The sequence below is a fragment of the Mercenaria mercenaria genome, chromosome 12, assembly GCF_021730395.1.
Source record: "Mercenaria mercenaria strain notata chromosome 12, MADL_Memer_1, whole genome shotgun sequence".
Lineage (NCBI taxonomy): Eukaryota > Metazoa > Mollusca > Bivalvia > Venerida > Veneridae > Mercenaria > Mercenaria mercenaria.
This window is the reverse complement of record NC_069372.1, coordinates 22,531,368-22,675,546: the sequence shown is the minus strand read 5'-3', so window position 1 is coordinate 22,675,546 and position 144,179 is coordinate 22,531,368. Positions and strand designations below refer to the sequence as shown.

Genomic DNA, 144,179 nt, shown 5'->3' with positions numbered 1-144,179 from the left:
CAGCTTGGTTTGTTTGAAAACTAGCTCTGTGGCACCAATAAGGCTTTTTAGAAGTTGATTTTAAACTTGTGAGCATTCTAGCATTTAAAATAATAATCTGATTGAAAGAAACAACAGTAGGCAAAGTTAATAAAGTGATACAAAAACATCTTGTTTTTTTTTCTCATATCATTCTAGTCAGATAAATGTAACATGAAACATGAAATGTTATTTACATGCCATTTAAACTTAAGACCCATTTAATGTGGGAATATTCAGACTTTATAGGCACATAGAAATCCATACTGTATCACTGGCATCTTAGGGTCACTTTGCCCTCTTGGTTTAGTTACACATGTGATTTTAAATTTAATGGTGTATATATTTTGAGTTTGTTGATCAATTGTGTATGTTATGCTCTCCATAATCAGATGAATTCTAAAAGCTTTTATAAAATATTATTATGAGTAGAATTGAGACATTCACTACTACCCATATTACCCAGTAATCAATGAAGTTACCACATTTACAAATGATAAATGAAATGATTTACACATATGCTTCAGGAGACATTTTTAACATAATAAACCAGGAGTCATGATCACATAAGAAGTTGGCACTGTGTATTTAGATAATGTTACGTAACACAATTTTTTTTATCTTTGTGAAATGAAGACATCAGATAAAAATCACACTTATGCCACAGTTGGCCGCCAAAGAATAAAACAACCAAAAAACAGAACTGCTTAGCCAGTGTAAGGATTAGAAGACTGGTGAAGTTTCCAGAGTATAAGGTATGACAAAAATTTATTGATAAATTAAATATTGAAGCATTAGTAAGATTTTTTCAGGAGTCGTAAATATGTCAGCTGTAAGCTCAGTCTTACTCAAATGGTTTCTCTGGATGACTCGTGTTATGCTTAGATATTTTATAGTAGTCATCCCTCTAAGCCAGGTGGAGGGACGGCTATAGTCAAAAATTATCACATGGTGCAAAAACGTCCTATAATTTGGAGTACTGTATGCTTGTTTTTAGCTCACCTGTCACGAAGTGACAAGGTGAGCTATTGTGAATGCTTGATGTCCATCTTGCGTAGTGCGTTGTCTGTCGTCAGTCTTGCGTAGTTCTTCTTGAAAACCACTGGGCAGAATTACACCAAACTTCACAAGAATGATCCTTGGGTGGCCCGCTTTCTTTGAAATTTTGAAGTTCTCAATTTAACACTATCTCTACTTTGATATGTTAAATTCCAAATGTATTTATTGATACTGTGTACATTTTTTGTTATTTCTGATGTCTTTAATAGTTGTTTTATGTGTGTTTTTCAGGACTACATTTCTGTGCGGAAGGATTAAAAAACTACACCAGACTGGCAGCCATGACAAATGTCAGTGGGAAATTTAAACATGAACTAGATACTTTGATGTGTAGCCAAAAAGTTCATTGTTGATGGTGGTGTTTTTCTGTGATATATTGACTGGGATAGTATTACTCTTCAGAAATACAGAGCTGTCAATGCTGCAATTTTGTTGTGAAATTCACAATCCATGTCCAAAAGTGCTTGTTTTACTATACAGCAAAGAAGGAGAAATCGTACTGAGCCGACACCAAATATAACAATATTTTTAGTCGTACCACCTTTCCAGATCTCGTCGGGTTTCTCCCGGTTCTGGATGTAAAACCCGATCACCCTGATAAGAAGTCCAAATCTCCCGATGTAAAAAAAAAATCAAACAACGAAAGAAAAAAAAAAGGATTTACTCCTTTACATCAATTAATCCTCGCTAATAACGAATTTGTAAACAAGTTTTCGGATATTTTCACACCTATTTACCCCTGTTGATTGTTGTTTATTGTATGATATAACAAAGCCAGGTGTTGATTAATGTGTCACAAATGAAACAGGCATTTAATTTCTATCAATAAAAATCAATTACAACTAGAGCTATCACTAAAGGTGATGAATGTACCCCCCGCATGCACTGACACAGTACATTGCAATTTGACACACACAAGACTGCATAATTATGTGGACTGTATGTATATAAACTGTATGTATACAGTATAGTAACAAAAAACAAAGTCCCATAACTATGCAGAATATTTATCTAAAAGAATGTAACATTCCCCATGCACAACTAGGGTTGGTACTGATCACTTGTGTGAAGTTTCATTAAATTGTGTGCAAGGGTTTGGTAGATTAGGCACGCACAAGATTGCATATGAAGACTGTATGTACATAGTATGTTAACAAGAAACAAAGTCCCATAACTCTGCAATTTTTGTCGCTGAAAGAACCTAACATGCCCCATGCACAACTGCTGTTGTTACTGATCAGTTGTGTGAAGTTTCATTAAATTGTGTCAAGGGGATGAGGAGAGATGGTGCGCACAAGATTGTGTCTATGTCTATAGTATAATAACAAAAAAACAAAGTCCCATAACTCTGGAATTTTTTTTCTGAAAGAACCTAACATGCCCCATGCACAACTACTGTTGTTACTGATCACTTGTGTGAAGTTTCATTGAATTGTGTCAAGGGGATGAGGAGAGATGGTGCGCACAAGATTGTGTCTATGTATATATTATAGTTACAAAAAACAAAGTCCCATAACTCTGCAATTTTTTTTTTCTAAAAGAACCTAACATGCCCCATGCACAACTACTGTTGGTACTGATCACTTGTGTGAAGTTTCATTAAATTGTGTCCAGGGAATGAGGAGAGATGGTGCGCACAAGATTGTGTCTATGTATATAGTATAGTAACAAAAAAACAAAGTCCCATAACTCTGCAAATTCTTTTTCTAAAAGAACCTAACATGCCCCATGCACAACTACTGTTGGTACTGATCACTTGTGTGAAGTTTATTAAATTCTGTCAAGGGGATAAGGAGAGATGGTGCGCACAAGATTGCGTCTAAGGACAGACGGACAGACGACCAGACGGACAGACAGACAGATGGACAGACAGACAGACAGACAACCTGAAACCAGTATACCCCCCCTTACAACTTTGTTGTCGGGGGGTACAATCAAATTTAGATCAGAAAATATATTGACCCTATCTTTTTCTGTAAGTTTTTGAAATCGAAAGTAGATTACTGCGGTGCCGATTTTGATAAATTTCTCTTAAATAATTTTAGTAAGAGAAGATGTCAAGGTAAATATTAATATCAGGTACTGTTGAATGCTGTTAAACTGTCTTTGCATCCTGTGATTTTAAAGTAATGTATTTTTTCTGCATAGTGTACACAACATTTAACATCAATAAAACAGACCTATATATTTTTTAAACAGGGAAACTGTCAAGTATGTATGAGAGATCAAACCCAGACTGGGCACCGACTTTGAAACTTGGTGACATTCTCACTCCAAGAAAATCCGAAAAGAAACTTCGAAAGTTGGAAACTGCAGAAAAGAGGTACAGAAAATTTATTGTTTTCTAGATCTACTTGTTTGCTATCAAGCTATTAAAGTTTAGGAAACTTTCCGGCTTTGAACGTTGACAGTTGATATACTAACTAGTGTTTCTTTATTCTCGTTTGAGAAAGATATTAATAACACCTGGGAATTGATGAATATGGAACCTTTCTTGAAGAGAGATTATGTTGAAATAAATTCATCTTATATTGTCTTGCCTAAAGACATTACCACCATGGAAGTGGTTAGGATCAAACCATTTATTATTTAAGTGCAGTAATAAGATAAACTTAAACGTTACAGGTTCAACAGAGTGCAGGAGAGACAGAAAACTAAAGAGAAGCATCACATTGCTAGAGCACTACTAGCTCTGTACGATCAGCCTCCAGAACCAGAGTTCATTGCCACACCTTTAGTTGTGAAACCGTCTTGTTCATTTTTGCTAATGGGTAAAACAGAAAAACTTGAAAGTCCACCATCTAAGATTGACCCATTGTCGGATAGCCAAGTTGAAAGTGAATATCAAAGAATGTTGACTGAGAACGTTGTGTTGCAAACACAAATTATTGACACAGTGCCCTCACAAGCATCGCTGGAAAAAAACCCAAAGAAAAAGTGAAGTACTACACAGGGTTACCGGACTATTTAACTCTAATGACAATATTTAACTTCACTGCCCCATTCATTCCAAAACCAAGACTTGTAGAACTTAGTGCATTTAAAAGAGTGCTTATGACTTTAATGAAATTGAAATTGAATTTACCAGTTCAAGACTTAGTCTATCGTTTTCAAACTTCTGCATCAACAGTGTCTAGAACATTTATTATAATTGTTCATGTGATGTATGTGAGACTCAAGCATTTAATATACTGGCCAGAAAGAGAAGAACTGCAACTCACAATGCCACTGGAATTTAGACAACATTTTGCAAAAAAAAACTGCGGTTATTATTGATTGTTTTGACGTGTTCATTCAGCGACCCAAAAATTTGTTGGCGCATGCTCAAACTTGGTCTTCATACAAACACAGTAACACTGTCAAATTTCTGATTGGGATTACACCTCAAGGTTCTATCTCATATCTGTCTCAAGCCTGGGGTGGCAGAGCCAGTGACAAACATATAACAGAGCATTGTGGAATTTTGAATAAATTACTTCCGGGGGATTTAGTTCTAGCTGATCACAGTTTTGACATAGCAGACAAGTGTTGGTATGTACTGTGCGCAGGTCAATATTCCTTCTTTCATTAAAGGTCGTTCACAGCTTTCATTGACAGATGTTGAAACTACACGTAACATTGCACATGTAAGAATTCAGGTTGAATGTGTAATTGGACTCGTTTGGAATAAATCGGCAAGTAGCGTGACATCTCGTGTCAGTTTTGTTGTTCACTGTTTGATCTTGGTTGGAGATAATATTCTATCTTTAATTAGTATCATAATGTCTATGAGTTTTTATACATGTATTTCTTTCATCAAAATAATATTAAATTTATATGAAATTAAAATTGTTTAAGAAAAAAAAAAAACAACAAACACTCGATCTTTTACTGAATGTAACGGCAATGTTAGATTTTAGCGTAGACAGCGCGGAGAGTTGTTTCCCTTTACCAAGATGGCGAAAATCGTAAATAAACCCATTTGAAGTTGGAAAATCGTCTATACCCATGAATACTATGCACTTACGATTTGGGGGGTGGTCCTGGGGGTCATAAATCTGCACATTTTACACGAGTATCAATGGTATGTTCAGTAATATGACGAATGTATAATGACATTCATTGAAAATGCACTAGAAGAAACTTGCAATGAATTAGAATGAAAAAAAAACAACAAAAAAACATTATTCCTGTTTGTTTATATAACATGCTTATTATTAATAAATACATACTGTTTGTTTTATGATTGCATTCATTATTTTCATCTTGCAAGTTTTCTTGATTAGAAAAATATGCACAACCAGGCTTGGTACTGATAACTCCTGTAATGTTTCATTGAAATCCAGCCAGCAGTTTGACCTGTGAAAGCCAGACAAGATATTTCTATTATTAGCTATAGTGGCCATTTTGTGCAGAAGAGCAGATCGTGCTGGCGATATGCACAACTAGGCTTGGTACTGAACATTCCTGTGAAATTTTGCCGAAATCTAGCCAGCAGTTTGACCTGTGAAAGCCAGACAAGATTTTTCTATTTTTAGCACTGGCAGCCATTTTGTGAAGCGAAGTGGAACATGCCTGTGATAAGCACAACTAGGCTTGGTACAGATCACTCCTAAGTTTCATCGAAATCCAGCCAGCAGTTTGACCTGTGAAAGCCGGACAAGCTTAATGCAGATGGGCAGACAGACAGATGGCAAAGGCAAAAACAATATGTTTCCCCCATGTTAATGATCTAGCAAAGAAACAAAAATTTATTTGCAACATCGCTGTGAACAGAAACAAATTTTACAAACGTTAACAATTTAATTTGGTACAAAAAAGTTATCACCCATTAAATGCACCTCTTAGAATTAAACTAGAGCTGCTTTTGAGAAAAGGGAATGTCTCCCACAACTGCCTAATCATCTAAATAGCAAGTCAGTCTTTATATACTATTTACTCACTACAATTCAAGGGCCAGTACTCCAAAATGCCTGGACTGATTTGGCTCATTATCGAACTTGTCTGAAGTCTTATGGTCAAACACATTTTGTTCAAGTTTGGTGAAGATCTGATGAGAAATGTTCGACTTAAGAGTGCGGACAAGCGTAAAAAGGCTTATTTTTCGGTAATTCAAGGGCCGTAACTTCAAAATGCCTGGTCCAATTTGGCTAGTTATCAAACTTGGCCAAGGTCTTATGGTCAAACACATTTTGTTCAAGTTTGGTAAAGATCAGACAAGAAATGTCCGACTTAGAGTGCAGACAAGAGTAACAAGAGTGCAAGAATGTCACAATATACGCCCGTCACAGCAAATTTCTTTACTCTAGCACCTGTATTTGCAAATGGAATTTTAATTTTGTGGTTGTTTAGTAATCACTGTAAGTGTTTTGTTTTTCTAAGTCCACAAAAAGACTCCTTACCAGGTAGAGATACCTTAAAATACACCAAAAATTGGAAAGTAACATCTATGTTGTACCACAGAAAAGTGGTCTTGGTTTCTCCCTACGGTCAATTATAAAAAAGTTACAATATAAATTAATTATAGTAACAACTAAGGGAAGTTAATCTTTTAAAAAAAAAAACAAGAGCTGTCTCCATAGGATGACACATGCCCCCGATGGCACTTTGAATGAATAGTTATGGCCGATGTTAGAGTTAAGGACCTTTGACCTACAGACCTGGGTCTTGCGCGCGACACGTCGTCTTACTGTGGTACACATTCATGCCCAATAATTTTAAAATCCATGCATGAATGACAAAGATATGGACCGGACACTCACATCAATGCACTATCATGAAATATGACCTTTAACGTCTAAGTGTGACCTTGACCTTTGAGCTATGGACCTGGGTCTTGCGCGCGACAGGTCGTCTTACTGTGGTACATATTCATGCCAAGTTATTTGAAAATCCATCCATGGATGACAAAGATATGGACCAGACACGAATGCACTATCATGAAAAATGACCTTTAACATCTAAGTGTGACCTTGACCTTTGAGCTACGGACCTGGGTCTTGCGCGCGACATGTCGTCTTACTGTGGTACATATTCATGCCAAGTTATTTAAAAATCCATCCATGGATGACAAAGATATGGACCTGACACAAACGCACTATCATGAAAAATGACGTTTAACGTCTAAGTGTGACCTTGACCTTTGAGCTACGGACCTGGGTCTTGCGCGCAACAGGTCTTACTGTGGTACACATTCATGCTAAGTTCGGGGGCATAAAAAAAAAATCCCAAAAAAAATTGCAAGTCCACACAAAAATCTTTACCAAGTAGAGATTGGTCAAAATACACCTCAAAATTGGATGAAGCATGCATGTTGTACTACAGAAAAGTGGTCTCGATTTTTCCCTAGGACTAGTAATAAACAAGAGGGTCATGATGACCCTGGATCGCTCACCAGAGTAATATGAGCTACATGTTTCAAATGTCAAACTGATGATTTTTAGAAAATTTTGAAGATTTTTCTATGTACAATCAAGTAACCCCATGGGGCGGGGCCAATTTGACCCCGGGGGTCATGATTTGAAGAAATTTTATTGAAGTCTACTAGGCAATGCTACACGTCAAATATCTAAGATTTAGGCCTTCTGGTTTATTTTTAGAAAAAATTTTGAAGATTTTCCTATGTAAAATCAAGTGACCCCTGGGGCGGGGTCAATTTTGACCCTGGGGGTCATGATTTTAACAAATGTTGTAGAGGTCCACTAGGCAATGCTACATGTGAAATATCTAAGCTCTAGGCCTTCTGGTTTATTTTAAGAAATTTTTTGAAGATTTTCATATGTAAAGTCAAGTGACCCCTAGGGCGGGGTCAATTTTGACCCCGAGTCATGATTTGAACAACTTTAGTAGAAATCCACTAGGTAATGCTACATGTCAAATATCTAAGCTCTGGGGCTTCTGCTTTTTGAGAAGAGGATTTTTTAAGATTTTCATATGTAAAATCAAGTGACCCCTGGGGTGGGGTCAATTTTGATCCCGGGGGTCATGATTTGAACAAATTTTGTAGAGGTCCACTAGGCAATGCTACATGTGAAATATCTAAGCTCTAGGCCTTCTGGTTTATTTTTAGAATTTTTTTGAAGATTTTCATATGTAAAATCAAGTGACCCTTGAGGCGGGGTCAATTTTTACCCCGGGGTCAACAAATTTAGTAGAGGTCCACTAGGCAATGCTACATGTGAAATATCTAAGGTCTAGGGCTTCTGGTTTTCGAGAAGAACATTTTTTAAGATTTTTCTATGTAAAATCAAGTGACCCCTGGGGCGGGGTCAATTTTGACCCCGGGGTCATGATTTGAACAAATTTGGTAGAGGTCCACTAGGCAATGCTTCACACCAAATATCTAAGCTCTAGGGCTTCTGGTTTTTCAGAAGAAGATTTTTAAAGTTTTTCCTTTCGGTTGCCAAAAGTTATAATATAAGCTATTTATAGTTACAACAAAGGGAAGTAATTCTAAAGAAGGGAACTGCGCATGACACTTCGTCTCATGATGGTGTATAATTGTGCCAAGTAACGTCAAAATCCCTCTATACATGAAGAAGAAATGCTTCGGACAAAGTCATTCTTGTATCTGACCTTTGGCCTCTAAGTGTGACCTTGACTTTAGACCTAGGGACCTGGTTTTGCGCAAGACACTCCTTCTCGTAGTGGTGAACATTTGTGCCATGTTATATAAAAATCCCTCTATGCATGAAGAAGAAATGCTCCGGACAAGGTTTTCATTCTTGTATCCTTTGACCTCTAAGTGTGACCTTGACCTTAGACCTAGGGACCTTGTTCTCGCGCATGACACTCCACCTCGTGGTGGTGAACATTTGTGCCAAGTTATATCAAAATCCCTCTATGCATGAAGAAGAAATGCTCCGAACAAGGTTTTCATTCTTGTATCCTCTGACCTCTGAGTGTGACCTTGACCTTACACCTAGGGACCTGATTCTGGCGCACAACACTCCGCCTCGTGATGGTGAACATTTGTGCCAAGTTATATCAATATCCCTCCATGCATGAAGAAGATATGCTCCGGACAAAGTTTTCATTCTTGTATCCTTTGACCTCTTAAGTGTGACCTTGACCTTACATCTAGGGACCTGGTTCTTGCGCAGGACACTCCGTCTCATGATGATATACAATTGTGCCAACTTTCATCAAAATCCCTCCATGCATGAAGAAGATATGCTCCGGAAAAAGTCATTCTTGAATTTGACCTTTGACCTGTAAGTGTGACCTTGACCTTAGAGCCAGGGACCTGGTTCTTGCGCATGACACTCCGTCTCATGATGGTGAACAACTGTGCCAAGTTTCATCAAAATCTCTCCATGCATGTAGAAGATATGCTCCGGACAAAGTCTGTGGACGCCGCCCGCCAGGGGCGTTCCCATAATACATCCCGTTTTTCAAACGTGCGTATAAAAAGGGTTATTTTTCAGTAATTCAAGGGCCGTAACTCCAGAATGCCTGGACCGATTTGTCTAGTTATCGAACTTGGCTGAGGTTTTATGGTCAAACGCATTTTGTTCAAGTTTGGTGAAGATCGGATGAGAAATGTTTGACTTAGAGTGTGGACAAGTGTAAAAAGGCCGATTTTTCAGTAATTCAAGGACCGTAACTCCAAAATGCCTAAACAGATTTGGCTAGTTATCAAACTTGGCCGAGGTCTCATGGTCAAACACATTTTGTTTAAGTTTGGTGAAGTTCTGATGAGAAATGTTCGACTTAGAGTGTGGACAAGTGTAACAAGAGCTGTCGGAGGACAGCAACGCTCGACTATTCAGCAGCCTTGTCAACTGAATGAATACAAAAGTCAAAAAGGGGCATAATTTTGTAAAAATGGAAAAAAGGGTTATGGAACCTTCACTGTGTTTATCAGCTCATAAACTGAACATGTACGTGAAGTTTCAATCCTTTCCCATAAGCGGATACTGAAATACAAGCTTACATACAAAAACTTAACCAAAAACTGCTAAGTCGAAAAAGGGGCATAATTTAAAAAAAAAGCAAAGTAGAGTTATGGGACCTACACAGTGCATGTCAGATCATGACAGTGAACAAGTGTGTGAAGTTTCAATCCATTCCCATTAGTGGGTACTGAGATACCAGCTTACATACAAAACCTTAACCAAGAATTTCTAAGTCGAACAAGAGCTGTCCGTAAGACAGCAAAGCTCGACTATTCGAAATATTGTCACAGAAGCAGGAAATTATTACCCAAAATGTTAAATATCAAAAGAGTTTTAAGTTCGAAACGGGACATAATTTGACCAAAATGCATATCAGAGTTATGGGACTTGATGCTATCAACTAGTTTAATAACCCCGAAGAAACATGCTAAGTTTCAATTCCATATCTGCATTAGTTTTGGAGATAGTAACTTGCATGTAAAACTTTAACCAGAATTTTCTAAGTCCAAAAGGGGGCATAATTTGCTCAAAATACATGTTAAGAGTTATGGAACTTGACCCAGTGAGGTTGGTAACTGACCTAGAAAAAGAATAAATAAGTTTCAAAGCTATAACCAGGATTTTCTAAGTCCAAAAGGGGGCATAATTTACTCAAAATACATGTCAGAGTTATGGGACTTGACCCAGTGAGGTAGGTAATTGATCTAGAAAAAGAAAAAATAAGTTTCAAATCAATATGCCTTTTAGTAATAGCTGTATGTACTTGCATGCAAAACTTTAACCAGAATTTTCTAAGTCCAAAAGGGGGCATAATTTGGCCAATATACATGTCAGAGTTATGGGACTTGACCCAGTGAGGTAGGTAATTGATCTAGAAAAAGAAAAAATAAGTTTCAAATCAATATGCCTTTTAGTAATAGCTGTATGTACTTGCATGCAAAACTTTAACCAGAATTTTCTAAGTCCAAAAGGGGGCATAATTTGGCCAAAATACATGTCAGAGTTATGGGACTTGACCCAGTGAGGTAGGTAATTGATCTAGAAAAAGAAAAAATAAGTTTCAAATCTATATGCCTTTTAGTAATAGCTGTATGTACTTGCACGCAAAACTTTAACCAAAATTTTCTAAGTACAAAAAGGGGCATAATTTGGCCAAAATGAAGGTCAGAGTTATGGGACTTGGTGCTATCAACTAGTTTTATAACCCCGAAGACACATGTGAAGTTTCAATTCAATATCTGCATTAGTTTTGGAGATAGTAACTTGCATGTAAAACTTTACCCAGAATTTTCTAAGTCCAAAAGGGGGCATAATTTGCTCAAAATACATGTTAGAGTTATGGAACTTGACCCAGTGAGGTTGGTAATTGACCTAGAAAAAGAATAAATAAGTTTCAAAGCTATATGCCTTTAAATGATAGCTGTATGTACTTGCATGCAAAAACTTAACCAAGGTGTGACGCCGACGCCGACGCCAGGGTGAGTAGAATAGCTAGACTATTCTTCGAATAGTTGAGCTAAAAAGGGGCATAATTTTGTAAAAAAGCAAAATAAAGTTATGGAACCTGTGCAATGTAGGTCAGTCTATCACAGTGAATAAGTCTGTGAAGTTTCAATCCATTCCCACAAGTGGTTACTGAGATACCAGCTTACATACAAAACCTTAACCAAGAATTTCTAAGTCGAAAAAGGGGCATAATTTTGTAAAAAAGCAAAATAGAGTTATGGAACCTGTGCAATGTAGGTCAGTTTACCACAGTGAATAAGTGCGATGCATGGGTGAGTCCAATAGCTCTACTATTCTTTGAATAGTCGAGCTAAAAAGGCCGATTTTTCGGTAATTCAAGGGCCGTAACTCCAAAATGCCTAGACCGATTTGGCTAGTTATCAAATTTGGCCGAGGTCTCCTGGTCAAACACATTTTGTTCAAGTTTGGTGAAGATCTGATGAGAAATGCTGACTTAGAGTGCGGACAAGAGTAAAAAGCCCGATTTTTGGTAATTCAAGGGCCGTAACTCCAAAATGCCTGGACCGATTTGGCTAGTTATCAAACTTGGCTGAGGTCTCATGGTCAAACACATTTTGATTAAGTTTGGTGAAAATCGGATGAGAAATGTTCGACTTAGAGTGCGAACAAGCTTTGTGACTGACAGACGGACACACAGAAGTAAATCAATATGTCTCCCACACCATGTGTGGTGGGAGACATAATTCTTCTGTTAATTGTAGACCAATGTCTGTTGGACAATGTCCCACAACTCAGATGTGGTCATTTTTGGAACCATTGTACCAAGGGGACAGACAGTCACACATTTCAAGACAGCAATAACAGATGTGTTTTTACTGACATGCACATGTGATTTACCAACTCAGGCACATGTTTATAACTCAATTTAGTTCAATGGAGGATATGGATGCTGGTATTGTTTGGAAAAAGTTAAAAACAAATTGGAAAGTGGTGGGATTTGTCCTGATTTCCATTTAACAGCGAGAATCGAAAGAATGAACCAAGAACAAAACATTCTGTAATTCATGATGTACAGGAAGCCTGTGAGAATGTGGCCAAAGGTGTAAAAAAATATGCTGCTTGAGAACATAAGGGACCTTTCTGGTTCATGTATTTGAAATATTTTGATACAGTTCACAGCTGTATTATCAATTATATGCATGTCATTTTGTTTAGTGGTGATGAAACTACTGCTGACTTTGTGGTTTGATAAATCAAAACAAAAATGAACCATTTTCTGTTTTTAAAGACAAAGGGACAGTAAACACAATGTTTGAAAGAATTAAACCTACAGTGTATGTTACTAGAGTTCCACAATGTTTAGAAGAGTTATGCCATTGGAAGTCATATCTGAATACATTTGAAGTCATGATGGTACAACCAGAAAGAAACAGAAAAGTTTAGATACATCAGTAACTTTTGATTCTGGTGGTGTCATAAGTTTGGGATTCACCCGTGTTGCTCAAGAAACAGTGAAAACTATACAAAATATAACTGAAGACCATCTCGATAAACTATCATCGTTGAATGGAAAACAAGAATATCTGTCCGAAACCCTTCAGAAGTTGGCTTTTACCATGAGTGATAGAGCTTCAAATGAAAAGCTAGCAGATAAACTATTGGATGAATGGCTTGAAAAGACGTTAGAGGATTACACAAAATGACAAGAATGAAGTGCAACATTTTCACTGCATGGCACATGTGCTTCTTGACTTTCAGAACTACATTAATCCAGAACTCAAGACTTTGAGCAAATTATAAAAGAAGAAAGCAGACCACTAGGTCATGATGCAATGGAGTAAAAGGAGACACATGGAGTAAAAGGAGACACATGGAGTAAAAGGAGACACATGGAGTAAAAGGGGACACATGGAGTAAAAGGAGACACATGGAGTAAAAGGAGACACATGGAGTAATGGAGTAAAAGGAGACACATGGAGTAAAAGGAGACACATGGAGTAATGGAGTAAAAGGAGACACATGGAGTAAAAGGAGACACATGGAGTAAAAGAGTAAAAGGAGACACATGGAGTAAAAGGAGACACATGGAGTAAAAGGAGACACATGGAGTAATGGAGTAAAAGGAGACACATGGAGTAAAAGGAGACACATGGAGTAATGGAGTAAAAGGAGACACATGGAGTAAAAGGAGACACATGGAGTAAAAGGAGACTGTTGTGGGTAGTGTAGTTCGTACAACATCAGATACATTCGGTCCAGCTGGAGACCACCTGGGTGTCCATGATAGGTGGGAAGCTTACTGTACTGAACAAGGAATTAAGTCATTGATTGGTAATTATCCTGACAACAGGTTCAACGCGCTCTTCCAAACATCAGGCGAGGTCTTTCTTCATCGATCAGACTTTATGGAAGTGCTCGAGACAGTTTCAAAACCAAACCTGAAACTGATTGCTGTAAAATCTGACTTAGAATTTGCTGAAGTAAGTGTTCTACTTCAGTGCTTGGGACTGTTTTACCTCAAACTGACTGGCTCATACTGGAATATAATTACAAGTGGAAAAGTGCCTTATTATGAACTTCATAAACATGTCTGTGATACAGAAAATTTCTCAAGTGAGTCCGGAGGTTCTTTTCAAAGACAATGAGCACTGGTCTCCTTCAGATACACTTGATTTGGCACATGTTCCTCACCATAGTCTCCTAGCAAGCTCCCTTTTCACTGTACATGAAGACACAGATTGTTGATGAAAGCTACAGAAGTTGTTGCCGGTGCTACTGTGAAATCATTTTTATTCACGTAGGACTAATTTTCACGTATTTTGCGCTAGGACCAACGCGCGAATTTAAGACCGTGCTATTATTTTTTTTATTATATTTTCCTTTCTAAAATTGAAAATGCGCGAATTTAAGCCCGCGCGAAACAGTCCTTATTTACCTTTGCACGAAATTTCATGCCAGCGAATTGAAATGATTTCACTGTATGTTGAAATGTATCAAGAAATTTCAGAACACAGACTCCTCAGTGATGAAATACACCAGCTTCGCGCTCGTCACAAATTTGGCATGCGAGCATCATTTCGGCGACCTTGATTCAAGTCAGCAAAGATGCCTCAATGCATCCTATCATCATCACACATCTGTTCAGCTCCTGAAGAGCAACTGCAAAATGAATTGGATCGATAAAATGGACTCTGATAAAAGAGAGACACTCCTGGAAACAGCACGACAAGGAGGACTGAAGTTACGAGTCAGCAGAAAGTGTTGAAGGCTATTCATGAAAACATAGAAGAAGAGAAATTGAATCGGTCAAAGAAAAGAAAAGCTAATACTAGTGAAAATGAGTTGGTAAAAAAGCAAAAAGTTGGGAGAGAAATCGAATGCATAGAACTGAACACAAATGGATATGTTGCTGTTGCATACCAAGACAGCTGGTATCCAGGTTGCATCAAAAAAGTTCTAAATGACAGTGAAGCCATAGTGTGGTTCATGGTGCCATGCAGAAAAAGTGGTTGATATCAATGGCCTATGTGTGAAGATAAACAAGTCGTAAATAAGCAGTTCGTTATCAGTCAGAACTTTGTGCCCAACTGTGTCAGTTCTGGACGAGTGGTTAGTGAAGTAACATAAAAACATGAACAAAATTTACAGCAAGTTCCATTCCATGTATTTCTGTTGAAATATTTTAGGCTTTTAATAATAAGCAGGAACATCAGGTATAGCCAGTGATAATTTGACAATGACTGTGATGCTGTATTTGTTTGTTTGTTTTGGGTTTAACGCTGTTTTTCAACAGTATTTCAGTCAGGTAATGGCAGACAGTTAACCTAACCAGTGTTCCTGGATTCTGTACCAGTACAAACCTGTTCTCCGCAAGTAATTGCCAACTTCTCCACATGAATTATCAGAGGTGGAGGATGAATGATTTCAGACACAATGTCTTTTATCAAATCGTCACGGAGAACATACGCCCCGCCCGGGGATGGAACTCGTGATCAACGCTCTCCCTACTGAGCTAAGCGGGTGGGGTGATGCTGTAGTTGAAACTGATCTTTATTCCTGTATATATCCAAGTTTATCTGCAACTTTTTCTGCTGAATGCTTGTAATGTTTAAATGTTTTTAATACAGATTTTATAATAAAAACAGGTGATATTTATTATTAAGTACACTGTATTAGGATTTTATAAACATTCCTAACATTGCATTATCATGATTATGTTGAAGTGTGCCAAACTTTGTAAATTATATATGAATCCGGATGAAAGAAAAATAAAATGTTACCATTGTTAAGAGTTTTGTACTTATTTGCCTTTAACTTTCCTGAATTAATGAAATAACAGTCAGTCCAACACAAAACAAGAGGACCATGATGGTCCTGAATCGCTCACCTGTCCCCACATGACCAAGTTTTGAACTGAGTATGACGTTGTTTTTTTCTATTATTTGACATAGTGACCTAGTATTTGAGCTCATGTGACCCAGTTTTGAACTTGACCTAGATATCGAGATAAAAGTTCTGACCAAGTTTCATGAAGATCCATTGAAAAATATGGCCTCTAGAGAGGTCACAAGGTTTTTCTATTATCTGACCTAATGACCTAGTTTTTGATGGCACTTCACCCAGTTTCGAACTTGACCTAGATACCATCAAGGTGAACATTCTCACCAGTTTTCATGAAGATCTCATGAAAAGTACAGCCTCCAGAGAGGTCACAAGGTTTTTCTATTAACTGACCTAAGGACCTAGTTTTTAAAGGCACGTGACCCAGTTTCAAACTTGACCTAGATATCATCAAGGTGAACATTCTGACCAATTTTCATGAAGATCTCATGAAAAGTATGGCCTCTAGAGAGGTCACAAGGTTTTTCTATTTTTAGACCTAATGACCTAGTTTTTGACCACACGTCATCCACTTTCAAACTTGACCAAGATATCATCAAGGTGAACATTCTGACTAATTTTCATGAAGATCCATTGAAAAATAAGGCCTCTAGAGAGGTCACAAGGTTTTTCTATTTTTAGACTTACTGACCTAGTTTTTGACTGCATGTGACCCACTTCTGAACTTGACCTAGATATCATCAAAGTGAACATTCAGACCAACTTTCATGAAGATCCATGGAAAAAATTTGGCCTCTAGAGATGTCACAAGGTTTTTCTATTTTTAGACCTACTGACCTAGTTTTGGACCGCACGTGACCCAGTTTCGAACTTGACCTAGATATTATCAAGATGAACATTCTGACTAATATTCATGAATATCCATTTAAAAATATGGCCTCTAGGGAGGTCACAAGGTTTTTCTATTTTTAGACCTAATGACCTAGTTTTTGACCGCACATGACCTACTTTCGATCACGGCCTAGATATCATTAAGATGAATATTCTGAACAATTTTCATGAAGATCCATTGAAAAATATGGCCTCTATGGAGGTCACAAGGTTTTTCTATTTTTAGACCTACTGACCTAGTTTTTGACCGCACGTGACCCACTTTCGAACATGGCCTAGATATTATCAAGATGAACATTCTGACCAATTTTCATGAAGATCCATTGAAAAATATGGCCTCTAGGGAGGTCACAAGGTTTTTCTATTTTTAGACCTCATGACCTAGTTTTGGACCGCACGTGACCCAGTTTCGAACTTGACCAAGATATCATCAAGATGATCATTCTGACCAATTTTCATGAAGATCCATTGAAAAATATGGCCTCTAGAGAGGTCACAAGGTTTTTCTATTTTTAGACCTACTGACCTAGTTTTGGATAGCATGTGACCCAGTTTCGAACTTGACCTAGATATCATCAAGATGAACATTCAGACCAACTTTCATACAGATCCCATGAAAAATATGGCCTCTAGAGAGGTCACAAGGTTTTTCTATTATTTGACCTACTGACCTAGTTTTTGATGGCACGTGACCCAGTTTCGAACTTGACCTAGATATCATCAAGATGAACATTCAGACCAACTTTCATACAGATCCCATGAAAATTATGGCCTCTAGAGAGGTCACAAGGTTTTTCTATTATTTGACCTACTGACCTAGTTTTTGATGGCATGTGACCCAGTTTCAAACTTGACCTAGATATCATCAAGTTGAATATCCTGACTAATTTTCATGAAGATCCATTGAAAAATATAGCCGCTAGAGAGGTCACAAAGTTTTTTTATTTCTAGACCTACTGACCTAGTTTTTGACCGCAGTTGTCCCAGTTTCGAACTTGACCTAGATATCATCAAGATGAACATTCTGACCAATTTTCATAAAGATCCCATGAAAAATGTGACCTCTAGAGTGGTCACAAGCAAAAGTTTACGCACGGACGACGGACGCTGCGCGATCACAAAAGCTCACACTGTCACTTTGTGACATGTGAGCTAAAAATGATGTCAGAAATGGATTGAGACTACATGAAAAAACACATCATACTGTGAAGATTCATGACTACAGCTTTTAAAATAAAAAGTTACGAAGTTTTAAAGTTAATAATTGCGAATTCTTGGGTCCGCGAACGCAATTCCATTTCCTATATAAAATACATGTGAAAATTTCCAGAAAAACAGGACTTATGCTGAACTTCAACTTTTCATAACATTTTTATTTTTTAAGATATTACTGCTCTGTGTTCTGGAAAACCAGCTCTTTTAAGCAATGGTCACATTTACGTTCACGCACGTAGTTGGTCGTAGTTCATTTTAAACGTAGTTTGTCGTACGTTAAAGTACGTGTAAGTACGAACAACTACGTTCAACTACGAGTAAATCGGGTAGGGTAAACTACGGTATCACTACGTCTTACCACGAGTTTCTATGTTACACTACGTATATACTACGATCGAAGTACGGACAGCTACGACAAATTACGATCAACTACGTTGAGCTACGGGAAAACGTTTAGCCGTAGTGGAGCCCTAGTTTAGTTTAGCCGTAGTGGAGCCCTAGTTGATCGTAGTTGAACCGTACTGTCGATGTGTTTTCCTTGTACTACGATCAAAAACGATACACATTACTGTTAAGTACGATCAAGTACGTTTAACTAAGATCAACTACGTTCAAACTACGGTCACAGTAGGGTCAAAACATCGTTAATCGTAGTCGGATTTTGAACATGTCGAAAAATTATTTGCTTACTACGGACAAATCATAAGTTCGAACTACGATCATTACTACGTTTGACTACGATTATCTACGTGTAACTACGCTTAGTACGATCAATTACGACCAACTACGATCATTCCTTACTACGATTAACTACGTGTAGTGTGACCACGCCATTAAATGCATACAGTTACATTGCAGCATGAGCATTTTGAAATTTTAGCTGTGGTTGCTAAGTGCATATCACACAAGCGTGTTTAACCAAATTAACAGTTATTACCGGTACCCCTGATGTTTTACTTCCTTTCAACCAGCACTTGTACATTTCAGATGCACAAGTCCAAGGGTGGCCCAGCAGCCACAAATTCAAATTGTCCTTGCTGCCCTCCCAGTGATGAGGCCAGTCTAAGAAAGAAATGGAAAATAAACTCTCGCTCCACAAGATCTAACAGCCAACAGACAAAGACTGCATGCAGCAACAGCTCATGTACTGTACAAAGTTCAAAAAAATATGGAACAGTTCCCAGTACAAGTAGGAGTGGGAAACCTAACACACAGCCATGAATTGCAATGCGTGACAATCCACCACAACAGAATGCTGGTACAAACTTACCACATAACAGGTTCCGGCCATCCACAAAACAGGGAATATGCCATCAGCTGTGACTCCGAGGACGAGGCCATTCATTATGCTGTACCGGTCTCTGAAGACTCGGACTCTAGTGACAACAGTGAATGCAGTGTTCAAAGTTTTCGTGATGTAATCACACATCATACTGCAGACATCATGGAGGGGGACATGCTGGTAATGTTGCATCATTTGTTGAACCCCTTTCTACTCAAATGATCAATAGGATTTCAAGGAAAATTCAGAAAAAAGATCATCAGAAATAAGTTAATAGATTTTTCTCAATTGTTACCTACATCCAACTCACAGCCACAACAGAATTTCTCTTTCACCTTTGATGGGTCATCTAAATTCTCTATCACTCCCACTTCAAAACAACGAAAGCTGTTGAACATTGAACAATGGACCACTGCATTCCTTAAGTTTGTTGCTGTGTATTCCACATGCTATCCCCATGGAACACAGCAACTCATGAAGAATGGGGAAATTGTGAGGGACCTGGCCCATAGACGTCCCGGCCAAGCATAGTCATTCTATGATGAGCATTTACAGCGGTACAGGGAAAACCAAATAATTCCATGGGACAGGATGAATACAGAATTCTATCTCATGGCCTGCTCACATCCCACTTTCTCCCAGCCAAACACGGATCGGCCCTTTCAGTTCGGCACCGATAGGTCCACACCCACTAGCAGGTCAAGAAACTGCAACAGGTTCCTGTCAAACACCTGTTGGACATACAACTGTAAGGCATTGAACTAGGGGCAAAGACATATTTTTTTTGTTTTTGTTGGCTTTAACGTCAAATTAACACAATTATAGGTCATATCGCAACTTTCAAGCTTTTGATGGAAAAGAAAGACCCAGAGTGGCCCTCAGGGCATTATTTTGTCATGGGAGCACCTGGGTAGAACCAGCAACCAGTAAGCCAGCTCACATGTAAACACCATAATATTGTTCCATGTCTTAGCAAAGCAGGTAATAGACTCTTGGGAAAAAAAAATTCAATTTTATGACCTTTTTTGTGGACATACCACAGACAAAAAGTGAGCACAAAAACTCACCATAAGCCTTTTGGCTGCAGGTGAGATAAAAAGTGCAAAACAAATAACGATATACCTGTCATTCTTAATTGCAATACTGATGTATTGGAGATACAGTGGATTTAATGACATCTTGATTCTGTGACAAAAATGAGATACCAATTCGATAGAGATAATAGGGTTATTATAATAGTAGCTTGATCTGGGGTGCTGTATTTGGCTCGAGTGAATTTTGCCAGATTGGATCTCACGAGGCATGCTGAGTGTGATCCATCCTTGCAAAATCCACGAGAGCCAAATACACAATCCCAGATCAAGCTACTGTTGTACTGACCCTTTTATTATATACCTTCTTCTTTTTGTTTGTTGTTTTGATATCAAACGAAATCTTTATTGTTTGCCGATGTTAAAATAGAAATGATTAAAGTTTTGAAGTTTTTGTATGCACTATTTATAGAACAGTGTTAGGTCATGAATATTATATGAAAATAGTCTGGCAACATAAAATACAAAAGGTATAATACTTGTGAAATACAAGCAGCATTTTTGACAGAATTTTTACAGGTATATAATAAAACGATATACTGATTCTGTGACAATATGACATAACAATTTAGTCATGATAATGATATACAGATCACGGAAAATAATATACCGATTAAAGGGAGAAAATTATGTACTGATTCAGGGGAGATCATGATATACCGATTCAGTAGAGATAATGAAGTGCTGATTCAGGGGAGAAAATGATGTATCTATTCAGGGGAGATAATTATAAACTGATTCATTGGAGAAAATCATATACCAATTCGGTGCAGCTAATGATACACCAATGCTGCAGAAATAAGGATATACCTATTCTTGTGAGATAATGATATACTGATTCAGGGGAGAGATGAAATACTGATTCAGGGGAGAGAATAATATATCGATTCAGGGGAGAGATGAAATACTGATTCAGGGGAGAGAATAATATATTGATTCAGGGGAGAGAACAATATACTGATTCAGGTGAAAAATGGTTTACCTATTAAAGGGAGAGAATGATATACCAATTCAGTAGAAGTAATGATATACTATTCATTGGAGATAATCATATATTGATTTAGGGGAGAGAATGATATATCGATATAGGTGAGAGAATGATATACCGATATAGGTGACAGAATGATATACCGATATAGGTGAGAGAATGATATACCGATACAGGTGAGAGAATGATATACCGATACAGGTGAGAGAATGATATACTGATATAGGTGAGAGAATGATATACCGATACAGGTGAGAGAATGATATACCGATACAGGTGAGAGAATGATATACTGATTAATTGGAGAAAACTATATAGTTACCAATTCAGTGGAGCTAATGATATACCAATTTGGTAGAAATAATGATACACCTATTCATGGGAGATAATGATATATTGATTCAGGGGAGAGAATGATATACCTATTCAGGGAAGAAAATGATACAAAGATTCAGGGGAAATAACGATACACTAATACGTTGGCAATAGTGATATAACAGTAATAATATAACAATTTCATTGAGATGATGGTATACTGTATCAGAATTTGGGAATACTTCAAAGAACAGCAAAACTGATAGCAATGGAAAAAGTCTTCTTTCTTTTCTTTATATTTACAAAAATAAATGCTATCTACTCCATCTAAATTTTTGAACTTAATATGTACAGCCTGAATAATTTAACAAGAGGGCCAAGATGGACCTAGGTCGCTCACCTAAGAAACACACCATAACAGTGTAAAACATGTTTGACCTAGCGATTTCATGGAAACAAATATTCTGACCAATTTTCATTAAGATTGGACCAAAAAATTGGTCTCTTGTGATAAAACAAGCATTTTCTTAGATATGACCTAGTTTTTGACCCTAGATGACGCATGTTCAAACTCGACCTAGATTTTATCAAGGCAATCATTCTGACCAAAATTCATGAAGATCAATTGAAAAATACAGCCTCTATCACATGCACAAGTTTTTTCTTTGATTTGACCAAGTGACCTAGTTTTTGACCTAAGATGACCCATATTCAAATTCAACCTAGAATTCATTAAGGCAATCATCCTGACCAAATTTTTTAAAAATCAATTGAAAAAAACAGTCTGTATCGCATACACAAGATTTTTCTTTAATTTGACCTGGTGACCTAGTTTTTGACCTCAGATAACCCATATTCAAACTCGAACTAGATTTCATCAAGGCAATCACTCTGACCAAATTTCATGAAGATCAATTGAAAACTACCTCCTCTATTGCATACACAATGTTTTTCTTCGATTTGACCCTAGTGACCTAGTTTTTGACCTGAGATGACCCATTTTCAAACTCGGCCTAGATTTTATCAAGGTAATCATTCTGGCTAAATTTCATGAAGATCAGTTGAAAAATACAGCCTCTATCGCATACACAAGGTTTTTCCTTGATTTGACCTAGTGACCTAGTTTTTGATCCGAGATGACCCATTTTCAAACTCGGCCTAGATTTCATCAAGATAATCATTCTGACCAAAATTCATGAAGATCAATTGAAAAATACCGCCTCTATTGCATACACAAGGTTTTTCTTTGATTTGACCTAGTGACCTAGTTTTTGACCCGAGATGACCCATTTTCGAACTTGGCCTAGATTTGATCAAGGCAATCATTCTGACCAATACTCATGAAGATCAATTGAAAAGTACATTCTCTATCGCATACACAAGGTTTTTCTTTGATTTGACCTATGACCTAGTTTTTGACCCAGAGATGACCCATTTTCGAACTCGGCCTAGAGTTCATCAAGATTATCATTCTGACCAATATTCATGAAGAATAATTGAAAAATACAGCCTCTATCGCATACACTAGGTTTTTCTTTGATTTGACCTAGTGACCTAGTTTTTGACCCGAGATGACCCATTTTCGAACTCGGCCTAGAGTTCATCAAGGCAATCATTCTGACCAATATTCATGAAGATCAAATGAAAAATACAGCCTCTATCGCATACACAAGGTTTTTCTTTGATTTGACCTAGTGACCTAGTTTTTGACCCATTTTCGAACTCGGCCTAGATTTCATCAAGGCAATCATTCTGGCCAATATTCATGAAGATCAATTGAAAAATACAGCCTCTATCGCATACACAAGGTTTTTCTTTGATTTGACCTAGTGACCTAGTTTCTGACCCGAGATGACCCATTTTCGAACTCGGCCTAGATTTGATCAAGGCAATCATTCTGACCAATACTCATGAAGATCAATTGAAAAGTACATTCTCTATCGCATACACAAGGTTTTTCTTTGATTTGACCTATGACCTAGTTTTTGACCCAGAGATGACCCATTTTCGAACTCGGCCTAGAGTTCATCAAGATTATCATTCTGACCAATATTCATGAAGAATAATTGAAAAATACAGCCTCTATCGCATACACTAGGTTTTTCTTTGATTTGACCTAGTGACCTAGTTTTTGACCCGAGATGACCCATTTTCGAACTCGGCCTAGAGTTCATCAAGGCAATCATTCTGACCAATATTCATGAAGATCAAATGAAAAATACAGCCTCTATCGCATACACAAGGTTTTTCTTTGATTTGACCTAGTGACCTAGTTTTTGACCCATTTTCGAACTCGGCCTAGATTTCATCAAGGCAATCATTCTGGCCAATATTCATGAAGATCAATTGAAAAATACAGCCTCTATCGCATACACAAGGTTTTTCTTTGATTTGACCTAGTGACCTAGTTTCTGACCCGAGATGACCCATTTTCGAACTCGGCCTAGATTTCATCAAGGTTATCATTCTGACCAATATTCATGCAGATCAATTGAAAAATACAGCCTCTATCGCATACACAAGGTTTTTCTTCGATTTGACCTAGTGACCTAGTTTTTGACCCGAGATGACCCATTTTCGAACTCGGCCTAGATTTCATCAAGGTCTATTCATGAAGATTAATTGAAAAATACAGCCTCTATCGCATACACAAGCTAAATGTTGACAGACGACAGACAGACAGACAGACAGACGCCGGACATCGAGTGATCAGAAAAACTCACCAGGTGAGCTAACAAAAATCAATGAAAACATCAATAAAATATTTTTTCAAAACTATTTTAAGGTAGTTCTGCACGTTTGGGTCAATTTTATTTCTACAATGTAAAATTTGAGTAAATCCTGATTTTTATTTTAAATTCAGAATATACTTAAAAAATTTTGGAAAAATACAAAAGATAGGGTTGTGTGCTTGATTTTTTTCCTAGAATAACTTGAGACATTTGGACCTCTCACTAGATTTCATAATGGGCATCTATGGGAAAATCACACATTTGTTAACATTTTTATGAATAGAATTTTTTCTAAAATGTTTATTTTAATGAAACTTCTTACAGTCATTTATGCCAAAATTTTACATTTTTACTGGTTCATTTAGCTCAGCCTACAGTGAAGTAAATGTTTTTAACTTTTCTGGTAAAATCAACCAATTGAAACCAAGGTATTTTCTGCATTTAACATTATAACTTGTCTATAAAAAGATTTCACATACTTAAAACTTCAGTATCTTTAAACCCAAATCTTACTAAACAAGAAAATACCTGTAAAACCGATTGATGCTCCTGAAATACGATTACTGCATATTAAAAGAACAAAAGTGGAATTCACTGACTGGGCACATAATAGTTTACTAATGTTGAATAATCAAAGGGCAATATCGCATTGAAAAATTATTCCACCGGAACATGAAGATAATATGCACATCTCTTGGGAGGAATGCGGGTCAGGATGGCCCAAAATCCAAGACGGCCCATACCAAGACAGACCAAAAATATTGTAAACGAACCTGTCTATAAAGACCACCCTTGGGAGAGCCAAACTGTGGTCTTTATTGGGAGGTGGTTGTTATTCACAGTTTAAAATACACTGTAAATGTTAAAATGGGAAACAAAACATGTGGTCTTTAGAGCCAGGTGGTCTCTGTTCAGAGGTGGTCTTTAACACAGGTTTGACTGTATAGCATTATAACAAATGTTAATGTTAGATCAACATGGTATTATATCAGTTTATTTTCAGCAAACTATCATTGTGTTTATTTCGATTAAATGCTGGTTAAATTTTATGAAAGGATCATTTGTTTATGCCGAAGAAAGTATTGAATTTAGTTGATTAAGAATGGAATAATATTGAGAGGCAATTATTCTTGCTGACTGATTGTAATTTAGTATAATTATGTTTGCTGCTTGATCGGTCTTAAAAGTACATGGACCATTCACTGTTATGTGTTATTAATCTTAATTTTCTTCATAATCCTTCAATCACTAAATGCACGTGCATTAAACTGCTTTCAAATAATTATTTTTACCGCAAATTATCTGTAGCAGAAACTACAACAAAGATGAGTGAATCTTCAGAAACAAGTATGGCCGACACTAAAGTTGCGGAAACCCGATACAAAAATGAGTACATCTTCAGAAACAAGAGGGCCAAGAAACATACCATAACAGTGTAAACATGTTTGACATAGTGATTTCATGGAAACAAATATTCTGACCAGTTTTCATTAAGATTGGATCAAAAATGTGGTCTCTTAAGTGTAAACAAGCATTTTCTTTTTTTTGACCTAGTGACCTAGTTTTTGAGCTAAGAAGACCTACATTCGAATTTGACCTAGATTTGATCAAGGCAATCATTCTGACTAAATTTCATCAACCTCGATTGAAAAATACAGCCTCTATCGCATACAAAAGGTTTTTCTTCGATATATTCTAGCGACCTAGTTTTTGACCCCAGATGACCAATATTCAAATTTGACCTTAATTTCATCAAGGCTAGCATTCTGACCAAATTTCATGAAGATCAATTGAAAAATACAGTCTCTATTGCATACACAAGGTTTTTCTTTGATTTGACCTAGTGACCTAGTTTTTGACCGACGATGACCCATATTCTCACTTGACCTAGATTTCGTCAAGGCAATCATTCTGACTAAATTTTATGAATATCCAGTGTAAAATGCAGCCCCTTTTGCGTACACAAGGTTTTTCTTTAATTTGACCGGGTGATCTAGTTTTTGACCCCAGATGACCCATATTCAAACTCCACCTAGATTTCACATAGACAAACATTCTGATTGAATTTCATGAAGATCCAGTGTAAAATGCAGCCCCTATTGCATACACAAGGTTTTTATTTGATTTGACCTAGTGACCTAGTTTTTGATCCCAGATGACCCATATTCAAACTTGACCTAGATTTTATCAAGGCAATCATTCTGACCAAAATTCATAAAGATCAATTGAAAAATACAGCCGCTATCGCATACACAAGGTTTTTATTTGATTTGACCTATGACCTAGTTTTTGACCCCTGATGACCCATTTTCAAACTTGGCCTAGATTTCATCAAGGTAATCATTCTGAAAAAATTTCATGAAAATCAGTTGAAAAATACAGCCTCTATCGCATACACAAGGTTTTTCTTTGATTTGACCTAGTGACCTACTTTTTAACCCCAGATAACCCATTTTCAAACTCGACCTAGATTTCATCAAGGTTATCAGTCTGACCAAAATTCATGAAGATAAAATGAAAAATACAGCCTCTATCGCATACACAAGGTTTTTCCTTGATTTGACCAAGTGACCTAGTTTTTGACCCCGGGTGACCCATTTTTGAACTTTGCATAGATTTCATCAAGGTAATCATTCTGACAAAATTTCTTGAAGATAATTGAAAAATACAGCCTCTATTGCATACACAAGTTCTTTCCTTGATTTGACCTAGTGACCTAGCTTTTGACCCCAGATGACCCATTTTCAAACTTGGCCTAGATTTCATCAAGGTAATTATTCTGACCAAAATTCATGAAGATCAGTTGAAAAATACAGCCTCTATCGCATACACAAGCTAAATGTTGATGGACGCCAGACATCGAGCGATCAGAAAAACTCACCTGAGCATTGCTAATAAGCACACCCAACATAAAAATTGGGGGGAAATGATATAAAGGTCAAGGTAATTTTTCACAACCAAGCATGTCTGACACAACAGCAGCAGAAACGAATATAAACATCAGTGAATCTTTAAAATCAAGCACTCCATCATGAATGTTGTGGAAACTGGTACAAAGATAAATGCATCTTCAGAGACAAGCACACCTGACATGAATCAGGCAGAAAGGGAAACAAAGTTGGATGAATAATCACAATCTTACTCGACTTCGGGCGCACCTTTCAAACGATAGGGCCAACTGATGTCAATACGCATTCGTAGAGAAAGGCTGGGAGATACAGCAGTTTCCGTTGGCATTCTGCCTTATGTCTAGAAAAACCAAATCCGACTACATACAGGTCTTCGAGGCATTGACTCGGCAATATATGACCATTTTGTGTCAATTCGCCGTAAAACCCAACTCACTCACTCACTCCAGGCGTTGGTCGGATTAAAGTCGAGGGCTTTATACTAAACTTTGAGACAGGTAAGACATTAAACTTAAAACTTGCTGATGTGCAATCGTAGAAAATAATAATTTTGATGCTGTCCAGAAATCCACATATCAAGATCAGTCAGTGGTCATAATAACACAGGCTGTAAGGAACAAGTGAAGTCGAAATATACTAACTATTCGGGGAACACATAAATTAGTGGTGAATTTTTGTTCCTGTTTCAATACATATTTTTAAAAAATATAAATAGGCAAACCTTTCATATTGTATTTGTATAAATATTATCGATTCAAATCAGCTAACTATTTACACTTTCAGAGGCATGGTTAGCGGTTCGGGAAGCGTTTCCAGGTGTAGGCATCAAGGGGTGTGCCTTCCATTGGTCTCAAGTGGTTTGGCGTCATGTCGTGGATGTTGGTCTGACCGAAACTTATCAGCCACGAACAGGTGTTCACTCATTCATCCGCCAGATCCTGTCGTTTACACTCTACAAGGTCAGGCAATGACATAGGCTACGCAGCATTTAGTTGAGTACGTTTAACACCAATGGATACACAGCTCTGTGTTCCCAGTTGAGTCTTTAGACAGACTGTTAGAACCAACGATGTTGAAGGTAGGTAGAAAAATTTCAAATATAAATACTTGCGTTAGTAAAATAGATAAAAATATGTATGAAAGTCTACTTGAGAGAAAATAGGCTAAGATAACAAAGAAACAGTGCATTTATAGTAAATACGTTCTTCTGGAACATCTGGCATTCTATACATAGTTGACATGAGCTAAGGTATCCCAGTTACTAGTTTAAATTAATAGATTTATAACAAGAGTCTATTCTTTTTTAACGTGTTTATATTGCTATATCTATATAGTGATCTAATTCATACATGTTGAATTTCAGGCTGGCATCACTGGCTAAACAGCAAAGTGGGTAACATGGGACTGCAGTTCTACAGGCTGGTTCCGCTACTGCACACATAGGCTGACCACATTCATTTGGCGATCCGTGCAGGCAAAGTGGCCAGAAATATCAGAGGACGGTCCAAGACATTGGAAAAAAGTTTCAGCTCCCTCCGGGACCAGTACAAAGAGGGAACTATCACAACCTCTAAGTTTCTGAAGAGATGGGATGCTCTACCTAGTCCGAGTTTAGTTGACGTGTAGTATATATACACACTGAAAAATGAATGTGCATATATGTTATTTCAGTGTAATTAGTTTCGTTTTTGTTTTGTAAAATGGTATGTTGTGTTTCATGTCTTGATTATTGCTTTAACTTCATTTGAATATGTTTAAATTATTGTGTTGTTCTATCTCATTTCCACGTTTTGTATAATAATATTGTTTTCGTGTCAATTTTTGATTTCCAGTTTTGTATAGTATCTATTTTCAACATGTTCAATTTATATGTATGGTTTCGTTTCACGTTTTACTAATAATATTTACTGTTTATGTTACTTTTATATATGTATGTTTATGTGTCCTGTCCTGTTATCACTAATTTGTATAATAAAATTTATTTTCAACGAGTTCAATTTTACTATATATATAAACAAGAGTTGTAAGTTGACCATTCTCAGTACTTGATAGTATAATATAAGCTATGAGTAAAACTTTAACATTATAATAAGCATATTCTAAGTCGAAAAGGGGCCATAATTCAGTCAAAATGCTTGATAGAGTTGTCTGCTCCTGTTTACAGACTGAGGTCATGATGGTAAACAAGTATGCAAAATATGAAAGCAATATCTCAATGGACTTCGAAAATATTTGGGGTGGTACGCAAACTTTAACATTACAATAAGCATATTCTAAGTCGAAAAGGGGCCATAATTCAGTCAATATGCTTGATAGAGTTGTCTGCTCCTGTTTACAGACCAGGTTCATGATGGTAAACAAGTATGCAAAATATCAAAGCAATATCTCAATGGACTTTGAAAATATTTGGGGTAGAACGCAAACTTTAACATTTGTGTGACGCTCACGCTAATGCTAACGCCGACGCCGGGGCGAGTAGGATAGCTCCCCTATTCTTCAAATAGTCGAGCTAATAAAAACACTAAAATTCTTTGATTTGGTTCATACTTAGAAAATAAAAATTAGTCAGTCATGGTCTGGGCCTTCTTGGTAATGGGCCATCTTGGCTTTGGGTTGTCCTGACCCGTTACCCCTCACCGTTGGGAGTGGTTTCCTATGAGTTTTCAATGAATTCTAGCCAGTGGTTGCTGAGAAATACTCTGGACAAGAATTGGTATTATATACTATGTTGAATAGTAAAAGGGCAATAACCAAAACGGGAAGATAATATGTGTATCTCCTCTTAATAGTGATGCTTCCCATGAAGTTTCGATTAATTCCAGCCAGTGGTTGCTTAGAAATACTCCGTAAAAGAATTGTACTATAGTATACTAATGTTAAATAATCAAAAAGCAATACCTCAGTAAAAATTCCTTTGACCAGAACATGAAGAAATTATGTGCATCTCTTAAGAGTTAAGCTTCCTATCAAGTATGGCTAAATTCTAACAAGAGGTCGCAGAACACGAAAAGCCCCCCCATTGATGCATTCAGCAACTGCACAAGGAACAGAAGTTATTTGGTCACTGTGACCTTGACCTTTGACCTACTGATCTCAAAATCAATAGGGGTCATCTGCTGGTCATAATCATTCTCCCTATTAAAGTTTCGTGATCCTAGGCCAAAGCGTTTGTTCTCAAGTTATAATCCGGAAATTGTTTAACTGTTCCGGGTTACTCTGACCATGAGCTTTGACCTACTGATCTCAAAATCAATAGGGGTCATCTGCTGGTCATAATCAACCTCCCTATCAACTTTGGTGATCCTAGGCCCAAGCATTCGGAAACCGTTTAACTGTTCCGGGTCACTGTGACCTTGACCTTTGACCTACCGATCTAAAAATCAATAGGGGTCATCTGCAAAGGGAAGCAAGACCAACCTCCCTATCAACTTTCATGATCCTAGTCTAAGGCGTTCTTGAGTTATCATCCGGAAACCAACTGGTCTACCGACCTACCGACAGACAGACCGCCCGCCCGACAGACATCAGCAAAACAACATAACCCTCCTTTTTTGAATGGAGGAATAACCAGTCATACATGTGATCTCCCGCGCGGGAGGGTCAAAATCCCGATTTTTTCACCTTGCCTCCCGTCTCCCGACCAAAACCATATTTCTCCCGCTTTTCAAAAATAAAAATAAAAAAAAATAAAAAAAATCGTATTATGACTGGGTTGATAATTACCGAGGAGTGCCAAACATGTTTACACAGTAAATCAAAGTGTCACCGACTGTTGTGTATTATACATATTTGACACGCATGTAGCTGGAGGAAAGAGTTGTTTTTCACAGATGAATTATTAATTGTTTGTGTTGATAAGGGATTAGACAAGCAGGGCCTTTTCCACCTGTCTCACTGGACCGAATATCGGCCCATTCTCAATGCCAATTAGGCTCCAGTTTTTACCAGTTTGAAGCAAAAAACTCCCAGTCATAAGAAATAATTCCCAACTGAAATGAATTTTAATTATTCAAAGAAAAGTTTTGTTCCGTAATAAAATCACATAAATAATTGTTAGAAAAACCAACCCACTACTATTTTTAGAACAGGGGTGTTATTTCCCCTTTTGCAGTTACGCCATTTTCTTCCAGTGTTTACCAAATTAATTTCTTACTAAAATCGGACTTATTTCATTGAAAATTGGATGAAAACACACACTCATTTATTTGATAACATCAATCTACATTATTTTGGTAAGGGTAAATACATGTTGATGCAATTTCTGTTCTCTATTTTTCATGTCAAAATCATCAGTATAATAATTTTTTATACGGAAGTGGGTGGGGTAAGGTAAGACATCATGCTCGACTTTTCTCAGTGATTGACTCTGAATTAAAGCTTTGCCAGTAAAAGGGGCATAATAGTCAATAGCTTTGAATGTAACAGAGATATTAGACATTACATGTATATAAAACTTTAACAAAAAATGTAAGTTAAAAAGTGGCATAACGCTGTCAAAATTCAAATCAAGAGTTATGAGATTGTTTCTTCTGGTGTATACATTACTGTGTGGCCAAAAATATTGGATTTTGTCTCCAGTTATGTGTCCGCGCGCTTAATTTATGTCGATAAAAATCCTCCAGTTTTGAGACCCCAACTCCAGCTGAAAAATGGCCAACCTCCAGTTTTGGGATTCTGAACTTATCACATGTATGTAACCAGTGGTTGCTGAGAAATAATCAAGAATTGTTCTACAGTATACTAATGTTGAATAATCAAAGGGCAATAAATCTGTGATAAATCATCCGACCAAAACACGAAGACATTATGTGCATCTCCTCTTGATATTGAAGTTTCCCTAAATTCCAACCAGTGGTTGCTGAGAAATACTCCAAACAATAATTGTTGGATGGCTGGAGAGAGTGGCGACTATTATGTCCCCTTCAGGGAGCATAATAAATCATTCGTTAACTTGTCATATTCAGTACACACTGAAAAAGGCTTGCCACATTTAATATTACAGTCATCATAAAAACATAAACAACTCTGTTGCTTTCATCTGATCCAAAATCAGATAGATGCATCCCTTCGAAGGAATTTTAATTACCATTATCATTCACTCTAGTCCTACCAAAAGTTGTCTTATGACAGTACAAACAAATCAAGAACAGTAAAATATTTCAAATTACACCTTTAACCCTATGCATTTTTCAAGACTGCTAAGTTCAAAGGATCATCATATTTCCATACTCCTGAAGTTTTTGTAAAATACAGCTCCATGCAGTAAAGAAGAATGACTTATACTGTTGAAAAGAATGTTCTTTCATGATAAGTACAGGCTGACTGATTTTAATTTATTTATTTGGGTTTTATGGCGCACCAACACAGTATTAAACAGTCAAAACAATCCTGATCCCAAAACAACCATATAAAACCCTGCTAATTATGCTGTCTGATGTATTACTGGTCCCACTGGTATAAAAAATACCTCTGCCTTGACTCACCTGTCCAAAGATAAAACCATCAACAAACAGACCTTGTTTATGTGCTGAATGAATTGACAAGCTTAACCTTTACCCTCCAAAAATTCTAAAATGGACTGGTCCATCATTCAATTTGGACAGTGCCACTTATTTTTCAAAGGGGTGTTCAATGAAATTTTACTGTCAGACTGAATAGCGAACAGTGCAGACCATAATCAGTCTGCACAGGTGTGCAGACTGATCTTGGTCTGCACTTGTCGCAAAGGCAGAATCACTTGCAGCCAGCAGGCTAATAGTTAAATGTGTCCAACTTTTTTTCTTTTACATCTTTTTTTATAACAGAAAGCACTATTACAACAAACTGTTGTTGATATATTCAAACTTTTTATACAGCATTATGAGGTACTGAGTGAAAAAATGTTAATGCTTGAAATGTCCATGCACAGAATGTGTTCCAACACTGGGAATGTCCACAAGATATGTTTTTCAAAAAGACAATCTGTTATTTTATTTCTTTCTTTCAAAATAAAATATCAAAGATACAAGTACCCTTTTAGATATCCATGACATCTCAAACTAGAGACTATATAAACTGCAACGATTAACATCCCAGTAAAACCCGGGTACAAATATGTTACTTTTTATAATCAATATTATGGTCCCTCTTCTGATAATAATTATTATATACAAAATCAATTAACAATATCACAGAATTTCCACACGTTTTAACATGTCCATACAATACCTGTAAACCATATATACAATATACACTTGTGTAATAGGGTCATTTTAACAGTAGAGTGATCTGGGATGCTGTATTAGACTCGAGTGGATTTTACCAGATTGGATCACGAGTGTGATCTGACCTGGCAAAAGTCACGAGAGCCGATTACAAAATCCCAGATCTAGCTACTGTTATAATGATCCTTTTATTATATACCTCCACCTTTTTGTTTGTAGTTTTTGTTATTGAACAAAATCTTTAATGTTTATCGATGTTATGATAGAACTGAGTGTAGTTTTTGTGTGCGCTATTTATAGAACTGTGTCCGGTCATAAATATTAAATGAAAGTAGTCCGGAAACATACAATACAAAAGGTATGATACATAATTTTTCATGCCTCTTCGTATTTACCTGTAAAATACAAGCTGTATATTTGACAGAATTTATATAGGTATATAAATATATATATTGCTCATAACATGATAAAGTACTTTTCCAAAACGTTTGGGCCATAGAAGCCTCAAATAACTTTTAAACTCAAACAGACAACTTTTAGGCCATTTTATTCAGAAGAATAAGATACATTCCTCTTTAACAAGAAACTGGTTTTCTTAACTCCTACAAATGATTAATGTCCATATATACATAAAAAACATTAACACCCTGTGTTCGAATGCAGTTTTGAGACAAAATGTCTTTCAATTTTCCCTTGGAACTTAACAAAAGCAAAACAGGAATGTACCTTTTTCTTCTAACATGTTAGTAAAGTTCAACTTAAACGTATCAGATTAGATAAAGTAACAATTTTATCACAAAGTTTCCTAGCAGCATCTTCCCCTTGTTTTCTACTTTGCTGACTCTTTCTCTTGTTTCCACAGCAACAATTATGTGTCACAACACTTTCTCCTGTGGCAGTACTTATTTTCCATGTCATGACACTTTCTCTCATTGTCAAGATGTCTGTGGATTCGACAACTGCACAGCTCTAATCTGAAAAGTTTAAAATACTCACTTTATTGTTGTAGAAAGGGTATCTCAACATTGTAAATGTTAAAAATTTCAATGGCAATCTCACAATTTTTTAAACTTATTTTTCTGACCAGCCAGCTACAACTCAATATAAGACTGCTCTCCAAACTTAAGTTCTATATAAATCTTGCACCCTTTTCTTTTATTTTAAAACCATTGCTTTCCACTTTCACAAATTTGTTAAATACAGTCATTTCTTCAGTTTATTCCTGTTCAGTTTGAGTGATCAAATCAGGAATTTTATAAGCTGGCAGAAAAAAGATATTCTTATAAGGTACTGCAATATCAAGGTGCGTCTCTATTTAGATCAACCAATAAATAAGTGTGAAAAACAAACAATTTACAAACATTTGAACATCCCTGTCAAACACACAGTATACCAAAGCCTTAACCTTTAACCTGTTGGCTTCAAGTGCAATGAACACCCCTTTAAATGACAAGTGGTATTGCCCAAATTGGATGATGGACCAGTCCATTTTATAAATTTAGCAGGGTAAAGGTTAACTATAACATCCCAAGCCATAGTAAAATTGTATGAGCATCATTTGCTTTAGAAATTTAATTCAGTTATGTTCCTCAAATCCTCTAGATAAATGTAAACTAGGGTAATCACAAGATGAAGTAAAAAACACATTGTTATTTCTGTACAATACCTTATCATAGAGTTGTTGACACTGTTGCATTGCTAATGTGAACAGCACTACTGCCTCGTTTAACCACTGCACCGTACATTCTACCTGTAATACAAACACTTGCATTCATAAACTTGACTCACTTTTTCTTGAAAAACGAATTACTTGCATTTACACCCACTATATAGCTGACTGTGTCACTGACAAATGGCAAAAATGTCCTTTGAGGAATGCTCTTACCTGATGTTTCAATATAACTGGCTGTGTGATGTAGATGTTAAATGGCAAGAATGAGCTTTGTGGAAAGAGCTTACCTGATGTTTCAATATAACTGGCTGTGTGATGTAGATGATAAATGGCAAAAATGAGCTTTGTGGAAAGAGCTTACCTGATGTCTGCTTACTATTTCTATACAGATGGCTGTGTGATGTAAATGATAAATGGCAAGAATGAGCTTTGTTGAATGAGCTTACCTGATGTCTGCTAACTATTTCTATATAACTGGCTGTGTGATGTAAATGATAAATGGCAAGAATGAGCTTTGTGGAATGAGCTTACATGATGTCTGCTTACTATTTCTATATCACTGGCTGTGTGATGTAAATGATAAATCGCAAGAATGAGCTTTGTGGAATGAGCTTACCTGATGTCTGCTAACTATTTCTATATATAACTGGCTGTGTGATGTAAATGATAAATGGAAAGAATGAGCTTTGTGGAATGAGCTTACCTGATGTCTGCTAACTATTTCTATATAACTGGCTGTGTGATGTAAATGATAAATGGCAAGAATGAGCTTTGTGGAATGAGCCTACCTGATGTCTGCTTACTATTTCTATATAACTGACTGTGTGATGTAAATGATAAATGGCAAATATGAGCTTTGTGGAATGAGCTTACCTGATGTCTGCTTACTATTTCTATATATAACTGGCTGTGTGATGTAAATGATAAATGGCAAAAATGAGCTTTGTGGAAGGAGCTTACCTGATGTCTGCTAACTATTTCTATATAACTGGCTGTGTGATGTAAATGATAAATGGCAAATATGAGCTTTAAGGAATGAATTACATGATGTCTGCTTACTATTTCTATGTATAACAGGCTGTGTGATGTAAATGATAAATGGCAAGAATGAGCTTTGTGGAAAAAGCTTACTTGATGTCTGCTAACTATTTCTATATATAACTGGCTGTGTGATGTAAATGATAAATGGCAAATATGAGCTTTAAGGAATGAGCTTACCTGATGTCTGCTTACTATTTCTATATAACTGGCTGTGTGATGTAAATGATAAATGGCAAATATGAGCTTTAAGGAATGAGCTTACCTGATGTCTGCTTACTATTTCTATATATAACTGGCTGTGTGGTGTAAATGATAAATGGCAAAAATGAGCTTTGTGGAATGAGCTTACATGATGTCTGCTTACTATTTCTATATATAACTGGCTGCGTGATGTAAATGATAAATGGCAAGAATGAGCTTTGTGGAATGAGCTTACCTGATGTCTGCTAACTATTTCTATATATAACTGGCTGTGTGATGTAAATGATAAATGGCAAATATGAGCTTTAAGGAATGAGCTTACCTGATGTCTGTTTACTATTTCTATATAACTTGCTGTGTGATGTAAATGATAAATGGCAAGAATGAGATTTTTGGAATGAGCTTACATGATGTCTGCTTACTATTTCTAGATATAACTGGCTGTGTGATGTAAATGATAAATGGCAAGAATGAGCTTTAAGGAATGAGCTTACCTGATGTCTGTTTACTATTTCTATATAACTTGCTGTGTGATGTAAATGATAAATGGCAAGAATGAGATTTTTGGAATGAGCTTACATGATGTCTGCTTACTATTTCTAGATATAACTGGCTGTGTGATGTAAATGATAAATGGCAAGAATGAGCTTTGTGGAATGAGCTTACCTGATGTCTGCTAACTATTTCTATATATAACTGGCTGTGTGATGTAAATGATAAATGGTAAATATGAGCTTTAAGGAATGAGCTTACCTGATGTCTGCTAACTATTTCTATATATAACTGGCTGTGTGATGTAAATGATAAATGGCAAATATGAGCTTTGTGGAATGAGCTTACCTGATGTCTGCTAACTATGTCTATATAGCTAGCTGTGTGATGTAGATGGTAAATGGCAAGAATGAGCTTTGAGGAATGCACATAAAAACTAACGGCTACATCATTTGGCACTGGTGGCTGGAAGTGTTGCTGAAAAAAAAGAAAAAATCCTGGAAGTGGTAAGTCTAAACAAGAGCACCGCCTTGCGGGTGCTGACGCTCATCTGATTTTTTTTAGTGTAATAGAAATATTGTCCTACCCATGATTTTCTAAGTCTAAAAAGGGCCATCATTCTTGCAAAAAGCAGGATAGAGTTATGTTTCTTGATGTACAGTGTCCACTTATGATGGTGAAAAACTGTTGCAAGTTTTAAAGCAATAGCTTTGATAGTTTATGAGAAAAGTTGACTTAAACATAATACTCAACCAAGAAAATGATTTTCTAAGTCCAAAAGGGGCAATAATTATTGCAAAAAGCAGGATGGAGTTATGTTGCTTGCTGTACAGGGTCAGCTTATGATGGTGAACAAGTGTTGCAAGTTTCAAAGCAACAGCTTTGATAGTTTAAGAGAAAAAGTTGACCTAAACATAAAACTTAACCAAGAAATCTGATATTTTCTAAGTCCAAAAGGGGCCATAAATCTTGCAAAAAGCAGGACGGAGTTATGTTTCTTGCTGTACAGGGTCAACTTATGATGGTGAACAAGTGTTGCAAGTTTTAAAGCAATAGCTTTGATAGTTTAGGATTAAAGCTGACCTAAACATAAAACTTAACCAAGAAAACTGATTTTCTAAGTCCAAAAGGGGCAATAAATCTTGCAAAAAGCAAGATGGAGTTATGTTTCTTGATGTACAGGGTCAGCTTATGATGGTGAACAAGTACTCCAAGTTTCAAAGCAATAGCTTTGATAGTTTAGGAGAAAAGTTGACCTAAACATAAAACTTAACCAAGAAATCTGATATTTTCTAAGTACAAAAGGGGCCATAAATCTTGCAAAAAGCAAGATGGAGTTATGTTTCTTGCTATACAGGGTCAGCTTATGATGGTGAACAAGTATTCCAAGTTTCAAAGCAATATCTTTGATAGTTTAGGAGAAAAGCTGACCTAAACATAAAACTTAACCAGGCAACGCCGACGCAGACGCCGACGCCGACAACCGCTCAAGTGATGACAATAACTCATCATTTTTTTTCAAAAAATCAGATGAGCTAACAAACATCACACAATGAAAACATGAACAGAAAGATAATCCTCCCTGCCCCCCCCCCCCACCCTCCCTTCCCCACCTCGATAAAAAAAAGATTTCACAGTAATTAAATCCAACAACTTCTATTCATCTCATTTTTGAAATGGTCTGTTGGGTTTAAGATCAACTAACACCTGAGGTAATTTTGTAATCATAAAATTTTGATGGTGACAGAAGGGTAATACTGCCTCTCTTTCGCTCACTTCATGCATGGGAAAGCAACAAAATGCAGTTGGGCAAAAATTCCACTTGTGCAATGCTCCAGCAATGTTGCAAGACATTAAGCACTCCTACAAGATAGAAGTTTAAAACAACAACTGAAGAAAATATTTCTGTAATAAACATATTGTATATTCACTTACTCAGTTATTGCCATCATCGTGGTTATTATATTTTTCAAAAGGGGGGTGTTATTGAGGCCATAAAAAATTAGGCAATTTTACATTTTTGTGAACTATGAATGACACTTCTAATGAAATAAATTTAACAATTAACCTTTAGCCTGCTGGCGGCAAGTGTTTCTGCCTTTGCGACCAGTGCAGACCAAGATCAGCCTGCACATCTATTCAGTCAGTAAATTTTCAGTGAACACCCCTTCAAATAATAATTCTTGCATAGAAACTACTTTTTTTACTGGATCCGCCTATATATTAACAGGAGAAAAATCGTGTGCAAACAAGGAAATTCACGTGCTGTTAATACATGATTTTTATTTTTGAAATGTTTTCCCAGGGATGTATATGTATTTCTGTGCAGGTTGACATCTGGTATCTGCGTCCTGAATCTTTCATAATAAACTCTTCTTGTAGCATAAAAGATGCAATCTAGTCCATAGTATGTTTTGCTGTATCAGTTACCAAACCCAAACGCACTACCCCCAAAAATGTACGTACTCGCTCCACCCTTTGTTTACACCCCTTTTAGAAGTCGGAGTCGATTCATTTTTTGTTGATAACCGTGAATGTATAAGAATTGCGTGTAACTTGTGCAATCGTTTGTTTTTATGAATCATTTTAATGCTTTTTGTACGTATCAGTCGGAATGCTTTTATCTAATTTCGCGAAGAATTTGGATAAAACATTTGAAAGCTTTTCACTACATTCATACTCATCCGTACTCTAAATGTGTTCTTACTCAAAATAATTCGATTGTAAAGTTATTACTTTTGAAATAGTGATCCTGTTTACCAAATTTTTAAGTGATATGCAAAAATATGGGTAATTGTATGTTTGTAATAATGACAGATAAAAATAATCGGTTCAAAACATTCATTACATGCTTTTGGAAGTGTTGTTGATTTCTGGGCCCTGGTTATGGATATCTAAAACATGTTTACCGTTTCCAAGAACAACAGAATGGTAATTAAACAAGAGCACCGCCTTGCGGGTGCTGACGCTCATCTGATTTTTTTTGTGTAATAGAAATACTGTCCTACCCATGATTTTCTAAGTCTAAAAAGGGCCATCATTCTTGCAAAAAGCAGGATAGAGTTATGTTTCTTGATGTTCAGTGTCCACTTATGATGGTGAAAAACTGTTGCAAGTTTTAAAGCAATAGCTTTGATAGTTTATGAGAAAAGTTGACTTAAACATAATACTCAACCAAGAAAATGATTTTCTAAGTCCAAAAGGGGCAATAATTATTGCAAAAAGCAGGATGGAGTTATGTTGCTTGCTGTACAGGGTCAGCTTATGATGGTCAACAAGTGTTGCAAGTTTCAAAGCAATAGCTTTGATAGTTTAAGAGAAAAAGTTGACCTAAACATAAAACTTAACCAAGAAATCTGATATTTTCTAAGTCCAAAAGGGGCCATAAATCTTGCAAAAAGCAGGATGGAGTTATGTTTCTTGCTGTACAGGGTCAACTTATGATGGTGAACAAGTGTTGCAAGTTTTAAAGCAATAGCTTTGATAGTTTAGGATAAAAGCTGACCTAAACATAAAACTTAACCAAGAAAACTGATTTTCTAAGTCCAAAAGGGGCAATAAATCTTGCAAAAAGCGAGATTGGAGTTATGTTTCTTGATGTACAGGGTCTGCTTATGATGGTGAACAAGTATTTTAAGTTTCAAAGCAATAGCTTTGATAGTTTAGGAGAAAAGTTGACCTAAACATAAAACTTAACCAAGAAATCTGATATTTTCTAAGTACAAAAGGGGCCGTAAATCTTGCAAAAAGCAAGATCGAGTTATGTTTCTTGCTGTACAGGGTCAGCTTATGATGGTGAACAAGTATTCCAAGTTTCAAAGCAATAGCTTTGATAGTTTAGGAGAAAAGCTGACCTAAACATAAAACTTAACCAGGCAACGCCGACGCAGACGCCGACGCCGACAACCGCTCAAGTGATGACAATAACTCATCATTTTTTTTCAAAAAATCAGATGAGCTAAAAATGTACCGGAATCGTAAAGTCATCACATATGAAAACAATGCATATAGTCATCGTGTAATGTTTTTTATGCAAGAATAGCGACAAAACACGTTTGTTTTGTGTATTAACATCTGCAGAAGCCCTTGGGGTATGTTTGAGACCTCGACCTTCAGTCTCGGTCACAAACATTCACGCTGGCTTCTGCAAACGTTAATACACAAAAAAACGTGTATCATCCCTACAATGGTATTGCCCAAATTGAATGATGGACCAGTCCATTTTAGAAATTTAGCAGGCTAAGGTTTAAAGCTTACCCTATTGCAGGTATTTACTAATGACCTGAATTAACTTAAAAATACATATATACATATTTTGAAAAAGAAATGCAAGGAGCATTTATTCAATGGAGGACCTTAAATAGAGAATATACGGTATTCGTCATCCTGAGGTCTTTTATAAACAGCATAAAATCACTGAACTACAAAAGAGTACCTACCATAGATGAATTTTTCACTAATTCTTCTATAGATTTCCTCTTAGGAAAAGAAAGACATGTTCTCCCTGACGTGAGCAACTTCAGTAGATCTTCTAAAACCTGGAAATATATTAGCATGTCACTGATGACATTTCTTAAAAGGGTGCAAACTGATATGAATGACTCAGAATCCTTGAAGTTCCACTGATAGAAGATCGAATTTCTCAAAAATGTATAAATAAAACATTAGATATTCCCATAATGTGTCAAACATGCAAATTAAAGTCTAAAAGCCATGTGAAATAACCCAGACTCCATGTTGTTTTAATGATTTCCCTGTAAGGAATATATTAAGATCATTTTTCCAGTTACAAGCTTTCAAGTTGTTGGGTTTAACTTCGCATCAACACAATTATAGGTCATATGGCAACTTTTCTGCTTTTATTGGTCAAGGAAAACTGCAAGTGCACCTCTGTACTTTATTTTCAGGCAAAAACTGGCAAATGGTTCGAAGTCTGCAACCTTAACCATTCGGCCACTGAGGTTCCTTTCAATACACTCGTGCAATTTCTCGGACTTAATAACACAGTATTCTAAAAGGTCAAAATCTATTTTTAGAAAATGGACTTGAAAGTTTTCAGCTGTTCTATCTATCCAACTGTTGAAACATAACTGAATGATGGCATATTCATTTAAAATTCCACAAGGCTTTAAATTTTATAATAAACAAATGAAACGGCTGTTAAAATAGACGTTATGCATAATGACAATGTTAGAAAATCATTTCTTCTAATACTGCACAAGAACTTTTCCAAGTGAGCCATAAAGAGAGGCAATAAAAGCAATGGAGTCTGTACAACATTCAACTATGCTAATCAATATTTAAACCTTTGACAACTAGAAATGTGTCCATAGGACACAGATGCCCCCACTACATAACAAAGGACACAATTTTTTTCCCTAGGTCAGGGGCCATAACTCCTACATGACTGAATGAATCCGGACGCGAAACCCCAGGTGCACAACTACACATGCTGACCAACATTCCTGTAAAGTTTTGTGACTCTACGTCAAATACTTTTGGAGCTAGGCACGACACAACATTCTCGGACGGACGGACAAGGGCAAATCTATATGCCAACCCCCCCCCCCACAAAGTTAGGGCATAAAAATAATAGAAAATAATTATGAGAAACAGGATTCAGGAAGAATTTATAATATTTGATTTTCATAACTAAAACTGTGGCAGCAACAATATAAACAAGAGCTGTCCGTAAGACAGCCAATGCTTGACTATTCGAATTGTTGTCCCGGAAGTCCATGAGCACTTCTTTAGCAAATTTGAATTGATGATCACTACCATGGCAATGTGTGTGTGTGTTCGGGTTTAACGTCTTTTTCAACAACTTTTCAGTTATATAAACGACGGTGTCTACTTGTAGCAGTGAACACAATGCCCAACTTTAAAGTGCTGCCTCACTGGAATATCACGCCGTAGACACGTGACATGATACCCCACCCAGTCACATTATACTGACACCGGGCTGACCAGTCCTAGCATTATCCCCTTAATGTTGAGCGCCAAGCGAGGAAGCTACTAGTACCATTTTTTACGTCTTTGGTATGACGCGGCCGGGGATCGAACCCACGACCTCCTGCACTCGAAGTGGACGCTCTACCACTACGCTACCGAGGTGGTTGCCATGGCAATGAAATATGGCTTACGATTTTATTGTATATTTACCATGAGCACTTCTTTAGCAGGTTTGTATTGATGATCACTACCATGGCAATGAAATATGGCTAATGATTCTATTGTATGTTTACCATGAGCACTTCTTTAGCAGATTTGTATTGATGATCACTACCATGGCAATGAAATATGGCTAACGATTCTATTGTATGTTTACCATGAGCACTTCTTTAGCAGATTCGTACTGATGATCACTACCATGGCAATGAAATATGGCTAACGATTCTATTGTATGTTTACCATGAGCACTTCTTTAGCAGATTTGTATTGATGATCACTACCATGGCAATGAAATATGGCTAACGATTCTATTGTATGTTTACCATGAGCACTTCTTTAGCAGATTTGTATTGATGATCACTACCATGGCAATGAAATATGGCTAACGATTCTATTGTATGTTTACCATGAGCACTTCTTTAGCAGATTTGTATTGATGATCACTACCATGGCAATGAAATATGGCTAACGATTCTATTGTATGTTTACCATGAGCACTTCTTTAGCAGATTTGTATTGATGATCACTACCATGGCAATGAAATATGGCTAACGATTCTATTGTATGTTTACCATGAGCACTTCTTTAGCAGATTTGTATTGATGATCACTACCATGGCAATGAAATATGGCTAATGATTCTATTGTATGTTTACCATGAGCACTTCTTTAGCAGATTTGTATTGATGATTACTACCATGGCAATGAAATATGGCTAATGTTTCTATTGTATATTTACCATGAGCACTTATTTAGCAGATTTGTATGAAGATTACTACCATGGCAATGAAATATGGCTAACAATTCTATTGTATATTTACCATGAGCACTTCTTTAGCAGATTTGTATTGATGATCACTACCATGGCAATGAAATATGGCTAATGCTTCACCTAGATGATTGGCTGCATCTTGAACCTGCAGATACATAGAAGTAAAATAATAAATGAATTTTTTTTTTTTTTTTTTTTTTAAAAAATGTTGACATTAACGCAATTTATGCCTGAATCTATTTTTAAAGTTTGTTGAAATGGGATTCAAGAAGTTTCATTAAGCCACAATTTTAAAACTGTATAAAACACAGTCTTTTGGAAACCAAACACACACTTGTATGTGTTATTTAACCTTTAACCTGCTGAGGGCAAGTGATTTTGCCTTTGCAACCAGTGCAGACCAAGATCAGCTTGCATGTCAAAGCAAACTGACCACGGTCTGCACTGTTCGCTATTCAGTAAGTAAATTTTCAGTGAACACCCCTCTGAATAATAAGTGGTACTGCCCAAATTAAGTGATTGACCAGTCCATTTTAGAATTATAGCAGGGTAAAGGTTAAGTAGTAATAGATATGCTTAATAGATATTGAAAAACAATATTAACTCTGTAGCACTGTTTCTGTTACTTTTTTATTGGTTAAAACACTCGAATATATACAAGTGTTTAAGAGACTCACTACCCATTACCTGTAATATAACATACCTGTTGAAGATTCCACCGGCCATCCGGGCCAATCTTTGTTTTAAATATGTGATTGTCCTTCCCTGATTTACCGGTATGTCTGAAGCTAATATCCTGAAACAATGTGTATGTTGCTTAATTACTAGTCCTGATTCACATGGACAAGATATCAAACAATGTGCATGTCGCTTACTTACTAGTCCTGATTCACATGGACAAGATATCAAACATTGTGCATGTCGCTTACTTACTAGTCCTGATTCACATGGACAATATATCAAACAATGTGCATGTCGCTTACTTACTAGTCCTGATTCACATGGACAAGATATCAAACATTGTGCATGTCGCTTACTTACTAGTCCTGATTCACATGGACAATATATCAAACAATGTGCATGTCGCTTAACTACTAGTCCTGATTCACATGGACAAGATATCAAACATTGTGCATGTCGCTTAGTTACTAGTCCTGATTCACATGGACAATATATCAAACAATGTGCATGTCGCTTACTTACTAGTCCTGATTCACATGGACAAGATATCAAACAATGTGCATGTCGCTTACTTACTAGTCCTGATTCGCATGGACAAAATATCAAACAATGTGCATGTCGCTTACTTACTAGTCCTGATTCGCATGGACAAGATATCAAACAATGTGCATGTCGCTTACTTACTAGTCCTGATTCGCATGGACAAGATATCAAACAATGTGTATACATGTCGCTTAATTACTAGTCCTGATTCACATGGACAAGATATCAAACAATGTGTATCTGACCTGACCACCGAACCAACAGACAGAGGTTACCCTCTGACCACAGACAATCATCCTTTGAAGTCTTGCTTCTGAAGACCAAAGTATTCTCTGGTTATCAATATGAAACATTTCTCTTACAGTCACAGTAACCTTCCATCTACTGATACACAAAACAAAGTACATGTAGGTCATCAACCACAGTATGTTAAAATGTCTATTGTGATTAATTGTACACCAGATTGTTGTCTGCCTGACTGATGATGGGGTGGGGTAGGGTGGGGTCTGGGAATTGGGGGGGGGGGGGGGGGGGGGGGTGGAGGGGGAGGATGGTGGTGAATGCATATCACTGTAATATAAATCAAGCAGATACTTACAGCATCACAAAGACTGTCTCCCATCAGCGTCACCACACATTTTACCTGACCTGTATTGCTGTAGTTATAGAAAATTATACCATTAATTCTGCATTTAATCAGAGAATGGTTCAATATTACATGGATATCACTCAGTTCTGTTACAGGAAGGCATGAGCCTACTAACCTGATTATTCAGCAACACCAATTCATACTGTGAAACTATTTAACTTCGTGGGCATGGAATTTCTTGGTTTTGGCCATAAAAAAACTATTTTGTGGAGAAATATTCATGGATTTCGAATTTGAACATTTAATGAATAGGAATTCTACTGCTTTGTTCAGATTAAAGTTTGTGGATTGACTCCACATGAAATTCATTAAAATTAGCCCCCCACAAAATCTATAGTTTCACAGTAATGTTTTAGGTAACTGAGATGACAATGACACAATATCAGCAGAATATTAGACTAATACTTTTATGGATTGCATCTCGTAATGTGTCACTTAAGTTAAAAGTGATTGTACATCATATGCATGCCTTGTTTTCACTTGACGAGAATAGCAGCTTTTGTTTAGGACTTTCTTTTAGTAATTCCTGCAGAGAAATACTTAAAAATAGTTCATGTAAATCTACACTTAACTATGATATCAGTTTTTGTTTAGAACACTGTTTACTCAATTCTGCAGAGAAGCAGATATTATACTTAGATACTTGATGGATTACTAAAACCTACACATCAATCAGAAAGAAAATACTGCAAGTTCCTTTTCTGGTACTGTGTCAAAACCAAGGTCAAAACCAAGGTTTATCATATTACAAAATACTGCCCAAGTTTATACCACAGCCTCATTTCAATATCACTATGCAGACACAATCCACTCACAGTATACTGACATTCAATTTCAGGGTTAACCAGTCTAAGAAATATATTCTGATTATTTATTATTAAGATATTAGTATTATTTCTCAAAAATTCATTAGTGTGATTCAGCTGGGGACCCAACCCCAATCTCCTAGTTGCCGATGCGGTTTCCTACATAAGAGAGTTACAACACTTACCTAGGATTTGAGAGAAGATTTCTCTGTGGCTTTACAACAGTTCTGTCATCTACAATTTATAAACAAGACTTAAAATGGAACGAGAGATTATGGTGTGCACAAGGATACATGCACAGATGGACACACACATACAAGGACCACAATGACCCTTTTTATGGTTGCCCTTTTGCAATAATACAATTATAAGGGCTGAGTTTGAAGCATGAATGCTATGGTCAAATACTATGGAAAGGCATTGATAGTTAAGGTCTCATTTGAAAGTTGTTTCAGGTTTAGAGCTCGTTTTCAACAGCATTTCAGTTTGTTGAAAGACTCATAAACTTCAGCTACAGATGATCAAACTTTCAACCACTAGGATTGTAATAAAAAATCTTGTCTGACAGAGTTCAACTGTTCAGTGTTAATTACCTTTAAAGGTTTCTCTATGATCAAAGACTGCAGTTTTCTTAGATTAATTTCTAGTAAAGTTTGTGAACTGTAACAAGCGTACAATGCAAACTGTCACTCGGCAATACAAATTAGCATGATGAGACAAACAGTATTGATTGACAAATGTTTCCTGTATAAGCCAATTAGCACATTCTATCATCTTTCAAAATCCATAATGGTTAACCAAAAACGGAGGAAAATGAATTTCCTAGTTAAATAGAAACAGTGTGTGCAAACAAAGAGCGACTTTCTGTTTACACTTCTGATCAATATCTTAGGGCACTTGATTAACTTCTAAATGAAACTGGCAACAAGTTTGTGAACAAGAATCGTCACCGAATGTATAAAAAAAAATTTAAACAGAAAATCTTTTTTTTTGAAAACTCAAGAAAAAAACTTTAACATAAAATACCGCTTTAAATTTTTTAGTCAAAAAATATACCAAAGCAAAACATGAGCACTGCAATGCGGAGCAATATACACCCAAAGGTATGACCTTAGACCCCTTAGTGTCACCCTGACCTTGAAGTGAGCCATCCGAAACATGCGCTCTGCACGTCATCTCTATGTGGTAAATATTGTGCCAAGTTTCTTTAAAATCCTTCAAGCAATTTAAGAGTTACAGATTAGACACGAAATTGCTAACAGACGGACAGACGGACACTGGCGTCATAACATAATATTCCCTTTGGATGTATAAAAAACACAAAAAACACCATAGCAAGTTCTAATGGGTTATACAGCATCTTTGACATCACTGACAAGAGTAAGACATAGGTAGGACAAAGGTAACACAAGGATAGGACAATAGTCTCACAATGACAAGATAAGGGTAAAACATGGTTAAGATAAAAGCAGAACAAAAGACATGTGGTCAATCACATCTGAGCAACATAGATTGACATTTTTGAGTTTTCATACATTCTGTTAAGAGATTTATTTAAGGAACAAAAAGACCCATTACATCGAGCTAGATGTCTGTTGGAAATGTATATTTTATTACTTTTTTTTTTATGAAATTTTGTAATTACCTCCCTTTAATATGAAGTATTTAAGAAGTGGGCTATTTCCTCTGATTTCAATATGATTTCTAGTTTTACTTTTGCATTTGATAAACATTGAGATAATTCAACTACCTGAAACAAAATACCAACTTTTTAAACAGCGTGTAGCTTTGGAATTCATCTATTTTCAATTTATCTTGGTTGCCCAACCAAGACAGACAAAGGGAGGAAATAAAAGTTTTATAAACTTGCATTTTTCATGAATTCTGGCAAAATCTGTATTTATCAATGCAAATCTTTGACAAATTTATACAATATTGCTTATTTTCATATTATTCCTTAAGCAAAATATGTTTATTAAATTTATACTCGTGATAAAATAATGCTATCTTGGTTGGGCAACCAGGATAGGAAAATTAAATTTTGAAATTACTTCCAATGGAAATCTGACTTGTATTAAGAACTCTGTGAACACAAGTATGTGTAAATGATCAGTTGGTTAAGTTTGAACAAATCCATTTGTTTACCAAAATCTGATTAACCCTCTTTAAGGAAATACTAGCACTTCCATCTATTTTCTCATAAACTGATTAAAAACAATTAAAAAATATTTTCTTTGGTGTTCAAATATACTTTATACATTTTTTTCATTAATAAAAATGGATCCAACTCCAACTTTGGAATGGAAAGTCACAACACAACTACTTATAAAATATAAACAGTACATGTATAACTGTGTCAACTGGAGTTATTGCTGGAAATATCTGTGAAATTTATCACCAATGTTTCAAACTTTCAAATTTTTCACTTTGCAACAAAGGTGTGTGTGTGTGTGTTCGGGTTTAACGTCTTTTTCAACAATTTTTCAGTCATATAAACGACGGTGTCTACTTGTAGCAGTGAGCACAATGCCCAACTTTATAGTGCAGCCTCACTGGAATATCACGCTGTAGACATTTTGCATATGATACCCCACCCAGTCACATTATACTGATACCGGGCTTTGCAACAAAGGTAACATGTAAAAGAGAGATTATGGTACTGATTTAGAAAATGCCTTCATTAGCTGTAATATACCTAATTTCAGGACAGAGTTAGTGTTTCCTGTTCGAAATCCTGCAAAATTATCTCCATTCCCAGTAAAATAATGACTGGAGGATAATTACCAGAAAACGGTCATTTAACCAACCAGCTTTATAACGAGAGAAACAAAAGCTGTCATACAATGTACGACAGCATACTTGACTATTTCGGTGCTGAATAATGAAATATGTAGGTCATATCTGAGGAAGCTTGCGCTATCACTAGTGTTTAATGACTCTTATGGATATGACTTTACAAAATAACAGTTTAATTCTGAGTCAAATATATTAAGTAATAACAGAGATAGGGTGAAAGTGTATCAAAAAAATTAAAGCCACTATAAAGGTCCAGAATAAGATTAATATTTCTCCTAAAACACGCCAATATCATCAAATACATATCTCGATAGTTGTAATGATCACTGTGCGTAAGTGTAATGAATTAAATCAATTTAATTGCGAATAATATAATGTTGGTTATTACTCAACCTGTTTTTAACATCAACAACAGTGCCAGAATGTCACAATATATGCCGTCATGTAGATGTTACAGTTAAACATATTATATACAAGTTTGGCAGACAGTAAGCCCAAACAATGACTACAAAAGGAAGTAAGTCCACAAGAAACCTATATTTGTTTTTCTATGTCCGCAAAAAATGCCTTACTAGGTATAGATACCTTAAAATACACCTAAAATTTGAAAGTAGCATCTATGTTGTACTACAAAAAAGTGGTCTTGGTTTCTCCCTACAGTCAATTATAAAACAAGAGGGTCATTGACCCTAAAGCACTCACCTGTGTACTTTGTTGCTTTATTAAAAAATAGTCTGGTAATAATTTTAGTGTAAATACCTGGTTTTGATCATATCCGTTTAGTAACAGAGGTGAGTGGAAGTGTGCATCAACACTTTAACCTGAAATTCTAAGTAAAAAGTGGGGATAATTCATGAAATATTTGTGCAAGAGTTATTGCCCTTTCGTCATATGATATGGGTGATGATGAGGGTATAACTTTTGTAAGTTAGAAGTAAATCCATCAAGTAATAACAGAGATAAAGTGAATGTACATCAAAACTTTAACCAAGGTGTAGACAGGAACGCCAGGTCAAGTAGAATAGCTCTCCACATACTTCTCATAGTCAAGCTAAAAATAATGTCTAAACTTTTTTGTATTACTCACCAAAGCCCATTCTGTAAGGAAATCTACGACTGCATTCCTGAAAGAATTAAGGATTTTTTAAATGTGTGACCAAACATTCTGTTTATTAAAACACAAGCCAATTGGTATCGCTTCCAAACCAATTTTGGGTATATTATTTAGCTGAAACAGTTTACCTTTTTGTTAGTAAAAATAGTTTATTTCTAATACAAGTAAATAATTTTAGTAACAATGACCTTCACCTAACCAACGCAAAATGCAACTAGTCTCTAGCAAGCTTCAATCGTTCCATGTTAGGTCCATATGTCATATTTCTAGTTTAATTGAACATACTGCATGAAAACTTCAAAAGATTTTTTTTTTTAAATTGACTTTTACCTAGAGCATAACTCAATTTCAACTGAACCTTGGCCTCTTTACAACCAACCTATCCATCAAGTTTGATCACAGTATCTCAAATTGACAATAATAACTAACTGAATGCGCAGAAACCATTTTTCTTATTTAAGTTATAATGACCTTGACCCCAGTTAATGGAATACATACCTTGGTTTTTGAGAAAGCTATCATGTATGTAAAAAGACTGGTTAGAATATCTCATTCTTAATTAACTGAAGTGACAGAGCAGAAATGGACCAGTGTATTTGCCATTTGCTGAAGTAATACACTACTTCAGTTAGGGTTGGATAACGATTCCCGGTATCGGTACCGTACCGAATAATCACTTCGAAAAGTACCGGTATATACCGTTTCGTAAAGATCCGGTTCCGATTTAGGTATTTCCATAAAAGTAAATAAACAAAATAATTACCAAATCCACGGCAAAAGAAAGCAGAAAATAAGCAAATAGTATTTGAAACACAGTAATAACGCGATCGACATTGTTTACTGTGACACCGCTCCGAGTAACATGGAGAGCTAGCCTTGCAAATAATTTCGTATGCTAAATATTATTATAAAAACTTCTTTTCCCGTCGTTTTAAACTACGTAATTCATACTTAATTGCAAAAAATATGACATTTTTTTGCTCTTTGTCATATTCTATCAAAACAAATGATAAACAAGAGCACCGCCTTGCGGGTGCTGACGCTCATCTGATTTTTTTTGTATAATAGAAATATTGTCCTACCCATGATTTTCTAAGTCTAAAAAGGGCCATCACTCTTGCAAAAAGCAGGATAGAGTTATGTTTCTTGATGTACAGTGTCCACTTATGATGGTGAAAAACTGTTGCAAGTTTTAAAGCAATAGCTTTGATAGTTTATGAGAAAAGTTGCCTTAAACATAATACTCAACCAAGAAAAGGATTTTCTAAGTCCAAAAGGGGCAATAATTATTGCAAAAAGGAGGATGGAGTTATGTTGCTTGCTGTACAGGGTCAGCTTATGATGGTGAACAAGTGTTGCAAGTTTCAAAGCAATAGCTTTGATAGTTTAAGAGAAAAAGTTGACCTAAACATAAAACTTAACCAAGAAATCTGATATTTTCTAAGTCCAAAAGGGGCCATAAATCTTGCAAAAAGCAGGATGGAGTTATGTTTCTTGCTGTACAGGGTCAGCTTATGATGGTGGACAAGTGTTGCAAGTTTTAAAGCAATAGCTTTGATAGTTTAGGATAAAAGCTGACCTAAACATAAAACTTAACCAAGAAAACTGATTTTCTAAGTCCAAAAGGGGCAATAATTCTTGCAAAAAGCAAGATGGAGTTATGTTTCTTGATGTACAGGGTCTGCTTATGATGGTGAACAAGTATTCCAAGTTTCAAAGCAATAGCTTTGATAGTTTAGGAGAAAAGTTGACCTAAACATAAAACTCAACCAAGAAAAGGATTTTCTAAGTCCAAAAGGGGCAATAATTATTGCAAAAAGGAGGATGGAGTTATGTTGCTTGCTGTACAGGGTCAGCTTATGATGGTGAACAAGTGTTGCAAGTTTCAAAGCAATAGCTTTGATAGTTTAAGAGAAAAAGTTGACCTAAACATAAAACTTAACCAAGAAATCTGATATTTTCTAAGTCCAAAAGGGGCCATAAATCTTGCAAAAAGCAGGATGGAGTTATGTTTCTTGCTGTACAGGGTCAGCTTATGATGGTGGACAAGGGTTGCAAGTTTTAAAGCAATAGCTTTGATAGTTTAGGATAAAAGCTGACCTAAACATAAAACTTAACCAAGAAAACTGATTTTCTAAGTCCAAAAGGGGCAATAATTCTTGCAAAAAGCAAGATGGAGTTATGTTTCTTGATGTACAGGGTCTGCTTATGATGGTGAACAAGTATTCCAAGTTTCAAAGCAATAGCTTTGATAGTTTAGGAGAAAAGTTGACCTAAACATAAAACTTAACCAAGAAATCTGATATTTTCTAAGTACAAAAGGGGCCATAAATCTTGCAAAAAGCAAGATGGAGTTATGTTTCTTGCTATACAAGGGTCAGCTTATGATGGTGAACAAGTCTTCCAAGTTTCAAAGCAATAGCTTTGATAGTTTAGGAGAAAAGCTGACCTAAACATAAAACTTAACCAGGCAACGCCGACGCCGACAACCGCTCAAGTGATGACAATAACTCATCATTTTTTTTCAAAAAATCAGATGAGCTAAAAAATGATTTGAATAAAAAGTTACGAAACTAAGCTGTAACCTACGTAAACAAGTCATCGGTTTTCGCGAACTAATAGAAATACGTTATTGTTGATTGTTTCAAGCGTTTTGAGGGTTATTTTTCAATGAAAATTGTGTTGAAAAAAATGTTGCACTTTAAATACATTACTAGTTAACCTGGTTGAAGATTTATCATGAGTGACAATGAGTCTGACTTGTTAAATGGGTTAATTTGAAAGCTAGTAAGTGTTGAATTTAACAGTTCTCGTCAGTGCTGAGCAAGCATTAACACAGTCAGTGAGTAGATTTAAATTGCACAGTGAGCGACGTATCTACTCTGTTTTTTTTTTATTTTGGAAAACTCTAGTTTGTAAGATATGTTTATTTTTTTACTCTTTCATAGTTCTAGAACAACATCAAATAAACAGACTTAAAATGTTTATATATCAAAGCAAATTTTCCTGTATAACTACTTATAAGGGTGTATTTAATACTAACCAAATCATTGCTTATGTGATGTACTTCAAAGCTTGGTATCGGTATCGGTATCGTTAAAAATACCGTATCGTTTCGTTGGTATCGGACCGCTTCGTCCTTAACGATATCCAACCCTAACTTCAGTACTAGGAGATGTAACTCTTCCTCAGGCAGTCTGTCTGAAACTTGCAGGGTCATACTTTCCTACAGCAGCAGACATTTCTACCAAGTTTTATTCAGATACGCCAAACCAAGTCTTAGATACAGCTCTGGGTAAAGAATAAGTCTAATTATAAAGTGAAGAAAGTCCTAACTATATAACAATGTCTATATAATTTTCCAAACATAAAAAGCATACCAAAAGTGTGCCATGTATTTCTGCAAGGTTTTTCTGTACTTGTTCCTCTAACAACCACTGCAGCTCTTGTTCCTGAAACAAGCACAATAAAAGCCAAACCTTAGAACCAGGTACAAAATTAAAATAAACATGACATAGACTCTTTAAAAGTAGTTTTGACAGCAGCTTTCCTCTAGATTTATGTCACACCTGTCTGAAATTAAGGAAACAATTGCAGACAAAAATGTGAAAACAACGTAATTCAGTTAGTCTGCTGTATATCAATTATATCAAGTTGTTGACAATAATGTTCATCACAATGACCTTGACTTTTGAAGAGGCTATGAAAGTGATGGAGGCTAAACATTTGTCAAACTCGCAACCAAAGAAAAATAATGTTGTCTGTTGTACATGTTGTAACAGTCATTAGGAGAAGATAATTGTTCTTCAACTTGTACTTAGCACCACTACTGTCACCTGCAAACCAGGATTACTTACCTGACCCATAAGCAACTGAGAAAAGGTGTGAAGTGACTGTTAACTGGGGTCAAGTTTTGCATTTAGGAGATGGGTGTGGGTGTGGGTGGGGGAGAGGACTTAAGCTGATCAGGTGGCCATTTATCAAAGATGACCGTTAGGAAAGGTATAAATCAAATTTGCTTTCATGCAAATTTTTGCTTGTACTAGTAGAAGGCAAATATCATGTACATTCTTCAAGAATTATCATGAAAATACATGTTGTTTTTTCCCTGGATGTGGAACTCGATCAGTTATGCACATGTATATTTCACTAAATTGAACAACTGTCAGTAACTGTCGAACCAACACAAAATTTTTAAAAATGCTGTAAATATTAATATTCAAATGTATTTTTATAGATGGTACATTGGAAACAGTATATAACCCTAACTTTGTGCTGTCTGAAGCTTTTTCATTCAGCCCTTTTGACTTGTTGGTCCTCATTGTCACTAGTTTTTGATTAGTGAAAAATTATGTAATTAAAACAAGTTTTAGACCCACTTATTTATTAAGTTATTTTTTTCTAAGGGTTTCATAGAACTTTGCTTTACAGACAAACTTTTACGCAAGGAATTTAAAACTTTAAGTTAGGAGGAGCAACATAAACTGCCATGTTTATTCAAATATTAATTAATTTTCCTTCTAAAGATCTTCATCAATATACAAATTACTCAAATAAATAAGTGAATAAATAACATGTTTGTTTTCGAGTTCATCTGAAGCTACTATATCGAGCCAGATATAAACAACCATAGCAGGCATCATATTTCTTTCTGGTGAAAAGCTAACATTACCATTTAGGCCACTTTTTTTATTTTCCGTTTTACGGGAGCGCCATTCCTAATTTCCCAGAAATCGGAATAAAAATGGAAGTGAAATTCTTAAATTTATTTTATTTTTTCCCCCGATTCATCCGGCTCTGTCCAAAATGAAATAAAAATTAGGCCGCAAATACAATCGCCGGACACACAGAATAGCATGTATGAAACAATTCGACTTAATCCTAGGGCTGTCATCGATAGAAACGATATCGATGTATCAACGATATTTTTTGGTCGATCGATTATCGATTCCCATTTTTAAAAATCGATATTTTACACAGAGAAAAAAAACTATCCAGATAAACACTCAGACCCTCTAAAACAACTTTTCTGCCTGCAAAAATGCGCCCTTAGTAGGGGTGTAACGATACATCGAACTATCGATGCATTGCGATACTAAGTGTCCCGATAGCATGCATCGATAGAAAAGTCACGATCCAATAACAATCGCCGATAGTTCCTTCAACAATCGATAGTTTCGATAGTTTTGAAATTTTAGTAAATACAGAAATAATTTATAATTTATAAACCAAGAAACAGAGCCAGCTTTCATTTGCGCCTCGGAATATGTTTACGTCTCCATTACAATAATTACCCTCACGGAATTTAACTACCATAAAGGACTGAGAAGTCTGGGAGATAATTAATAAATTTAGTTTCTTAGAAACTGTGATTAAATATATTTAAATAACCTGTTAATCTTAGATGAGAAAATGTACTATGGACATTGAGAAAGAAGGCTACTTGTATTATACAGAAAACTGTTCGGTAGGGCCCTTCTTTTAGTGCTGGTACACCTTAATCCGATCCGTTAATTTTCGTCTTTTTCGATGCTTTGGGTTATTAAACATTCGCAACAAAATGGCCGATTCGTTTGAGTATACCTTGCATAGGTTTATTGTTTTACTTATTGTTTCAAAGCCAAGGAAGGCAAGAAATATTTAATGTTAGAATTATTTCTGTCCATTTCATTTATACAAACATCTCAATGTGTGTTAACAGCAATTATAAACAGTGCCGTCTCTTACACTGTGTAACAATGCCAGTTGGTAGCTTTACTGTATAAATTATGATGGCCGATAACTATTGCAATAGTATCGCAATAGTAACCTGCAATAGAATAGTATCGCAATAGTTTTTAAGCAATATCAATAGTATTGCAATAGTCAAAATTGGCCTCAATAGTCACCCCTAGCCCTTAGTAACGGAAGTTGTCAATAAAGGTCATGTCTAAACTTGTACCGTAGCATTCTTTTCCAACTAGTCGGCACTACCTGTATGGGGAAATACATAAATACAAATAAAACACATGAAAAGCAGGCAATTAAACTAAAAATAACATTAACAAGAAGGTATATAGCATGTACATGAACAAATAGGTTGTTACTCTAACTTAATAATCGATTTATCGATGTATCGTCGATATCTGTCTTCCGATATATCGGTATCGTCGATATGACAAAGACCCAATCAATGACAGCCCTACTTAATCCTGAAAAAACACCTTTATAACAAAAAAAAAAAAAAAAAAAGTTACTAGTTTATTATTCTCTATAATATACAGTTCTATCATTTTTCATTTTCAGCAGACTTTATTAGCAATTACTGGGTCATATTCCCTGTGTCCATGAAAAAGAGTTAGCCCTTCCTTAGGGAAAATTCAGTGCTCCAAATAATTTTTCATGAAATAAATATTGCACTGATGATTTGTTTTCAAAATCAGTACATGACATTTTGAAACCAATCAGGAAATTCTAATGTTTCCATAATTATGTAGTCTACATTCAATACAAGGGAGATAATTCATAAATAGGACCATCTAGAGTTATGGTTCCTTGTCACTGCACTCCCTCTCACTGACCTCTATCAATATATATAGTATGTAGTAAATATCTTAAATATTTTACATAGTATTTGAGTTATGCCCCTGACAAGGTTTTCAAAAGGGAGATAATTAAAAATGGGACCATCTGGAGTTATGGTTCCTTGTCACTGCACTCCCTCTCAGTGAGCTCTATTATCGTACAAAGTCACAACTTGAAACCTTCAATATTTTTTGAGTATCCTCCAGACAAGAAGTGTGATGGCGGGACGGATGAACTGACCGACCGAAAAGGTGGAGACTTTATGCTCCCCTTTTGGGAAGCATAAAAACATATCCTCTGCCAAATAGATTGTTTTGTGAATAACAGGACTATACTTTAACCCTTAACATGCTGGACATGATTGAGTCTGCCTTTGCGACCAGTGTAGATCATGATCAGACTGCACAGACAGTCTGAACATGATCTGCACTGTTCGCTATTCAGCTAGTATATTTTTGATAAGCACCCCTTTTAACTCTTAAAGGTATTGGCCAAACTGGAAGATGGACAAGTTCATTATAGAAATTTAGCAGGGTAAGGGTTAATTTCAAGATTAATCAATGAATTTTAAAACATTTAAAGGGAAATTACTCTGTAGTTACTGAAGAGAACCTGATTAAACCTGATGTGCATGCTCCACTGCCACATAGTGGTCTATATTTGTATTATAATTCATGAAGATCCATCAATAGATTACTTTGTTAGGTATATGGGAAATTATGGATTGTAAAAATATTGAAGGGCAACAACTCTGAAGTTACTGAAGTGATCCTGACAAAAGCTGCACATGCACCACCAGCCTATAAAAATCTACATTTTTGTAAAGTTTCATGAAGATCCATCAATAGGTTATGTAGACACAATCAAAAATCCCTATTTTAACAACACTAGAGAAAAAACTCTACTTTTACTGGGTCAAGGGGGATAATACTAAATCTGAGTAAAGTTCATGATTGTGCTAATAAATGATTTTGTGAGGTTTGGTGAGTCTAGCTAAAATACTTTTCGAACTATATTCATTTTCCATTTAGGAATGGCAAAGAGGCTGACAGAAGCCAAATCTATATCCTTTCACCCTTGGTTGCAGATGATTAAAAAAAAAAAAAAAGAAAAGTGGAAACTTCACAGGTTGCTCAATACGACAAAAGCGAAAATGTTGCAGGCTCGGTTTGATTGAGCCTGTTCATGGACGGTAGTGGAAATGCATGCTACCGTCCACGCCCTCTAGCCCCGGGTTGAGCAGAACTCAACATTTACACATGCTAAAAGTACAAAAAGCAATTCAGAGACATCCGCAGATGTATTCAAATGGCGGTGAACATGGAACCTTCAATGATACACGTGCTGAGGCGTGTAATTCCATGAAGAGCGGCGTTTGGTCCCCAGATAAAGTAAAGGGTTTGCCCCAAACAAGAAAACAATGGGCAGAACTAAACAAACTGGAATTTAGGAAGGGGATCTGAGGTTATGGAGCCTGCGTATCACAGGAACTGTCAAAAGACAAAATTAAAAAGCAGGCACCATATCCAAGGGGTGATTAAACAATACCCAAGGCTATGAAAGCGGGAGTATTGGAACCACCCAGGCCGAAATGGTCATGTTGAGAAACTAAACAGTACCAATAACACGACATAAAAGTCGTGCCAAACAATCAGTTAAGATCGAAATATAAAGGCATACTTTCACCAGAAGAAGTTTTTAACATAATAGCATCATTTCCTAACAGTTTATTGTTAATATCTTTACTTTCTATTTATATGTGACAAGGAGACTGTCAGTTGCAATGTTTTGCATTAACCTTAAACAAAATTTTCATTATATTCAACAGACTAGAGGTTGTTTTTTTTTTGCTAAAATTGTGAAGGGGCCTGGACTGTCATTTTGTGAAAATTAGCATGGTAGATCTATTTGGGAATATTGTGTTAAAACTATTAAATTTTGCATTTTTACAAAATTAGAAATATAAACAAGAGGACCATGATGGTCCTGAATCGCTCACCTGTTCCCGCATGACCCAGTTTCGAGTATGACGTCGTTTTTTCTATTATTTGACAAAGTGACCTAGTTTTTGAGCTCATGTGACCCAGTTTTGAACTTGACCTAGATATCATCAAGATAAAAATTCTGACCAATTTTCATGAAGATCCATTGAAAAAAATGGCCTCTAGAGAGGTAAAAAGATTTTTCAAATTTTAGACCTAATGATCTAGTTTTTGACCGCAGTTGACCCAGTTTTGAACTTGACCTAGATATCATCAAGATGAACATTCAGACCAACTTTCATATAGATCCCATGAAAAGTATGGCCTCTAGAGAGGTCACAAGTTTTTTTTATTATTTGACCTACTGATCTAGTTTTTGATGACACGTGACCCAGTTTCAAACTTGACCTAGATATCATCAAGGTGAACATTCTGACCAATTTTCATGAAGATCCATTCAAGGGTATGACCTCTAGAGAGGTCACAAGGTTTTTCTATTTTAAGACCTACTGACCTAGTTTTTGATCGCAGTTGATCCAGTTTCAAACCTGACCTATATATCATCAAGATAAACATTCAGACCAACTTCCATACAGATCCCATAAAAAATATGACCTCTAGAGAGGTCACAAGGTTTTTTCATTATTTGACCTACTGACCTACTTTTTGAAGACATGTGACCCACTTAAGTAACTTGACCTAGATATCATCAAGATGAACATTCTGACCAATTTTTATGAAGATCCATTCAAAAGTATGGCCTCTAGAGAGGTCACAAGGTTTCTCTATTTTTAGACCTACTGACCTAGTTTTTGACCGTATGTGAACCAGTTTCGAACTTGAACTAGATATCATCAAGATGAACATTCAGACAAACTTTCATACAGATCCCATGAAAAATATGGCCTTTAGAGAGGTCACAAGGTTTTTCTATTATTTGACCTACTGACCTAGTTTTTGAAAGCACGTGACCCAGTTTCGAACATGACCTAGATACAGTGAAACACCGCTCGCTCGAGGTCGCAAGGGGATGAGCAAAATGCTCGAGTTATCCATGGTTTCGAGCGACCCAAACATTGACCAACATACGAAGGAAAATTGAAGTTTTATTGTATCAATTGTCATCGGTACCATTTGCAGAGGAAACGGTGATACATGATAATAACAAACCCGTGACATTTAAAAAAACCTATCACAAACATTATCTATGATGTAATAAGTAACTACATGCTTGCTTTAATCTAAAGCAAACAGTAATTGATCAATATTTGATCAATAAAACTTTTCTTTAACCTTTCATTAATAATTAATCTCATTATCAAATCAAATATACCGACAAACAAACATTTAAGATAGTCGGGGAATAGACAACGCAAATTTCACGACGTGCGAAAATTTTTAATAAACCGATACATTCTGATCGCCGAAGCTGCAAAAAAATTTGACACCTCTGCTCGAGTTAGCCAGAAGCAACAAAGAGTAAATTAATACACAGGGACCAGGTGTCATGCTCGAGCGATCGAGTTATCGATGCTCGACCCAGCCATGGCAATTTCAGATAGAAAATAGAAGGAAATCGGCCGGGACCACATGAATTGCTCGAGCGAGCCCGGGTGCTCGAGTCATCGATGCTCGAGCGAGCGGTGTTTCACTGTATCATCAAGTTGAACATTCTGACCAACTTTCATAAAGATCCCATGAAAAATATGGCCTTTAGAAAGGTCACAAGGTTTTTCTATTATTTGACCTACTGACCAAGTTTTTGAAGGCACGTGTCCCAGTTTCGAACTTGACCCAGATATCATCAAGGTGAACATTCTGACCAATTTTCATGAAGATCTTGTGAAATTTATGGCCTCTAGAGAGGTCATAAGGTTTTTCTATTTTTAGACCTACTGACCTAGTTTTTGACTGCACGTGACCCAGTTTCGAACCTGACCTAGATATCATCAAGGTGAACATTCTGACCAACTTTCATAAAGATCCAATGAAAAATGTGACCTCTAGAGTGGTCACAAGCAAAAGTTTACGCACGCACGCACGCACGGACGCTGCGCGATCACAAAAGCTCACCTTGTCACTTTGTGACAGGTGAGCTAAAAACAGTAAAGATAAAGGTAGCAGAGTACACTTAAGATGCGAAAATTTTGGGCAAGGACGGTCTGACATGTAGCGAGCCGCAATATTGCACTACCCTTATGAGCAGAATCAGAATGGCCATTTTATAAATTGCGTGCATATTTTGTGCTTTTAATTAATGGCAAGATCAGGATTCTCATACAAGAACAAAGAAAGTTATCAAAATGAAAGGTTTACACCATCCATGAAAAATAGCATGCCAAAATCATCAATTTTGCACTTTTTGAACAGCCTGCAGTGATCCCGCTGCAAGAACAATGCCCAATTTTATTGCATTTCTCAATTTAATAGTCCTTACTGAACGTCAGGATATAAACGGAATGGGGGCCCATCCAGCTCCATTTTTCACAAAATAGTGAAAATATTCCCGAGTATTAATCAACAAGCACAGAACCCTTCCATGATTTCAATTTTTCCGCGATAAGGTGTCTCATTGATCATACAAAGCTACCAGCAGTTAGTTTTCCAACTGACATCAGAATTTTACATGTATCGGCTGTATAAATTTTCTAAAGAATTAATAATCATTATCTCTCACCTTAATTAACAGACATCCAAAATCACGAAGTTCTATTTATAACTAATACTGACGGGGGCCAGAATTCGAAGTGTACCCTGCTATCAAAATGGCTTTAATTAGTAACTCATGGTTCTTATTCTATGAAGAAGATAAGACCTAAATTAAAATTAAGTTTGTTTGACCTTTACTGACCCAGTATTTTTACAGTGGGTAGGTAGGTAGGTAAATAATTTTATTATATTTTATTTTTCTAAATGTTTGTTGTCTCAGTAATAAAGTCTATTTATTAATACCTATTGCTTATAGATAATCTCTGAAGATGCTCTGTTAAATGTATGCTTGCAATATATAAACCCCTATTCATGCACACACAATATGGGCACAGACTTAATTTGCACATATTTTTATTAAGGCAAAGTTCACCAAGTCTTTGAGTATCTTTCATGTCTACACTTTTTCTTTATATATATATCAAAAGTGTTTTCTTGATTGTTTTCACTACATCTGCGCTTAAATGTACAAGCCCCATGTGGTTCTGGGACGACCTGTGTATGAAAAGAATTGGAACCACTGCCTTATCCTTGCATGATCGTAAGAGGCGACTAATAGGGTCTTAACACTTGGTTTTGCAGTAACTCTGTGATTCCAGCAGGTATGCAAATTTTGATTCCATACCTCATGTTTTTATTTCGATGTAAATGAGATGTGGAACCAAAATTTGTAGTCCTGTTTGGCACCATATAACCTATACTGTGTTGGTGCGCCGTAAAACCCAAATAAATAAATAAATTGAAAGTACAAAACAATATAGTCATGAAAATACGCGATATTTGGCATCTAAACACACTACTAAATTACAGCTTATTTTCAACAAGTGTTTGATGCTTAATTCAATAGATAATAACTTTTTATGAGTTTTAAAAGGTTTTTACAATGGTTATGGCAGTATCCAAGCAAAAGTGATGATTTTTTAGCTTCAAGCTACTTGCACGTATTGGTCATGTTACTAAGAACGGAAACAAGATTGGGTTTTCCGACATCAGACATTTATTATGCCATTGTCCTGGCAAAAGAAGTATAAGATTTTTATAGCTCTTTGTTCTGGCATAACAAAATTAAAATATTTAAACTATCTAGCCTGTAAAATTTCAACACATTTACGCTCTTGTCAATTTCTTGAAATTCGAAAAATGAGATTTTCTCACTTTGAACAAATGCATTTCAAAACGATATCTGATTAAAGACATTTTGAAATCAACAAGTCAGTTTATAATATATTTTCACAGATAATTAAATTTCCCACCACTCGCCTGTCAATTGCCGCAATACTGTCACTGTTATGAAAGCAGTATAATGTACAGCAAATTTCAAATATCATTTAACACATAGTAGACAAATAATATTCTCATGTACACTATAATTCCTTTGTAATCAATCATATTTGTTCTTCTTAAATTTCCTTTTCACAGCAGACATTTTTTCACTGTATTTTTGCAATCTCCACCATCACCATCTAGTTGCTCTCCATAATGACTGCATCGATAGTATTAATAATCAAAGTCTAGCCCCTACCATATTTTCCAAAAGTGTTAGGACTAGTTATTTTCACTTTCTCAAGACTTATTTCCCGAAAAATGATTATTTTGTAAAGTGTCCCAAAAATACGGACACAATAATCATAATCCACCCAATGTTGAAAGCGAAATAAAAAGCGTAAACGATTATCAGTAATTATTCTGTTCATAAACTTAGCCATTGTCCTTGTTTTCATCATTAATTAACACCCCCTTCGAAGAGCTAAAAGAAGTGTGTCGGTATCATGGCATCTGAAGTGGAGATCAAAGCGGTATAGTAGCCCGAGATTGTCATGGAATTACGTCATGTTTTCGCGCCATATGACACATCACTGTTTGATCGTACCGCCTCGGTTCTTTAAATTAATCAATAAAAAAGTTTCTTCTTTAATTTGTTAAAGCGAATTCAATATCCTGTATAAATTGACAGGTAAATGTGTCAAACGATAATTGTGGATATCCTACCTCTGTGAGCTATTTTGCCGCACTAACATAAATCTGTTTGCCAAAAATCGTTTTACGCCATGTGTTTAAATTGCTGACGCTTTTTCATTATTTAAGATTTTTTTATTCTGTTTTTTTGTACTTTCTGGTCAAAAGTCTGAACTTTATGCCCATCATACATGTGATAAGTTCAGAATCCCAAAACTGGAGGTTTGCCATTTTTCAGCTGGAGTTGGGGTCTCAAAACTGGAGGTTTTTTATCGGCACAAATTAAGCTCGCGGACACATAACTTACAGGCAAAATCCAACATTTTTGGCCACACAATAATGTATGTAAGTCTACACCAGAAGAAACAATCTCATAACTCTTGTTTTGAATTCTGACAGAGTTATGCCACTTTTAAACTTACATTTTTTTTTGTTAAAGTTTTTTTTTGTTTAAGTTTTATATAATGTCTAATGTCTCTGTTACATTCAAAGCTGTTGACTAATATGCCCCTTTTTCTGGCAAAGCTTTAATTGCCCCTTTTACTGGCAAAGCTTTAATTCAGAGTCAATCACTGAGAAAAGTCGAGCATAGAAGGTCTCTTTAGAATTTCTTAACAGATTAAATTTGTAGAAACAGTCTCAATTTAGGTCTGAAATGGTGGTGAACATGCATTAACATTATTCTACTCGCGGACTTAAAAAAACGAAGCTCTAAATTGGTCTGAACACAACTCATAAATTATGTAAATTCCTTACCCCACCCACGTTCGTATAAAAATACTGATGATTTTGACATGAAAAATAGGGTTATTAATAAAACCCGGCCCGGCCCGGCCCAAACCACGGAAATAGCCGATTCCGATTGTACGGAAACCACCGGAAACTTACGGACGGAAGGCTAATATAATTACGAATGGTGATACCGCCATCTTAATCAAGGCAAATTTATGTACATGTATATTTTATTTTATTATTACAAAAGCAGAAGCAAAGTATTAATATTGATGATACGTAGTTTGATGAAGTAATTGCACTTGACATAATAAGCAAAGACCTAAATAACAAGATATTGAATCACAATCAAAGAAGTAATACGTTCGACAGTCGATGTGTCATTTTGTGTACCGGACAGACACGAGATAGCAGTTTGCAGAAACTTTCAACAGAACTGGACAGGCTAGTTAATGGTGCGTCGTTATTTCACACCTAACGATGTGACACAGGTTGTGTAGTACGGCGAAGGGGTCATAACCGTGTGCACTGGAAGTATTTATAAAATTTGGTTGCCCGACCAAGATAGCGTTTTAAGCATATTAAGTATTAATTTAATAAAAATATCTTGCCTTAGGGAACATATGAATATAAACACTCTTATTTTAAGGTTGTCAAAGATTTGCATTGATAAGTACACATTTGCGAAAATTAATTTGAAATGTAAGTTTATGAAATTATTATTATAGTCCTTTTGCCTATCTCGGTGCGCAACCCAAGATAGATCGAAAATAGATGAACTTCGAAGCTATGCGCTGTTTTTATACTTGCCATTTGTTTCAGGTTGTTGAATATCAAAATCTGAATATAAAACAAGAAAAAACAAAAGCTAAAAAAAAAAAATAGCCCACTTTTTACATTTTTTCATATTAAAGGGAGCAATACAAAATTCATAAAAGTATCAAAGTAAACATTTCTAAAACGGTATAAATCTAAGTAATAGGACTTTGTTCCTGAAATGCAAGAAAACTGGAAAAAAATATAAAATGTTGTTCAAATGATAAATCATATAATTTAGCTTTAAACAAAACCGGGTGATATGTATGGAGAATGATACTCGAGTTACAGTAAGTTGTAGAAATGAATGAACTGGAGTTTAAAAAATACAAAGATCGTCGCAAAGTTTCGACCCCCCCCCCCCCCCCCCCCCCCCCCCCCCCCCCCGAAACATGTCCGCTCAGTCTGTTCAAAACAAAACAATACCATAAAAAACGGTAAATATCTAATATGGATAAATGGAGGGTAGTGATAGCAAAGAACTTTCGTGTTTTAACAATTTACTGCTAACGTTATTTTTGTTTTTAGATTATTTAATTTTTGATTTCTCTTTCTTTTATATTTGAAATAATACTAGCATATCTTTTTAAACACAGAATAAAAAAAAAACGATCTGGTCGGACTACGAACTATATTCAGCCTATGCTTATACAACAATTCACATAATGTTAACTTTTTGTTTTTAAATGAACATTTTAAAGCATGGATTACAAATGTGTGCAATTCGATGTTAAATTATTATATCCAACACAATGTCCAATGCAATTTACCTATTAGTTTAACTTGAATAATATATCATATTTACAAGCGTTTTATATCTCGTGCGCAAATTTTATTTTCAATTTCTGCGCATGTGATATTATACAATAATTGCCTTTTGGTGAGGTCGATATGACCGCACCATGAGAAAACCAACATCCGCACAGTCTGGTCAGGATCCATGCTGTTTGCTAACGGTTTCTCTAATCGCAATAGACAATGTTGGTTTTCTCATGGCGTGGCTCATATGTGATTTATCAGCCTGATATGATAAAAGCAATATCAACCTCGGGCGAATTTATCGCTTGATATCGCTTTAACAGGTCGATAAAATCCACATATCGACCACACATAAAAGGCGACATTTGTTTTATTATTAAATCCAGCCTACTCATAAGTATAAACATTAGATACAAATGTCTGCAGCCTTAGGTCATCTTCGTAGATAATTGTATACGACGTCGCATTGTTTTAACGTTAAACGTGTGGACGTCACAGCTGGAGTCAATAACGTGTGTTGGCTCCGCCTTCGAGAAAATACGACTTTTAATCGTTGAACGTGACACAATCTAGAACAATGGAAATGACTATATATATAAGATTTTAATGTTAAGAACAACTAAATTTCATATCACATGCGCAACAACGCTATTTTGTTTTTCTGCGCATGTGATATTACATTTTCATGTCCCTAATGTGAGATCGATACGTTCGTACTGATTAAAAGACGATGCGCTTATTAAACATAGGATTAAATTACTTTGTCTTGTGTTCTACATGTGTGAACCTGGCCTATTTTCTTTTCTGCTTTTGAATGATTTGTTCTACATCAACATTTTGAAAACATTTTTTCATCAAATATTAAACGAAACTGTCACCATCAGACTGGAAATTAACTAACTACTAAATACTAAGAAAATGAGTGCTCTCATTATATGTTCCGTAGTTATCGCCGTTTTTTTTCGAATGTTACAGCTCTGCTTATTTGTTGAAATATGCCCATAAATACAGCGTTATGCAACCTCAAGACTATAACCTATCAACAAGTATTTTTATACAGCAAAGTCGCGACAATTTCTAAGTGCTTACTAGTAAAGCCTCCTTGATTCTGTTTTCATTATTTGGTAAGTAATAGCCTTTTTAAATGTTAAATAAATCATTTCATTAATTTTTTTCGGTATAATAAAATGATAATGTATTCCTGAGATGGTGATCCCCTGAAATAACTCTATCCGTGACTAATATTTCTCAATGCGACCATTGTAAGTTACTGTAGAGAAAGAGTTTAGTATTTAAACTGTAAATGATACAATACAATGTTGACGAAAATGGCTTAAAATCCTAAAAGGCCTCAACAGAAATAATTCTTCCCGCTAAATTCTGACTTTTAAATTGGTCGGGACTTTGATATGCACAGTCCAAATTTTCCCAGCACCGCAGCATGAAAATGAACCTGGTATCATTTTATAATATTTTATTTCATTCAAAATCATTTCAGGAACATTTTTAGAAAATAAAAGATACATACTAGAGTGGCGAACGATCAATAAAGTGTTTAATAAGAAGTACTATTTTATGTTTTTCATTACGCCGCTTCTGTTGTAACAGTATTCAGTAAACACGCGTAACAATAAAGATAGGAAAGAAATCGAAAATGGCTAACAAAATAAGAAAATAATTAAAACGAAGTTTATGCTGTTGTAAACTTGTTTTGGTGATTAACTATTTTTCCCTTAGATACAAGCATTTGTAGTAAAAATTGAGTGATGCAATAGCTGCGCGTAAAAAAAATGAGGTAGGAGAAAAATTAAGACAATACCGCGAAAACAAGAAGGAGACCCCTGTTTATCAGTTTTCGCTCATAATTACAATTCATTTTTTTTATCATAATTGTATTTGTGGAAAAAAAGAACACACTACTTAGTCGTTCCGTTTGAAACATACAGGTTTCAATGGCCTGTTATACCAAATGAAACATAATTACTTTTGGATATAATGGACAACCCCCCCCCCCCCCCCCAAAAAAAAAAAAAGAAAAAAATAATCTCCTTAAAAACAGAAACGTCACAACTACATGTATATATATTTAGGGTTGAGCTAAATGTGATTTCTCGACGCGTATTTCGTAAGAAGTAACGAACTTTACCTTTTCATTACAATGTAAAATCGGGTGAAGATCAACTTTTACTATTATTTAAACAAGTTATGAAGGATGCAACTTGTTTTTTGGAAAATCCCGCTCATTACACTTTCTTTACCATAAAGCTGAAAAAAAATATGTAAGGTTAAAACTTTCCGAGATGCTTTATGGATTTGGCCACACATGGGCAGTTTAACAAACCATTTTAGCCGGAGAATTACACTCAGATCACTCGTAAAAAACTGCAAACTATCGTACAATTACTCTGTATATAAAAAAGCAACAGTTAAATTTGCATAGTTACGATAGGTTTGGTTCTACCAATGAAAAACTCACAAAACGTAGGGTCTCAGAATGCACAGCATTAAAGCTGTTCAATATAGATACAAGTACAGTTCACTTCCGGTGTGGTCACGTGACCATAGTAAAGTAAGCAATGTTGGAGTAAATCGTCTACAGTAACACTGTGATATTGATAAATTTACAAAAAAAATCTTAATGAAGAAATTGTGAGATTTGAAGAAACAACATCCATTTAAAAGTTTTAATTTTGCTTTTTCCCAGACTTATTTGTAAATTATGATAGCGGGCTCAAACGATTCTTCTGTTGTTAGTATCAAAATGCCGAGCACTAGCAAACTGACTGAAAGGACATTCTGTATACAATAATATATCAAATCAACCTAAATAAATTGCAAAGTTTTTGCAAGATATGTCTAACCTTTGAAGTTTAATCTTGAAGTATCTAAATGCTTAATCTGAAAGTGTACAGCATTGGTAAATACCAAACGAACCTTAACAAGTTTTACTTGGTCTTTTTTCACGAACAGTGTGAATCGATCTATAATATGAGTGCAGTTAAATGGTAATTTTTGTTCCCATCAAAAGATTTCTTTTTTGCGTCGAGTTTTGGTCACCAACTAATGTCAAATACACTCGATGACTGCTTCCTGGAAACTAACCAGTACCGCAACCGAAAGAAGGACTGTTGGAGTCACGGTCAAAATCCGCTGACAGGATTCGAACCCCGACCTCCGGATTACGAGACATCTGTACAAAAATTAAAAAAAAGGTAAAATTTGTATCACGATTCTACTCTATATAGTTTTTGAACTAATTTGAATATAACTGAAGTAAGTTAGATTATTCAGAGATTACTTGCAAACTTGAAAAAAATAAAAATAAAAAAGATTTAAAACATTATAGCAACCTGCCGAATATGAAATCGAATATCGAAAGTGCAACATTCTCGCATACCAAGTTCTAACCGTGGTTCCCCGATGAACTTTTGACGAACATCTGATGGATGAGAATGAATGTGCAAAGACTATGCCACAAACTGCAATGTACCACAATAAAATTCAATGTGTGACTTTCATCGTACGTCAATTCAGTTGACTAAGTTCAAGAGATACTCAGAATACTGCTGAACAAACCTATCTCATATTTGTTTCTATATAATTTATACAGGAATATATTTAAAAATATGGGGTACCGTGTGTAAAACTTTCAATATTCAACGCTGCATTACTCTGTGCGTAATCGGGAATCCCGACTAATTAGATTTTTCACATGACCCTAAACGTTTTTATGGTCTTTGAGATTTTTTAAAAACTTTTAATAAAAAGTTTTAAAAAAACTGCTCAACTATTCTTTAGAAATTGTCAGTGATATTAGAAATATAAAAATAATTTCTGTAAAAGTCTCACTGAACCAAAAAGTATAAAAAACCCTACCTATTTACTACCTACTTTAGGCATGTTACGGACACAAAGAATTATTTAGGCTTTAGGAATGCACAGGTGAAACAAAAACTCTTTGAGGCCCGAGAGGAATTCCTTTCTTCAAAATATAACACCTTTTGGACAAAACGTGATTATAAAGTATTATATAACGATACAAACTTTCGGGAACTAATTAGAAGCTCGTCAAAACAACGCTGTGTATAACGATTCCTGTGTACAAGTTTACAAATTATATTAAGACGTTTTTGCAAGAACACGCAGTCTTTTAACCCATTCATCAAGAAGTTCCTCGCGGCTTCATAAAGTTCAGTGTTTTTTACAAAACCTCAAACTAGCAAGTTGATATCGACACGATATCATTCGTAATTATATTAGCCTTCCGTCCGTAAGTTTCCGGTGGTTTCCGTACAATCGGAATCGGCTATTTCCGTGGTTTGGGCCGGGCCGGGCCGGGCCGGGCTTTATTAATAACCGAAAAATAGAGAACAGAAATGCATCAGCATGTATATACCCGTACCAAAATAATGTAGATTGATGTTATCCTATAAATGAGTGTATGTTTTCATCCAATTTTCAATGAAATAAGTCCGATTTAGTAGCAAATTAATTTGGTAAACATTGGAAGAAAATGGCGTAACTGCATAAGGGGAAATAACACTCCTGTTCTAAAAATAGTAATGGGTTGGTTTTTCCAACAATTATTTATGTGATTTTATTACCGAGCAAAACTTTTCTTTGAATAATCAAAATTCATTTCAGTTGGGAATTATTTCTTATGACTGGGAGTTTTTTTCTTCAAAATGGTAAAAAAATGGAGCTAATGGGCAGATATTCGGCCCCGTGAGTCAGGTGGAAAAGGCCCTGCTCGTCTAATCCCTTATCAAAACAAGGAATTAATAATTCACCTGTGAAAAACAACTCTTTCCTCCAGCTACATGTGTGTCAAACATGTATAATACACAACAGTCGGTGACAATTTGATTTACTGTGTAAACATGTTTGGCACTCCTCGGTAATTATCAACCCAGTCATAATACTGAGTTTTTTTTTTGTTTTTTTTGAAAAGCGGGAGAAATATGGTTCTGGTCGGGAGACGGTAGGCAAGGTGAAAAAATCGGGATTTTGACCCTCCTGCGCGGGAGATCACATGTATGTGCCCATAGAATTTATCATTTATTAACCCTTAGAAAGAAATAAATAATTAAGATCGCACTGTTTGAAATTTTACAAAGAACTAAATTTAAATTTGACCGTTTTTGTAGAATTTTGCCTACATTCCTGTCGATATCTTATTAAAATCGTTATAGAATTCAAACTATATTACTGTTTAAGCGGTGCTGAAAATATTGATGCGATAATAACAAACAAGAGGACCATGATGGTCCTGAATCGCTCACCTCTTCCCACATGATCCAGTTTTGAGTATGACGTCGTTTTTTCTATTATTTGACATAGTGACCTAGTTTTTGAGCTCATGTGACCCAGTTTTGAACTTGACCTAGATATTATCAAGATAAAAATTCTGACCAATTTTCATGAAGATCCATTGAAAAATATGGTCTCTAGAGAGATCACAAGGTTTTTCTATTATTTGACCTATTGACCTAGTTTTTTAAGGCACGTGACCCAGTTTCAAACTTGACCTAGATATCATCAAGGTGAACATTCTGAACAATTTTCATGAAGATCCATTCAAGGGTATGGCCTCTAGAGAGGTCACAAGGTTTTTCTATTTCAAGACCTACTGACCTAGTTTTTGATCACAGTTGACCCAGTTTCGAACTTGACCTAGATATCATCAAGATAAACATTCAGACCAACTTTCATACAGATCCCATGAAAAAAATGGCCTCTAAGAGAGGTCACAACGTTTTTTTCATTATTTGACCTACTGAGCTACTTCTTGACGGCACGTGACCCACTTTCGAACTTGACCTAGATATCATCAAGATGAACATTCTGACCAATTTCTATAGAGATCTATTCACAAGTATGGCCTCTAGAGAGGTCAAAAGGGTTTTTCTATTTTTAGACCTACTGACCTAGTTTTTGACCGCACATGACCCTGTTTCGAACTTGGCCTAGATATAAATCAAGATGAACATTCAGACCAACTTTCATGAAGATCCGTTGAAAAATATGGCCTTTAGAGAGGTCACAAGGTTTTTCTATTATTTGACCTACTGACCTAGTTTTTGATGGCACGTGACCCACTTTCAAACTTGATTAGATGTCATCAAGATGAACATTCAGACCAACTTTCATACAGATCCCATGAAAAATATGGCCTCTAGAGAGGTCACAAGGTTTTTCTATTATTTGACCTACTGACCTACTTTTTGACGGCATGTGACCCACTTTCGAACTTGACCTAGATATCATCAAGGTGAACATTCTGACCAATTTTCATGAAGATTTCATGAAATATATGGCCTCTAGAGAGGTCAAAAGGTTTTTCTTCTATTTTAGACCTACTGACCTAGTTTTTGACCGCAGTTGACCAAGTTTCGAACTTGACCTAGTTTATCATCAAGATGAACATTCAGACCAACTTTCATACAGATCCCATGAAAAATATGGCCTTTAGAGAGGTCACAAGGTTTTTCTATTATTTGACCTATTGACCTAGTTTTTGATGGCACGTGACCCAGTTTCGAACTTGACCTAGATATCATCAAGGTGAACGTTCTGACCAATTTTCATGAAGATCTTGTGAAATATATGGCCTCTAGAAAGGTCACAAGGTTTTTCTATTTTTAGACCTACTGACCTAGTTTTTGACCGCATGTGACCCAGTTTCGAACTTGACCTAGATATCATCAAGATGAACATTCAGAGCAACTTTCATACAGATCCCATGAAAAATATGGCCTTTAGAGAGGTCACAAGGTTTTTCTATTATTTGACCTACTGAACTAGTTTATTTTTAAATGGCACGTGACCCAGTTTCGAACTTGACCTACATATCATCAAGGAGAACGTTCTGACCAACTTTCATGAAGATCTTGTGAAATATATGGCCTCTAGGGAGGTCACAAGGTTTTTCTATTTTTAGACCTACTGACCTAGTTTTTGAAAGCAAGTGACCCAGTTTCGAACTTGACCTAGATATCATCAAGGTGAACATTCTGACCAATTTTCATGAAGATCCATTGAAAATTATGGCCTCTAGAGAGGTCACAAGGTTTTTCTATTTTTAGACCTACTGACCTAGTTTTTGATGGCACGTGACCCAGTTTCGAACTTGACCTAGATATCATCAAGATGAACATTCTGACCAACTTTCATAAAGATCCCACGAAAAATGTGACCTCTAGAGAGGTCACAAGCAAAAGTTTACGGACGCATGCACGCACGGACGCACGCACGCACGGACTGACGGACGACGGACGTCGGACACTGCGCGATCACAAAAGCTCTCCTTGTCACTTTGTGACATGTGAGCTAAAAACTAATGCACTACGCACGTTTTTTTGTGTATATGTAAACAAAAGTAACATCGAGCTATGGAAATTAGATATTACGATAGGTCGCACGTGCTCGTGGAATGGAAAATTACCGGCATGACATTTTGGTATACTTTACGTTTCGCGGGTAAATTTGATACTAGATTTGTAAAATTGTGTCCTTTATGTGAGACTGCCTTCCGGTTATAAGCGGTTTGATTGTCGTCTGCATCCTATGGCCTTAGGCAACGTTATCGGCAAAGTTGACACGTTTTCGGAATACATGAGATAATAAACAGTCCGCTTTATCGATTTTCTACTAGCTGACCACAGGTTACTTTCTCACTTGCCATAAATACTTATGCATTTGTTAAATAAAATAATCGCCAGTTTCAAGCACCAAAATCAGTTTTCCCTCTGATAAGAAAATAAAAATAATTTTTTTCTCTGGAATGCAATAAAATTATTTGAGTTGGGGCAATTTTATCGGGTAGGTAGGTAAAGGTCAAACAAACTTAATTTTATTTTAAGCCTAAACCGCTAAAACTGCTGATTCTTCACTAACAGCTGCCCTGAATTATCCACGTTTTATCAACAGATATTATGCGAGAACTTTGTTCCACTTTTCATGTCATAATGGTAAATACTTGGTTTCTTCTCAAGCATTTCGAGAGAATTTTTAGACAATTTAATTGAATCCCAAAGTTAACCCTTATCTCAAGATGTACAAAGAAACAAAGGCAATTTCTTCACGATTTTGACAGTAAACCACCAGAAATAAGTCAGGGGGTTCGGCAGATTCTGAAACTCAAGAGTCATTGACTCTTCAGCCTAAATTTTCAAGGGTCAAAATCAAGTTTTCAAGAATCAAGATCAGCTTTTCAGAGGTTAAACTATACAGTTATAAATTATGAAACTTCCACAAACTTTATCTAAAACAAGTACATTAGTCTCTATGTAAGTCTACAAGAAAACAAAACATGTAAATATATTTTAAGTATTTTTATAAATAAAAAACATGCAAGTGTACTTTGAACTTAAATTTGACAAGTTAGTTTTTAAGAAACTAGCTGGCTGTATTGATAATACTAGTTGTGTCTCAGAATAGCCTCAGTTCCAGTATACCCAAGAAAAGTTCATAAAAGCAGAAAATTACAACTTTTTCAAACATAAATCAAGTCCGAACGTTTTCAACTGCGAGATGGCCACATGTCAGTCGCCGTGTGGCATGATTCACAGACACTTCATTCACAGACACTTCGGGCTTTGACAAGCTTTTACTAGTATTGGTCAGCAATTTTCTGCATATTACAATCATACAGACATATCTGACGAATATGAACAAGTTTCTTATGTCTGGAGTCTCTCTTTATGTGCTTTATGGGTGATTTTTTTTTACATATAAGTTCCTGAAATTCATTAAAAAAAAAACATTGAAAAGAAATTTTTCCCCTCCATCATAGCATGTGACGGACCCCTGTGCGCAAAATCAATTGCAAATGATAAAAATAACAAGGAGATTTGCTGGTATTAGTCAATGACAGGTAATAAGATATTATATGGACGGAAAGATTTTTAAGGGCTGAATCGATTGACACCAACAGCATGTCTGTTTATGTCGAATAAAGTTAAATAAAGTTGTCTAGAACAAGGTCACTGTATCATCTGTATGTAAACAATGAGGAGAAATTTGTCATCTTCAGTAGATTTAGGCCTGATAGTATATTAGGATATTTTAAAAATGCCACCATCATTTTGTCAGTAGCTAATTAATATACGACGCTCGGCCTACCACCACACTTCTGCTTGGGGTGGCAAACAATATTGAAATTCACCGGGATTCTGATTGACAAAGGGGTAGAACTTTCAAACTCATTGCATCAAAGAAAAAGTCCGAGGGTCAAGCCGATGCATGGGGCATTTTTAGTGCGGGTCAGAAACAAGTTTTTCTCGTTTTTTTTTTTTTTGCGGGTCTACCGTACGCCCTTATATATATATAATAATCTGGATTTGTTAAAAGAAAGATAATTTTCTATCTTTCAATGAAATAAATCTGTGCATTCTAAAATGAGTGTTTTAATTATTCTTTTATTGATTTTCATTGCATAAGCTAATCTGCGTCCTTTGAGCTAAAGACATGTTGTCTTTGAAACGAGAGACAGTGCTTAGATCAAGAAATTTATTTGTCTTTCAATCCATGTGAAGTGTTCGACCTGATCAAACAGTAAATTTATAGTCAATCTGACTAAAGTACTTGATCTTCTAAACGAAGATCTGAGAACGGCCCATTCACATTCGTCTTCTGTATATTTTGGATTTCCAGTATTGCTATTTTTATTTTATCCAATCAGACGACATGTTCGAATGTCAAAGAGTAAGAAAAATGTGCAGTTATTCCAGGGCTCGAACCCAGGACCCCTCGCTTACAAAGCAAGTGGCCTACCGACTGAGCTAACCGGCTATCTGATACATTATGACATAAGAATTGTAAATATCAAAAGTCAAGGCTACAGGTAGATTTGCAAGATGTTGTAAGTTAGGCTCTGATTGGCTAGCGAAAGGGTCGTCAGAACGAGGCAATGAATAGGTCGTTCTCAGATCCTATGCGTAGCGTAATAGGATAGGTACTTTAGTCAGATTGATTTATAGTGTACAATTACTCAAAAATATTCCATTTTCTTTGACCTGATATATTAGTCCAAATAATTAGATGTGAAAAAATTGTCATTTGATGTTCAACATTCAATATTCTGACATTTTACATTTTTACTAGCAAAGCCTTTTTCGACATAACATAAAAAATGTAAAATATCAATTAAAAAGAACTTATTTTTAGTGATATGAGTTATGTCAGGTCTTATATTTAGGACTACTGATATATGTATATTTGTTCTGTACAACTGTATGATCGATGCCTAATCAAAACTACTATAATCATTATTATCAAATGGAGGTTAAATATTTATCAAAACGACTTAGGTACGATGTATTTCATGGACGAATAAATAGTTGGGAACTTCAGCACGATTTACAAAGCTTGACATACGACAAATATAACACAAGTGGAAAGTAAATATTGCAAATATTAAACACCAATTTTTAATAATTGAAACATAATAAAACAAAAAAGTTTTACCAAATTTTGGAGCTCCTCCGAGTCTTCCATTTTCGCGCTGATTCGCTCCGGAAATTAATAACTGCTCACTTGATTAGGGTGAACACCACTAAATCCGACTCTTCTTTATTTCATATAAAATCCACTTACATAACAACCTTTTTTAACGTATTCGTGTATATCAGGTTTTCACAGACTTTTATTACCATAAAGACCTATAGAAAAAGAAAAAAGTTTTAACTTTTATAAGAAAGTTACGATTTATCAAACACATCCCTCTGAATTTACTCCTTTACGCCTGGGGAAGCCTATAAGAAGATTTTTTGTTTGAATATAACTCGGAATTTGCACCCATTCTCAAGATACGCCTATTTGCTTGGTTTCTTTACAAAATGTCTAGAGAAATGAACATTTAGTACGGGTAACCCTACCTGAAAAATATGCAAAATATTGACAAGTGTCCCATTTAAGCGTCAAGTTGTTTTTAGTTTTAAATATAAACATGCTGATTTCAACGAAACTGAGACATTTGAATCGCTTGCTAGGTCCAACATATAATATGACCGTAATAGACCCATCTGTTCGAGAATTTTGTCTAAAGTAAACAAAATATATAAGAAATTTGGCAAATTTGGGCCATTTATAGCATCATTTTACACCATTTGATATTTAATTTTTGATCTTTTCAGTGAACACCACAAATTCGACTACTGTTCATTTTATTCAAAATCCACTTACTTAATAACGTTATCTGAACATTTCCTAGTATATCAGATATTCAGAGACGGATATTCCCATGAAGAACAGTACTAATCTAAATTTATTACGCCCCCTCCCTCTCCACCCTTGATATTTTTGGCGATAATTTTTCATAATTCTAACTGTACTTTTGTCAAATTTTTCACTTATTTAGACAAATATTACGTCAAAAACATATCGACATTTCTTCAAAATCAAATCATGTAAAAAAAAAATCAATTATTTTACGACCACTGCCATTGTTAAAAAGTCACAAAAAGCACATAAAAGTAGTAACGAGCAAATATCATTTTTAATGACACAGAGGTGCGGAAACTGACTTTTTACTGATATCTGGTTAAATATCAAAACAAATTTATTCCAAAGATAGGGAAAGATAAAGTGATTATTTTGTTTTGACAAACGTTTCCTGCCTTATAACGGAATTGGCTCCTTTGTTAACTGTACCCAATTACGTTTATCTTTGTGACTTTTAAAAATTGGGTTGATGCCGTATAATAAATAAATGATACCATAGCATCATTCGATTTTGTTGAAATTTTCGCATGAGTTTTTTCATATATTTTTTCTACATACTGGAGAAATTAAAAAAAAAATATAAGTAATATGAAAGATACTGATAAAGGTATCGACGGGCATCTGGAATTTCGTGTATATCACTACTATGGAAAAGAAAAAGAAAAAGGGATGTTAACTTTTATGTAAGAAAGTTACGACTTATTAAATACAACACTCTGAATTTTTTCCTTTTCGCTTCTTTCAATGTCTCTTTTCGAAAGACAAAATTCCTACGCCGCCATTTTTATTTAGCATGCTATGAGCATGCAGATTGTCAATATATACTGGAACTATTGAGAAAGGACAAAAGAACGGGAGGAAAGAGAAGCACTATTTATATTTGGTTTACTTTTGGCTAGATCTGCGTTGGCTTACATTTGATTTGGTTTGGTAATGATCAGACAGTAGAAACCTCTGCTTGATGTTGCTATTAGTTTGCTTAAATGTAAATTACAGAGTTGTTTGTTTTACTGTCAGAGGTTTAATTTATCAGCCTTATCATGTATCATCTTCAGAATTCCGAGGGATTGGTTGATTACCGAGCTTGGTAGGGCGTTAGTTCTAACCTATCCCGAGAGTTTCTGCAGATGTTATAACACGAAATGAAGATGAGGTTATGTTATTTTAGCACAAAACGAGTACAAAGCAAAGCCGAATATATTGTCCATCAGCGTCATTTAATGTCCATGAAGTGCGCGGGAATGTCAGCGTTGTTTTATCAAATTGACGTCGTTTCCTTTTGAATTATTCATGATGAGGCCGTAATACGTTTACGCTTGGTCACGGAACGTGCATTTGTAGAAAATGTATTAACAGTGCATGAGCGCGAGAATCTCTCTGTTAACACACGTTTGCTCTCCTGTTAAAACACATGAGAACGACAAAACTGCAGTTTTATGCTAGTATGTATGCAGGGTTAGAATGTTTAGAATATGCCTTACGTTTTGGCCGGAGCTAGACTGAATGGTTAAAGGGAATATTCCAAAGACGTATACTTTTGAAAAAGAAAGCATTTAAAAAGTGCCATGTCCTTGGGTAGTTTTTCTGGTTGTGGTTAAGAAGGTAACATCATTGATATTTCGTTGCAGTTCAAGGGTTTGTCAGTTTATGTCTGACAACATTTTAAACACACTATTTGTATAACTGTAATCATTAAATATATATCTTGCAGATAAGCTCTGGACCAGTTCAACCTTGTAAATAAATTCTGTCACGGATGCAGGTGACGCAGTAATTCTACTTGTGGGCTAACATATGGCAAACAAGCGTTTTCTTTGAACGTTTCATTTTTTAACATTCTTCATCATAAATCTATGAGAATTGTTTGCTTTAGTAGTTTTATTGTTTAACATATGCTTAGTCCATGATAGGTTGTGGCTAATAGTTACGCCTCTGTATTTTGTATAATGTGTGGATTTAAATTGAATATTTTGTAAAATGTAACTTTTTTTAACCTTGTAAATAAATTCTGTCACGGATGCAGGTGACGCAGTAATTCTACTTGTGGTCTAACATATGGCAAACAAGCGTTTTCTTTGAACGTTTTCTTTGAACGTTTCATATTTTTTTACATTCTTCATCATAAATCTATGAGAATTGTTTGCTTTAGTAGTTATATTGTTTAACATATGCTTAGTCCATGATAGGTTGTGGATAATAGTTACGCCTCTGTATTTTGTATAATGTATGGATTTAAATTGAATATTGTGTAAAATGTGACTTTTTTCTCGACGTTCTTAGGACTAAACATTTGTCAGGATTTAATTCCATCGACCAGTCTTGTTCCCATATTTCTACAGCTTTTAGGTTTTTTCGTATGGTTTGGCATTACATATAGATGTTATGGTCATATACACAACAGTATCGTCTGCCAAATGTCACTTTACATTTCACACTACCCTGCAGAGCGAATCCAGTTGGAGATCTCATCACTTACATCTAGCCTGCGTATTTAATTACTTATAAGTTATGACTTTAACAAGAGCCTTACTAAAATCCATGACTATGAAATACTAGTATGTTTGTTGGTCTTGTTCGTTCAAGATTGTCATGGAATTACAGAGTGAAACTTACTATAACTAGGATTCACAAATGTGTTTTGACCTGAAGCCATGCTGATACCGGCTGAAAATAGTTTGTTCACTATAAAAAGACACCTTATGTGTTCCATTAACTTTGATACGTACAGGGAACTTCCAGCTCGGGAAACAATGACGGAGTTGTCCCTACTTCGCAATAGGGAAACTTGATACTAAATTCACCCTTGCAAACATGAGTGATGTTGTCCTAATAAAATTATTATTCAACTATTTATTCTAAATACATTGCATGGTATTGTGGGATAGTCAGTATTCTGAATAAACTCATACTATGAAAAGCTGATATAAACAAAACTGAACAAAATCCCTTTAAAGATGTAGGGAAGCTATTTAGAAAATTTTAACTGTCATATGAAATCTCGCCGACTGTAGCATCCTTTCAATACACAAACTTGATACGATACAGATTATGCCTAGCGCTGATAAAATGGACGCCTTGAAAATTCATACACTTGTTTATAATCATATTAATAAGTTCAAAGTCACAGTATGGTTATGTAGGACTTGACTCCCGCTTTCATAGCATTGGGTATTGTATAATCACCCCTTGGATATTGTACCTGCTATTTAATTTTGTCTTTTGACAGTTCCTGTGATACGCTGGCTCCATAACCTTAGATCCCCTTCCTAAATTCCAGTTTGTTTAGTTCTGCCCATTGTTTTCTCGTTTGGGGCAAACCCTTTACTTTATCTGGGGACCAAACGCCGCTCTTCATGGAATTACACGCCTCAACACGTGTATCATTGAAGGTGCCATGTTCACCGCCGTTTGAATACATCTGCGGATGTCTCTAAATTACGGAATCCTGTTTCCGCCATCGACTTTTCGACTAGACAGACACGCGAAAACTTGAAATTAAGCATTTAATTTCAACTTTTCGTGCAATAAATTTACCGCGAAAAGTCGAAATCTTGAAGTTTTTGACCCGACAATTGTCGCGCAAACGTCAACTTTTCGACCTAGAATCAAGTGCGAAAAGTAGAAATTAAGAGAGCTAATTTCAACTTTTCGTGCTAAGATATTTCCAAGAAAAGTTGAAAAGTCGAAGTTTGTCACGCGACAATTGTCGTGCAAATGTCAGCTTATCGACTGAATTTGTAGGGCGAAAAGTATAAATTTAAGTCTTAACTTCTACTTTTCGTGCCAGTCCTTTGGCCGATAATTTTGCGATATTATCGCTTAAATTTCGACTTTTCGTTCTAGGGTTAGGGTTAGGGTTACTTAGTTTAGGGTTAGGATTAGGGTTAGTTAGTTAGTCCTAGAACGAAAAGTCGAAATTTAAGCTAAAAAGATCGGCCAAAAAACTGGCACAAAATAGCTCACTTAATTTCAACATTTCGCGCTAGATTACGGGTCGACAAGTTGATGTTTGCACGACAATTCTCAGGTCAAAAACTTCAAGATTTCTACTTTTCGCGGGACATCTTTGCGCGAGAAGTTAAAGTTAAGGCTTTTAAATTTCTACTTTTCGTGCTTGATTCTAGATCGAGAAGTTGACGTTTGCACGACAATTGTCGTGTTAAATCTTCAAGTTTTCGACTTTTCGCGGTAAACTTTTAGCGCGAAAAGTTGAAATTAGATGCTTAATTTCAAGTTTTCGCGTATCTGTCTGGCCGAAAAGTCGATGACGGAAACAGGATTCCGTACTAAATTGCTTTTTGTACTTTTAGCATCTGTAAATGTTGAGTTCTGCTTAACCCGGGGCTAGAGGGCGTGGACGGTAGCATGCATTTCCACTACAGTCCATGGACAGGCACAATCAAACCGAGCCTGCAACATTTTCGTTTTTGTCGTGTTGAGCGACCTGTGAAGTTTCCACTTTTCTCTATTTTGAGTATATCTTTACATTGTATTTAGTCCGATTTATGGCCCATTTTCTACTTTGTTAGGTTCGTGAGCATTCACACAGATTTTTGATAAAAAAAGTAAACTAAGTTTCAAGGCATCAGATTTAGCAGAAACAATACAGTACAGAGAAGAGAAAGCAAGGAAGACAACTGTAATGTGATTGTATTCGGCTCTTAAAACCAAACTCCAACAGTGTCACTTCCCCTATACTGTTGAACTGAATTTCAGCCGAGTTATGTCTTTCATTTTTGCTTTTTTTGTACTACGTTTATTTCTTAATAGTTACATATTACAGAGAATTTGATGAATCGCTTACAGCAAATCATAAACACACTGAATACTGTCATCATGCTCTTAAAAATTGTGGCATAAATGTCAGTTTGTCTGTAGGTTATGGCAAGCGTTTGATTGATCAAGGGGTTGCCAAGCGTGTCACATCTTTTTACCACCATCACGTAATTTTATCGGTGGCAGTAATATTCTTGGGCAGTGGTTGTCTTGAAACTAGAAAATGTTGAGCAAATACTAGAAATCGAGGGTCGAGGACTAAACTTGTACGTTTTACCTCCTTCTTTGTTAAATGTAGATAACGAAGATTTTGTACTTAACTCTCAGTACGAGTTCAGCAAATAACTGGTTGGAAAATCCGATTTCATGAACATTTACTGTATAATTCAATAGTAGTAGATCTGGTGCTTTTGGTAAACTCTTAATAATATATATCTGTACATGTGTCTGTCAGTTTCTTCTGAGAAAAACAATTAGAAACACTTGAAAAGAAGTCATAAAAAGTTCAATAAAAACTGTGAAAATACCCTTTTGATGCATAGAATGCAACCTAGCAACATAATAGCAAATATGCAACACCCCTCTAGCACCTGCTTAAGTGGAATTCTATAACAGTAGAACTAAATGTTCTCCATGATCCCGAAGAGCCAAAAAATGTAACAACACTGAGTCCAGGTACGGGGAGACCTTTTACAGCTGCCATACGACACTTAAAGACTGTTGTTGTGACATTTAATTAAATCCGCGAGAAGATCGATTGGAAGCTTAGAATTAAGTCTCCTAAGTACATGTAATAAAAAATGATATCGAAACATAAGCATATTAAACAGGTTATATTTTCACTGAATTTTGGTGTAAACGTGTCCTTACTGAATGCAGTGTGAACGTGATCATTTGAACGTTATTTTGTGAATATATCTAAGAATCGGCTTTTGAAACAAGCGACAAATATTGTTCACACTAGTGGAAACAGACTGGGTCCAAACTGTGTCAATGCAGAGAACCTCACTGTGCTGAGGCTGAGATATTCTGGAAACTGGTGTGTAATCTAGAAAACACTGTACGCCAGAAAATCATTTTGCTTGTAAGCTCTCGGGTACGACAGGACAGGCTGTTTCATAGAGAAGATGGTAAAAACATTCCACTTCTATTTTGTGTATTAGTCATACATAAAGTCGACCGGCATTTTTGCTTCTTTTAAACCACACTCTTTGGCCATAATACCAACCCATCTCGACTGGTCGGAATTACGACAGAATTTTTCTTTGATAACAACGACAAAGGCCGAAGCTTACGAGTACCATGGAGGGTTTTTACCTGGCTTTCTGTGCAATAAGCAATGGGCAAGCTGAGAACCAACTAACCTGTCGCAAGTAGCCCAACGAGACTCTTTCTAAATGAAATTGTTACTGCTCTGATTGATTTAATCAGGAGTTTATTTACATTATGACAGTCTATATGTGCCATTTCCCTTGCTTTTGAAGTGAATGCGGATACAATCAAATCTGGGCCATAGCCAAAGATCTTTGTTGAAACCTGCCGACAAGCTTTTACTCACAAATGACAGAAAACGATTTATTAGACATCAATTAGCGTACCTTGCTAAACAGTATGGTGAAGAGATTAATGAATATGTTACCGCCTTATATTGACTTTAATTGAGGCACAATAATTGCTAAATCATGCTTGCGGCTTTAAGTGTCTTTTAATCTGTCACTCTCATACGTTTAAATCTTTGAAACATTATCTTCCTGTCTAGTATGTATTCTATGAGAGAATGGACTTGTATTTAAAAATAAATTTTTATTTTTCACCAAACACCATTTAAAAAGTATTTCAGTATTTACGCCTGTCTCATTATTACACAGGCCATAACTTTCACAGAAAAGGGATCGTTTAGTAAAAAAGAATACCATTTATATTCGAAATTTAACAAAAACGACATTCCCACGCCAAACTGTACAGAAGTGTTCACATTAAGCAGTAATCAAGTGTTAGTGGCTTGAAGAGAATAAATATCTATATTTATTTGTTTATTTGAGTCTCATTAGTGTAAATTACTTAAAGACACACAGGTATGTACATTTAAAATAAATGTTTAACATATATATGTACATTGCCAGTCTGTATAGAGTTACAAGAAACTATATTAGCATAACATAACTCTACAGACATATGACTAACACTATAAACTGAGTTCTTTCCAAGGTAAGACCATTCCAATGTATAATAAAATGTATACTACAGTGCAAATTAAATGAATGATAGACTGCCTAACTACACTTACATACAACAAATTAGATGGTGCATCCATATACTTTTATGTTATTAGAGAGACACTCGTTTCTATTAACAAGTATCAAAGATTTAAATTATCCACATCATGGAAATAAAATTACCATGAAAAAAAACCCCAGTCTACATCAATCTGATTACAATTTGCTCTGCTATATTTAAAAAAATAGGGAACTCTGTTACTCATGACAACAACAAAATATGGAGTTGTCTAAAAACTTGCTAAAACTGATTTATATAAGAAACTGAGATTGTCTGTCACAGGTACTCCAGTAAGAAATGTTGTAAAATACTAAGTATCATTTCTGATTAGATCAGAAATGAACAGATTAACAAATTTCTCCAAATATATAGTAAAACGATTTTCTTAGTGTAAAACAATTACATATAATTGTACAGTAATTAAACACAATAACTGACTTTATAAAATATTATCACATTGAGCTCTATTAATGGATCTCAAAAAGGCTTGAAACTTGTTGAGATACATCAAGTTAGGTCTCAGATATGACTACGTTACATATTTTTTTAAATACAACAAATTATTTCTAACTTTTAATATTTCAAAACAGCTTTTGAGGTACCCAATGTATCAACAAGGTATCCTTGTCAATTCTGGGTGGTTAAACAAGTATTTAAGTTTATCAGACTCACTTAAGCTACTAAAATCTCCTGGATATAACTCATTCACCTTGGCAATTAGCTGTTGTCTTTCCAACCTGTAAACAGGACAGTCAAGCAATACATGCTTTTCATTTTCAACTGTACCAGCACAGAAAGGACAGACCCGCTCATGCTCTGGTGTATTAGTATAACGCCCTGAACTATTCTCAACGGGACTACGCCACACCTAAATTTAGCTAAAGATGATCTGTGAGCAAATGGCATAGTAATTTTACAATAATGTTCTGTTTCATAAGAATTCTTAAAAAGCTTGTACGTTCTAAGCTTTCTCATAGTTGGTTAACATCAGTATTCCATTTAACAATATGTTCATGAATTAACAATTTATCTGGTTCATCTATGAATTTGCTATATGAAAATGGTAAATCTAAGTAAGCATGTAAACTAAGTGATTTTAATTTCTCTTGCACTGTAAATGACCAGTTTCTGCACCTAGTATTCCTTTTACTCAGTGCCCAACTAAATACTTTATTGTAGAAGAATCATACCTTAAACACCTATTCCAATCATTACAGACTGATTTCAGTTGATCAACTGTAATACTTCCAACCCATGTCACCTTGCACAGCAGCATTTGGTGTGTACTTCCCCCGTACCCATGAAGAATCTCATTGCCCTGTGGTGTATGGCATTAATACATCAAAATGTGCGCATACCCCAATAGGTTATAACTGGGACTACACATGAATAATATAACTTTGTATAAACACTACAGAGCAAGCCACCACTATTTTTGAAGCGAGCAGCAATGAGAAGCCCAAGGGCACGACCAGCATTCTGAGCCACCACTTTTGCTGTTACATTGTAGTCAAGATGCTCAGTGAGTGTAATGCCAAGGTATACATATCTACTGACATACTCAATATCATAATCACCACATTTAAATACGAAATCAGACTGTTGTACAGAATTGGACCTAAAATGCACAACTTTGCTTTTACTAACATTAACAAACATTCTATTACTTGTACACCAATCATTGAGAATTGACAATATGAGCCGCTATTAGAACAATATCATCAGCGTACAGTAAAATACAGATCCGTTCATTACCGATACCAGTACCTTTTCTAGTATTCTTTAACAAAACTGCCAAATCATTGATGCATAAATTAAACAGTACCGTTGATAATGAACAGCCCTGACGGAGACCTGTGTTTACAGAGAACCAATCCGTATAATGGCCATTGATTCGAATACATGATGAAATACCATGGTACAATGACTTTACTGCAAAGAGCATTTTGAACGACATGCCAATATCAGCTAATTTATTCCAAAGACAACCTCTATTCACTGAATCAAAGGCTTTACGAAAGTCAACGAAGGCACAGAATGTTGCCTGTCTGTTTTTCTTGCGTGTGTCAATGATATTGGTCAAACTCGAGACAGGGTCAATGGTACTGTGCTTTCTACGCAAACCATTTTGCTCTTCGACAATAAGGTCATTAGCACCAGTCCATTTCACAATTCTCTCATATAAATACTTGTATAAGCTTTGTACATAGTTGGAGGTAATGCAATACCACGGTATGGCAATGGATCTCTGGGTTCTTTAGAACCAGACTTCGGTATTGAGTTAATAATACTTCTAGACCATGTAGTTGGATTTTTTTCCTGTTTGGAAACATATATTAAATAAGCTATGCAATACTATAATAGATGCATCATTTTTAATAACCTCTGCGGGAATCATATCAACCCCAGCAGCTTTACCATTTTTAGCCATTTCAACAGCCTTAATTATTTCGAGAATGATAATATTTTGGTCCAACTCATCATTTACAATAGTGACATCAGAAGTACTTCCTTCTGACCTGTTATAACTTTCAACAAAAATCATGTTTCCATTTATCAAGAACATCTTTAAAATTGCTTGATATGTTACCATGATCTAAAACAACCTGCATTGGTATGGAATTAGGCCAGAAACAATGCCGACCTTACCTATCTTTTTCCAGAATATATTCTGGTCAGTTTCTAAGTCTGACAGCAAATCATTCTGTAGCTTATACCAGTGTGCTCTTTTACATCTTTGCATGTCTCTATCAAACTGTTTCCTAATACATGCATATTCATATTTCAGCAAGCCTTTCATTGACATGTTTGGGCATTTAAGCCATTTTCTTTCAGCAACATGTACATTTTGGAACAATTCAGTAAGATGGCTATTCCACCACGGTTTTGGTTTTCTAATTTTCTTAGCAAAATACAAAAATACAAAATACATAAATGTAGGCTCCTGTCTCTCTTGCTTCCAGTTAAAAACTAGTCTGGATAACCTATCCCTTAACTGTTACACAGCAAACCTTCCGGCTAAAATTCATTTAGACATGGAAAATACAGTCATTCGGCCATATTTATCCACCTTTCTATTTAAAGACAAATAAAACATTGGTGAGGCGTCGGGACCACCGCTTCTGTGAAGGCTATTGCCTATGTGGTTACACAACTTCCGGGTTGTAACAACTGAAAGGACAAATAAAGGAAAGCTCTGTATATGATGTTTTTATTCCGGTCTTCAAGGAATGTCAAAAGCAAATTCTGTCCAGCAAGCCGTAGGGGTTCATGACAAATATTTTACTGTTTGTCATAATTATGAATCGTATAATTTTTCATTGAGATTTAGTGAAAGATACTGAGCGGTTAGACGCCATTTCATCCGCCCCCGTATCATAAACCATAATGTTCAAATAAATAAGCAAGCTTATCACGTAGGCCCCCTGTATAAACAAATTAAATTTTATTTCAGTTTTTGACTTTTATGAACGCAGTTTATCATCAGTTAACTGAGTGAATGTCATTCTCTTTATGAAATGCCACCGACATTTCTGCTTTAAATGTGAATCTATATGACTCATAAAGATAAGCCAATAATTTGGAATTATGGAATTGATCTCTCAGGATATGACTAACAGATTTGGCAGTTTAATCAAATTCAGTATTTTATTACCTCCCTTTAATGGATCACTTGTATATAATTTAATTCTATATTAATCTGCTTTTCTTAGAAAGTAAAAATGAAGTTTTCTCACTTTGAATATAACTGACAACACTGCTTTTTTGTATCATATAAAAGTACTACTTTTCGCAAAAATTCTTTGTATCGAAACTCGGCTCAGGTGGCCACAACAGCTGGATATGCTTCTCCTTTGTCGGTCCGCTCAAATTGCCTTGCGCGTGCTTGTTGAAAAATAACAACGGGCTAATTAATATTCTTATATCGAAGTAAAAAGATAAACGTATAACGTTCGTCCGTTTGATGTATAACAGATTATTATTCTGTTGATATTACTTACCGACACATTTATGACATTGTTGTTGAATTTAAATGTAATTGTTGCGAACGTTATTATCTGTCGTTAGTGATAGATAAGGTACACTTTGTGCAAAAAGTTTTGCGATAAGTCATCTTACCTTTTTTTTTGCAAATATTTCAACCATCTAAGACATGATAAAACAATTATCATGGTTATGAAATGTGTCATATTCTCTCAAAAGATCAATAAATGTGACGAATCACGAAAGTTATTTAACCTTATTTCAGGGCGTTGATAAATAAAAATGTTTTCTTAAAACGCTAAATTCCATTTTTAGAGGCAAACACTTAGTTCAATTCGATTTGTTCTGAAGTTTAGTCTACTGCCTGTGTTGCCCCGGATAAGTTCCGATAGTTACATGTTTTATTTCACCGAGATCAGTTATATTCCATAAAAGGGGCGGATTAGATACAGTTTTTACTTTAGACCATCATTACAACTAATTCATAAAACGTCAGTTATTTCTTAGCGGTAAGATCCACTTCCGTTGAGGTTAGTAGGTACCTCATGTTCACAACTAAGAAAGAATTCTATAGAGGTCGATATTCGCGGCCATTTTATGGAATCCAACACGTTTCCATTTCTACTGTGCCGGCACGTTGCCAGTCAGTTCCATTGTGGTCGACGTCTACTGAATGTAACAGTATGGAATTCAATACTTTTTCATTTTTAATGAGTCGACACGGGGCCAGTCAGTTCCATTTGCGGTCGACTTCTATTGAATGTTTGAAATACGTTTCCATTCAGTCTACGGAGGCCGATGATTCCATTTCTGTAGAAACTGGCCAGTCAGCTTCTGTGAAACGTAGAATAACGGAGTGAAATACATTTCCATTTCTTTATTTCATTACCGACGTTTTTTATGGTACGGCAATTGAGGTCGATAATACAAGTCGCACAAGCAGCGTAGCAGGCCAACAGTCAAACCAAATGGACGGCACTTCCTTGTATGTGTTTGTAATGTTCGATCAAGCAACTCGTCCAATTCCAAAGATCAAACACTCACCTACGAATTATGCACTTACAAATTACGAAGAGTATTTTTTTCATGTTTGCAATCAGTATTTAACGCTGACATGCACATAGTCTTTCAACCTCGTTTGATAGATATGCTAATAATCATGATGTATTAGATCAATTTAGAACTCCTCCCTAAATTTTGCGAGGGAGTATACTAAAGTGAGATTTTTCAGTGATAAAAAATACTGTAATTACGGGCTGAAGATGGATACCTCCGAAACACGTGTTTTCTTTTCGGCTGGAATTTACTCTCGATCAAAATAATACATCAAATTGAAAAACTATTCAATATTCTGTAAGTGATCTTACGAAAATTAAAATTTCTTTTGATGTATCTTAAATCTGTGAACATAAAAAGGATTTAGTTAAATTCGCTCTAAAATTTTTAAATTATTTCTTAATTTGGATTGTAACATTTATACAAAATAAACAGGTATTTAATTATTTTTTAATGTCATTATTAAATTAATTAGATTTCACTCATAATATTTAAAAAGACAGCGTGTAATTATGCCGACCTTTAAATCATTTAAAATCTACATAATTAAACTGACGTCATTTAGAGAAACTTCGACCGTAGGAATTTTATGTGAGATTTTTTTTTAAAATATAATTCATTTAAATCTGATGGAATTTCAAGGTTTTGATATACACCATTTTTCATTTTGAAGGATTAATATGGACATACCTGGATATATCATACATAACGTTGTAAATAATTATACGTCAACGTATAAATATAAGCAGAAATTCGCTTAAGACAATGCTTAACTGTTTTACTTGGACCTTATAGTGCACTTAACGTTCGATCATTCTAAATCACAGTGTCTGCTCAGTTTGATTATAATAATCATAATGATGTTTAATAATTATTTACATACAGGTGTTGTGCTAAAGCGTGATTTAATTAAGTACAAAATGGAATAAAACGTTGACAAACGAAGTTGTGAATATGTACGCGGAAGCTTAAATTTTCATTTGTTGTGAAATTGTTTTATGTCGTGGGCAGGATATTTCGTCGACTAATTCGAGGTGAAAACAATATGTGAATTGAAACTTTTGAAAATAAATGAGTGGGAATTTTACTTGTTTGCGGAGTCTTTATTTCGTGGATTGACTTAACAACGAAATCCATGAAAATTACTTACTGATTGTGCAGTACTGTATTAAAAATGTATAAAGTCTGAAGGCGCTGTGTGTTTGTACGTTTTGCTTGCAGCAAGTATAATGAGCAAAGTCTTTGTGTCTGTTGCATGCAGAGTGTAGTGCAGGAATCATTTATGTTTACATGATATTCGTTGGACATCTATTTGGTTGTACTGCAGAAAATATACGAGCCGCACCATGAGTAAACCAACATAGTGTATTTGTAGTCTGGTCAGGATCCATCCTGTTCTCTAACGGTTTCTCTAATTGCAATAGGCTTAGAAAGCGAACAGCATGAATCCTAACCAGGCTGCGCGGATGCGCAGGCTGGTCTGGATCCATGCTGGTCGCAAATGCGCTATGTTGGTTTTCTCATGGTGCGGCTCATGTGTGTATGTGTGTTCGACACCTTTCTTACATGTGTGTTAATACTTGCAGGCAGCCTTACAAACACTGTTTGTTTGATACGTGCAGACTTTACCTTAGTCGATATATGACTGTATATTCGTGTAGAAAGTATAAGCAATTATAATACAGTGCAGGCAATATTTATGTGTGTTTCGTACTGGAATATAAACTTCCAGCATGCAATGCTTGTATGTTTGATGATAGCATATATATGTCCTTCAGGTGGGCTCCAAATATGTTTTGAATTTGCGCATATATGTGTGTTATATGTTTGTGTCATGCATTGCTTAAAAATATGTGTATGCCAATTTCGTACTCTATTTCATGCAACATCTGTAAAACCGTGTATTTGTCTTACTTGCAGGGCAAAGCGTTGTCTACAAGTGACTTGTAAAATGTACCACTGCTTATTCTTGAAGAATGTATCGGTGCTTTTATGTTTTATGTGCGTATATTTGCCATACTTGCAGTATTTAGCGTTGTTGACAAGTGTATATCTTTCATATTTATATATAATTTGTCTATTGGTGTCAATTTGTGTGTATTTTTCCATAGTAGTTGGCTGTATTGGTGTTGTGCGAATTTGAAATACTGAAGCAAGATATACCGTTGTTTGAATGTTCAGGTTTCTCCGTTATTAAAAGTGTGTGTATTTGTTATATCAGTGTCGTGTTTGTGTGTATTTGTTATATCAGTGTCGGGTATGTGTGTATTTTTAAAACTTGCAGGATGTACCATTGTCTATGTATGTTCATGAATCTATCATACTTGCAGGATTTACCGTTGTCTTTGTGTGTATTTCTCATACTTGAAGAACGTGCTGTTGCCTATATGTATGTAGTTCTCATACTTGCAGGATGTGCCTTGTCTATATGAGTGTATTTGTCATACTTACAAGTGTACCGTTGTCCAAATGTGTGTATTTAAAAGCGTGTGTATTTGTATCGTTTGTAGGATATATCGTTGTCAAAGTGTGTGTATTTGTGACATTTGCAAGATGTATCGTTGTTTAAGTGTGCATTTGTACTTTTGCAGGATATATCGTTGTCAAAGTGTGTGTATTTTCTGACCTTTGCAAGATGTACCGTTATTTAAGTGTGTATTTATGTATCGTTGTTTAAGTGTGTATTTGTACTCTTTGCATGATATATCGTTGTCAAAGTGTGTGTATTTGTGACATTTGCAAGATGTATCGTTGTTTAAGTGTGTATTTGTACTTTTTGCAGGATATATCGTTGTCAAAGTGTGTGTATTTGTGACCTTTGGAAGATGTACCGTTATTTAAGAGTGTATTTATGTATCGTTGTTTAAGTGTGTATTTGTACTCTTTGCATGATATATCGTTGTGAAAGTGTGTGTATTTGTGACATTTGCAAGATGTATCGTTGTTTAAGTGTGTATTTGTACTTTTGCAGGATATATCGTTGTCAAAGTGTGTGTATTTGTGACCTTTGCAAGATGTACCGTTATTTAAGTGTGTATTTGTACTTTTGCAGGATACCGTATCGTTGTCAAAGTGTGTGTATTTGTGACCTTTGCAAGATGTATCGTTGTCGAAGTGTGTGTATTTGTAATACTAACAGGATATGTCAACATCTATATATGTGTATTTTTTTCTCATATTTGCAGGGTGTACAAATGTCTCAGTCTTTGTATAAGTCATATTTGCAGGATGTTCTGTTGTTTATTTGTTTGTTATAGTCAGACCTGCAGGATTTACTGTTATTTTTAGGTGTGTATTAGTCATACTTGCAGGATGTTCTGTTGTCTATACGTTTGTTTTAGAATACTTTCAGGTTGCAGCGTTGTTTATATCTATATATACCACTCAAACAAGCAATTCTGTGTATGTATCATACTTGCAGGGTGTATTGTTGTTCATATGTGTGTATTTATTATACTTGCAAGAAGTTCTGTTGTTTATATAGCGTGTATTAGTCATACTTGTAGGATGTTCTGTTGTTAACATGTGTGTATTATTCATACTTGAAGGGTGAACGATTGTTTGAATGTGTGTATTTGTCATACTTGCAAGGTTTACTGTTGTTATATATGTGTGAAGGTCATACTTGCAGGGTATATCGATTTTTATATCGTGTGTATTAGTCATATTTGCAGGGTGTTCTGTTTTTTATATGTGTGTATTTATCAGACTTGCAGAGTTTACTATAGTTTATATCTATGTATTTGTTATACATGCAGGGTGTACTGTTGTAATATATTTATGTGTTAAAGTCATACTTGCAGGGTGTACTGATGTTATTGCAAGTATGACCTTCACACATATATAACAACAGTAAACCTTGCAAGTATGACAAATACACATATTCAAACAATCGTTCACCTTTCAAGTATGAATAATACACACATGTTAACAACAGAACACCCTACAAGTATGACTAATACAAACTATATAAACTACAGAACTTCTTGCAAGTATAATAAATACACACATATGAACAATAATACACCCTGCAAGTATGATACATACACAGAACTGCTTGTTTGAGTGGTATATATAGTTATAAACAACGCTGCATCCTGAATGTATATATATCAGTGTAAAATTTATACTTGCAGGGTGTAAAAGTCATATTTGCATGTGCAGGGTGTTCTGTTATGTATGTATGTGAATATTCATCATACTTGCAGGTTGTACTGTTGTTATGCAGGATGAACTATTGTTTATGTGTGTATTTATATGTTGTGTATATATGTGTAGTTTTAATACTTGCAGGATTCTTTGTTGTTTATGTGTATAGGATTTGTAACTGCAAGATGTATCATTGTCCATGCATGTTTTTCAAACTTACAGAAAATACAATTTTCTATGTGTATGTGTGTGTGTCACATACTGTAGGAATATGCATACGTACCCTCGGGAATTCATAGTCTTGAAGTGTCTTTTTCTTTCTTGCTTGGTTCATCGATAATTCTGTATGGGGAGGGCTGTCGCTAATGTTGTTAAAACTTGTAGCCCGACCCATTTGCACTATATATACGTATACATATGTATTGATACCATTCACGTAATAGTTGCAATAAAATATTATCAAACTAAAACAAAAACTGTATTTATTTATTGCAGGATGTATTGCTGCAAATTTCCAGGTGTAATACTTATTTCTCTATACGCATCTTCAGTTCTTCTGGAAAAGATAAGTAAGTACTTATTTCATGCACATCAACAGCAGTATTTTGTTCCATAAATATATGATTTTATTTTTTAAAAAAAAGTTTACATTCTTTAAAAAATACCGGTAATGTGTACAATAGTAGGTATAGCAAAAATATTCAATGATAATAACAAGACAACATTAACAAACAACTAACATGACCCATTCAGTTAAAAGTAATCAGACAAAAATCACTAAGGACCTTAGTAACATGACATCATTTAGTAATCAATTACAGAACAACATTCGGTGAAACATGACACCATTTGGTAACAAATAACAACACAGCATTCAGTAACAAGTAGTATGACAGCAAATAATATAGAAACTACACAACTTTTTTTTCGAAACTGATTGTGTGTGTTGGAGGGGGGGGGGGGGGTTATTATCATACCGACACAATCATTGGGCATTCATGGCGACTTTCTGGCTTTTGATGGTGGATGAAGACCCCGGGTGTCCCTCCGTGCATTATTTCATCACGGGCAGGCACCTGGGTAGAACCACCGAACTCTTAAGCAAGCTGGATGGCTTCTTCCCATGAAGAATTCAACGCCTCGAACGAAGCTTGAACTCAGTGAGGGGCAGGTGATTCGAAGTCAGCGACCTTAACCGATCAGCCACAGAGGCCCTTCTCAGCTGATTAAAGAAACCGTTGTAAAATGTCATAATAATCTAACAAATTCATTTCAGACAACGGCAAAGGATGTTTCTATAAGGGTGCATTTCACCACGGCAACTGGACTGATGGTTGCGAATTTAACTGTACCTGTCTCGATACAGACAAAGGTCACTATAAATGCCATACACGGTAAGGAACTATGTTGGCAAGCCTTTGGTACAATTTTGCAAATATAATATCTCAGCCATACATAATAATATACTACACTCTGGATGTGCATTCCATAAATCATTATTTTTTTTTATTAAAGGCCCACTGTGTGGGTATGTAGATGACTCCAGCCATTTTTTTTACATAGTATAAATTCTTCGATCATAACAGATAGACGCATGAGGTAAATGTAATAGAATTTACTTTGAAGTACGATATTGATAGGAGATTTGACCTTGATCATTCTCTCGAAAATGCTTTTTTTTTATACGAGCAGATGTCCAGTATATCCGCAGTTACCACCAGGTTGTGTGTTGAAGTTGCCTATTGGGGAGGAGTGCTGCCAGCAACCGGACTGCAGTGCTGTAACCGTGCCATACACTATCAACAACAACAACAATAACGACAACGGAAACAACAACAACATCAGCAACAACGAAAACAACGGTTATAACAACAGTGACAACAATGGATCCAGTGATGAAACCAACTCAACAAAAATCGAGGACTTAATTGGCTCTTTTAACAACGCTTCTATCACAGAATATGGTGAATAGTCTATTTTCACTTAATTTAAACAACGATTCAATATGAGATTATGGTGAATACTTTATTTTTACCTAAACAATAATCTATATTTAATACATGAATTCATATGTAATAAATTTAAAAAATGTATGGGGCCTCTGCGGCTGAAAGGTCAAGGAGACTTCGAATCACATGTCTCTAACCCCAGTGTGTCTTTATCTCCCTGGAGGTGATTGTATTTCGATTTTAAAATATTTCTCATGTGCGGAAGCAATCTGAAAAGTCACCACATAACATCACACAGCAACCAAACAAAAAAGAAATTAATTGCAATTTTGATACATATGTTGATTGTTTGCATTCTGAATTATAGCTATCAGTAGCTATCAATTTAAAAAATGCATGTTCTTATTCACAGCTGAGACATAAAAGGGATAATATCATATAAAACATGAAAAAAAAATGAAATATAAAATGTATTAAATGTAGAATGGTGATTTTGTACAACATTTCGGTCCCAGACAAATTTATCCTTCCATACTTACAGCGCAAGAATTCGTACTTCAAAATGTCTGTTCGATAAGAATTTCGTCGAACGAGTCGAGTTTTCTGATATATTTTATAGAAGAAAACAACAACAACTAAAATTGATATTTCACCTTAATTTACTTTTACAGGAGAACAAACTGGCTGTTTTTATAAAGGAAAATATCACTACGGTAACTGGACAGACGGATGCGAGTTTAATTGCAGCTGCGAGGACCCCGTCTTGGGAACTTACCGCTGTCGGAAAAGGTAGGTAAGACCTGTTGTGGGGTTATGTAGCATATAAGCTATCAATTCATGAAATACTAATATAAGATTTAAAGAATTAACAGCATTGTAAAGTAAAAAAAACCAACAAACAACAACGTATTTTGAAAATGTATATCAATCTTGAATTGGTAAAGGTAGACTTTGATAATGTTGCTAAGATTCAGTGTCAGTAAAGGTACAAATGCTGTTAAATAAAAACTGGAGCTGAGCAAAGATATAGCAAACTTACCGAAGATTCAGCAAAACCTGAATTCTGAACAATTCAGGCTTATAAAAGATTCAGTAAATTCTGAATTTAGAACAACTTGGGTTTACAAATGATATAGCAAATATCAAGATTATGAACAACTGGAGCTTATAAAAGATACAGCAAAAATCTGATTTATGAACAACTGGAGCTTATCAAAGATACAGCAAGGTCTAATTTATGAACAAAAGATAATTCATTTCATTTTTATTTTGTTGGGTTTAACGTCGCACCGACACAATTTTAGGTCATATGGCGACTTTCCAGCTTTAATGGTGGAGGAAGACCCCAGGTGCCCCTACGTGCACTATTTCATCACGAGCGGGCACCTGGGTAGAACCACCGACCTTCGGTAAGCCAGCTGGATGGCTTCCTCGAACAAAAGATAAAGCTGTTTCTGAACTTGCCAAAGATGCAGTTTAAGCTTACCAAAATACAGCAAATTCAGAATTTTAACCATTTAGAGTTTACAAAATAAACAGCAAAATGTGATTTATGAACAGATGGAGCTAACAAAAAAATACAGTAAATCATTTACAGCTTATAAAAGATATAGTAAATTCTGTATTATGAACAAATTGGGTTTACAAAAGATACAGCAAATTCTGAATCATGAGCATTTGGAACTTACTGAAGATACATCTATGTATGAATTATGAATACTGTTGAAAATCTTGTTCAATTTTAGTTTATCGTTTTTCTTATTTGCCTTTTTAAAAAAATCATATACCTATTCTTGTAATTGCTTTTTTTTATATTTGTCAACAACGAAGTTTGTAAATTTGAATTGTTTTTCTCCATTTGCAGATGTCGGGAGTATACAGAACTTGAACCTGGCTGTACTTTAAAATTGCCATCTGATAATGAATGCTGCAGGATACCAGAATGCAACTCAACAAACACAGCAACTAACACAAGCGATACATATGTTAACAATATAAGAAATAATAAAAATGATTTTCACAGTATTAAACCTAATATACACAGTAATTATAAAACAACAACAACAACAACGCTTCCGCCGATAATTGTTGGTGTTACTAGAACAACTTCTCTTCCAGAAATATTTCCATCTAAAGTTGCTAATGGAAACCAACTAACTAAAACAATCGACACTGAAGTTGTAGGTTACAAATTATTAAATAAAACAAATAAAACAAACACAAAAGACGCAGAAGTTTTGAGTGCAACAGAAACAGAAAAATTAGCAATAATTTTCTCAAGATTTGGACCAGTCAGGCTATTCACAGTCGCGAAAAATAACGATGTAATTTACGCTAACAAAGATAGAAAAGATACTACCATAGACTCTGCGACTGCAAATGGAATCTTACCGGGACAACAAAATGTAATTCCGAAAAGTGAGAAAGGATTTACTAATAGAACCAATGATCAGCGAGATAACATAACAGGGACAGGAGAATCATCTGCAAATATCAGTCACATCAACACAGGTACAAAATTCATATCATTTCATTAAAGGCACTGGCCTCCAGATCGTTCGAGAACAAAAAATATTTTTTAGATATCTGGAAATAAATGCTACATTTCTTAAGAAGATTTTAAAACTTAATTACCGACAAACTATATTTTTACGGAAATATTAGAATGTTTTTACTACTTTTTACAGCGTTTGTAACGCTTTACACTAGGTAAACTGTCTCTATTATAAATATCTATATTTTGAATTCATAATTCACTAATTCCGCTATAGCACTATTGGACAACGGGAAAATGCCTTTATTGGCTAAGCTGGCCGTGGTTCGATTCCCAACGTGGTCATCTTTTTTTCTTGATTTTGCATTTCTAAAATATTTTAGAAACAAAAACTCATATTCTAATGTTCATAATATGACCAAACTTCAACTTGAAAGAAAGATTATTTTTAGACAAATCTGGAGATCAGTGCCTTTATTTTTTTGCCAGTGTGAGTAAATTGAAAAAAAAAAGTAACCCTTTTTCTTAGGTAGAGGAAAAAAGCTAATATCTTACTTTCAATTTTTATAGACGTTTACGCAGGAAAATGATTTTTATTATGAAAATAATTCACATGATTTATTTATCTCTGGTGAAAATATTCTTACCTTTTAAAAAGTCATTTACCAAATACAAAATGTAGATGAATTGCCAATTTACAGGAGGAGTATGTCGATATAGAGGAATCAATTTTACACAAGACGAACAGTGGTTTGATGGATGTAACTTCACATGTGTATGCGAAAATGCATCCAGAGGACTTTATAAATGTAGAAGTAGGTGAGAGACACTCATAATAGGAATGGTGATGGTATCAATTATGAAAATAACATGGGTACAGATTAGAAACACGGTGATGGTGTATATTAGGAAATGACATGGGTATATATTAAAAACAAGGCGATGGTATTTATTAAAGTATTGATCAGAAATACTGTGATGGTTTTGATGGAAAAAACGGAGACAGTGGCGATTGCGACACGTGCAAAATTGCTGATTAGAAAAAGATGACCGTATCTACCATGCAAATGATGATTTTAGCGAAGATGGTGTTGATTTGGAAAATTGTTATAGTGATGATTGGAAAATCAGAGATATTGTTAACTAGAAAACGGTGACTTTTATAATAAGGAAAATGGTATTAACGAATAAAACTGTGAGTGCGTTGATCAGGGACATGTCGATGGTGTTGATTTAAATAAAATGGTGTTGAGTAGGTAAACAGTGATGCTGATGTGGTGTAGGAAAAGGTGATGGTGTTGGGTATGATAATTTACAATGTAGTGGAGAAAAATACGTGCACTAACTATTGAATTAGTACATTAAATTTGTATTTAACCAATGGCTCATCTGAATGAATCAGTTTTCAACATGATGTAATTTCCATTTTATTAATGAATTAACATGTATTTAATTTCTTTAACTAACACACGTTGAGTGCAATGACGGTATGAAATTGTGGTTTTTGGTCGTGAGGAACATTAAATGATTGTCAGTTAATAAACGTTTTATGAGCTCAGTATTACCGAAACATTTAGCCTTTTAGCGGAAATACAGATCACTCAATGTACGACATCAAGTGTGAGGTTTGGTTGCCGATAGTTGCTTGTTCTTCTTGTGTGTGAATATAATTTATTCAAGATATGTGGCAGACTTGCAACTCATGCTCATGTCGTCAAAGCTTTAGGTTATTAACAGTGATATAGTTGTTAAATATTTAATCTGGGTTACAGGTTATGTAATGCAGTTTAATGCTTGTACTTCAAATGACTGTTATTAAATTTATGCTTTTAAACTCTTTGAAGTGTATACAGAGAGGTGAGAGGGAAAATAGCTTAAGTGCATAATGATCTGGAACAGTTTTGCTTTCTTTTTAAATGAACACCCCTCGACAGAGCATGTGTGCCCTCTGTCAAAATATCATATATTTAAGTATGGTTTATTCATTATTGCACTGTAATTCATACATATAAAAGCGCATGTTGTTTTTCTAACATAATATGTAATAAATTAGAATCTGATGAATTTGAAGGCTTATTAATGTCACATGGAAATGTGTCGATATCATTGTGGTTTCTTTTCATGCACATCTTATTTATGAAAGCCAATGATTTTGTTCAAATGAATCACTTGGATTCAGTGGACGCGTTCGGCATACTTACTCGAGCTAACCCGAGTCACCCTGGGTATAACTCGAGTATAACTCGAGTAACCCGGGCGATAGTAGTTGTGTCACCCGAATTCTACCCACCTCCTGAAGCTCGGAGAGTCGGGTGATCGTATCCGAATGCATTAACACTTTAAACAGGGCGTCTTTGGTACACTTGTAAAAGTTTGGGTGCAGTTACTATCAAGGCTTTATCTCAATAACCACAGATGATATTGAATTGAAACTTCAAACAAGTCTTTCCACTCATCAGACCTACCAAAATAATCAAGTTAGATAATTCTTGATCGAATCTTATGTAAATTATGGGTCTCATTTATAGACATATTGCTTTGAAACCTATTTTTACTTTTTAAGGTCATTACCTTACCGCAGATGATCAAGTCCCATTACTCTTATATGTATTTTGACAAAATTATATCCCTTTTGGACTTAGAAAATGCAATTTAAAGTTTTACATGCAAGTTAGTATATCCAAACTAATGCAGATGTTTGGTTAAAACTTCACACATTTCTTCGGGTCTGTAAAATAAGGTCATATCAACATATCACAAGCCTCATAACTCTTACTGGAGTCAGACCCCTTTTAGAGTTAAATTTTTGCATTCAAGTTTTTTTTAAACTAATGCAGATACTGGATTTAAACTTCACACATGTCTTCCATGTTGTAAAGGACATGTCATCAACTTCCATAACTCTTACTTGAACTTTGGCCGAGTTATGCCCCACTGTTTAAACTTAGAAAAAACTGGTTAAACTTTTGCATGCAAGGTACTATCTCGGCAACTAATGCAGATACTGGACTGAAACTTCCATACATGTCTCCAGTGATGTTAAGGAAGGTCAAAGCATCAATTCCCATAACCTTAATTTTGGAGAAGTTACGCCCTCTTTCTTGTTCATAGATATTGTTCTGTTTGCTTGCAAGTTGATATCTCCAAAACTAATGGGAGCATTGGGTTAACATTTCTCACATGTCTTCAGGGTTGTAAAGCCAGGTAAAGCATCAAATTTCATAACACTTACTTTAATTTTGGCAAAGTTATGTCCCTTTTTTGTAGTAAGAAAATGACGGTTAAAATTTTACCATCAAGTTGCTCTTGTCTAAGGGCGGTACTAGGTTGTAAACTTCTTATATCTATTCAGGGGTTTAAAGCGAGATCATAGAATCAAGTCAAATAATCCTTGAATCATTATTTCAGTTCTAGAATCGAAAATCATTCATATCGACAGTTGCCTTCAAATAGTGGAGCGAGCTGTCATTGTTCTTTTAAAACCTTTTACTTTCATCTAAATGTAGAGTAACTTTGAAATGCTCTTTCTGGCAGTCATGCCCCTATCTGTAAATACTGCTGAATAGGACAGTGGTTGAGAAATCTGCTTCTTACAGTAACATCCTTGTCAAGCATATTTCGAGGGTTCTCGATCTGATTCTTAAAGCTTGCAAGTTTTTTTTCTAGGTTCACATGGGACAACTTTTAGAAAAAAACATCTAGGCTTTAGAACACAAAATGAGTGATAAGGACAAATAATCCACAAAAGAAGCCACACATTGATGTTGAAGTTATAAGTAAAATATTCTGCCTCCCTACTTGCCGACAAACCTTCTTTCAGTCAGAACAATAAAAAAAAAACGAAATAATTATACCAAACACCCTTTTAATTTGAAATGGTTCGGGGTAGTAGAGTCATGTGTAGACATAAGAGGATTAGTATAAGTTGTAGCTCTTGCTTCTGAAATAATTTAAAGTATAAATTAACATAAAATAGAAATTTCTAGTCTATTAAACAATATGGGCTGAACATTTTTTCCAAGTGTTACTTGATCCTAGAATCTGAAATGTCGATTGATAATAATCCAGTCTGATTTTTCACTCTGAGAGAGGTCGTACCAGTTCATCTCTAACAGATTGTCTGTCCTCATAATGGCCATCAAACATATCTATATTAGGTTCTTCACAAAAATCACTTATTGTATTGTCATTGAAAATGCAAACATTATGTAAGATACACGCAGCGGCAATGTAATTAACTAACGGCACTATATCACATACATAAAACATAAAGTCCACTAATTCAACATAATTTCTGATACGATCGAGGGATACTGTCTTGTCTGATCAGCAGTTTATTTTGGAAAATTAAGTTATTATGTGTCAAAAGTAGCAACCATTCTTTATTATTGTTACAACTCAGAAGCTTTTGAACTGTTAGCATATAGGTAACATTCTCCATCATTTTCAGTTACTCGATAAAGCGTTCGGACTACAATTGTTACTCGTGTCACTCGGGTGAACTCTGGTGATCTGGTCAGAGTTACACGGGCTTGTATGCCGAATGCGCCCAGTGTTGTTATATTCTGGTCCTTTGGGATCGTAGAGTCCATCCGATATTTAAGTATGGACTTCCTCTTAAGCCGGTGTTAGGGGACGAGACGGGTGTTGCCCTTTCCATTACCTTCAATAAACAGGCTTAGTCAAACCGAGTCTGCTATTATTTTGCTTGATTGCATTCTATACTTCCAAATGATTTTCTTATAGATCTTATTCACATGACTTATCAGTTGCATTATTATTTCCAGATGTCCAGTATATAAGGCTCTTCCATATGGGTGCGCAATGCGCCGAAGCAGTGTTGACAATTGCTGCCTCGTGCCAGACTGTCGCTATGCAGCAGTTGTCAGGGGAAACAAGAAAGTCACAACGTCGAGGATATTTTCAACTATTCAACGGTTAGAGAGCATGGAAAAGTCGATGTTGAAACAAATGTTCAACAAAAGAAATAAAATGAGAAATGAGCTTTTACGAACTGACAAAGATAAAGAAATTCGCATGAAAAAAACACAAAACGGTCCAACTGTCATAAAAGATAGTGCATTAGACAAAAGAATTCATCAAAACATGAATAATTTCGTTAAAGAAAGTAGTACAAATCTACAAATAGACAACAGGCAGCTGGAAAATACGAAGCAAAACATAAACTTTAAAATACCGAAAAGGAACAGATCAATCCCAAAACAAGAGATAGTGACACCAATAAGTGTAAGAAATTTAGGTTCCAATGTAAAAAGTGGTTACACTAAGGCAAGAAAGGAAAAGAAAAAATATAGACACAGAAGATTTAGAACGATAGCAACACAAACTGGAATGTATAAAGTTAGAAAAAAAGACGGTATCATTTTCGCTTACAAACAGCCAGTATCAAAAGTGTTCGGTAAAATGTTAAGTGTTACACTGCCTGGAAAAACTTTCAAAGGACGTTACAGTAATTCATCAGGTAAGTTTAAACTATAAATCGTTTTTACCCGTTACAAAAAAGTAGGAGAAAAAAAGGAGTAAATGTGGCAAAAAAGTGAAAAACACTGGTGGCGCTGGTGCCTTCAGTACTGTAAGGCCTATTACCCTATACATATCTTTATCTTTTTGTTTGTTTGGTTTGAACTTGAAAAATATTGTATTGAGAACAAAAAACAGGACTAGTACCTTAATTGTTGTTATGAAAAACTGCAATGTTGAAGGGAAACAGAAATTATAAAGTTAAGAGTCAGAACTATCAGCCGCAAAATAGGTTTATAGATGCCTCTTGTAAATTTGAAAAGCTGAAAGAAGAAGAATAAGCATGATGGAAGAGATATCAGTAAATCAGCACAACGAACAAAGGTTCGTGACATGTGGAAGCTGATAACGTACAGATGTTTTTCAAAAAAAAAATCGTGATTCATTAGTTGCGGTAATTTTAATGTGACAATCGAATAATTTTAATATATAAGCAACAAAAGTGCCAAACTGCCACGATATATATATATGCCCGTCATAGCAAATAAATTTAGACTTTTAAGATACTCTACTTAGTAAGGAGACCTATTGTGATGTTTCCACTATTCAGTGGCATAACCCCAGAGTGACAAAAATTTTCTCGCTAGTGGGGCCTCCGTGGCCGAGTGGTTAGAGTCGTTGACTTCAAACCATTTGCCCCTCATCGATGTGGGTTCGAAACCTCATTTGGGGCGTAGAATTCTTCACGTGAGGAAGCCATCCAGCTGGCTTACGGAAGGTCGGTGGTTCTACCCAGGTGCCCGCTCGTGATGAAATTATGCACGGAGGGGCACCTGGGGTCTTCCTCCACCATTAAAGCTGGAAAGTCGCCATATGACCTAAAATTGTGTCGGTGCGACGTTAAACCCAACAAAATAAATAAATGAATTTCTCGCTAGTCATCGAGCTTAGGAAAAAATCATCTAATTGTGACGAAGTTTGATGAACCTTGGATGAGAATTGCTTAAGTTAGACAGCCGACAACTTTTGTAAAGGCAGCCGCCCGCATTCCAATAAAACGCCCAGGCGTATACAAGTGAAATTCTTTCTATAAGAAAGATATTCAGACAAGAAATTATCTCTACAAAGAATACCAAATACATTGTGTATCTTGGTGCTTAAAATATAAATTGTTATTTGTGGTGCAATTTTTATTTTGGTACAATTTTTATTTTGTAAAAGGAATCTTTTTATTGGGAAATGTTTTGGAATCTTTGAAAGTTAGTATTTACGAAAACGTACTTATTGCTAAAATGGCAACAAATCAGCAACAGATCTTGTAAAAAGAATATAATTATAATGTGCGGATACTTTGTTTTTCCAGAGTTCTGTGAATACAAAGACAAACGTTATACCGAAGGAGAGACATGGTTTGATGGTTGTGAGCTACTTTGTTTTTGTCAGGGTGGTGGCCGGTTTGTTTGCAATCAGAGGTATGTTCCTAACGTAACATCCAATGTGGTTAAGGTCACCGAGTTCAAATCACTTGCCCCTCACCGATGGTTGTGAGCTACTTTGTTTTTGTCACGGTGGTGGCCGGTTTGTTTGTGATCAGAGGTATGTTCCTAACGTAACATCCAATGTGGTTAAGGTCACCGAGTTCAAATCACTCGCCCCTCACCGATGTGGATTCGAGCCTCATCCGGGGCGTTGAATTCTTCATGCGAGGAAGTCATCCAGTTGGCTTACGGAAGGTCGGGGGTTCTACCCAGGTACCCACCCTTGCTGAAATAATCCACGGAGGGGCACCTGGGGTCTTCCTCCACCAATAAAGCTGGAAAGTCGCCATACTATCTATAATTTTGTCGGTGCGACGTTAAATCCAAAAAGATAAAAAAATCAGTGTCATTGCAAAACCGTAGATCAGTTTGAAAGTCATTATTCTTCAAAAGTGTAACTTTGACAGTGTCATTTTCACGATGAATTAAACTTGATGTTCTTTAACAACTTCTTTCAGATGTCCCGAATACAGCCGCATCCCAAATGGCTGTTCCTTGATACCACCCAGGGTCGGACAGTGCTGTGCACTTCTCGTGTGTCGACGAACGCCAACCAGAAATAATCCACCAGCTTCTTACTTGAACATTTAAATCCAGTGATATTGTGTAAAATGTGCAAATGTGTTTTATGTAAATTATTTATGCTATTATTATGAAACTGATAAATAAAAACTATTTTGTTATGTTCCGGTTTTTATTCTGACTGTTTCATACAAAGTCTCAGTCATAATGCAACAGCTTCGGGTATCAAAAATATTTACACATAAAACTCCAGAATATGATAGGGCTTCCTTAAATAAGTACTTATAACTGATACTTCTAGAAAATTTTCAATCCATCTAAAAGAAAGACTAAAGACGTTTTAATTCCGAATTAATGATCTAGTTTACATTTAACTAAAAAGAAGGGACCCCTCTATCAGAAAGGTTAAGTTGGTCGACTTTGAATTATTTATCCTCTGAAACCTCCTTTCCCATGTAGAATTGTATCATCTGAGGAAGCTATACATTTTAAAATCTCCTCATATTTGAAAAATTTGATCCAAGATGTTCATTATGTATTTATAAAATATGCACTACAAATAAGGATATAAAAGTGCTAGATTTTCTGTGCTACACTTCCACTCATGAAGCTTATGTTCAGATTAGTTTCGTTTCCGATAGTCCTAAAAGAATATCGAAAATCCGTTTAAGTTCTTACACCATCAGAAGAAAAATGCATTGACAAGTACTTCACGTGTTAAAAGAGCACCTGCGGTCACCTTGACATGAAATTATTATGACCTATATTGAATCAGTGTTGCTAAAACCTAACAAAGCAACTAACTGTTATATAGGAGCTGCCTAAGTTAGGAAAAATACTTGATTATAAAAACGATGTGGTACTTTTTCCAAAAAAAGATTACTACTGAATTATAAAAACAATGAAGTATTTTTTCCAAAAATGAAAAATAATAGACTATAAAAACAATGTAGTACTTTAAAAAGTGATGCAGTTGAGATTGCTGTTGTCAAAACTTTAGTAAGACCCCTCCAGAAAAATGCTGTCAACATTGTATGACACATGTCCCTTGAAAACTCTTGATAGAATGAAGTATAAAGTAAAAAAAAAGCCAACTGCAAGAAAATCGGACATAAAGTTCCAAACAATACTTCATATTGATGATGAATACCAAGTCCCATTCATTTCAATTGGATAGAAATGTTGGTACAAGGTACATGCGTAGTTGTTGGTTACGTATAAAAATGGCCTTCGCTCAAAAATAATAATGAGACATGAATGTCCCAACAATATACACATGTCCACATCATGTTGACAATGTATACTACAGTTCATTCGAAATCAATGGAAATCGTAGAGGTGGAATTCAATAAGTACAGAGGTAGTTGTAATTAAAAATCATGCGAATACCCACTTCATGTTGATGAAGTTTACCAAATTGCATTTAAATGGGATGGAAACTGTAGGAGAGATTGAGTACAAAATGTAGGGACGTAGTTGTAATATGACTAAGTGCAAAAAATACCATTATGTTTCATGGCATAAGGGGCATTTGTGGAACTCTATTGCAAAAGGCTATTGAGTTACTCCATTACAATGACTATATGGAGTAGCTATTGACTGAAAACTGTAACATGACAAAGGGTAGTGTGTGACTAGATCCTTAGAGCTATGGTAGACACTTTCACGTATTGGTTTTTCGCACTGCTTGTATAAGGCTGGGCTGTGTCCACTTTGCTGGCTCACTCTTACCTGCTTTTGGGCAACGATGATGGTACCACTTCAGTTAATTCTCTGGCTCTGCTATTTTCTTACAGCTAAGCTGCCTACTCCCATTAATAAGTGGGCTGGTGCTATGACACCACTTCGCTGGACACTCTGCCAGGCACATTCTGCTAGGGTCTCCCGGTAACTAATACTGGCGGCTCAGGCTAGCATGTCAAGCAGGCTGTTCATCGGAAGCGTGGACTTCAATTTAATTTAAATGGGCTACTACTTAATAGCAGTTTTCTGTTTAATAAGATTCGAACTAGATAATAAAAGAACAAACAATTTAGCGAAGTTAATAAATTTAATATCACTGTCATGTAAGCGTGTCACAACTAAGAAATTACTCGCTATCAAAAATAATTGTGCTAATTTATGACACCAATATAAAAACGGCAACAATATAGAATTCACGTTAAAAATATCTTCTATACCGTATCCGCTACACAAAAATCTACATGAAAATATATAATTCCTGTTCAAAATAGGATTGGTTAATGGTCGTTGTTTATAAACTTTTGTTCTCATTATCTTTGAAGCCTACATATTTTAGATGTGATTTGATAAACCAAAATGAAAAAGCGAACGACCAGAATTCTTGTTAGTTTTCAAACTGAGACTTTTCTGGCTAAGGGCATTTCACACAGAACGTGTATTCACCCGATGAATTCAACATGGGGTGAAAACGCTTTCGCCACAGGTCGCATTGTGCAGGTGACCACAACAAAAACACAAACACAAAATCAATCATTACATCCGCATGTTAAACAATGAACTGCATTACAATCACCTAAAAGTTACATTCCTAAAGCTTATGAAATACACATGTTGTTAAATGATGCAAAATCTAATAAAATCACAAAAAGAAGCTGCGGTCAGAATCTGGATGTCCCGTAACAACATCTCTACAGTGTGCACAAACATGGCGACTGCTAGGAAAACCGGTTCTTTATTTGAATTAAAATTAGTAAATACACTATTCACTGACAATATTCATTGGAATGACTTATATTGAGTACAGATCTGATTTATATAGGAAACAGAACACTCAAGAGCTTTAGAGTAGCAGTTATCAGATGAAACAATGCTAAACCATCGGTACCGGGTTTTTTCTTTTCTGTCAATTAAAACAAATTAAATAATTAAAATAAAACAAAGAAGGAATTAAAATAATAATGATAGAGATAAATCTTAAAAAATGTATTTTCTCTAAAACATTGAGAATCAATAATAAAATTGTGAGTACGCTTAATTAACAAAATCAATGCTCTTCTGACTGTACTTTCATTAAGGTTAAAATATTATGATGAACACTAGCTTAAACCAAACTTCAGTGTTATTACAAATGCATATAGTCTTGTCCCATGTTAGAAAATAAAAAAAATAGTTTTTCACTTTTTATATAAATTTTGGCCACATTTATTTTGCTTTGACGTCTTTGAAAACTACACCGGCAATTTTTTAAACCACCCAAACATCCTTTTGGTATCGACTATTTTCTTCCATTCTTTGCAGATAAATTGCCGCTTCATTTTTATCCATACCACCTTCTTCTGCCACAGTATTTATAAGTGTCACATGGACATCATGCGCCATATGTTTAGCATCTCCGCATATGAAAATACTGGCATTCTCCTGAAAGAAAGAGTTTGTCACAGAAATATAAACTGAAGAGATATCTAAAATTAAGCTCAGTTGATGTTGTTTCCGACTATGTAGATCAAATTCATTTGCTGGAAGAAATGCACTGGTTCCCCGCATACAGGTACTTATTACCACTCCTCTGCATTAACATTAGAACGCATGACTTGCAAACATCAAAATGCACGATGATTTTACTGGGAGTAGTTGAAAAGGAAGTCGGTAATTTGTATCTTTTCCATCATTTTACCATGTAAGTTTTTTTTTTGTTGTAGAGTTTTTAGACATACCGAGACAACTATATGCCATATAGCGACCTTCCAGCTTTTGATGGTGGAAGGATATTAATTCACACACGGTTGGGCACTATGGTGGAACCACCAATCTTCCGTAAGCTAGCTGGATGGCTTCCTCGCATGAAAGAATTCTACATCCCAAAGGAGAATCCACAACAGTGTGCGGCAAGTGATACGGAAGACAATAAGAAGTAAAGGTTACTAAATAAGAGTAGCAAAAATAATAAACATGTCTGACAAAGTTATAATGAGTTTGTGGTGCATTCATCTACGCACTATTAATTATATGTCATCCAGAAATAAAGGACTTAATATTTAATCAATATTCAGTGTCAACTGCTCTGTAAGCTCTACTTTTACAGCCAAGTGGTGTTGCACATACAAATGTTATAATACAACGTCCATTCATTCGTGCAGGATGTAAAATGTCTGGCTCTATCTTATCCTGTCCTATTCCAGAGGTTGCATGTATGAACCCTGGTCGATAAGAGCAGAATTTTGACCACGGTTCCACAGTCTCTTATTTAGTGACTATGCATCGAAAAAAAAAAGATTGTCCGTCCATATTTTGGAAACACTATTAACCTTAATAGAAAGATTAATTAAAAACGTCATGAAAAGGCAACTTTTTCAAACCTTGTGAATGAGCTGCCAAATTGCCTGAGAATCCCTTTGGATATGATCTTGTACATAAACCTTCTTGTCTTGGTCTCGTGAAAATGCAACAGATAAGCGTACAACATCGTCTGCAGCCCATTTTTCTGTAGAACAAAACAATTGTTCCTATTGTATAGCTGTTCTTTATTTTTTATAATGATTCAAATATAGCAAGAATCATTTATTTAATCTTTTCAGGAAATCAGGAAAAAAAAGTTCAATGATAAACTAATCGAAACTTCTAACGTCATCTCGATATACTTTGCAATATCCTTCATATTAAAAGTAAAATATGTATGGAAGTTCTCACATGTCTGGAAAAATGTTTCTTTCATAACATACCGAAATTTCATGTGATGATATTCTTTTATTCATTGTACGATCTCTATCCATTTTGTCTAGAAATAGTCATCAAATATACCTGAATGTTTTGCTTTTTGATAATCGTGCAAATATCATTTATAAGTAATGAGTGACATCGAGTAATTTCAGATATTTATGATCAAATATCAAGACACATTTTTTCGGGTATGACAGGATAAAGAAGCCATGATTTTGCTTTTGTCCCGATTTTCCTGCATTATAAAGAAATTCCTTCGTTCTCAAATTATTAGCATTTATGTGTATTTTGTGACTTTTTACAAATTGCCTCGAGCTTACATAATCAATTAGTAGATTTCATAGCCTTTTGCAATTTCACTGAAATCTGAATATGTTATATAAAACATATTGTTCTAAACATGTGAGAAATTTCATATGTATACTTTATGGTAATAAGAAATATATTGCATAAAACACCGATCGAGGAAGCGTTAAGAGTATCGTTAAATGTATAATAGTTTAAGAGAATTTGGTGCAAGTACTCTGTACTTATATAACAAAATTCAGAACGAAACATTGAAAAAATTTGAGAAGTGGGCTTTGCATTATGAAAATACCGGATGAAGTATTGCAACCCATATAAATGAAACAGTCTCACCTAACTGAGACTTGTATAAATAATCTCTGTCTTTATGTCTACACCCAAAATACAACCAAGTCAGTCCACAGGATGCTTCCATTTCTGAAAGATAAATTATACCTCAATCGAATTTACACACTGACCTGTGCATCCCCATATAGGCTTTAAAACTGGCATATAGGACTTCTGTGACTTTTGCAACATTGATAAAACCATGTGTTTTCTGGATTATATAAACGAAGCTGCAGTATGTAAGATAATATACCTTACTTTAAGTTCTATTATATCAGTAGTTACTGATTTATTTTTATTCTTTCAACAATTCCAAAACCAATACAATGACACTCCCGATTTCGTTTAATATTTCCCATAACATGATTATTGTCCACGAAGCAAGTTGTTAACTAACCCCTTTCCTGAATGAATGCAATAAACGGTGCTATTCCAGTTCCTGGGCCAATCAAAATAACAGGCACCTGGCTGTTATCAGGTAGCCTGAAATCTGGATTTCGGCTCATAAAAACCGGGCAAATGTTGTCTATATCTAATCTGTCATGTATAAAAGTTGTAGTAACTCCCGTCCTTGACCGTCCTAACGTCTCGTATCTAACAACGGCGGCCGTTACACAAACCTTGTTTCCATCCTGTGTGCAAAAATAAACTTTTGTAAATGATAACAAGTCTACTATGGTTACCTTATTACGACCATATCAAGCATTCATTTTGCTTGTTGTATTAGGTTTAACGTCACACAGACACAATGATACGTCATATGGCGACTCTCCAGCTTCTGACGGAGGAAGACACCAGGTGCCAATCCGGAAATTATTTCACATAATTACCTGGGTAAAATCACCGACATTCCGTGAATGTTTTTTCACGTTCAGTGGGTGTCTAACCCACAGCCGTGAGCGGGAAAAACTTTGGAGTCAGCGGCCTAAACTTCACGACGAGGTCCCTCGATATTAAGTAAAATAACTCTCTTGTTAATGTCACGTTATAAATGATGTCAAAAACGGTTGAAATTCGATATCTCGAACTCGCTTATTTCAAAATTCCGGATATCTCGAAGACATGTTCAAGTTCCGTCCCAAAAACACGTACATAAAATATTTAAGTCGAATTTCGGTTATCTAAAATAAAACTCTCGATAGAGTGGAATTCGAGATGCAAAGTTTCATTCATTTATTTTGTTGGGTTAAACGTCGCACCGACACAATTATAGGTCATATGGCGACTTTCTAGCTTTGATGATGGAGGAAGACTCCGTGCATTATTCCATCACGAGCGGGCACCTGGGTAGAATCGTCGACCTTCCGTAAGCCAGCTGGGTGGCTTCCTCATATGGAGAATTCAACGCCCCGAGTGAGGCTCGAACCCACATCAATGAGGGGCAAGTGATTTGAAGTCAGCGACCTTAACTACTCGGCCACGGAGGCCCCACCAAGTTTCAACTGTTTATGATTTTTTACAGAAAATATAGATTTTCATACACAAACATTTATGTCCTAAATGCAGTCAATAAATAACTGAAATAATCTATATAAAATTTTACTTAAATCCAGGGTACAATTCAAATATATTTACATACCTTTTTAGGTGATGAAGAAATAGAGTAATATCTTGGCTGAAGAGATTTCATGCAACTTAATACTTTATTAACTGAAAGTGTGTGCGATTTAAAGTCCATTAATATATCTGCAACTTCTCTTTCCTTTAAGTAATTCTGTGGAAGGTTATTTGATTGAAGTACCTGCAAAACAAAGAGATTGAAACGTGTAAATGAAACTGATGTACTGCAACTGAAACTCTGAAGTCAGCCGGACCATTAACCCTTTCCCTGCTAAATTTCTATAATGAACTTGTCCATCTTTCAATTTGGACAGTACTAGTTTGGTCTGCACTGGTCGCAAAGGCAAAATCAATCGTGTCCAGCATGATGAGGGTTAAATACACGAACGAAAAACAATCTAACAGGATACTGATTTCAGCCCATTGAGACATCAAGTTACGTTCTATGTAACAAATTTTATACACTTCGAGCTATTGAAACCACGTCCTTAATTCAAAACTTGTAGCTACCCTACTGATATAAGCTTTAAGTATTAAACAAAACATTTACCTGAAATGTTGCTTTATTATTGTTTTATAATTATTATTTTTTTTTTTTTTGGTTGGATTTAACGTCGCACCGACACATGATATGTCATATGGCGACTTTCCAGCTCTAATGGTGGAGGAAGACCCCAGGTGCCCCTCCGTGCATTATTTCATCACGAGCAGGCACCTGGGTAGAACCACCGACCTTCCGTAAGCCAGCTGGATGGCTTCCTCACATGAAGAATTCAACGCTCCGAGTGAGGCTCGAACCCACATCGATGAGGGGCAAGTGATTTGAAGTCAGCGACCTTAACCACTCGGCCACGGAGGCCCCCCCCCTTTTTTTATAATTAGAAAATAGCGTAGCTAATACAGTACAGATACTTATATAAGTTGTGTGTTAAATAATCAAACTGATATAGAAGATTCATCAATATGCTTTTTTTCTCTCTTAGAAAATGATTAACTGTTAGTAGGGATTTGAGAGCAGTATATATTAAAATCAATACTAGTGAACAAGATATTAAAGATTATTAACATAGATGTACTCACATCTTAATGAGCGGTATATAAATCAATCCCAGCACAAACAATATTAGATATTATTTACATATCTGAATTATTTACATATCTAAATGTACTCACATCTTTTTCGAATAAGCTTTCTATCAATGATTTTTCCTCCCCGTTGGAGACGTTTTGTTTTAAAGCTTCCAGCAAATCAAGCTTTACAGATTTAAGATCGTAATACTTCAAAAGAACAGAAGACAGGGTACATTTAGCTGAAATCAAGATAATACTGAAACGATATTGCTTTCTGGCTCATAGTCCTTTTTGCCAGAACGGTATGCAGAAACCTTAATTATTAATGATGAGTTACATACTAAGAAAAAAAATTCGACTGAGCTTTATTACAATAATTATTCGTTTTTGATATCTAAATACAAACTCTGTAGTAAGCTAAGCGTAACAATTCCAAATCAAAATATGTCATGCCTGAATAAAATTTGCATGAAGACTAACAAAATAATATACTCACATTCATGTTCATCATTACTATCTTGATAAGCCCAAGACGGCTTGCTAACTTGTTCTTTGCCTGAGCAATGCATAGCTTTTATGAGGTAGTCTATTTCTGGAGGGTTATTCTGTGGATATATTCCTAATGCATCACCTACAATACAAAATTTGACACAACAACACACTATAAAGGTATTTGTCTTCTTCACCAATGTTATGCAGATATAGTCTTAGATTTCTGCAGAAAAGTTACACTGCTAAAGTATTTGACTGCAGCAAGAAAGCGATGCCGATGTTGTATTTCACCTCAGCACGAGTGTAACGCAGATTGACTTCAGCACGGGAGTTCTGTGGATATAATATCTAGTTATGCGGACATAAAATCTGACTTAAGAATGAGTCTTATGGTGGATATAGTATTTCACTTCAGCATGAGTGCTATGTAGATTCAGAATGTGTGTTATGTAAATATTATAGTATATGAGTTCAGCATGAGTGTTATGCAAATATATATTATTTGACTGCAGCTTGAGTCTTATATAGATATATAGTATTTGACTTCAGCATGAGTGTTATGTGGATATTGTATCTAAGTCCAGCATTAGTCTTATGTAGATATTGATATTGATTTCAGCATGAGTGTTATGTAGATATTGTATTTGATTTCAGCATGAGTCTTATGTACATGTAGTATTTGATTTCAGCATTAGTGTTATGTGGATACATCTCTCAAACTTCCTATACTCTGTTAAGTCATATCCTTTTAACAAATCTGTTCTCCTCCGTTACCTGATCTTCATGGAACCTGAATTATGAAATTTAACAAAGGGAATCAAAGTTTGAACAAACAGACTGGTCGTACTGAGGAGCGCAGCACTATAACAATATTTTACATTTCTGACCTAGAACATGTTATAGTTACAAACATATTCAAAACATACACATTGTTAATTTGGACACTATAATTATATTGTTACTGCAAATAGCATGTGCAAGAATTGTGTACCTGAAGTCCACGTGAGATCACTTCCTGTGATGTCGAATTCACAGTGTATAGTTTCTTTATCATTTTCATGACCACAGACAGTAAGTAAATGTTTAGTCTACAATGTCAAAAGATTAGTTTAAAAAATGTGTACTATAGCTATGTTGAACGTGCATGACGCATTTCAGGATTTTTTATTACGTGACTAATGAATAATCTTAATTACAGATGAAAAATTATAAATGTATACGAACAATGATGATAAAAATATACTGTAATTACTTAGACATGAACAAGTAACGCATTTATTTTCACCTGAAATCAAAGGTCTTAATCAATACTCAATAATTTTAATTGGTATAGTTTTGTCTATTAAATATTGACAAAAGAAACATTTTTTTCTTCTTCTATTCAAAGTTATAAGTACTTTTAATATAGCCATAAACGGTCTATTTCTGGAATACTTTTCTTCAGTGATATCATCATGTTGTATATAGTCTAGTGACGTGCTGAGGTGAGCTGAGGGTATGTATTTGGTGGCACTGTCTATCCACTTGTTTATAACGGCCCAGTCCTCCATATCTACATCTTGTCGGCCAATTACACAGGCAGCTCCAAGGTTTCCCATCCTTAAAATAGTTAAATGTTTGGAACCAAGTATTTCGCGATTTTTGTTCACCAAAAGAAAACATTTCCAAATATCTTTACATGAATAAGATCTTACCTGAGAGCAATACTTTTGACCACGTACGAAAATCTCAAGTCACGAGGGTATACCTGCAGTACTAAGAAGGATAGTGAGTCACGGTCCATCTGAAAAACGCTTTCAAACCACAGTAAAATTTAAGCGCACTCTTCATTCCGGGTGAAAAACAGTAATCGAAATTACCTTCAGATAGAAGACACAAAGGCTTACGGAAGGTCGGTGGTTCTACCCAGGTGCCCGCTCGCGATGAAATAGTGCACGGAGGGGCACCTGGGGTCTTCCTCCACCATTAAAAAGCTGGAAAGTCGCTATATGACATAAAATTGTGTCGGTGCGACGTTAAACCCAACAAAAAAAAAAAAAAAAAAAAAAAGAAGACACAAATGCGGACTGAACAGTTATTAGACACATGTACACACCTACATTTCTATCATAATCTGTGTACTTGCGATTCAAAAAACTTCCACGATGAAAAATATTTTAGGTGTACTGCAACAAAATCAATGACTGAATATTCTGAAATGGATCTCCTTTCAATATTTGATATATCTTGTCAAACTACGACAGCAAAATTTAGTAAAATATCGCTTTTCATAATAACGATATCCCTGGAGTCCAACATCTATCCCATAAATGCCGCATGAGGCTCAATCCAATATATGCAAAGGGGATTCCACAATACTACATTCAAAACCATATCTCTAATCATAAAGTTGTATGTATACCGTCACCAAGCATAGTGATGTGTAAATCCAAATATTAAGATGCAACAGCAAGCCGAAATATTCAAAAAAATAAAAGAATACTTGGAAATCATATTCTTACTTTTTTGGGGGTTAACTTCACACCGACACAATTATAGGCCATATGGCGACTTTCCAGCTTTGATGGTGGAGGAAGACCTCATGTGCCCTCCGTGCATTATTTCATCACAAGTGGGCACCTGTGTAGAACCACCGACCTTCCGTATGCCAGCTGGATGGTCTTACATGTGCATATGTATCCGTCAAGCTGATTATAAATTATAACAATCTGTCAGTGTAGTACTATGGCATTTACAGTAGCAGAACCATCTTTATCAAGAGATACTAAGTAAGTCACAAACTTTCCTAAAATACTATTTTCGTATCGTTTCAAGCCTGATTCAAACCAAATTAGTGGAGGAGGAAAACAAGATAGAGTCATCAGATATTTTTTGTTTAACCTCACATCGACACAATTTTAAGTCATATGGCGGCTTTCCAACTTTTCATGGTGGAGGAAGACCCCAGGTGCCCCTTCGGGCATTATTTCATTTCGGATGCGTACCTGGATAACACCACCAACCTTCCGTTAAGGCCATTTTGGATGGCTTTCTCACATGATGAATTCTACGCCGCCCGAAAGGAGAAGCTCGGACCAACACTTTGGGCAAGTGGTTTAAAGACAGCTATCTTAATAACTCGGCCACGGAGGTTCTCCTCACCAAAATTAGTATCTAATATTTTACCTTTCACGAACTGTTCTTCCTGTCTTACAAAACTGTGGATAGTTGGAGTCACCAAGTGCGAGAACAGAGAATTTCAGATGATCAATACGTGTCTCAGAGCAAAGAAGAAATTCATAAAACGGTCTAGCATCTGTTGGTGGGACACCTAGAAAAGAATAAAAGTTCCTTCTTCAAGAATGAATGAAACTCCACGACATGGACTCTAACTTTTTATTTCAACTATTGCCTTATTTCCTTTCCCTTGGTGCATTTTTTCTCATTTTCTCAAAACATATTTTGCTTCCTTCTATGGGACCCTTTGGTCAGCTAGCAGCAGTGTGTGGTTTATCAAAATGCCTTGAACCCGATTTTATTCAGCTGACTGGGTTATTGCTAGTACACAAAACCAAAAATACATTGATTGTATAAAATGTATGTATCTCCCAGGGTTTCATGTGGAATTCCTATTTTGTTTTAGAGTTCAACAAAAGAAGAAACGAATATATAGCTGTCGTGTACAACTCTTCAATACTCCTAATGGATCTTGTGCAGCAGTTAACCGTGAAGAGCTTGCACTCTTATACCTCGAAATGAAATGTAAAACATGGTTTATCACATATGACCTGTAATTTTGCAAAGAACGAAATGAATAACGATCTTAAAAATGCTTCATGGCAATACACTTTTAAAAGAATTCATTGTATAAAGAATTATATTACACCACATTTATATAGCGCCCTTTTCATGAAAAACACTTTCAAAGGCGGTATACATATAAAGGCAGCCACTAATGGTGCTAATGTTTCATCCTCTACCAGTACAGAAACAGAGCGACCTGACCAGAGGGACTGAGGACAGGACGAGAGAAAAACCCTGGAAAAGAGAAAAAAATCATAGATAAAGACATGTCCGGCTGACTTAGTCCAGCTCTTGGCGAATAGACAAGTTTTGTTCATTAACGTGCCTGGTGTGTAGGACCGATACGTGCGAAGCCATCTTTCCTGAAAGAACCATTACTGGTCTCTTGTTAGGTAGGACAGACTCTGGAGCAGCTACGAAATTGCCAATGCCAGGACCTGGATTCGAACCCTCGACGTCTAGATTGACAGTCAAGCGTGATACAACTAGACAACCGGGCACTTGAAAGTGAGTTGATAACAAACGTTGACTCCTTAGGTTTAGTTAAGCAACGAAAGATCAATGTGAAGTTCTAAACTCACCATCCCCACTGGTTGAAATCACAACAAAACATAACTGTTCCTTGGTGAAATCTATGATCCTGTAATCTCGTGCATTTATCACTCTTGGTTGCAAGCAAAACTCACTGTTTTCTGAGTTCATATCTTTTATCCTAGAAATAAACCCAATGTAGTTGATTTGTTAATGAAAATTTCACGTTCTAAGCTAAATATAATTATCACCATTTTAGAAAAAAATATGTAGCAAAAATAAATTTTTTAAAAGTCAATACAAGATACACATTAAGATGTTATGACTTACATGTAATAAGCATTTAGAAATTAAATAATTATTTTCTTATGTATTTAACATTAGTCATACAAGATAGATGTCGTTTAAAATATAAAATTAATAATCAATTTTGACTTCCACCCTAGTGGAAATTTCTGCCATGGACAATTCCAAGGCGCGGGACTAACTGTGTTTATTTGATTTGTTTTGTCAGCTGTTGTCGTTGTGGTAATTATTTCACTTTTGTGTAACAGCCATACATACTCTGCCGTAGGTTTTCGATCTTAAGATGCTGTGGTTGTTCTTGTTTTCAAACATGTTATTATCTAATTCATTCATTCCGTGTGAGGCAAATAGTCAAGTTATACAATACATCTATATTTTCAGTATCTAATTATCAAATAACTAATGATTTTTCTTATCTAACTTTAAATTTGAACTTTCTCACCTATCATACAACAGCTTGGCAATTTCTTCGCTACATCCGTATTCAGTGCCATATAATATAAGAATCTGCTGTCCTTCCACGGTGTAATCCTGTTTATACTTACCTGATGCTGTGTTTGGTACATCTTCCTTGCTTTTTGTGTCACCTAATATAAAGAAAAGCAATTTACTAATTGATCTTACTTTTATTTCAAATCTTTACAAATAGGCCTACTTTGAAATAAGACACCGCTTAGATCTATCAGACATTTTCTCGATGCCTGTACGGCACGACCAAACTAAATAGAAATGAGTAGCAGCAATAGTGAAACGTTAAAACAAATGGCAAGTATGTCAAAATCATGTCACCACCCCTGCTCAAAATAGTCGAGGTCGCGGAGGCCGAAAAAAATAAATAGCCTATTATGCGAAGTATGCGATATTTCATAAATCAGATAAATTCATAATGTCCATTTAAAAACTGGCAATCTGTACAAAAACGATCCTCATATTGTTCATGTTGAAGCATGACTGAGCATGAATAAAAAATATGAAAACAGTTAACTGTTTCGACAATAGATCTATAGGAGAATGGCAACTATAAAATATCAGATCATGAAATAAGACATCTCGATAATCCAAATGAGTAAAACTATAGGCTTACTACATAACAATTCTATGGTTGGCGACCCAGAATTTCGAACGACCCAGAAACGACCCAGAAACCCGGACAGTCGCGCAAACGCTTATTTCGGCGTTCTTTTTGATCATTGGTTGACAAGTACACAGACGTTTGCTTTATGTGCAACATCCACTGCAACAATTGCAAATCGGTAAATAAAACTTACAAAATTGGAATATTTACATTTGTTCACGAAATGTTGTGACAGCTCTCGCTGGGGGATGTTGCATGTGCTTTCAGTGCGCACGCGCATACTTGTTTTGAGGCTCCACATTATTCAAGGGGTACTCATCTACAATCTGCTAAATGCAGAAGAGAAAACTGCGTGTTTTAAAATGATCAAAATGGGTTGATAGTGCCAGAATTAAATACAATTTTCCAGAAGATAATGGCCATTATTTATTTTGTTATTAAGTTATTTAACAAAAATGGAAAAGATGTATTTAATAAGCAGAGTCACGTCAAAATAATCAATCACACATTAATAGATCTAGTTGAATGTAAACTGTTATCTTCTTATCAATAACACCGACCTAAAGTGATTCTGCGAGACAGAATATTGACGAAATTCGCTTTCTGCTGTCGATTTCTGGTCTGCAACCGCTACAAAGTTGAATTTTACGTACCGTCTTTCAGGGCACCAGTGTGTTTCGTTTATTTAGATAAAAAAATTTGAATTTTGTGACACCGAGAATCGACTTGTATCAGTAACATTTCATGGATCTTGCATTAAAAATGAAAATATGACAGCCGAAAGGTTGTAAATTGTCGAATTGGGCGCAAAAGTTACAATAACTATACTGTTTATATAATGCCTGCATATTTTGCCGCCGGGGGGTGGCGGGCCGAACCAGGAATTACATTCAAAAATTTTGTTGTCTAATCCCCACTAGGACAACCTTTTTTGTTAAATCCCCCTAGAGCCATGGTTGTACAAAATGTTTCATTCGCTGTCGGGAATGGTCTTCTGATTAAATCACATGTATGCCGCCGCTCCGGGGCAAAATTTGACGGTCATAATGTCATTGACACAACATAGCACAGATGTATGTTATATAGATATCTAATGTCACTCAACTGGAAAAGATGTAATTTTTCTGATTATTGAAATCATGTAATGATTGTTGTTGTTTTCTCTCTTTCTAATTTTAGATTTACAGATCTTCACTTTTCAAATGCTCCCTTCGTTGAAGCGTCATCGAGTTGTCATCAAACTGCTGATGAACTGTCATCGATACAGGTAGTAAATAGTGAAAACCAACACGATCAGACCTACGTAGACATATTTCAAACGTAAAGTTTTAATATAAGCCGTACATAAAACACTTAATCCCAACTTTCGTCATTGTTTAATCCTTTCACTGATTGATACAAATCAAAGGTTAAGTTCTCTTGTAATGTACAAACGGGGTGTGTTTGAATCTAAGGGAAGTAAGTTTCAAAAGTTCGTCTACGGCAGTACATCCATTTTGAACTTTTTAGTTATATATACGTGAGAGGCTTACATCCATGTACAATGGACTTCGTCAGCATCCCGCTAATCAGCTTTTAACAGCATGCTCAAGGGCGTAGCGTGAGCAGTTTAGATGTTACTCAAGGGGAGAGTGTGGGTGAGAGGAATTCTCCGACGGGGTCCTCCCCTATTGAAACATAAGAGCAAACAAATAGAAAGGGGGGGGGGGGGGGTTGGTGACTTTTCTAACCAAAACCATGCTTCCTCAGTTTTTTGAACAAACTATTCACAAACGGCTCTGAATGTAAAGAAAGGTCTGTATATAAGTTGATGAACGTTTAACTTACAAATCGGGGTCGGGAAGAGTGATGGGGGCTGGCATTTTGGAAGGACTTGGACTAGGCTGTCTATTTATTCAAGCCAAAATTTATTATTCACAAATTAAGCAACATGAGGCTCTTTTTCCAGACTTATTTGTTGTATACAACATTCACTATACATTTTATATGGAAAGACAGAAGCGTTAATTTTCGTATAAACAACATTGCCGTAATAATATCAATGACGGCCCTTTCCGCGAGATTGCACGCGTAATCTGACGTCCTTCGCCTAAAACATGAACAATATGGCTCCGTTCCAAAAATTCTTAAAATTCTTTAAAAATTTGGCGCCGAACAGCTTTAACTAACTTTTCTGACGTCAAAGATCATAAATGAATGATACGACTGTATAAATTTTCATAACGATCTGTATCTTGACATTTATTTAGAGTTTCTGATTTTCCTGGAAAGCAAATCAGTTATTTTTGTAGCAAGCTGTCGTAAAATGTAAATGTAAGAATTGAATGCTATTTTTGTGCGTTTATATGGGTATGAACCACACTGGAAGGCTTCTTGCTAATCAATCAAAAGAATCGCTTGCGCGATTGATGAATTTGGAAGATGTCCAGAAAATAGCATTCAATTCTTAAATAAAGTACACATGTGTACATACGTGTTACAACGGAATATATGCAAATCACCTTGTAATAAATACTCTAAACTGCCAAGGAACTTGATCAGACTGTTGAGGACAAACTTTGACTTATGCACAATTTCAAAACAGACAAAATGATGAAGCTATTTCAGTAGATTCTTATTTCATTCTTCAAGTACAAATATCTAATTACTAATGTTGTCCAAACATTTCCTTTATTATCGTTTTGTGAATTTAGATTTTATACTTCAGCCTAAACATCTGTCACAAGACTTTTGTCTCTGTATCATCATTTAATTGATTTCCTAGAATGTAGAAATAACATTTCACGGAAATTATATAAGTTTTTTTGTATAAGTAAATGCAACATGCAACATGCATACATGCGACATGCAACAGATGGCAAAAATTACCTTGGTCTAGAAATCAAAATAATGCTTACAACATTTTCCTATAACTGCAATATTTAAAAAGAGAATTTACCGTAAATGCTAGTTATGAGCATTTGTTACATATGTGTATTCTAGGGGTATTACCGTATTGCAAAGGTATCGAGGTGTATGATGTATAATTATTTCACGCGTTAAGTAATTTTGATTGAATGTATTTTTTTCGGCAATAAATTTTGGGAAATGGGTGTCAGGGCATAATAAGAAGGTGACTGGTGTTGAAACTTGGTTTCTTTATACTATCCCCTCCTACGACGGAGTGAAGTAGGGCTGAGTAGGTGCTTCGCAGCAAAATGACCCGGAAAGTATATTCCTAACGTAGAAATTAATGAATTGATAGTTTATATGACTAAGCTAAGTGTTATACTATGGCAATACGGATAACAAAGCCTAAATGTTAATTTATGAATCTGGTCTTTTTACTCCCGTTGATTCTCTTTGATTATGGGATAGATAATATTTTAGTGAACGTAGCGAATTAGGAAATAATGCTTGGGAATTCATAGTTGTTACAGAAACAGTTGTTGATCCTTCTATTCTAGATTTTACTAGTGATGAACACTTGCCATTAAGCAATTGTTCTTATAGTCAGTAGCAGCTACAGTATATATATGCATGTAAAATCGTATATGTATTTAGAATTTTAAATATATTTAGATTTCAATAAGGTTTTACAATAACAAGTACAAGCGGAGCAAGAAAAAAAAATATTTAGAAATTTGGATAGAAATTTCGGTAACAGAGCAACAGCGGTCTGCCGTCACAAAAATATAACGAAGTCAAGGACCAAGACAACAGCTTACTTATATGCTATGCCATTGTCCCTACCTCATTACCCACCCCTGATCAGTTTTTATTGCTTCCATGGAGTATTTAGCTTTTTATTTTGTATTGTTGGATTTTAAATGATACTCAGCAGAGTAACCGAGTATGCCACGCTACGCGCATGATGCTGGTTGTTCAGAAGGCATTTGAGTTTGTGAGATATTAACCAGTAATTTAATACTACCAAAAATAAAATGATTCTAACCTATTAAAGCAATGCATGAATGGAATTGTTTAAAATCTAGTAAATACTTAAACTATTTTTGTTTAAATTTATCAGCCGAACAGGGGTTTAAAAAGCTGTACACTGATGAATCACATATGGGATCCATTTGATTTAAAAGTGCCATTAGAATCTTTGTATGCATGCAAGAGAGTTTATCGTTATTAGTGATTGGTTGATCATGCGCAGAAGCTGACACGGGAACGGAGAAAATATGACAAGTACATAAATTCTTTTAAAACCTGGAACGTTTCTACATGCATATCCACAATTGATATTACACGATATGTGACCATCATCTCCAACATTAAATCGCCCCTATTGGATGTACGCACGTATTGAGTGTACAATATATACTGACTAAAGGTTAGGGTTAGGTCTAACATAGGTTTAATTAATAGCGTACATTCAATGCGTGCGTACACTCAATGCGGGAGAATTAATGCCGATATGTGTCAATAACAATACATCCATGATTGCTAAAACATTTGTTAAACGACTTTGAACACATTTTTCTTATTCTCGATTTTAGTGATATGATTAAAACACGGCTCAAATCCCTTGCATAAATAGAACTAAAGCACATGACAATATGAGAAGAAAATGAGATATTCGTTTACATTTTGAAAAGGTTGTAGTTCTTATTTTTTAAGAAAAGGTACTCTTCCCATTATGAGGAGTCCAGGTTAAAGACCTTTAACATACATTATTTAAAAGTGCATTTTGCTTTATTAATCTTTTTGTTTGTTTACGCTGCGCTGCGTAGATTTCAGCTGTTTCCAGGCATTACTTATCAATCGTAGGCCCAGCGAAAAATTAATGCATTACAGTATCCGATTTACCTTATAATTCGTGTTACATAGGCTTCCCAAATCACAGGACATTTCACAGGTAAATGTTTTCCTTTGTAATAATTTTTGATATCTAGGGAAACAGGTCAAATAATTTTAAGATTTTAAAACGCATGTTTAAGAAAATCACCCCACCCTCATCGTAAAAGAGAACCCATTATTAATTATGCAGATAGATTGGTTCATTTTAAATAATGATAACTTTCGGTTTTGTATTCTCATTTCTAGCTCAACATCATTCTTATGTAGCCATGTATCTAATACTGCAGGTATTAGTTATATATTTTGCCTGCTGCACAGTAAATGGACCATTTTCAAGACTTTGTAATCTATAGATAATTTTAACTTAACCTTCACTGATATTCCTCATGACAGGTCGTGTCCCTCACGCGAGAGACTCTGGACCATTTGGTCCTCTTATAAAGAAATAAATATGTCAAATGAAAATATTATGATTTTCCTTAGGCCCAAGTACCTGTAAGTTTTACACTACGCTTACATTGAATATAAGAGGAGTAAAATAAGTTTTTAGAAAAGAGAAAATGCATTTGTTTTACTATTAAAACATTACAGAATTTATATTAGATATATATGTGGCAGAATAAAGAACATGCAGTATCACGTAGAAATTAATTTCTGCGACTGCTATATTTGGAATATATCTATATATATTTAAGGAAAAAAATAAATAGCTTTTTTGAGCATTATAATTGTGTACATTATTTTCCTTACACTGCACATTGCTGTAAATTTCATGACAAATAAAATTCATGTGGCTCCTAAACGGCAGTTCATGTTTTTGCACGGTTATGGACCCAAGTTTTCTTACCAACTGCACCTTTATTTAAAAAAAAAAAACTCACTCAAATACAAAGTTTTATAAAATGGTATTTAATCAGTCAAAAATAATGTAAATAGTGTTGATGCTGAGAGCTAACTCAGTATATTTAAATATTTTAACATACTGGTACAGTACTGATGATAAACTCGAACAGATGATAAGGCGCAAAAAAAAAATTGTTTGTTTCCGGTATCCCGACCTACCCTAAATTTTTGCCCCGACCCTAAATGTTTTTATGGCCTTCGCGAACATTTTTTTCAACTTTTTAACAAAAAGATGCAAAACTGCACTTTTTATGCTTTAAATATGGCCAGTGATGTTAGAAATCAACTTACTGATGCTCTAAAGGCATAACCCCCTTATTTGTAATCATTTTTTGACAAAAAAATAATTTCTGAAAACTCTCCCTTAATAAAAAAAAAATTCCAAAAAAAAAAATTTCCGACCTACCTACCCTAATTTTTTTGAGCATGTTACCGGAAACAAAGAATTTTTTTTTAGGCCTAAACTCGACCACCTTCAAATTATTCAATTGCAATTGTTCTTTTATATAAATGAACGTGGCGTCTAATAGCAACCACTTAAAACACCAGCTGGTGTAAACAAAAACAAAATTGGTAAATATTCTGTTTAAATAAATGACTTACATTTGTCTGTTTAAAAAATATTTATCCAAAAATACTGGGGAAGAGGGTGTTTTTTGCGCATGCTCACTGTCAACACAGGAAGGCCTGACATTGGGTCACATTCCATTACTTGATCGGGAATGACAGTTGCAACATTTTTGAGAAAGTTTCAATATAATACTAATGAGATTTTTTTAAATGACAAAGGGGTCGAATTTATCATCAACACACTTAACAAGTTGCAACATGTCCAGAACACTGCAGCTCTCGTAATCACTAAGACGCCCCGTCGCAACCATATAACACCGGTTCTGAAGGAGCTTCACTGGTTTCCAGTGAAATACAGGGTGCAGTACAAGGGTCTGACCTACACCTTTAAGGCTTTGCACAATCAGTCCCCTGCCTATATTAGGGATATGCTAGAAGTGTATAAACCGGTCAGAACCCCTAAGATCACAAGACACGCTGTCACTGGTTATGCCAAAATCTAAAACCATGATGTATGGCAATCGCAGCTTTTCGTGCACTGCTCCAAAGCTTTGGAACTCCCTTCCTGTCAAGATCAGGGAAGCTGACACGCTAGCTGCTTTCAAAAGCCTGCTCAAAACCCACTTCTTTGTACAATATTTTGTTAACTGACCAATACATTTATTTTTTTATCTTGTTTTTTAAATTATACTTGCTTTCATTCATGATTTTTGTTAATGTGGAATGCATTATCTTTGTATACGTATTTGTTTGTATTTTTGCAATTCATTCTGTAAAGCACTTTTGAACGTGTACAAGTGCATGAAAAGAGTGCTATATAAATGTGGTATAATAATAATAATAATAATAATAATAATCAGTCAACGTTCGTACAGTCACCATTTTACATACCCCTTTCAGGGCCTCACTTCTTGTGAGTTTGCTTACTAAATATAGATTTAAATTATGTCAATTATTCAGTAAGAGCTAAGCTTTATTTTGATACCAACCATTGATAACAATTTGCAGAAATAAAAAAGTTACAGGTAAAAAACTTTATTTTCTGTTCGAGTTTATCATCAGTACCAGTATACATTTCTTCTCTGCTGTTGACATTTGTTCTGCAAATATTTGCTAAATTCTAAGGATTGCAAATTGGACAAAAGAATTCTGTAAATCATTAATTTTGTTTTAAGTGTTTATGTTTTGATTATCATTTAGATCTATAACATGTTCAAACTTATCAAATATGGTGTACGTGGTAATATGCTTTATGTTATTAAATCCATGTATAACAATGCCAAGCATGGAGTCGTTAAGTGAAAGTTTCTCCTGTTCGCTAGAGTTAGACAAGGGGAGAGTTTATATCCCTTTCTATTTAGCATATATTCAAATGATATTGAAGAGACTTTCATATTGAAAGGCATTGAAGGGATAGACATTGGTAGCATGAAAATATGTTTGTTGTTATATGCGGATGATATCATTTTATTTGCGAAAACAGCACAGGATCTGCAAGAATCTTTAAACGTTTAAGCTGAATATTGTGATAGATGGAAACTAACTGTTAATACAGAAAAGACAAAAAATATGATTTTGAGAAAAGGGGGAAGGCTCAGCCAAAACATCAATTTCAGATATAAGAATATTCAGCTAGAAATAGTGAGTAAATTTAAATATCTTGGTATCTTGTTTACTTCAGGTGGTTCTTTTAATGAGACTGACAAAATGCTTTCAGGACAGGCACTTAAGGCAATTTTTAAAATGAATAAATATCTTTACAAGTTAACAGATATAGGGCCAAAACATAGATTAGATCTTTCTGATAAACTCATTATTCCATTTTTGAATTATTCGAGTGAAGTTTGGGGTTTTAATAAAAGTGTACAGGTAGAACGAACACATCTAAGCTTCTGTAAAAGGTTACTCGGGGTGAAAATTACCAAACAGAACAGTTTTATTTATGCTGAAACAGGTAGATACAACTTAGGTGGCAGGGGAGCGGTTTCGTAATTTGGCCCCGGTCGATTTTCTGTATAAACAGGACAGGGTAGATATAAAGGCATATCTATCTTACTGGTTATTTATCATTATTAATTCTTTAATATATCTGGGGAATGAGGAACGGTTAATGATTCTACATGGCGGGTGTTTTAAAATTCCTAGCTCCGTACTTCCGGTTGAGGCTAAAACATAAACATCAGAACAAAAAGTCGACCAGACGCTCGGCTGTTATCCATCCACTTTTTTTCAAGTGAAAATTAGGGAAATAAAGTGGTAAGACTCATTCCACACCACCTGGGTATGCATCTATGTTCGCACTATACATATATGCTACGAAATTGGATTTAAAAATACAAAATGGATGAATGGCAGAGTTCAAAGTGAGGCCCGGTTAGGCTAATTTTGGTCTATAAAATTTGGGTGATTTGGCCAATTTTCACTACATCTGGCATGGAAAGCGACAGGTGCATAGGACCGGAGAGTCGTCTTTATGTAGTCTATAGTATCTGCAATAGTCAATAGTAGTTTCAAAGAAAAATAAGCAAAAACGAGATTTCTATGGATATTTCAACACTGGTACCCACACGTCAATGTGGAATTCGCAAATCTGCACTCCCCTGCCACCTTAAGGAAAATAGACGAATTTTCAAACCACTCAAATATTGACTTTTTGCATGTATTTAAACCCATTACGGAATGAACTGTAACCTATAGTGGTTTTTATTCATTTCTGAGTACTAAATTCGGCCCAGCGAGTCCCAAAATGGCAGTAGGTGGCCATATAATAATGAAGCTACGGACCCCCAGCCAGTAGGATTCGTATCATAAAACGACCAAAAGAAGAAATTAGTGCCTAGATAATGACTATTCATGCCATTTTGTTTAAAAGCAACACATGTATCCATATCTAGCAATGCCATTCAGCTATATAGTGGCTGGGGTGGCCCCAAAGGATGGATGGGTGGCGTTTAAAGGTTGTCCCGATAGGATAAGTACGGTAATCTGCATTTGTATACCAAAATTATGTTAAAAGTACATGGTTTTAACATTTGAAAGGCTTCAAAATGTAAATATCATGTGAAATTAACTTTAAAGGCAGTAAATAGTTTTTCGGGGTTACTTTGATTCAGAATGCAAATTTTGGCTGATTTTTGCGTGGAGGGGTGGGCACTTTTGTTGGCTTATTCACCGGCTATCTTGCAAGGTACGGCAACACTTTTTGTTCAGTTGATATCACTATAAGTGTCTTAGGATTCAGGACAGGTTACATTTTATTTTATCTAAACATCTTAAAAACTTAAGGTGGCAGGGGAGCGGTTTCGTAATTTGGCCCCGGTCGATTTTCTGTATAAACAGGACAGGGTAGATATAAAGGCATATCTATCTTACTGGTTATTTATCATTATGAATTCTTTAATATATCTGGGGAATGAGGAACGGTTAATGATTCTACATGGCGGGTGTTTTAAAATTCCTAGCTCCGTACTTCCGGTTGAGGCTAAAACATAAACATCAGAACAAAAAGTCGACCAGACGCTCGGCTGTTATCCATCCACTTTTTTTCAAGTGAAAATTAGGGAAATAAAGTGGTGGTTGGGAGACTCATTCCACACCACCTGGGTATGCATCTATGTTCGCACTATACATATATGCTACGAAATTGGATTTAAAAATACAAAATGGATGAATGGCAGAGTTCAAAGTGAGGCCCGGTTAGGCTAATTTTGGTCTATAAAATTTGGGTGATTTGGCCAATTTTCACTACATCTGGCATGAAAAGCGACAGGTGCATAGGACCGGAGAGTCGTCTTTATGTAGTCTATAGTATCTGCAATATTCAATAGTAGTTTCAAAGAAAAATAAGCAAAAACGAGATTTCTATGGATATTTCAACACTGGTACCCACACGTCAATGTGGAATTCGCAAATCTGCACTCCCCTGCCACCTTAGAAACAGATAGGCATTACAATATTATAAAGTATTGGTTGAAAATTAGCAACTGTTATCAGGTTAAATATACTGAACAAGTATATAATTCTTTGAAGAATTGTATAGATATAAATCCTCGCAAAATAAACCGGGTCTCCAAGGTGAAATTTTGTTATCAGAATTAGGATTATATCATGTTTGGCTTGCTCAGAGTGTAGGATAGAAATGATAGAAAATCGAAATAAAATTATAGAAAGTTTTCTTTTCTTTTACTGTTTCTTGAATCTAAGCTATTTACCTTCATGAAAATGTTGAAATAGAAAATAAAAGATAAACTTCATTTTCTTTTTTACTTTGATGCTAACATTTCTGGCCCATTTACTGTGCAGCAGGCAGTTTACCCAAGCATCTTCAAGTTTCTGTGATTCAACTAGACTAAACGTGCCTTCAAATGCATTTCAAAGATTGCAAAGTAGTGTTGCAACATGCTTTTGATACTTTTTGTGCCCCCGCCCCCATGAGTGGTGGGGCATATAGATTTGGCCTTGTCCATGCGTGCGTCCGAAGTTCGTGACGCGCCTAGCTCAAAAAGTATTTGATATAAATTGATGAAACCTTGCATGAGTCTTTATCATGATATGAACTTGCGCGCCTCCTATTTTTCGTCTGGCTCCATCCCCTATTTCTAGAGGTATGGCCCCTGAAATAGTAGAAAATGCACATTTTTACCTTGTAACGCGCCAAGCTAGAAAGGCATTTGATATAGATTCATGTAACCTTGCATGAGACTTAATCATGATATGAACTTGTGCACCTCTTATTTTTCATCTGGCTCTGTCCCCTTTTTTTACAGTTATGGCCCCTGAAATAGTCAGAAATGCACATTTTCACCATGTGATGTGCCTAGCTCAAATATATTTAACATATATTGATTAAACCTTGCAAGATTCTTTATCGTGATATGAACTTGCACACCTCGTCTGGATCCGCCCCCTATTTTTAGAGTAATGGCCCCTGAAATAGTAAAAAATACACATTTTCACCTTGTGACGCGCCTTGCTAAAAAAGTACTACATATAAATTGATTAAACCTTGCATGAGTGTTTATCATGATATGAACTTGCACACCTTTTATTTATTTCTGCCTCCACCCCCTATTTCCAGAGTTATGGCCCCTGAAATAATCAAAATGCACATTTTCACATTGTGATGCGCCTAGCTCAAAAATATTTGATATAAATTGATGAAAACTTGCATGAGTCTTAATCATGATATAAACTTGCGTATCTATTATTTTTTGGCTGACTCCACCCCCTATTTTCAAAGTTATGACCCCTGAAAGAGTAAAAAATGCACATTCTCACCACATGACGTGCTTAGCTGATCTTTCACAAATGGCATTCTTCCTGAGAATCTTATCGCTTATTGCAGAGTTATGGCCCTTGAAATAGCCAAAATAGTGGATTTTTTTGTTTGTTATGATCATAGCTCAAAAAGAATATGGCCTAGAATAATGAATCCTTTTCATGAAGATTTTGTTGAGGCTATACCCCCTTAAGACTGCAAACATTTGAATTATTGCCCCTTATTTGTAACAAATGTACCAGTGGGTCCACACCATGTGTCCTACAGGTCTACACATTCTAGTTGAGGTTTTGTTTTTGTGCACTTTTTGTTTAGTACTTCATGTACATAATACTAATCATTGTGACAGCCATTGTTTTGACGAAAAATAGTATTGATGTTAAATATTGTAACGTATACATTTTGCGGTCATTTATCCAGAATTCCAACATGAGTATTATGTCCACTGTGACTGTGGCTGTGAGTGTGTATACATGGGGGCTGTGTTTGATTAGCACCGTATCGCCATACTGGACTTACCAGAACCAGGGCAACCAAATCATACGTACAGGTCTATGGCGCAATTGTACAGTGCATGGTGTTACTTCAGACTGCAAGAAACCCTCTGAAGGTATGTATAAAGATGTGATTTTTTTCTATTGTATGCATACAATCTATATGCTATAGGTACAGTTCGTTTCCTTGTTGCGTAGGAAACACCTTCTCATGACATGGTTTGTTGATATTACTATGAGTTGCAAGTATTGTTGAGATAGCTTGCTAGCAATCTACTTTTAGTGGTTGCATACCTAGTAAAAACGTGCAAACGCATATCAATTGTTTTTGTTTTACAAGAGTTTAAACCCTGAAAGTACCTAAGCAACACGGTCAACATGGTGGCAGCGTTGCGAACGACTCAAGCCTAACCTGAAGTACAACCGAGTAAACAGAAATCTTGGTTATTAACTGATTATCGCCGACGCCGACGAGTGCAGTCGCGGAAACATATGACATTTCAAATACGTTTCGTTCATATATTCATTCGTATATTTTCAGTTTGACATTTCCTTTAAGCCTGTTATATATTGTGACATTCAATTCACGAGATTACACTTGTGAGATACTATAGCTGATTCATTGTTTAAACCATCGACCCAGTTAGACAAAATTGAAGAAAATGTTTCTGAAAATTTCCGCAAATGGAAGCGCAAGATGGAATTTTATATGGCTGCCAGTGGTGCAAGTGCAAAGGACGAAAAAGTGCAAACTTGTATTATTCTACACTGTTCAGGACCGAAGGTAATCGAAATATACGATCAGTTTGTGTGGGACTCGGATGATAAGGAGAAGCCGGCAAAAGTATATGAACAGATAGAGAAATATTGTAACCCAATGAAGAATGAAGTTTTAGAGTCACATCGTTTCTGGAGTACGAAAATGGATGATTATTCATCTTTTGAACTTTTTTTAACAGAACTTCGGAAACGTGTTGAGTCATGCAATTTTACTGAAAAGGACAGAATGATGCGTGGCAAGATAGTTTTAGTGCAACTGGTAACTAAGTTGCAGGAACTCTTAACAAGGGAGGAAACGCTTGAGTTGGATAAATGTATTCAAGTTTATAGAGCAGATGAACTGTGCTGTGGAAGCTGAAATGAAGTCAAATGTGAAAGCTAAATTCTAGTGAATGATCGTGAAGTGAATTTCCAAGATACGGGTGCTGAAATAAACACAATAAATAGAAAATATGTAAAGAAACCACAGCGAAAGAAGTTTACAAGGCTGCGAATGTGGAACAAATCTACTACCAGCTCTTTAGACGAAGCAGAGCTAAAAGTAAGAAATCTATTGAATATGAACGCAAGATGAACGCCCAAGAATATTGAACGTGAATTACTTGGATGAGATTCCTGATGCGCGAATAACAGAAATACACGAAACAACTGAAAATGATAACGACTTACAAAGGCTTAAACACATCATCATATACGGATGGCCGGAAAAGGACCGTCTTGATTCAGACGTTAAAAGTATATTTCAATCAGAGATACTTAAAGCGTCGAGTCTGGTGTCATTCTGAAAGGTGAAGCACTATTCATTCCAAAAATACTAAGAAAAGAGATGTTAAAAAGGTTTCATTCATCACATTTTGGATACCAAAGCATATTGCGTCGTGCAAGAGGCAAACTTTTCTGGATCGGAATGAATAACAACGTGTGAAGACAGAAAACCACGGAATCAAAAAGAACCTCTAAACCAGCACAATGATGGAATGGTCCATGGGACAAAGTAGCAACGAACATTTTCTGTATTGAAAATAGGCATTATCTGTGGTCATTGAAGTTCATTACCTTTCAACAACTAGTTCAAAATAGGTGATTGAAAAACTTAAAGAGCAATTCAGTAGATCTGGTATTCCTTGGCAAATCATCAACGACGGAGGCCCGAAATATAAATCACAGGAATTTCAAGAGTTTTTTAAGGACTGGAAAAACCGTCACCATATTACATCGTCTAACCATCCGATTTCGAATGGAAATGCAGAAGCTGGTGTAAAAATTGCAAAATCTTAAATGTTGAAATGTTTGCAGAAAGGCATAGATCCTTATCAAGCTAGTTCAGAACTTATAAATACACCACGAAAGGACAAAAACAAAAGTCCCTTTGAAATGATGTTAGGAAGAACGGGCAGAACACTAGTACCAAATATAATTCCAAAATTGCGAGTGACATCAGCACGAAAAGCAAGGAAATTGTAGGTGAAGAAATCTCACGATAAAAAAGCGCGAACACTACCAAAACTATAGAGTGGACAAAACGTATATTTCGAGCATAAAAAGGACATAAACTGGGAACGCGTTGAAGTCATAGACAGGCAGAATGAAACAGATTATATCGTTGTAAGTGAGGATAATACAAAATACAATAGAAATCGTGTGAATTTAAGACCTACAGTTCCTGACGTTAATGTCAGAGACATATCTCCTCCACCAATAGCACCAATAGCAGCAAATGATCCAAATCTAATCCGAAACCAGCCAGTGGACAACTCACCCGAAGATATACATTCGCTAAGTTCAAACAATGAGACGAGAAGTCAAGACCAAACACAGGACACAATATATAAGAGGCCAAAAAGAAATGTCAAACCGCCTGCCTATTTAAATGATTATTTTACATATTGACTGGAGTTAACATGTCATAAATAGTGAGTTAAAGTGTTATTACACTAGCAAATAAGATACAAAACAATCGCAAATTAAAGACATTATATTGAAATCCTTGAACCCAGGAACGCAAGTTGTTATATTTTCTGGTCCTTTTGGATCATGGAGTGCATTCAACACATGTGTAATAGAGTTCCGCTTAACCCGGTGCTAGGGGCGTGAGTGGTGTTGCATATTTCATTACCTCTAATGAACAGACTCAATCAAACCGAGTCTGCTATTATTCGTCTTGGTTGCATTCTTTCCTTTCAAAGGATCTTTTTTATAGATTTTATTTCAGACTGACACGTTATTTTGTCACATCGCATCAATCTAGTCTAAGATCTAGTTAAATTGTTGAACCTCAGATCGTTTAAGTGTTGATGTTGTTTCTTTTAAATCGGATTTTAATTCATCTAATACTTATTGATCAAATCTAAAAGAAAAGTGATGTTGAGACTTTTAGTGGTCGCATACCTAGTAAAAACGTTCTGCAAACGCATATCTATTGTTTTTTTGTTTTCCAAGAGTTTAAACCCTGAAGGTACCTAAGCAACACGGTCAACAGGTATGACTATAATATTTCTGTCCATGGTTTGTAGATATTACCATTGTTTGAGTTGCAGGTTGGATTCACGCGGTCCAAGCCTTGATGATAATTGGCGTGCTTGTATTATTTCTGTCCATGGTATGTGGATGCCTGAAACTGAAAGATGAATCAAGTAGCAAGGTTGCTATTGTAGCCACATTATCTGCATTGCTTGGCGGTAGGTTGCCATATCTTAGTTATAATGGTGGATATTATGTGTACTGTCCAAAACACTGCGCAAAATGTTTACCTGCTATCTTTGCACGGTTTTTTGAAGTAATTGAGAAAATGCTTAGATTTGCTGGGACACAAACATCAACAAGTATTACGCAATGTTCAGAACACATCTTGCGCTGCATGCCGTCCTTCACAATAATTTCTAAATAACTGCAAAAGACAATTGTCTTACTCAGAATCACCAACACTACTCCATTTGATCCGAGATCATACGTTACTGATCCGGTTTTTCAAAGTAACGATTGGATGCGGTGAATATGTTCAGGGAAAACAACGATGTGAAACAGCAGCTAGAGAAAGTTGCTGTAGCAGTAAAAGGAATTGTCTTTTACTTTCAAACTTGTTGTAATATACAAGGTCATAAAAATTGAGATTTACTGTTGATTGCTGGACATCGCCGTGCTGCTTTTCATCATTACAATATCAGTTAGAAGACTGATGATACGTCATATTGAGGCAAATCAAATAAAGTCGAAACTCGGTGGGATCGAGCGTTTTACTTCGAGATAACCGAAATTCGATTTAAAATGATATTTTATGCACGTGTTTTCCGGACGGGGCTTGAAAATGTCTTCGAGATAGCTGGAATTTTAAGATAAGCGAGTTCGAGATATCAAGTTTCATCAACATTAGCGAGCCAAATGTTAATATGTACATGATTTATACATATTTGCTTTCAGGATGTTTGGTTGCAGCAGCTGTTATCGTATTTGAAGAGAAAGACAAACACAACAGTTCTAAATTTAGCGCTGGCTTCTGTCTGCCCATCATAACGGCAGTGACGGCATATATAGCTGCTGCACTGTTCGCTGTTTCAAGACGGGACACCGGGTACACTCCTCTTGCTCCTTAGCTTTAGATGAAAGAACTAATGAGAAGCTACTGAAGCTTTATTAAACTTTCTTGCTAGTACAAAAAATCATAGTGCATTTTTTATAATCTGTACATTATTAAAGTCAATAGCAAGACTTGTACTCTAGAAGCTAAAATACATAAAGCACAACCATTATTTCAGCTGCTCACAAGGCTTCTACAAGACGCCATTTGTGTTTTTTAATTCTATATTTTTTTCTTTGCCAACAATTTTCACTATATGCCTGTCAATAACCTCTTTGAGGTCACTAACCGGGATGTTAGTGACAACAGTTATATGTTTGAATTATGAAATAAAAACATTAGTTGGACAGCTTGCTCAGGCAGAAAGGTCAAAAAAGTGTGTTTGAACACTCTTACTCAGATTGGTGTGATGTGAACTGCGTCATTAGTAAGAGAGACAAAATGCGAATGTTTTAACTGTGTTTCCATTTTATACTTCTTATTTGTCATTTTCGTGTGGTCTGATAAGGAAAAATATATCTTATTAAGTTATCTGTATTTCCACAATTTACAAAAACTTCGAGTAGTTCTGCTTTTAATTCATTGCTCCAACTATCCCGGGTTTTAACACTGGTATTGTCTATGTCTTCCTAAGCACATAAATTTGCTCTCGCCCCCATCCCCCATCCGCCCCCTACCCCATCCCCCCATACCAATTTAAGTTTTCATGTTAAGAACAGTCAGTAAAATAGTATTTGCTGTTTGGAAATGAGTTTAAATTCAACTGATAAATGTTGCCCAGAACATATTTAGGTATGATTAACTGAACCTTCTAAAAAGCACAGAATCTACTATCATGATATAAATTGGTATTGCTGTTTGAGGATTAACGGCAACTTCTGACTCAGTAGCCCAGCAAGGCAGATGAATTCCTAAAGTCTCTCTTTGTGTGTTTGAGTGTGATAATTTAACAAAATAGACAGCATCTTGCATCCGACAACATGATGACAATTTCCTCCCCAGATATATAAGGGGATACTCAGGGTCCGTATCTTTGAGGCATAGCAAGAAGTCCCAATCCTTGACTCTAGTTACCTCACCTGACGGTCCGTCCACAGTAATATCAAACTGAAATGAAATGAAGGTGATAATTACGCCACGAGTTGAACTACATAGAATGCAACCAAACAACATGATAGCACACGCGGTCTTGACCTTTTGTGTCCATGAAAAAGGAAATAAAAATGCAACACATGTCATAAAGAAGCCACAAAATACATAGACAAGATGAAACAAACTGACAGCAAAGTCTAAACAAACAAAAAAGGAGCACAGTGGGCCCGGTATTAGAACGAGCAGTTGCAAAAACACCAATGGTTAGTCAATTCCGGTTATTGTGCTCGAACTCGTACTCTTTCCTTCCGCCAGACGAACTCCTTACACACGTAATGGTTTATAAGGCAGAATATCTAAGCAGAGAATTCCTCGTGAAAACATATATAAAAAGAAACCCCCAAGAACTAAAAAAGGAGGACAGAAGACAAAAATCAAAGAAACTCTGATCTGGGGGGTGGAGGGGAGTTTCAGTGTATTGGAACGTATACTGGTTTAGTAGATTCTTCATGAAACCTGGAAACCTTGTACATTTTACTTGTACTGGTTTCGCAGAATCTTTACGAGACCTGAAAACATTGCCTTTTACGTGAAACCATGATTTATTCCTATTATAGGTTCCATATGTGGTTTCCTTTTTAAAGGTTCAATATATATAAATAGTCTCGAAATTCTAGTATCACTTGATATCTATCAAACAGCGTGTCGAATCACACTGTATTAGAAAAAGGTGTCCTTCAATGTAAAAGTAAGCCCCATCTATAGAGAAGACACGACAACAATGTTTGCCAATTTACACTTACTTTACAACCAATGACTAAGTGTAACTTTCTCAGTGTATCTGGCTTGAGTTGAGCCATGTATGCCTTCACTGACGTTTGCAATGAGCCTTGAAATTCTCTGTCAAAAGAATGAATTATGTACACACGTTCTATTGTGACTGGCTTCCAAGCTAAATGGATACTTGTAAATTTAAATGTGATAATATTACATGTAATACATGTGTAGCTTGATTTGACCTATGAAGGCCTTCACTCACCTCTGTAATGAACCTTAAATTTAAATGTGATCATCTTTCATATGCATGTAATACATGTCATTTCTTCAAAATATCCCTTTACTCAACCTTAACCAAATAAAGGACTGTGTGTTGTTATATGCGTTTGATTCTCATATCAAACAATTACACCTGTCAATAAGGTGAATTAACTGACTATGTGTTTAACATCTCTGCAATTTCTCACCCGACGAAATATTTTCACGGTATTCTGTCAGAACACTGAGGAAAACACTCGTATCCAAATTCCTATGCGACCACATGCTTTCAATACCTTATAAGATACCTATTTTTACCTCTTTAAACAATGTTCAGCCTACAGCTAGCAACTTACAACGTACATGGACATACCAGGAATGGACCATGTTTCAACTCTTAGAATGCTGTATGGTAGTTTTTCATATAATGAACAGGCATTTCAATCTGAATTATCTGCCCCATTATTAGTTCACGCCGGGAACCAGGCTACGCGTTTGAATTTCTATTGGTTTTCTATTTTATTTTGTTTGTTTAAAGATATATTAGACCGAAATTCATATCTAAAGATATGGACAAATACAGAATTACACTAAGTTATTTGTGCGTAAAACAGTACTTTGTTGGCCGGGTTTTCGAAGAAAAATCCGGCTTGTACATAAGGGCTGTACGGGCGGATGGATAGGCGGGCGGATGGGATAATTAGTCTCATGTTAACCTTTTTGTTCATTCATTTCTCTGAACAACGACTTATTCAAACTTCAACAAACTTGATAGAATGATCCCCTATTACATTAGTTGGTCCGAAGTGAGAATGGGGTTACTGGGTCAAAGGTTAAGATCACAGGGACCTGAACATTGAAAATGGTTTCCGCTCAATATCTGGACTAGTATTTCACTTAGGACCTTGAAACCTCTGTTGGTGTTGATGTATACATAACCCCTATTGATTTCTAGGTCAAAGGTCAAGGTTACAGGGATCTAAACATTGAAAATGGTTTTTTTCTGTCCATTTCTTTTTATGCACCCCCACCAAGATGGGCATTTTAAAATTGCACTGTCCGTCCATGTGTGTGTGTGTGTGTTTGTGTGCGTGCGTGCATACGTGCGTCCCTCCTTCTTGTCCGGGCTGTAACTCTGCCATCCATAACGGGATTTTGAAATTTTTTTTCATAAATGTTCACCATAATGAGACGACCCAGACCCCTAGCTCAAAGGTCAAGGACACACTTAGAGGTTAAAGGTGAACATGGTCTGTTTCTTGTCCGTCCATAACTCTGCCATTGATGAAGGGATTTTAAATTACTTGGCATAAAGTTCCCTATATTGAGATTACGTGTCATACGCAAGACATAGACCCCTAGCTCCAAGGTCAATGTCACATTTAGAAGTCAAAGGTGTTCTTGTCTGGTCAATAACTGTCATTTATCAAGAGATTTGAAAATAATTTGACACAAATGTTAACCATATTGAGAAGGTGTGTCACGCTTATGACCAGGGTCTCTTGGGTCAAGGTCAAGGTCACGAAACGATGTGTTTTTTTATTACGTGTCATGCGTAAGACATAGACCCCCTAGCTCCAAGGTCAATGTCACACTTAGAAGTCAAAGGTGTTCTTGTCTGGTCAATAACTATGTCATTTATCAAGGTATTTGAAAATAATTTGACACAAATGTTAACCATATTGAGAAGGTGTGTCACGCTTATGACCAGGGCATTTTGGGTTAAGGTCAAGGTCACGAAACGATGTGTTTTTTTATTACGTGTCATGCGCAAGACATAGACCCCTAGCTCCAAGGTCAATGTCACATTTAGAAGTCAAAGGTGTTCTTGTCTGGTCAATAACTCTGTCATTTAACAAGGGATTTGAAAATAATTTGACACAAATGTTAACAAGGGTCTCTTGGGTCAAGGTCAAGGTCACGAAACGATGTGTGTTTATTTTGCACAGACAACTGTAGCATTCTTGGGCATGCTTCGGGGGCATTTGCCAACAATAGTGGCAGTTCTTGTTTTCCCTTTTTCCTTCAATACTGCTTATTATTTTGGGGGTTATTTATTGTATGCCTATATTAGAACTTTAACTCATTATCACGTAATTCGGAAAACCCGGCCAAAACGGCGTCAGGCGTTAGCTGCTTGTTTTAGGTACCCAATTAATATATAGTTAAGCAGTGCATTTATAAATGCGTACTACCACTGAAAACTGGATATTTTTATTAGTGATTGGTTGGTCATGTGCAGAAGCTGACACGGGAACGGAGAAAATATGCAAAGTATATAAATTCTTTTAAAACCTGGAACGTTTCTACATGCATATCCACCAATAAGGCTACGCATTGATATTACACGATATGTGACCTATTGGATGTACGTACAATGGTTTAAATAGGGTTAGGTCTAACATAGGTTTAATAGCGTACATTCAATGCGTGCGTACACTCGGAGAGAATTAATGCTGGTATGTGTCAATAACAATACATCCATGATTTCTAAAACATTTGTTAAACGTAGACTTTGAACACATTTTTGTTATACTCGCTTCTAGTGATATGATTAAAACACGGCTCAAATCCCTTAAATAGAACAAAAGCACATGACAATATGAGAAAAAAATGAGATATTCGTTTACATTTTAAAGGTTGTAGTTCTTATTTTTTTTTTAGAAAAGATACTCTTCCCACTATGAGGAGTCATGGTTAAAGATGATTGAATTACTAATCAACCGTAGGCCCAGCTAGAAATTATGCATTACAGCATTTACCTGTCTTATAATTTGTGTTACACAATAAACTTCCTGTTTACGTGTAGTTGAATTAGGTTTTAGAAAGTCACGGGACATTTCGCAGATAAATGTTTAACTTCTTAATAATGTTTGATAATTATATAAGGAAACAGTTCGGTCAAATAATCTTAAAATTTTAGAATGTATGTTTAAGAAAAGTACCCCACCCTCATCGTAAAAGAGAACCTATTACTAATTACGCAGATAGATTGGTTCATTTTAAATGTTGATAACTTTCGGTTTTGTATGCTCATTTCGAGCTCAACATCATTCTTCTGTAGCCATGTGTCTAATACTGGTGTTGGCACTTCATCTTTCTTCACTAAGAATAAAACCGGAAACCGGAATGGGACATAAATCCTTAAACATTGACATTAGACCTGACTTGTTTTCGAGAAAAAAGGTCACGTAAAAGGAAAATGTCAACGGACACAAAAGTTAACAATGAGTGATAAAATTATGTTTAATACTCTTAAAACCTCTTAACATCAAAACAAAAAGAAAGAAATATAAACGAAAAAACAACAACAAAAAAACCCCAAAAAACAGTCATAAACGTATGATCATGTTTATGTTATAATTTGTTACGCATGAATGATAGACAAATATTCTATACCTTACCCAAAGTTTATTTTAATAGATTTATAGTGTCTATACGTTCTCCTACCCATGTATTAGCTGTATATTTTGCCTGCTGCACAGTGAAATGGAACATTTCCAAGATATTACTTTTAAAATAACCTTCACTGATATTCCTCATGACAGGTCGTGTCCCTCGCGCGAGAGACACTGGACCGATTTGGTCCTCTTATAAAAATATATATATATAATAAAAATATTATCATGATTTTCCTTAGGCCCAAGTACCTGTCAGTTTTACACCACGCTTACATTGAAGATAGGAAGAGTAAAAAAAGCTTTTAGAAAAAAGAAAATGTATTTCTTATACCATTTAAACATTTAAATACAGAATTTATGTAAAGGTTAGTGTTTATTTGTAAACATTTATTAAATTATATTGGTCTGGCCCGGCCTCAAATGCCTACCTACAAAGTAAAATGATAGAGATAGAAAATGAATTATAGAAAGTTATCTTTTCTAATCTAAGGTATTTTCTACTTCATGAAAACGTTGAAAATAGTAAAAATAATGATAAATTTCACTTTGTTTGCTTTGATGCTGACGTAATCTGGTCCATTTGCTGTGCAGCAGGCAGTTTACCAGAGCATCTTCAATTTGCTGTGATTCAGCTAGACTAAACGTGCCTTTAAATGCATTTCAAATATTGCAAAGTAGTGTTGCAACATGTTTTTATTACTCTTTTTGAATGTGTTTTTGTATTTGTGCGCTATTTGTTTAGTACTACATTATACTTATCATTGTGACAGCCATTGTTTTGACTAAAAATAGTATTGATATTAAAATATTGTGACGTAGACATTTTGCGTTTATTTACCCAGAATTCCAACATGAGTATTATCTCCACTGTGGCTGTGGCTGTGAGTATGTATACATGGGTGCTGTGTTTGATCAGCACCGTGTTGCCATACTGGACTTACCAGAACCTGGGGCACACAATTATACATGCAGGTCTATGGCGCACTTGTACAGTGCATGATGGTACTTCAGACTGCAAGAAACCCTCTGAAGGTGTGTATTAAGATGTGGTATTTTCCACTGTATGTGAACATTCTATATACTATATCTATAGCGCTTTTCCTTGTTGCAGAGGACACACATCCTCACCTCCAAGGACACCGATGACACATGATGTGTATAACAGACAATCTAATTATCAAATTAATTAGAAGATATCATAACTAAATATTGTTTGTGGATATTACCAGAACAGAACAGAACAGAACAGAACATATTTTATTACACATAAACTATGCAGTTGTTTGTGTTTTTCATTATTAAGTTTAAACATAAGATATATATAGAAACAATACGTGTTTACATAAAAACAAAAAATTACTTAACAAAGTTATGTGGGTGAAGTTACAAATCATTTAGGTGAATTTCAATTAAATATTTTTACAATAGTTACCTACCATTGCTTGAGTTGCAGGTTGGATTCATGCGGTCCAAGCCTTGATGATAATTAGCACGCTGGTATTATTTCTGTCCATGGTATGCGGATGCCTGAAACTGAAAGATGAATCAAGACGCAAGGTTGCTATTGTAGCCACGTTATCTGCAGTGTTTGGTGGTAAGTTACCATATCGTAGTCACAATTCACATTGCAATATCAGTTAAGGATGGTGATACGTCATAATGAGGCATATCAAATAAACTTGAGTGTTTTACTTCGAGATAACAGAAATTCGATTTAAAATGATATTTTATGCATGTGTTTTCGGGACGGGGCTTGAAAATGTCTGCGAGAATTTTGAGATACGCGAGTTCGAGGAATCAAGTTTCAACTATATCAGCGTTCCAAATGTTAACATGTACATAATTTTACTTTTTTGTCACACCAGATTGTTCCTAATTTCATGATTTATATATAATTGCTTTCAGGATGTTTGGTTGCAGCAGCTGTTATCGTATTTGGAGAGAAAGACAAACACAACAGTTCTAAATTTAGCGCTGGCTTCTGTCTGCCCATCATAACGGCAGTGACGGCATTTATAGCTGCTGTTCTGTTCGCTTTTTCAAGAAGGAACTCCGGATACACTCCTCTCGCTCCATAGCCTTAGATGAAAGAAAACGCTACTGAAGCTTTATTGAACATTCTTGATAGTACAAAAAAATCATAGTGCGTTTTTTTTTATAAATCTGTACATTATTAAAAGTCAATAGCAAGACTTGTAGACTAGAAGCTAAAATACATAAAGCACATCCATTACTTCCGCTGCTCAAACAGGCTTCTACAAGACGCCATTTGTATTCGTTAATTCTATATGTTTTTCTTAGCCAACAACTTTCACTATATGCCTGTCAATAACCTCTTTTAGGTCACTAATGGAATGCTGTGATAATAGTTGTCTAGTTGCGTTATGAAATAAAAACATTAGTTGCATGGTGATTTGTTAATTGCGTTCACATAATTAGTGAGAAAGACAAAATGCGAATGTTGTAACTGTATTTCCATTTTATACTTTTTTTGTGTCATTTTCGTGTGGTTTGATAATAAACAATATACCATATAAAAGTAATCTGTTTTTCCACAATCTGCAAAAACTTCGAGTAGTTCTGCTTTTAATTCATTGCTCCAACTATCCCGGGTTTTAACAGTGTCTTCCTAAGCAGTATACACATAAATTTGCTTTCGCAACCCCTCCCCACCGCCGCGACCCTCATCCCCCATACCAAATTAAGTTTTCATGTAAAGAAGAGTCGGTAAAATAGTATTTGCTGTTCGAAAATGGGTTTAAATTCAACTGATAAATGTTGCCCAGAACATATTTAGGTACGGTTAACTGGACCTTCTGAAAAGCATAGAATCTATTATCATGAT

General features: G+C 35.6%; 6 protein-coding genes across 6 annotated transcripts in view; 4 read left to right on the top strand and 2 right to left on the bottom strand.

The window, feature by feature from the left end:
• Positions 1-5,272, top strand: part of LOC128547268 (uncharacterized) — a 6,085-nt gene extending 813 nt beyond the window's left edge. The window contains exons 2-3 of the mRNA XM_053519421.1: positions 3,277-3,400; positions 3,703-5,272. Of these exons, the coding sequence (XP_053375396.1) occupies positions 3,277-3,400; positions 3,703-4,018 (440 nt within the window). The 3' untranslated portion in view covers positions 4,019-5,272. The remainder of the gene's footprint in view (positions 1-3,276; positions 3,401-3,702) is intronic.
• Positions 5,273-32,159: 26,887 nt separating this feature from the next.
• On the bottom strand, positions 32,160-76,388 carry LOC123534128 (protein rogdi-like). Its single transcript, XM_045316216.2, has 11 exons — positions 76,310-76,388; positions 53,705-53,776; positions 50,298-50,334; positions 46,600-46,648; positions 45,558-45,615; positions 44,439-44,531; positions 43,785-43,880; positions 41,233-41,331; positions 37,142-37,270; positions 35,054-35,137; positions 32,160-34,361 (listed from the first exon to the last, which is right to left on the bottom strand). The coding sequence occupies exons 1-11, from the start codon at positions 76,337-76,339 to the stop codon at positions 34,323-34,325; spliced, it is 786 nt and encodes a 261-aa protein (XP_045172151.2). The 5' UTR covers positions 76,340-76,388; the 3' UTR covers positions 32,160-34,322.
• A 13,505-nt stretch (positions 76,389-89,893) lies between these two features.
• LOC123535198 (uncharacterized protein MAL13P1.304-like) lies at positions 89,894-105,425 on the top strand. The gene is made up of 10 exons (XM_053519419.1): positions 89,894-90,192; positions 93,803-93,876; positions 94,584-94,701; positions 95,000-95,271; positions 95,928-96,045; positions 97,121-97,767; positions 98,452-98,569; positions 102,538-103,232; positions 104,595-104,703; positions 105,228-105,425. The coding sequence occupies exons 2-10, from the start codon at positions 93,804-93,806 to the stop codon at positions 105,358-105,360; spliced, it is 2,283 nt and encodes a 760-aa protein (XP_053375394.1). The 5' UTR covers positions 89,894-90,192; position 93,803; the 3' UTR covers positions 105,361-105,425.
• Positions 105,426-107,322: 1,897 nt separating this feature from the next.
• On the bottom strand, positions 107,323-118,984 carry LOC123534735 (NADPH oxidoreductase A-like). The gene is made up of 12 exons (XM_053519418.1): positions 118,790-118,984; positions 118,092-118,222; positions 116,893-117,037; positions 115,125-115,326; positions 114,719-114,815; positions 113,732-113,866; positions 113,338-113,474; positions 112,184-112,345; positions 111,002-111,236; positions 110,611-110,694; positions 109,611-109,735; positions 107,323-108,672 (listed from the first exon to the last, which is right to left on the bottom strand). Exons 2-12 carry the CDS (start codon positions 118,210-118,212, stop codon positions 108,499-108,501), a joined length of 1,617 nt encoding a protein of 538 aa, XP_053375393.1. The 5' UTR covers positions 118,213-118,222; positions 118,790-118,984; the 3' UTR covers positions 107,323-108,498.
• A 5,188-nt stretch (positions 118,985-124,172) lies between these two features.
• LOC123535144 (epithelial membrane protein 3-like) lies at positions 124,173-136,256 on the top strand. The gene is made up of 4 exons (XM_045317692.2): positions 124,173-124,265; positions 131,379-131,568; positions 134,770-134,910; positions 135,650-136,256. The coding sequence occupies exons 2-4, from the start codon at positions 131,388-131,390 to the stop codon at positions 135,820-135,822; spliced, it is 495 nt and encodes a 164-aa protein (XP_045173627.2). The 5' UTR covers positions 124,173-124,265; positions 131,379-131,387; the 3' UTR covers positions 135,823-136,256.
• A 4,389-nt stretch (positions 136,257-140,645) lies between these two features.
• Positions 140,646-143,873, top strand: LOC123535143 (putative claudin-24). The gene is made up of 4 exons (XM_053518832.1): positions 140,646-140,781; positions 142,178-142,366; positions 142,788-142,928; positions 143,240-143,873. The coding sequence occupies exons 2-4, from the start codon at positions 142,186-142,188 to the stop codon at positions 143,410-143,412; spliced, it is 495 nt and encodes a 164-aa protein (XP_053374807.1). The 5' UTR covers positions 140,646-140,781; positions 142,178-142,185; the 3' UTR covers positions 143,413-143,873.
• The last annotated feature ends 306 nt before the right edge of the window (positions 143,874-144,179 follow it).

What these genes read in the sequence shown, in the direction of transcription:
- LOC123534128 (XM_045316216.2), bottom strand. Translation starts at nt 76,339, where the DNA reads ATGGAAGACTCGGAGGAGCTCCAAAATTTG. An exon ending in CGGAGGAGCTCCAAAATTTG is followed by an intron (nt 53,777 to 76,309) that starts GTAAAACTTTTT and finishes TGCTTGTTTCAG; the next exon opens with GAACAAGAGCTGCAGTGGTT. An exon ending in ACATAGTTAGCAGACATCAG is followed by an intron (nt 35,138 to 37,141) that starts GTAAGCTCATTC and finishes TTTGTATTACAG; the next exon opens with GTAGAATGTACGGTGCAGTG.
- LOC123535143 (XM_053518832.1), top strand. Translation starts at nt 142,186, where the DNA reads ATGAGTATTATCTCCACTGTGGCTGTGGCTGTGAGTATGTATACATGG. An exon ending in CTGCAAGAAACCCTCTGAAG is followed by an intron (nt 142,367 to 142,787) that starts GTGTGTATTAAG and finishes CTTGAGTTGCAG; the next exon opens with GTTGGATTCATGCGGTCCAA. An exon ending in GTTATCTGCAGTGTTTGGTG is followed by an intron (nt 142,929 to 143,239) that starts GTAAGTTACCAT and finishes AATTGCTTTCAG; the next exon opens with GATGTTTGGTTGCAGCAGCT.
- LOC123535144 (XM_045317692.2), top strand. Translation starts at nt 131,388, where the DNA reads ATGAGTATTATGTCCACTGTGACTGTGGCTGTGAGTGTGTATACATGG. An exon ending in CTGCAAGAAACCCTCTGAAG is followed by an intron (nt 131,569 to 134,769) that starts GTATGTATAAAG and finishes TTTGAGTTGCAG; the next exon opens with GTTGGATTCACGCGGTCCAA. An exon ending in ATTATCTGCATTGCTTGGCG is followed by an intron (nt 134,911 to 135,649) that starts GTAGGTTGCCAT and finishes ATTTGCTTTCAG; the next exon opens with GATGTTTGGTTGCAGCAGCT.
- LOC123534735 (XM_053519418.1), bottom strand. Translation starts at nt 118,212, where the DNA reads ATGAACTCAGAAAACAGTGAGTTTTGCTTGCAACCAAGAGTGATAAAT. An exon ending in GGAAGAACAGTTCGTGAAAG is followed by an intron (nt 115,327 to 116,892) that starts GTAAAATATTAG and finishes AACTATTTTAAG; the next exon opens with GATGGGAAACCTTGGAGCTG. An exon ending in TGATCTCACGTGGACTTCAG is followed by an intron (nt 113,867 to 114,718) that starts GTACACAATTCT and finishes TTTGTATTGTAG; the next exon opens with GTGATGCATTAGGAATATAT.
- LOC123535198 (XM_053519419.1), top strand. Translation starts at nt 93,804, where the DNA reads ATGTATTGCTGCAAATTTCCAGGTGTAATACTTATTTCTCTATACGCA. An exon ending in CACTATAAATGCCATACACG is followed by an intron (nt 94,702 to 94,999) that starts GTAAGGAACTAT and finishes TTATACGAGCAG; the next exon opens with ATGTCCAGTATATCCGCAGT. An exon ending in ACTTACCGCTGTCGGAAAAG is followed by an intron (nt 96,046 to 97,120) that starts GTAGGTAAGACC and finishes CTCCATTTGCAG; the next exon opens with ATGTCGGGAGTATACAGAAC.